The 141958-nt window shown below is 48.4% G+C and overlaps 5 protein-coding genes across 7 annotated transcripts; all 5 read left to right on the forward strand.

The window, feature by feature from the left end:
• Nucleotides 1-5484: 5484 nt before the first annotated feature.
• Nucleotides 5485-15402, forward strand: pck2 (phosphoenolpyruvate carboxykinase 2 (mitochondrial)). The gene is made up of 10 exons (XM_018745138.2): nucleotides 5485-6294; nucleotides 10095-10307; nucleotides 10804-10988; nucleotides 11183-11389; nucleotides 11514-11701; nucleotides 12336-12498; nucleotides 12672-12887; nucleotides 13058-13195; nucleotides 13867-13962; nucleotides 14183-15402. The coding sequence occupies exons 1-10, from the start codon at nucleotides 6263-6265 to the stop codon at nucleotides 14647-14649; spliced, it is 1905 nt and encodes a 634-aa protein (XP_018600654.1). The 5' UTR covers nucleotides 5485-6262; the 3' UTR covers nucleotides 14650-15402.
• A 1206-nt stretch (nucleotides 15403-16608) lies between these two features.
• tm9sf1 (transmembrane 9 superfamily member 1) lies at nucleotides 16609-22615 on the forward strand. Its single transcript, XM_018745100.1, has 9 exons — nucleotides 16609-16983; nucleotides 18791-18996; nucleotides 19078-19209; nucleotides 19571-19693; nucleotides 19856-20208; nucleotides 20300-20454; nucleotides 20817-21002; nucleotides 21105-21378; nucleotides 21914-22615. Exons 2-9 carry the CDS (start codon nucleotides 18799-18801, stop codon nucleotides 22305-22307), a joined length of 1815 nt encoding a protein of 604 aa, XP_018600616.1. The 5' UTR covers nucleotides 16609-16983; nucleotides 18791-18798; the 3' UTR covers nucleotides 22308-22615.
• A 910-nt stretch (nucleotides 22616-23525) lies between these two features.
• Nucleotides 23526-34876, forward strand: LOC108930094 (importin-4). Of its 3 annotated transcripts, none has more exons than XM_018745154.1 (29): nucleotides 23526-23763; nucleotides 25069-25155; nucleotides 25792-25871; nucleotides 26169-26210; nucleotides 26373-26502; nucleotides 27120-27299; nucleotides 27418-27483; nucleotides 27617-27721; nucleotides 28203-28286; nucleotides 28794-28949; nucleotides 29542-29595; nucleotides 29820-29929; nucleotides 30074-30182; nucleotides 30364-30493; nucleotides 30619-30732; nucleotides 30814-30927; nucleotides 31032-31155; nucleotides 31485-31596; nucleotides 31724-31911; nucleotides 32040-32097; nucleotides 32272-32377; nucleotides 32505-32698; nucleotides 32878-32922; nucleotides 33091-33216; nucleotides 33346-33572; nucleotides 33715-33847; nucleotides 34036-34140; nucleotides 34303-34372; nucleotides 34452-34876. In XM_018745154.1, exons 1-29 carry the CDS (start codon nucleotides 23686-23688, stop codon nucleotides 34580-34582), a joined length of 3258 nt encoding a protein of 1085 aa, XP_018600670.1. In that variant the 5' UTR covers nucleotides 23526-23685; the 3' UTR covers nucleotides 34583-34876. The 3 variants fall into 3 exon arrangements, with proteins under 3 accessions (XP_018600670.1, XP_018600671.1, XP_018600672.1); XM_018745155.1 differs by having other exon boundaries at nucleotides 33718-33847; XM_018745156.1 differs by having other exon boundaries at nucleotides 34341-34372; nucleotides 34452-34531.
• A 1816-nt stretch (nucleotides 34877-36692) lies between these two features.
• On the forward strand, nucleotides 36693-40463 carry LOC108930077 (programmed cell death protein 6-like). Its single transcript, XM_018745117.2, has 6 exons — nucleotides 36693-36915; nucleotides 38059-38120; nucleotides 38798-38842; nucleotides 39580-39738; nucleotides 40020-40129; nucleotides 40356-40463. The coding sequence occupies exons 1-6, from the start codon at nucleotides 36839-36841 to the stop codon at nucleotides 40452-40454; spliced, it is 552 nt and encodes a 183-aa protein (XP_018600633.1). The 5' UTR covers nucleotides 36693-36838; the 3' UTR covers nucleotides 40455-40463.
• An 8062-nt stretch (nucleotides 40464-48525) lies between these two features.
• Nucleotides 48526-69116, forward strand: LOC108930095 (bone morphogenetic protein 6-like). The gene is made up of 7 exons (XM_018745157.2): nucleotides 48526-49222; nucleotides 60868-61060; nucleotides 63985-64133; nucleotides 64496-64687; nucleotides 66551-66627; nucleotides 68006-68116; nucleotides 68459-69116. The coding sequence occupies exons 1-7, from the start codon at nucleotides 48748-48750 to the stop codon at nucleotides 68606-68608; spliced, it is 1347 nt and encodes a 448-aa protein (XP_018600673.2). The 5' UTR covers nucleotides 48526-48747; the 3' UTR covers nucleotides 68609-69116.
• The last annotated feature ends 72842 nt before the right edge of the window (nucleotides 69117-141958 follow it).

A 141958-nucleotide genomic window follows, 5' to 3' on the forward strand; every position in this document is an offset into this window, starting at 1 on the left:
TACGAACAGGAGAGAGCAATGCTGCTGCTCTTTCTTCATGAAGAAAACACCTCCAGGTCTTTGTGGGATGGAGGTGGTGGAAAACATCCCATAATGACTGATGCTGTTTAGATGTGGTGACCGGGGATTCCGTGGAAGGCCTTGGTATCATCCTGATGTTCATGAAAACACTCTTTCGTGTTTTTTTTTTTTTTTTTGTTTTTTGCTGTGCAGTGCTAGGATGTGGGAACATCACCAGAGAAAAGTTTCTCCATCATTTTATTTATTTTCTTGCATTTTCTTAAAAAAACCGGTTTCTAAATGACTGTCTCTCGTGGACCGATATGTGTCTGTCTTATGGACTTATAGAATATTTTTAAATTTATTACAGCTATATCCAAGGTTTTTGCTGAATTTAATCCAAAATAAATTGACAGAGGTCTGCATTATATTTATTTTGAAATGTAAAAGTGGCTTTGAAGTTATAAAAAAAACATGCTGTGCGTTTCAAGTCCCACTTGTGTCTATGAATTGAGGAACCAGTTTTCACTGTACACCTTTCATCCATTACTGAAGGTGAGAAGTGTGAGACACATTCCGGTGTGTGTCCACTAGGTGGAATACATTCATTTTTGCTCACATCTTCGCCGCAGGTGACATGCAATGTAACATCACCGATTTTACAATGATTTACCCATTTATGCAGTGTGGTATTCCTGCAGCAGGAGTGGGATTCAAACCCAGTACCTTCACCTTCAGGCAACAGCCCTGAGCAGCACACTAGCTCTGCTATTTGCATATTTCAGTTGTAATTTTTAGAGAGAGGCGAGTGAGCGGAACACGGGAACGGAACCTGTAGCGCCTGCTTACACATGACATCCATACACACACACACACACACACATTTTCAGAACCGCTTGTCCCTTACGGGGTCACGGGGAACCGGAGCCTACCCGGTAACACAGGGCGTAAGGCCAGAGGGGGAAGGGGACACACCCAGGACGGGACGCCAGTCCGCCGCAAGGCACCCCAAGCGGGACTTGAACCCCAGACCCACCGGAGAGCAGGACTGCGGTCCAACCCACTGCGCCACCGCACCCCCTGACATCCATATATAAGTGGTTAAACAACCTCGGTGCTCACGTTGCTATCTCAGATAAGCAGGTATTGACGTTATGATTACATCGCCGTGGCCTGAATGCAAAATATTTGTGAATATGTGTTGTGTCATAGGTGGAGATGACCAGCATGTCCCTCCTGGAGGAAAGAGCCACCAAACAGTCATTTAGTCCCCATACCGTAGTAGGCTGAGTAAAGGATTGTGCAGCTGGTAGTGTGTGGTAGAGCTACTGCCTTTGGACCCACAGGTTCAATCTACCTCTGAGTGCAGTACCCCTGAGTAAGGTACTTACCCTAAATTACTCTGGTAAGATTACCCAGCTGTGTAAGTGTAGGTGGACTAACATTGTAACTTCAAAAGTGTCAGAGAACATAGGACTGTACTAGTGTCAATAAATTCTTTTTGTCCAAGGTGTGAGTAAGCAGCACAATTAATAAAGCACATTTCAAAATGTGAACTTAAGGAATGCACACGTTAACCACTCCTTGAAGTGTATGTCTACATCCGTGTGGGGTGTTACATCAGCATGGGGACGTTTACCCTTAACGCCAGAACACACAATGTAGACCAATAACACCACGTAGACACTTCGCTGGTGTTTTCTCTCAGCTCGACACGGCAGAGTCTGCGCACAAAATGCACTTTATCTCCTTTCCCTTGTGTTGTGTGTGAGGGCAGCGCTGGGGCCGCACAGCTTCAGGGAAACAGCCTCTTTAATACTTTTTACCAGCGTCTGAATGAACGAGAAGTTGTTCGGTGGAGAAACCTGTAAAACCCGCCGGTGTGGAGTTCCCAAAGTATTTCCCCAAGGAGCCGCACGTCCACAAATCGGAGAGGCTCTCAGCAGAAGTGTCATTGTGGCTCCTGCTTGGCGGTTTGCGAATGTTTACAGCCGCATCTCTCTTTCTAGGAAGGAAAACTCCTGTGCGCTACATTGTTACACGTGATCATCACATTCTTTGATAAAACACTGCATTTTATTTCCCACTTTATTATAAAGTACCTAACTCTCTCGTCCACCTTCGTGTGGTCAAACGACACAGGTCAACCTGCATCGAGATACTGAAAGGAGTGTCTAATGGACTTTAGTCTCAGTGTACGAGAGTAACACCGAGCAGAACATCACTTGTTAGCTGATAACTAATCAGTCTTTTAAAAAAACATATTTTCTTTCTTTATCAAAGCAAATACAGTCATTAAAAACAAGCATTCTGTTAAAAGCAAATTCATCAGAAAATGGACTTTCCACGTAAAAGAACCCAAAAAAAAATTACTCGAAACTTCACTGTCTGCTCTTTGAAAGAAGACACACTGTAATACCTCCATTCTCTCCCCGTTCATTTCATCATCACTCAAGCACATGGTAGCAATTTAGGATGAGTACATTTCTTGAGGGTACTACAGGTGGCAGGGGGACTTGAACCGGGGACCTTAGGCTCCAAAGGCAGTAGCATAAAACCATCATGCTACCAGCTGCTTATAGTTGGGGAACTGAGTTTAAAGCAAAGACTGAATTTAAATACAGACGAGTAACCGGAATTTGCCGAGTCATCATTTCTTAATAACACAAATGTTTATTCCGAACAGTGAACATAATAACGGTCATCAAGGTTCACTTACACACGTGAGGTCTTTGGCATACGTGGGTAACTGGTTAATATAACGAGATGGGCACAATTACAGAGTGAGAGGCCTTATTTAGCTTTTACTAGGGTGCTGGAAGCACTGGTCAAAGGTCTTTCTCTGAGCGCAGAGACAGTGGAACAGAGAACCGGGCACTTTCACAATGCTGGAGAACCAGCGGCAAACAGCCAGAGGATGAATGTGCAACTTCGCCTAGGGAACCCAGACACAGGCTGATTATTGAGTAATTGAGGGATTAAACTACACTGCTGTGGTGTTGAACAATAAGTGTTTTGCTCTGTGCAGGAAAATAAACTTTAATGTGCTTGCAGCCTCCCTATATAGTAACCCTGCAAAGGTGATTGTGATTCAACCTCAAAAATTTGCTATGTTTTCATTTACCTGACAACTTTTTCTAATGTTTATAATTATTTATTTATGATGTAATGCACCCCTTGTATTTTTCTCTGACATATGCATCACTTTGGAGAAAATCATCTTCTCAATGAATTCATTTATACAGCAGGGTATTTCTATTATCATTTGACTAGAGCAATTGGAGATGAGCACCTTACTCAAAGATACTACACCAGGAAGAAGGATTTGAACCTGAATCCTTCAAGCAGAAGGTGACAGTTCCAACCACTACACTGCCCGCTCTTTGTTGACAAAATCAACAGAAACATTAAACACAACAAGCTATATGCTGAGTGACGCAGCTGGCAGTTCTGCTGCCTGAGTTGTTCGGTCGTGGGTTCGAATCCAGCTCAGTGTGTGTGGGGTTTGGTTGTTCTCCCTTTGTCTGTATGGGTTTCCTCAGGGTGCTCTGGTTTCCACCCACAGTCCACAGATATGCAGTTCAGATGAACTGGCGATGCCACATCTCTCATAGTGTGTGACTGTGTCAGTGAGTGTGTGTGGCTACCCTGCGATGGACTGGAGCTCCGTCCAGGCTGTACCACTCCTGGCCTAACACACAATGATTCCAGGATAATCTCTGGACCCCTGTGATGCTGCCAAGGACAAGCGTTAGCCACGGTGAGTGAGTGAGTGAGTGAGTGAGTGAGTGAGTGAGTGAGAGATATTCAGTTAAGAGCTCAACACTTGAGTCCAGTTCAGGTCTCTGTTTGGCTTCTGCTGTACTGTTGCAACACTTACAACACCGAGACGTACGATGAAGACAGCTGGTTGGACGCATCTTAGCTTTTCCACTCAGGAGCACCAGGGTCAGGATGAGCCTCTGCACCGATCCACATGTTTTTGTTGTGCTTATCAGTGCAGAACATATAAGTGCTTACATTTTCTTTATGGTGCGGTGTTATTAATGAATGAACAAAGTGCTGATCTTAGCTGAACCACAATCATAGGGCTAAAGTTTAACCAGCAGCCCCAACTGTTCATCTCTCCTCTTCCATTCTCTTCACTTCACTTCTCCTGTCTCTGGATACTCCCCTGCTGCAATACTCTTCACAGGGACAAGTTCTGTTTCGTAATTTAGTGAGCATTTTTAGCAGTTTCCTGAGGAAGCCTCCCCCACCCCCACCCCCACGTCACTTAACATAATGGTTGTTTTGCAGAAAGAAGAGGTAGCTTCATCAGATTCTCATTTGCACTGCGCTATATGGCTGTGTTGATTTCATCAAACCTGCTGTCAACTGCTTTAGGCACGAAAGTGTGTGAAGCAGATGGTTGTGCAAGTCTTGCTTAAAAAGTATAGTTTAATAAAGGCTTGATCAGTATTAGGACCTCATCAGTTTGATTCAATTTATTTTTATAGAGTGCTCTTCTCACCAGGGTCACAGACCTCTGAACAACGTAACGTTGTAACATTAAATAAGATAACTGAAAATAATACAAAAATCACTGACGCTACACATATAACTAACAGCTGACTAACCCAGCTGGCAAAGGCGGAGAGGAAAACAAAAAAAACTCCCAATCAGAGGCAAAGGGAGAAGAACAAAGGTGTGGGGGTCTAAGTACCAGTGGTTGCCCAGCCCTCCTGGGTATCGTACTGTGGTGACAGGGGACCCGTGCCTTTATGAACAGTTCTTTCGGTGAAGAACACGTGTCACTAAGAGGGGTCTCAAAAGGTTCAGAGGTTCTGAAAAATAATCTTGGCTCCAGATGTACTCTCACGTGATCTGAGGTTACTGTGAATACCAACTGAAGTTGTAGAGGGCTAGGTAGCTGCAGTTTTTCCATTAAATACGTCGTATATGCTTATGATATGCTTTGTGTATTTTTTTTCCACCTAAAAAACACAAAATGAAAAGCTTAACAAGAGAGATAAAACACGAAATAATAAATGGACCTTTTAACTTTGACGAAACAAAGAGAGCTGCAGAGCCTGGAAAAACAGGCCACTCATCACACGTGTGCACTCGCACGTCTGAAACTGAAAGCGTCCAGTAGGAATACCGCGCTTTACTCGCTTCGTGGTAACCTGCACGTCCTGCTTTTTCTGGGAATTTCCACGCTGCGGAGACTCGACATTGTTAAGACTGTAAATACAGCCGCTTCCTTATAGCTAACGTTTGTCAGTCTGGGTAAAAACATCAGCACGTATTTTAAAAAAGCTCATTAAAGCTTCCGCTGCTGCAATTTCACGTCCAACTCCGCCCACTCTCCCGCCCATTATTCAAATAGGCAAGAAGTCCCGGCTGCAGGAAGGGAAGCGTACGCCTCCGTCGGTGTGCCACCACCTCGAATCCCCTTTAGGTGTATCCTTCCGCACACGGTTGTCATAGAGCTCGAAATTAAAGTGGAGTCTGGTTCGGTACATTCACTGCGTAAACAGCACAGCGCTCTCGGGCCGCGCCTTTTCTTCCTCGGACACCCCTTCCGACTTGCAGTCGTTTTCTATTTATTTCGCAGCGGCCCCCCTTCCCTTCGTCCAGAAGCATCTCTTCGCAGTGACAGAAGAACTACTTTGCGGAGCCCACCGACACGCACGGTGCCGAAGTTCGGCGGGGGGGGGCTATAAAGGGGGCCACGCGTAGGGTGCGCGCGCACACATAGCGCGTCCAGGCGTCCCGGGTCGCCTCAAGTGACACGTTCCGCATCGGGCTGCTGTGGGTGCGTGCTACACGGGCGCGCGCTCGGCTCGTCCACGTTCCTCCCCCCCCCCACCGCCCGTCATTCAGTTAGCGAGCGCGTTCGGGGATACGACGTGTTCTCTCCAGGAGCGTGGGGACGGGCAGCGCCGCGGCACACCTCCGCTCCGACTAATGCCGTTTACAATTACGGCGGTGTCTGCGTTCGCTCCCTTCTTACTGTAACAGTGACCGTGTGTCGCCGATCGCTCGCACGTGCTCCCGCCGGCGCCGGACCCTCGCCTCGCGCTCCTCGTCCGAGCGGAACATCGCCGGTGTAACTTGCAGTGTTTCACGAGTAAATGTGACGGCTTTGATCTGTCCGTCTACTACAGTATCGCGCTCAGTCTTTTCTTGGATGACGTGCGGCCTGATTGATTGATTGTAAACAGTGAGTCGCTGAAACGGACTTTTTGTTGTTTTTGAATTTATTTTTTAAAGCAAGATGTCGTTCCTTTTTATGGGAGTTCTGCGAAGGTGAGTGTGTAAAACGACTGCAAAAGCGGGGGTGACACTGTGTGTGTGTGTGTGTGTGTGTGTGTGTGTGTGTGTGACGTTTGACACTTAGCAGGTGTGATCCTCTCTTCCGACATCGGACACTTTTTTTTTTTTTTTTCCCCCCCCCCCCCCCCCCCCCCCACCTCGGTCTCCTGGTGTCCAATGAAGGATGAGTTCCGAATTACAGTAAAATGAATCCAAAATGGGAATCAGAATTGAAACGAATTTTCCTGATTAAAAGATTGTTACATATTACAAAGTAAGCCGACTGCTCACGTGCAGGCTCTGAATCCTAATCACCAGAACTTACACTTCAAAGGACATCAGAGGAAACATGTATCTCTTATTATTCTCCTTCTGTTGGGGAAACATTCGAGTGTAATTGATCTACTATAGTGAATCGTTTTGCACTCTTACTGTAGTGTCCTGTCCTCGCCATGATTTTGCTGAAGTTCTGTCCATCCTCCACTCCAGGGCTACATACTGTAGTACTGAGTGGTATCAGATTGTGTGTGTGTGTGGGTATTAATTTTCTAAAAATAAGGTGAAGCTGTACACAGTGCGTTACTGCTGCGTGGCTCGGTGCCATACCGGTTCAGACTGGTCCGGACGCTGCTGGGACACCAGTTGTGTCGTTAGTCTCCGCTGCCGAGCTGCGTTGGTCCCTGATGTGGCTCAACTCATGTGTGATACAAACACCGACACAAAGTATTTCTCAAGCGTTTGCAAAACAACGGAGGCAAAGGACACGGTTTCCTTCTAACGGGTCTCTTTCGTCTCCAGAAAACGTTCCTCTCGATGTGTTACGGTGGAGCTGATGCAATAGGCCAATAGGTTTGTCTTTGGGGCCCTTTGTCATCGTTCCTCTCTGAATACTCGCCACACGCTTCACGGGTTCCTCATTTACGTGAGCTGCAAATTCATTGACACTGTGGTACTGTACTCCTTTATGGCCTAATTAAACGTTTCATCGGTACTGCTGAGTGGAATAAATCTCAGCATGAGATCAGCAGTCACAGGAGAAGGACATGCGTAGCAGTTTATGCATTTCTTTGTTTACTCGTGTTTGTTGCACAACATGTTGACGAATCCAGAGGGCTCCTCTTGTTGGTGTTCCTCCCTTTAAGGCAGAGGCTGGTTTTTCAGAGTGGCTTCCTGATGTGAGTGACTGTCATTTGTCATGACTGTTTTCACTCTCCCAATTCCCCAAGTCATCCTCTTGCTCCCTCCACCCCCCCGGTGCCATTATACAGGTTTTATAGCGTCCGCGTCTCCACTTGAAGCCTGTGATGCTGGTGTCGGCTGTTACGGCGTAATGGTAATACCGGCGCCGCTTACTGACGTCCCGTAGGTCTGTTTAGTTCAGAAGTGCTCTGTCCAGCGATTGCGTGCCGTTGCCGCAGAGTGGGACGTTGGCAAGAGTTTGACCAAGGAAGGTGCTCCCAAGAATGTGAGGAATTGCATTTTGCAACAACACAGCCATCCTAAAGGGTCAAAATGAGTTTTAGGGTTTTGCTGTAAGTTCATTTTTATTCTCTTCACTTAAATGTCCCATTGGTGCAACAGCATGGAAACTTGTAAATGAATCAAAAGTCCATCAATGCGATACTAAACATGAGGAAAGAGAGGGTTGTGCTGTGGGTGTGGCTGCAGATGGCTCTGATTGGTCAGTTTTTGGGGAGTGAGTTTCTGTGGAAACCGTGACGGTGCAAAGTTCTGCGTTATCTCGCTGCGAGAAGGTAGAGGCAGATCCAACTCCATCTGTCTTTTAGTCAGAACCCCCTTGGGGGGGGGGGGGATGTGTGTCATCTTCCACGAGCTGTCAACAGGCAGTCAAAGCTCTGTGTGTGTGTGTGTGTGTGTGTGTGTGTGTGTGTGTGTGTGTGTGTGTGTGTGTGTGTGTGTGTGGACCTTATAGTTGTACAGGCCAACTTGTCGTCGGATTCCCAGAGGAGCAGCACAGCTTCATATGGAAGGACGCCTTTCGAAGAACAGCACGCGGTTTAAGCGTTAGTCACACTTTAATCCAAAATGTTGCTGCTTCATGCCCATGTGCAAATTCCACACCATCCTTTGTACCAGGGAGCAGAGTTCACTCACTCACTATCAGTAGCTGTTTGTTCAGGTGAGGGTCGTGCAGGTCTGGAGCCCATCCCAGAAGCACAGGGCACAAGGCCAATGAAGGTCCCACCTGATGGGACCCCAGTCCATCATAGATGAGCAAATTTAACCAGAATGTCCATCCATCCGTTACAATAACCTCTCCGCCACCGGAGGGCCGTGGTGGTCCGGGCCCTATCCTGCATACACAGCTATCGGTTTCTGTAAACGCTCATATTTCCAGTTGTTCTACTTGTCTGAAGGAGACCAGTCCTGGAGCAGCTCTGCTGGAAGGAAAAAATCCAATTATAGACAAGATTGAGAGCAAATGGGAGGAATGAAGGGAAGCGCTGGGCGAGCGGCAATGAATGAGGGTGTGAGGGCACAGCGAAGGGACCCTTCCCATGGGCCTTGGTAATGCACCACGATCAGAAAAGAAGGATGAACCTGCATGACCCCGTCCTACTTTTCGCAAGCGCACGCACACACGCTCCTGCCTCATGGATCCTAAGCAAAAGGTCAGCGCTGCTGTAATTACCGCACTGCCTGTACACTCCTGTAGGAGCAGCACTCCGGCACCACAGGCTCCTGTCTGACGTTTCACACGTACGCAGACGGTGCGCTGCCCCCACTCGGCGCCAGTGTCCTCCGCAAACCTTGCTGGAATTTTCTGAGAGCGTACAAATTGGATGAAATGGTGACTCAGTGACTGTAGAAGAAGTCCGGTCCCAAAATATCTCCACTTTTTTCCTGGTTTCCTGGATGGAGACTTGGTGTGAGGTTGGCCGTGTGCCGTTTTCGGTGTCTCTACCCTTAAAGGGTGTAAATGGTGTAATGAACCAATGGGCTGTTCATGTGTGGGGTTTTTTTTTTTTTAAATAAAAATGTCATGTTATGGCCAGTTCCTTTTACAACTCATGTCCTCAAATTGTGCTTCCACCTCAGATTTTCATGAACACACAGAGACACAGGATGACGGTGTAACCTGTCCAGTCATAGGACATTGACTTCAGCAAGAGTGTGTTTGGAACACAGATACAGCAAGAATTTGGGGATCCATTTGGGCAAATTACATGAATTGTTTAATCACCATAGCATTGTAATAATAGGGATCATTTAGTGGCAGCATTTAAAAAAAAAAAAAAAAAAAGGGTTCTGCCATTTTTTTTTTTTTTTTTTTTTTTTTTTTTTTAAATAGATCTCATTACTAACTGGTCACTTCACAACTGACCTTTGTGCCCCTATGTCTTACTTGACCTTCAGGCCTTTGTTGTACATTCTGTGCATCACTTGGACTGGTTTATACATTAACTATTTTAACCAGAGCCTCCCCTCTATTTACAGCATTTATATAAAGAACCTGGAAGAAATGTTACGCCAAGGACACACACCTTAGACTCAACTGAGAGAAATGTCCTGTGGCTTAGGCTACACTTTTCATCCCAATTTGAGCGCCGTGTTTACTGCGTCCTTTGAATGGATGTGTAGAATATTAATGTTAACATCTTACTATATTAGTTATTGTTGTGCATGAGAGGGAAGGAATAGAGTGCAGGGCAGCACTTGGCTTATTGCAAGCGACGTTTTTTTTTCTTGCGTCCGCTTTGACGCCCCGGACTGTGTCCGGTTGCACTTGGCGATGGTCCCATCGAGAACTCGGCCCTTTGGTCCTTTCACAGCCGCAGCAGAGGGGGTGTTGCGCTGGGGGTGCGCTCCCTCGCATCGCTACCCTCCCTCCCTCCCGCGGTCGCCGACTTCGTGTCGGCAGCGGTGACAGAGTGCCAGCCAACGGGGGTGCACGTGGTGACAGGGACTCTGGAGGAGACGGCGGACATCCTGGCGGGACTGGAGAGGGACGGCATGGTGAAGCGGCTCCCGAAGTACCGCAACTGGTGAGCGGCGGCGGGATCCTGGGGCCCTGCCTTCCCCTCTCGCTGCAGTGCTGCCTAGATGACCTTCCGTTCTCCTTCCCGCTCTCCTTTCGACTCTTTCCACCTGCTGAATTCGAGTCTTCTTCTTTTTTTTTCTTTTTTTTTTTTTACCACTTTATTTTTCCTTTCTCTCCCTCAAGCTTCCTTCCTCCACCACTTACTTGACTTTTCGCCCTCCAAGATCAGGGCAAGGCCCAACCCTTTGCGTGCCAGTTGTGCCCAAAGGTTTATGCGCAAGTCTGCAGAAAGACCTCCTCGAGTGGTCACAAGGAGGTGCTGCACTCAGTGGATTCATGGAACATCGCAGTCCAGGAGCTCCTAAAGCGCATCAACTTAAAGGTCCAGGTTCCCTGCTTCCGTTAGAGGGGATGTACATGTACGCCCTCAGTGTGCTGTGCATTGACAAAACGCGTCTCCGTGTACCGCGTTCTTACCGCACACGTGTCCTGCTCCGCAGCTGGTTGGCGCGGACGGACCCCAAGGACGTGGCCCGCGTGGAAAGTAGGACCGTGATTGTGACGAAGCATCAGAGGGATACCATCCCCATTCCTCCCAGTGGGGTCAAGAGCCAGCTGGGCAACTGGATGAGCGAGCCTGACTTCCAGAAGGCCAGGGAGGATCGCTTCCCTGGCTGCATGAGAGGTCTGTGTGCGAGGGAGCGCACAGCTATCCCAGTTATCGCTCGTAGCTGCAGCGATGACCTGAAGCTGCTGCTGTTTTAGGATACAACTTTACCGCATGGTTTGTTAACCCTTCGTTTGTAGAGGAAACCCTACTAGACCACATCTGAACTATTGCCTTCCTGTCCCCATGTCCCCTTCCTGTCTCTCCAACAGGCCGGAAGATGTATGTGATCCCCTTCAGCATGGGCCCCGTGGACTCGCCCCTGACCAAATTCGGGGTACAGCTGACGGACTCGCCCTACGTCGTGGCGAGCATGGGCATCATGGCGCGCATGGGCTCTGCTGTGATGAACAAACTGGCCGAGGGTGCCGAGTTTGTGCGCTGCCAGCACTCCGTGGGGCGACCTCTACCTCTCAAAGGTACTTGGACAGCAGGATCGCCGCCCTCGCCCACATTAAAAGTGCAATAATTTGCGTACTTCGATCCGGCTTGCGCTCTGAACCCTGCTTCCTCCTTCGCTACCTTCCCCTTCTGCCACTTCAGCTCCCTTGAACAACTCCTGGCCCTGTAACCCGGAGAAGGTGCTCATCTCCCACCTGCCCGACACCAGGCAGATTCTGTCCTTCGGCAGTGGCTACGGGGGCAACTCCCTGCTGGGCAAGAAGTGCTTTGCCCTGAGGATCGCGTCCCGCATCGCCAAAGACGAGGGCTGGCTGGCCGAACACATGCTGGTGAGGCCCGGTGCAGGATGTGGAAGGTGGTCACCGGGATAACGTGTGTAACGTTTAATGTGAACCCAAGATCTTACCTCTTGCTCGTGTGTCCTTGTCACGTAATGTGCGGCTTTGCAGCTTTTTCCATTTGCTTCTTGCGTTTTGCGGCGTCAGTGCTCTCTAGTGAAGGCACTGGAATTTCCGTTAGCTGCTGTTGGTTCACATCCCGGGGAAATGTCCCACCGCTCAGACATTTCCAAATGGTCTTCCGTGTGGAGTTCGTACGTTCTCCCCGTGTCTGTGTGGGTTTATTCCGGGTGTCCTGGTTTCCTCCTACGGTCCAAAGATATGCTGTTCAGGTCCCCCCGTAGTGCGCGAGTGACCTGGAGAGATTGTGTTCCACTGATGTATGGATGAGTGACCCAGTATATCTAGCAGTGTAAGTCACATGGTGAATAAGGTGTGTGGGCTAGTAACACTACATAGTATCTATTGTAAGTTGCTTTGGAGAAAAGTGTCTGCTAAGTAAATAAATGTAAGATTGGAAGAGTGTGAGAAACATCTGCAGAGAAATGGGTACAATGTCAGCCGCGACTTTTCGGCTCCTGCAGGTGTATTCACTGTGTTTATATCGCGTTCCTTCGCTGCTCAGATTCTGGGAATAACCAGTCCTCAGGGGGTGAAGCGCTACGTGGCTGCAGCCTTTCCCAGTGCTTGCGGGAAGACCAACCTGGCCATGATGAAGCCGGCCCTGCCTGGCTGGAAGGTGGAGTGCGTCGGGGACGACATCGCCTGGATGAAGTTTGACAGCCAGGGTGAGAGGTCTTGGACACTGCATGGTAGGGGGCAGAGCAGATGGAGCTTCCTGTGAACTTGTCGCAAAGCTCTTTCATCGGTGTGATGCTGAAAGCATGGAGAAAATCTATTGTTCGTACTCATTAAAAAAATTATATATTTTTAAATGTCCTCTGTGTCTCCTGTCTTGTAGGGAAGCTGAGAGCCATCAACCCAGAGAATGGATTCTTTGGCGTAGCTCCAGGCACCTCCATGAAGACCAATCCGCACGCCATGGCAACCATATCCAGCAATACCATGTTCACCAACGTAGGAGAGACCAGTGATGGCGGGGTGTGGTGGGAGGGCATGGATCCCCCTCCATCGGGTGTGACGCTCACGGACTGGCACGGCAAATCATGGAAACTAGGTAGAGAGCACAGGGGAAAAGTGCTATTCCCTTCCTTTTAAAGTGCACCATTTTTTAAGGAACCATCCCACTAGAATACAGGAACAATTGTGACAACAGGAACAGTCTCTAATTTACACAGTAAACATTTCCGGTCACTTGTGTTTCCTGTCCAACGGTGACTCCCGCAGGAGACCCGGCTCCTTGCGCTCACCCAAACTCCAGATTTTGTGCGCCGGCCTCCCAGTGTCCCATTATCGACTCCAACTGGGAGAGCGAGGAGGGGGTGCCCATTGATGCCATCATCTTTGGCGGCAGAAGACCAGAGGGTGCGTAGTTCACCCTGCTTGGCACAAGTTTGTGCGGAAATCATCTGTGGTGCGGTTCTGGACGGGCCGTTTCTGCACGTTGCACGTATAGAGAAGATGGCCCAGCAGCCAAAGCGAAATGCGAAAATACGAAATGCTGAGATGCAGTGCTGGAGTATCTTCTTTTACACGGTCTGTCGCCGACTCAGACCTCAAAAAACATGTCTGAGAGGAGAATAAGTTCTTTGTTTATTCAGATATCTTGGTGGTGTTCAATAACGATTGTGGTACCTGACATTTAATGTGTAAGGTATGGTGGCATTTTAATTTGTGTTGTGTGTTTGTACAGGGCTCTCACTAACATGTTCTTCTAACGTGGGCTTAAAATAAGATGCAAAAACAAAGGCCATTACACCATTAAATTGCCCAGGTGGAGGGGAAAAATACAGTGAGTCTAAAGTAAATTCCCTGGGAACTGAAGTGACTTTTTACGTTATATAAACTTCCGTGACCGTAAAACGTACGTCTTATCATTTGGCATGTACCCAAAGCCACTTGGGGCATTTCCAACAATAGGAGCACAGTTCTACTTTAACAGAAGATCCTGTTGGTGGGTGTGTGTGTGTGTTTGTGTGGGCACACCCCCACCCCCCCAAAGAGTCTCCAACCACTAACTTGTCTTTGGTTGTCAGGTGTGCCGCTGGTATACGAGTCCTTCAGCTGGCGTCACGGCGTTTTTGTCGGGGCTTCCATGAGGTCAGAGGCCACGGCGGCTGCCGAGCACAAAGGTACGTGGTGTCAGAGGAGCCGTTCTTGCGCTCAGGTCCCTGGTGGGGGGGTCCTGCTGTTGTGTCCCTGAGAAGTAGCCAGGGAATTACTGCAGTAAAATGTCCTGCTATAGAACAGCCCAAAGTGACCACTCTTTCTGCAGCAAAGTGTTGACTGAGCACTAAAGTTACTAGTTAGTAATAATTCCAGCCAGTCACCTTGTACTGTCCTCTGCCTCAGGCAAAGTCATCATGCATGACCCCTTTGCCATGCGCCCCTTCTTCGGCTACAACTTCGGCAACTACCTCGCCCACTGGCTCAGCATGGAGAAGCGGCCCGGACCCACGCAGCTGCCCAAGATCTTCCACGTCAACTGGTTCCGAAAGGATCCGGCTACAGGGGCCTTCCTTTGGCCTGGCTTTGGGGAGAACGCCCGGGTCCTGGAGTGGATCTTCAAGCGCTGTGGGAGGGAGAGGGAGGATGAGGCGGCCGAGAAGAGCATCGTGGGATGGGTGCCCCGGCAGGGCGCCATCGACCTGAAAGGCCTCGGCAATGTGGATATGGGGGCCCTCTTCAGCCTGCCAAAGCCCTTCTGGGAGAGGGAGGCGCAAGAGCTCCGGGCGTACTTGAGCCAGCAGGTGGGCGCTGACCTTCCCCCCCAGATAGATGAGGAGCTCAGAGCCTTGGAAGATCGTGTGAGAATGTGAAAGGAGGGTGACAGGCAGGAGAGATGGATGCAGAAACCAAAGAGAAGATGACACTAACAAGGTGGTGCTTTAATGAAGGTGGAGGGAAGTGACACTTGGCAGGCATTCAAAGTACCGCTTGAACACTTTACATGGGACTTATCGATTGGGCAACAAAATGTAAAACTGTACTCAACTGTTTTTAGGCTCTATGTCAAGACCTCATTGTGGGGAACACAGGGCAAATTTTTATATTGTACTCAACTGTAAACTGCTTGCCTTTCAGTCTCTACACAAAAAGAAAAATCTGGGGAAAGGAGAATGTTTACAAACAGTAACAGAAAGTCAAGATTTTAAAAAAAGAAAAAAAAAATCTTCAGAAAAAACTATTTCAGTTTGCATCTACGTCCATCCTTTAATCTACGGGGGGGGGGCATACTGGACTTTTAACTGGTTCGGGGCCTGCTAGTCCAGCGACTACTTGAGCTCAAGTAAAAAATAATGTGCAACTTGATCAGGTGATTCTAAAGAACTGTTCTGGAAACTTGAAAATGAATTTAAAGCCAGTGCATATTATTTAAATGAGAGTATCTATGCTGGAGCACTACTGACAGTTCCACTTTTTGCAAATGAATTAAAAACTTTCAAGTTCCGTCTAAGCCTGTCTTTTTGGCCATTACTCACTGCAGTGAATTATATGTCCAGGGAATGGGTATAATCGCCGCCTGTGTACAGCTGCTGACACACACTGCAAGAATCTGCTTACAGAGATTAAAATCTGAAAGTTTTAACACAAAACTGCAACAGTAAGATAGGAGAATAAGTTTGCAAAATATGGTCACTGTGAGAACCATACAGATAATATGGTGAAAAGGCAATGAAAGTATAATAAAGCTCCTGAATGTCACTGGTTAAACAATCCCTCTTATAAATTTTGTGCTACTTTCACGCTTACATTGATCAGTCATTGCTGTTCCCAACTAACACCGTAAGCTGGTACGGTGATGGGGAAAGTGCCTGCAGACACAACTGAGTATTTTGATAGTACACTGGACAAATGGTACAACGGCTGCAGTAAAATGTACCTCCACCGCACTTTGCGCAAACATCACTCTGTGGCAAGAGTGTGAGCAGCCTGGACCAGGATTCCCTTTCTTCAGCAAGGGCCTGTTGCATCATACTGCCTCTCCAGGATGTCCTGGGACATATGTGGGGTGGGGTGTGTAAACCACTTGAGGAACACGTCCTCAGCAGGAGCCTCAGGCATTTCCATGTGTTCATTTGGCAGATGTCACGAGTGGTATTTAGCTGACGCCGTAGTCCACGGTGAATTACAGTGCTATATATACATGACGCTACAAACTCCCTACAATCACTTGCCTATTTATACGGCACAATATCATATGACACGCGCACACGCTAACTGGAATTTAGACACTTGTTCACCTGAAACCCATCTTTAGACTGCGAAAGAAACCTGGAACCATCTGGAGGAAACCCATGCAAACAAGGGGAAAATATGCAAATCGGACACAGAGCGAGCCAGATTCAAACCCGCATCGGGTGCTCCGAGGCAGCAGCGTGACCCGCTCCGCCGCTGCGCCACCCAGCTCAACTGGCTGCCCGCGATCTCAAAAGACATGATTTTAAGACATACATTTTAACACTTGACATTCTAAAGTGACTTACAGTGTTAACGTCCGTACAATTTACTTATCTATAATATAGTTGGGTACTTTTTTTACTAGAAAAATTCAGGGTAAGTACAGCTGGGGGAAAGGTTTGAAGCGATGGCCTTTCGGTCCAAAGGTAACAGCGCTAACCGCTAACTAGCCAACGCAGACCTCGGTGCGACGTCAACCGACGCTCTGCACGCAAATACAGGCTGCGTGACTGACACCTACGCGCACCACGAGCCAACCGGAAGGAGGAAACCGCTTTTATACCAACGGAGCTGCGCCGCCATTGCGTCATACGTCATACGCAACAAGTTCCGCCCATCCCGGAAGAGAGGCGCAGGAGCTCCTCAGTCGATGACGTGTATTCCCAGGCGTCTGGACGGGTTCGGTCCCTGGTGCTAAAACCCAAATCGTATACGGCTTTTCTCGTAAATAAATGTATTTGATGAGGTTCCCGGAAGGGAAAGGACGGCTCTGTTAGGCCCTGCAGGGACGGAGGAGCAGAGAGAGCGGGGAGGACCGACGAGCTTTTCTTCCGCCGCCGGGCCTGGACCGTTCGTTGCTGCTCCACCGGCGGCGCCGCGGCGGGCGGGCGGACGGATAACGACGTCGGTCGTCGTTTTACCAGCTCGTTTACCTGTCCGCGCGGCTCTGGGCACCTGCGGCGGCACGCACGGTAACCGAACATCTGCACGAAACGCTCCTCCTTGAAGCACCATGACATTTGTGTCTGAACTGCCGGTCAGTAGGATTTTAACCCGCTACTACTGTTGGTCACTTTCTTTCTAATAATTTCTACTAATCCACTAGAGTGATTTCCAGTCGGACCTGTCGTACCACATTTTACTCAAATTACTGCCTGTTGTTTGTTTGACTGCACGCACGGACGATGCGATCATCATGATGATGATGTACTACACTTTTAGTTTTACTCAGGTCGTTACGTGCCCGTCCACTTGACTAGTAAGTGAGTTCGTGTGGAATCAAACAATCAATCAAATGTGTGTTGTTATTCTCCGTCCGTCACGTGTGTGTGAGACCTGTATATTGTATATAATAATAATAATAATATATAATTATATCACGCACTGCACGTCCTCTTGTCTTGTATAAATAATTAAATAAGTGGTAAAATCATGTCCATTAGACTAGAATTACGTCATTTTGACCATGTTGACGAAGTCAGTGCGTAGTCCGCCGCGTATTCGGAAGGTTGTTGGTCTGAATCCCACTCGTCCTGCCTGCCTGGTGGTGTAGGTACTTTTGATCAAGTACTTAACACAGAAATTTTCCATCACATTATCATTTGACATTTGTCTCCAAAGCAACTTACAGCGTTAATCTAACTACAGTTATTTACCCATGTATACATCTGGGTGATTTTTTTACTGGAGTAATTTAGGGTGAGTACCTTGCTCAAGGGTACTACAGCTGGGGGTGGGATTCGAACCTGCGACCTTGGGTCTAATGCTGTGCTACCAGCTACCCCGGTAAGAGTACCCTGTTTTTAAAATGGATTAATAAATGTAAAGTTGAATATCGAAGCTGCCCTGGAGAAAAGCATCAGATCAATAAATGTTAATACGTATATTATTATTATTATTATTATCATCATCATGCATTGTCATGTTTCTATGCACACAGCTCTCGTTTATTCACAGTCCAAGGTGAATTATTGTCTGTCCACTGGCAGAGGAAGTACAGTGCGATTTGGCCGAGGCCGCTTTTGTCTCCCCTCCCACTGGAATCGGGACCCCAATTTACTGTTTTCATGCAGCAGCTTGCAAACGAGGGTGGTTGTTGTTTCAGCAAAACGTGTAAAACACTTTTTTTCCTCTGTAGCAAGTCCCAGTTTCACAGGATGTCTTTCGTGTTGTCCACATTACGCTGAATAAATAGACAAGTACTTGTAAGCAATTAATTGTAGTGAGAGCTGTCGCCTTTGGACTCGAAGGACTCGGGTGTGAATCCCACTTCCTGCAGTTGTACCCTTGAGCAAGGTGCTTACCATAAATTGTTCCAGTAAAAACTACCTAGCGGTACAATGCATAAATTGCTGTAAGTGGCTTCATGTTGTAAATTGCTTTGGAGAAAAGCGTCACTTAAATGAAATGAAAGCTTCGTATTTCTTACTGGATTAAATAATCTGTAGGTCACTGGTTATTTTTACTACGTTTTACAGCGTCGGACAGTCAACTTTACAACTTCGTACTCATTCGTACAGTGGACTGTTGTTAATGATTCGACCCAGGGTTCGTGTCTCGATCAAGGGAAGAGCAGAGTGGGAGCAGCATTCTCCACGCTGTCAGGTTACAGGGCTGTAGCCTCAAACGCTGCTTTATTTGTACTGTGTTCTGCACTTTTTCTTTTCACTTTTCATTTTCACATGACGTGTTTAGTGTGACTTGCTTTGAATGGATGGGACTTTGTTTTACGAATACGAGTTTGAATGGATTTGATCGGGTACCTGTTCTTTCCATCAGGGGCCGTGATGAGGGCGAGTCGGGGGATTGCCGTCAAGGGGTCGGCTGTGGTTGTGCTGCTCCTGACTCTGCTGATGCACACGGAAGGAGTGAAGAAGTACAAAACGGGTGATCAGGTCATCCTGTATGTTAACAAAGTGGGCCCCTACCACAACCCCCAGGAAACGTACCACTACTACACTCTGCCTGTCTGCAGGCCCAAAGAGGTCAGTGAGCTCCAGGGTTCTGTTCCATCTGTGGGCGGAGCCACCTCTCCCGGCGCGCTCACTGGTGCCGTGTTTTCGCAGGTACGCCACAAGTCTCTGAGCCTGGGGGAGGTGCTGGATGGAGACAGGATGGCCGAGTCCTTGTACGACATCCGCTTTCGGGAGAACGTCGAGAGGCAGACGCTGTGTCAGCTCGCGCTTAGCGAAGCAGAGGTGCCCCTGTTCTGTGTGCAGAATGTGAAGCAACAAACCATTTGAGTCACTTCTATCAAAAATGCACTTTGACACATGAAAATGAGTTGCATCAAAACTGAATTATTGCACTGGTGCTATTTATCACACGAAAAAAGCTTTTACTTTTTTTTTTTTTTTTTTTTTTTTTTTTTTTTTATTTATTATTAATGTGTTGTTTATTTAAGACACCAGGCTAATATTTGTGTGAAGGCTGACACACGTAGGTGTTGTTTTTGGAAGCGTAGAAGCTGGAGCGAAAGGGGCCGTGGGAGGCGCTACGCAAAGTGCAAAATGCTCCTTGCTGGTCCTGACTCGCCGTCTCTCCCCGGGCCTCTTGCAGGTGGAAGAGCTCCGGGAAGCAATCGAGGAGCTCTACTATTTTGAGTTTGTCCTAGATGATATTCCCATCTGGGGCTTTGTGGGATACATGGAGGAGAGCGGCTTCCTGCCTCACAGCCATAAGGTACGTAAAGGTGTGCGTGCGTGCGTGCGTCTCTGTCTGTGTGTCACTTGTTTATGTCTCTGTCTGCTTTTCCCGTGTGTCTTTCAGTGCATCTCTGATTGCGAAATGCCTGCTCTCTCTCTCTCTCTCTCTCTCTACCCCCTCCCCCACCTCTCCGTACAGGTGGGGCTCTGGACACATCTGGACTTCAACATCGAGTACAACGGAGACGCCGTCATCTTCGCTAACGTCTCGGTGAAGGACGTGAAGCCCGTACCCCTTGATGGGGGTGCTGGGGCGTTTCCTGTGGCTGGGGCTACAGGAGGGCTCACAGTGACCCACACTTACAGCGTGCGTTGGTTCGAGAGCCCCCTTCCCCACGAGAGGCGGGCGGAGCGGCTACGCGACTACTCCTTCTTCCCCAAAACCCTGGAGATCCACTGGCTGTCCATCATCAACTCGCTGGTGCTGGTGGTGCTGCTATTGGGTTTCGTCATCATCATCCTCATGAGGGTGCTGAAAAATGACTTTGCAAGGTGATGCCACTTGGAGGGATGGGGTTGGGGGGGCTGCAGGATACACAGGGAATGAGAAGCATCACAGTGCTGCTGGATCTCATTGTCACAGGTACAATGTGGAGGAGGACGGCACGTGCGATGACCTTGACCAGGCTGACAACGGCTGGAAGATCATCCACACGGACGTGTTCCGCTTCCCGCCCTACAAGAGCCTTCTGTGTGCCGTGCTGGGTGTGGGAGCACAGTTTCTCACTCTGGCCACAGGTTTGCAGCTGACCACCCCTGTCTGAAATACTGCCCTTATTGGGGTCACTACACACCTTACACTCCACCTGTAATCATGTGGCCTCTTTTACTGCACCTTATCCATCCTGGAGCTTTTTAAATTCTTACACGTTGCTCATCTACATCTACGTGCCATTGGTTACCACCTCCGGCTGCGTTTACTCCATGTGGATTTCTGGATGCCACCTAATTTGCACGATGATGGTTTGTTGTTTGATGGTTTGGCCATTGCGTTCACTTTACAGTAAAAGTACTTGAGGTGCTCAGTGACATGACCGTAGTTTTTAAATATGCATCTGTCCAAATCTTTGATGTGTAACCCAGCATCTTGGTTGCCATAGGGATCATCATCATGGCGTTATTGGGGATGTTTAACGTGCATCGCCATGGAGCCATCAACTCTGCAGCAATTGCGCTGTACGCCCTGACAAGCTGTGTGTCGGGCTACTGCTCCTGCCGCTTCTACACCCAGATTCAGGGCAAGCGCTGGGTGTGGAACATCATCCTGACCTCCTCGCTCTTTTCAGGTACCTCCAAGGCACATGGCTGTGCACGCACTTGGCACCGTCTCTTAACCTCCGCTTGCTTTGGATCTGACAGTGTCCCCGTCCCGCCTCTTTTTCCTGCAGCTCCCCTCTTCCTCACGTGGAGCGTGGTAAACTCTGTGCACTGGTGGAGTGGCTCTACGCAGGCGCTACCCGCCACCACTGTGCTACTGCTGCTGGCCGTTTGGGCACTAGTGGGCTTCCCGCTTGCCGTTATTGGGGGCATCGTGGGCAAGAATGGAGCGGAGAGCTTCCAGGCTCCGTGCCGCACCCGCAACATCGCCCGCCAGATCCCTCCGCAGCCATGGTACAAGCACACCGCTGTGCACATGGCTATCGGTGGCTTCTTGCCCTTCAGGTAAGCATCGGGGGGCGTGGTGGGAAGTTTGAGACAGTTCTCTTCTTCTCCTCGTCCTGGCAGACAACACGGTATTTGGGCTTTTCTCCACAGGAATTGTCAAATAATGAGAGTGGTGCAGTGCCACAGTGGGCACTGCTGGTGCTTCACACCTCCTGCACGGTGGATTTAGGTGCGAGACTGAATCACAATCTGTCTGTGTGGAGTTTGCACCACTTGTGTTCAGTGTTTCCAGGATAGACTGCAGTGGACATGCGGGTGTTGATCATTTCATTGATTAAACAATCAGTTACATTGATTGAACAATACAAGGAAGTGCTTATTTCCAATCCACGTCATGAGTACAAGTCAGAAAATGGTGAAAATGTCTGCCGGTGTGTAACGGGCTGGAATTTTGTTCACAGCAGTTTTATGGTGTGTCAGAACCCACACACACTGTCACGCTCTGCCCCCGGGGCTGTCCCGAACGAGGAATGCCCTTCCGTCCATCTGTCTGCCTCTGCACAGAGAATGACTCTGTCCCTCTTGTCCCCAGCGCCATCTCGGTGGAGCTCTACTACATCTTTGCCACCGTGTGGGGTCGTGAGTCCTACACGCTCTACGGCATCCTGCTCTGCGTCTTCGCCATCCTGCTGTCGGTGGGCGCCTGCATTTCGGTGGCGCTCACCTACTTCCTGCTGTCGGGTGAAGACTACCGCTGGTGGTGGCGCAGCGTGCTGAGCACAGCCTCCACAGGCCTCTTCATCTTCATCTACTCCGTCTTCTACTACCGCAACCGCTCCAGCATGAGTGGCATCGTGCAGAGCGTCGAGTTCTTCGGCTACTCGCTGCTCACCGCCCTCGTCTTCTCTTTCATGCTGGGCACCGTCTCCTTCTGGGCATCGCTCACCTTCATCCGCTACATCTACCGCAGCATCAAAATGGACTGAAAGGTTAGGAGGCGGGCAGGGAGCCAGCATTGCGTAGATGAACAGCCGGGCGTCCCCAAGGGACGAAGTGGAGGTCACCATTGGGACGCACATTGGGAGAGAATGGGAAGAGCTGAGTGAGAAAGCAAAACGGAAGAGATTTTGTATGTCAGAGGACAAGTGGTGGTGGAGAAGGATTGTGGGAATGCATGGGTCTGTCTGTGCAACAGGAGCACTGTCACTGTGCGCATGTAGACTGTGCAATAACATACCATTGACTGTGATTTAATGTAAATATAATCTTTTAAATAAACTCTTTTTACTACAGTGCAGTAGTTTTTACAGTATAAGTGAAACCTCATACCCGCCACCGCAGGAAGGAGTGTTCAGCACAGATGACTTGCACATTTTGACCTTTTTGCTGCGTGCAAGTTATGGATGTAATTACAACTAAGTACATTGATGAATTATATGTAGCCCTCGTGGAGAATCCAAATTTAAAATTTGTATGCAAGGTGGAATCAAATTAATCATAGAACTGAAGTTGCATAAGAACAAAATATACAATTATTCTTTGGATGTTATGATCAAGCTGCTGAAATGTGCTAATAGTGAAACAAAATGAAGAAACTAATCAAATACTGAGTTTTAGAAAGGTTCAGGAGGATCCAGATGTTTAACTCATTTTTTGGTTGTGTTGACTTCCAGCGTTAGGTAAAGAGCTTTAGTCTTTTTACCCATTTATACTGCAGGAGTTACTGGCTCAGTATCATGGTTGAGGATTTGAAGCAACAGCCCTACTGATCACAGTAACTGTTATACTTATTTAGCTGATGATTTTCTCCAAAGTGACTGTAGTATTGGTGTACTTAGAACTGTTTACCCCTTTGTACAGCTGTGTAACTTTACTGGAGCAATAGAGAGTCAGTACCTTGCTCAAGGGTACCACAGCTGGAGGTGTGATTTGAACCCACAACCTTTGGGTTTTAACACAGCAGCATTAACCACTACACTACCACTGTGATGCCACGTCTCTTCGGGACCCCCCCACCCCTGGCACCGCTGCGGACGGTTCCTCAATCGACTCCTTCCTTTATAACGGTGAGTTTCCACTCCGGCCCAATGTCTCGCGCTTCACTCCAGCAGGCGGCGCTGTAACGGCTTGGTGGGGTTGGTGAATAGACGCGCTGGCCCTTTAAGTGGGCGGCCCGCTGCACGTGACGAGCCCACGTGGTGTTAGTGCGTGGAGCGCCCAGAGTCTGGGTCCGAGTGCGCGTGCATGGTACGAGGTGCGTGCGTCAAGGCAGCGCGTGCGACGGTGCGGCCAGAAACAGGCGTTTCCATTGGTGAAGAGGGGCACGGCGCGTGAAGTAAAAGCTCGTGGCCGAAGCTGCTGGACATGAAATTCGACATGACGGAGGAACTAGAACGAGTTCTTTCTCAGCTCACCGAGCCCGACGGCGCCCGTATCAAGCAGGTGAGGGGTAGCGGGCGGCAGGCAGCGCCGCGGTGCCTCTCAATTTTACCTCGTTCGTGACTGACGGTGTGGTGTCTTTACGACGCGGTCGTCATGATTTGTGCGGGAAGCCTGGCTGAGAATTTCTCTCCGCCACGTGCTGCTGTGTGTCTCGCGGCGAGAGTTGCGCGCGCGGGCGCGCGCCTTGGCTTGGAAATAATAAGTGACTCACTGGCTACGGCAGTGAGTTCGTTCGGCTCCGCGTACCGTCGCGTCGTGTCTTTTCCTGGGCTTATTACCCGTGTATAACGACGAGTATCATCGACGTTACTGTTTTATTTTTATTTATGTTATTAGAATGAGAATGGCTTAAGTTTTATAATTATATTGGCCAGTCTCACACACAGTCTGAGTCTGCTCGCATGACGGGACGGAGATTTGCTGCGGTTCTGCCTCCGGCTCCACTCACTGACTGCGTTTATCTGTAAAACACACACACACAGCTGAAAAATATTAGTTACAGACAAACACGAGTATAAATAGTACAAAGCCGCGATGGGATATCATATGATATTGTAATAATTATTTGTTGTACTGACAGGACAGGAGGAGGAGAGACTGTGTGTCTCTGTCTGTTCTCTCATGAGTGATAAATGTAAAATATTATAAATAAATGTGATGCGTGAGGAGAAAACCGTTATATAATCTGCTGGTCCTTTTTCTGGCGGATGCTCAGTCAGTGCTCTGTAACACCTGCCAGGGGTCAAGTGTGAAGAGTTTGTACCCGGCCCGGGGTGTCAGTCCGGTGTGTGGGGTGGGTGACATCTTGATCACCTGCTTCCTCGACTCGAGCCAGGGCGAGGAGGGTTGCTGGGCAGGCAGGCAGGCAGGCAGGCAGGCAGGGGGGCACCGGCGATGATCCCTCTCAGCCTGCGTCTCCAGCCTCCGAGTCTGTAGCCTCTTCAGGCTCTTGGTCTTTCTGTCCCGAGCGCAGGACGGGCTCGTCGACACCTGAGAAGAAGCGCAAGTGGGTCAGAAGGTCCTGCGGCAGGTTGAACTCGTTCGGTTGGCGAAGGAAGTGCGTCCGCCGTCGGTCGGGCCTTTTTCGCCATGGAGTCGATGCAGCCTGGTGTCCCGCTTCACGTCCCGGGCCGGGAGGTTGTAGGACCCGGAACCTGACGCGCTCCGCGGCTGAGACTCTGTTGAGAATGGTGGGGGTGGGGATTCCTCCAGAAGACGTCCACAATCGTCTTCGTTGTTGTTGTCGTCGTCGTTGTCATTGTTGTTACCACCACCAAGCAGTAAGTGACTCTCTGTGTCCCTCAGGCTACAGCGCAGCTCAAAGCGGCTTTTAAAGACCCGGCGGTGATTCCTGCTCTGTGCGCCGTCATGAGGGGCTCTCAGAAACCACAGGTTTGCCCTTAATCACATTTATCTGACCCTTTTCTCCAAAGTGACTGATCATGTTAATTTCCAGCAGTTATTTACCTATTTAAACAGTGTGTTTTCACACACACACACACACACACACACACACACAGTTAAAATGTTCCTGGTTTAAGCCTCTGTACATTTTGATTGAGGTACTTACCCTCAGTGATACAGTAAGAATGATGTGCATGGCAACATGGGTCTGTGACTGAAATGTGGGTTTGTACCTTATAAAGTTTGGGTCGGTGTGCAGTAAGTAAAGATGAAGAAAAATGATGACAACAGAAACTGTGAAGGGACGTGGCGCCACGTGTCGATGAGGTCAGGGTTTCTCCCCCGTCTCGATGGCTGGAGGTTCTTTTGTGTAGGATGATCAACATTGTGCAACATTTGTCTTCACTTCACGTTGACATTCGCGTGGGCGACCTGACCTGTATCTCTGTGGCGCAAACTGGACAGAAGACGGAAAGGAAAGCAACCCGCAAGTGTCCTGCGTCCGGAGAACTGACGTTGAGCGACTTCCTGCTCAAAGTTGTTGCTGAATACTTCATGGAGAAAAAGTTTCCAACAAGTTTTGACTCTCACTGTGTTCTTGGTGCATTTTTTGTGTCATTCAAGGTGCGTCAGACTGCTGCAGTGATGCTGAGGATGAGGGTGATGAAACGCTGGAAGAAGATCAGTCTGGAGCACAGAGAGAGGTTCATCATCAGAACTGTCATTGAAACAAAAGTGTATTTGAACCGAGGAGCACGTCGCTCGGGCCTAGTTTACGCTTTACTTGACTGGCTCTCTTTTCCGGGGTCATGGATTGTTTGACCCCTTGAATGTACTGCACGCATTTTCCTCCCACTTCTCATTGTTTGCAGCAGTCGCTCACAGACTGCACTCCCATAAACCAGTTAGATGTTGTGCTCTGTTAAATGGTGTAAAGTACGTCAAGTTTCCGTGTTGATATTTTGCTGAACTAGTCTGCCTTGTTCTCTTCTGTGCTTCAGCCTGAAAGCTGTGGTTCTGGAAGCTTTTCGGCAGGAATCGGAGTGAGTATTTGAGTATTCTCTGTAGCTGTACACTACTGACTGTTTCCGCAGTCCTTTAACATACTGCACTCTTAGCCGGGCTCTGCTAGGGTTTACTGGGCTGTTCTTGTAGGCCTAGTCCTCGTTGACACTGACCCCTTGCCTGCCCCTCATGCATCTCAGGCATTTTGTGCGCCACTCACTGTCTCAGCTCAGTGCTGTGTTGGTAAAGCACGAAAGTCCGGAGCGCTGGCCTGCGCTGCTCACCGTCCTCAACCAGTCGACCAAGAGCCCGAACCCCCAGGACAGACAGGTACCGCTGCAGGATCCACCTGTTTTCTCTGCACTCCAACAGAACTGAGTATCTGCTCAGCTCCACTTGTTGGAAATATTACTGTAATATTTTTAGTGTCTTCAGTGTTCTGAAGTGTTTGTCTAAATGTATCTTTCCCAAAACTATTAATGTTTCCTTTAAACTGGAACTCCTACGTATTGCGTATTCATGGTGTGTGCAAGAGCCATCGCTGCTCACCACAGAAAATGTTTAACTTATTTAAATTACTTCAGCATATGATTTTCTCCAAAGTGACACAGATCCTGAGTCCCCCAGAGTAAACAAGGGTGTATTTCACCCTCACATAGAGATACAGATGCAGACATGAGATTCTCGGAAGTACACTCACTTAGTCTAGTTGCACAGTTCCTGCTGCCACATGACATGGGTATCTGTACTCAGCGTTGATTTGCAGACCCTTGCCTGCTCTGTGTTGCGCTCGCTCACGTTTTGACTAATGAACCAACTCTCGGCCCTAATGAACATGGGCAATAGTGGACCAGTTGCAGTAATAATAACGTGAATTTACGTGGTCGACTTAAGGACAAAGCCTGGCAACGCAGAGTTCTTCAGTGACTTCCTGTCTTTTCCTGCAGGTTGGTTTGCTCCTGCTCAGTAAAGTGGTGGAATCAAACCCAGAGGCCTTCAGGCCTCACTACCGGCAGCTGCTGCAGCTGTTTGATACTGTGCTGCAAGATGTGAATAACCCCACAGCCATGTATTACTGCATCCTCACCCTGACTACCTTGACTGCCTACGCTGGTGTTGCAGAGCAGGTGAGTTCCAGCCTCTCAGAAGGAGTTCTCAGCGCTCTTGGCAAATGGGCTAAAAGCAGCAGCATGTCACAGCTTATGTTTATTGTGTGTTCTATATTTTTATATTATTGTATTTTAGAACCTAATGAGGTCACTTCTCCCAAAGCTGACTATTTCCATCAAGCACCTCATCAAGGTAGACCAGGTGGGTGAGCATTCGGTGTGTGTTCAGTGTTTTTTCAGCTGTTGGGGAGGATTTGGCGAAGGTGTCACTGTGATGCGTTCTCTTCTCAAATGTCGTGGTGTCAGTTTTCCCCCTTTACTTCTGAATATTACAGGATCAGGCTGGTGAGGCAATGGAAATTTTGGATGAGCTGATGGAGAGTGAGGTGTCCCCCATCATTGTCCCCCACATCTCTGAAATTGTTCACTTCTGTCTAGAGGTGTGTCTATTGCAGTTCCTATCTCTGTGTTACGTTTGTTACGATTGTGAGAGCAGCACAGTCTGTTCCCAATGTGTAAACAAAGAATAGCGTACATATTTTTAACGTGCTATTCCCTTCAAAGTAACCTTGTCGAGGTGATGGGGGTTTGTCCCAGTGTTCTTATCACTTTTGGAAACAATGCTGGAATGTGATACGGCTCCCTGCACGTTATTATGTCCTCTTCAAAAAATCTTCTTTTCAGAGGATACAGGGAATTTTGGCTTCATAGAAATTCCCCCCGCTGTGGGATGATGGTCCATGGTATCTGTACCTTTAATGCTCTTGTGTCTATCGAAGGATTTTTGACAGACAAAAAAATGAAAGTGCAAAATTCATATGATCAAAATTTTGATCACTTGTGTATATTAAATATATACATTAAATGTTTAATATTTGGTATTTTGAGATGGTTGTATTTTGTGTCTGTGTGTGTTGTCAGATAGGGGCAGACAATTCCCTCAATGACTCCATAAGAGTGAAGGCTTTATCCTGCATCGCTTCTCTCATCAGACTGAAAAACAAGGTAACTTGAGTTGTGCCAGTTTGTACATTTTCTTTGGTTTTATATTACATTTATTCATTTAGCAGATGCTTTTCTCCAAAGCGACGTACTTCTCAGAGAAAATACAATATGTGCATTACATCAGCAGAAAGAGAGACTTAGATGCAGACGCGTTATTCTTAAGTAAACCTAGTTTGTCACTTTCCACTTTATGCACCAATGTTTATCGCACAAGTAGGTGCATGGAACTCAGGATAGACGAATCCTGATCACCTTCCTACCTCCTATATATATATTTTTTAATAAAAGGTACACAAACATTTATACACAGTACAGGAGTAGCAGCTGTGTAAAGGCTTATCTGGGCATGATCATAATGTTGCAGTGCATGGACATTTACATCATACGTGAGCTTGAGAGATCATGGGTGACGTGAGTCCAGAAAAGGTGTTAGGTCTAGTCTCCACGTTGTTCCTCCCATTTCCTTTTGTCTCCTTCTATGAAGTGAACTATTCTACTCTTTTACAGGCTGTTTTAAAGCAGAAGCTGCTGAGCCCTATCTTGCAGATGGTGTTCCCTGTGCTGAGTGCAGCACCTCCTCCTGGCCAGGAGGACCTTGAGGACCAGGAGCAGGACATGGATAATGAAGGAGATGTCGAGAGCCCCAAGCACTTTGCTGCTCAGGTAAACTCCTCAGCTGACCTGAATTTAGCCTTAACCTTTATTGCTTAAAATGTAGATATTTCCAGTAAACCTTACACTAAATTTTCCTCGTGATTATGGAAAAGACTGCCTGCGAGACTTGTTCAGATTTGGTGTACTTCTTTCTACTGTATCATTGATAATTTGCTCCTTAAAAATACATGACTTTCATAAGTCTGTCCATCTGTGTTACTAAAATTATTTGGGGTGGGACAGTGGTACAGCAGGTAGTGCTGCTGCATCACAGCACCTGAATTGTTTGAGCCTGGCCCAATCTGTGTGGAGTTTGCATGTTCTTTGTGTGTCTGTGGGTTTTCTCTGGGTGCTCTGGTTTCTTCCCTCAGACATGCAGCTCTGGTGAATTGGACACTCTAAATTGCCCTTAGTAGAATATGGGTGGGTACATGTATGTGTGGCTACCCTGCCATGGACTTACATCCTTTTCAAGGTGTGCCATAATTCTGGGATGGGCTCTGGACCACTGCCAACACTGACCATGACAAGCAGTTGGTGAAAGTGAAAAATGAGTGAAATTGGAATTAATTGGAAAACTTTCCTTTCAAAATGCATCTAGGTTATAGACACACTGGCTCTGCACATGCCCCCGGAAAAGCTCTTCCAACACATTGTAAGTCAACTTTTTTTTGGGTGGGTGGGCAAAGTAATTACAGGCAACAGTAGAATTGTCTTGACGTATATACAGTATATGTAATATAAAAAGCTGCCCTTAACATTTCTTTATCTGATGTAGAGATCAGTGCTACAGCAGTCAGTGTCTTAGTTTCTTCTGTACACCTGTGTCATCTAACAAGCTGAGCCTGCGTTAACAATCTGTTGTGCTGCTTTCTTCAGTTGCCCCAGGTGCAGGTGTGCCTTTCCAGTGAGAACCCTTACCAGAAGAAGGCAGGTGTAGTGTGTCTGGCCATGCTGGCCGAGGGCTGCGCTGGCTACATCCGCAGGAAGTGAGCTTTGACTGCAACACTTCTAGTTATCTGGTTAATTGTCTGTCTTCTATTTTCTGCACACAGCATGAACCCTGTACTTCATGTACTGTCAGAATGTTTCTCTCCGTGCTCTGTTGACATACAAGGTGTGCATTCTTTCAGGATGCTGCCGTTCATGTTGCGTACGGTGTGTCACAGCCTGTCAGACACCAGTCAGGTTGTTCGCAGTGCTGGTTTGCTCGCTTTGGGCCAGTTCTCTGAGCACTTGCAGGCAAGTCAATCAATTTATGTCCTTGAATGTGTTTTTCCTTCTATGTATACACTAACGTCACCTTATTCATAAAAGACTGACAAAAGCAGCCCAAGAACATTTTCTCACGTTATCTGTCTGAATCTAATTTGCTGCTGATACTTTCTTCTCCATCTTCGCTGCTGTCGTTTCTCCTCCTTAGCCGGATGTTAGCAACTACTGCGCAGATGTGATGCCACTGTTGCTGAGATACCTGGCGGGACTGAACCAGACCATGACTGTGCATGTGTCCAAGGCCTTCTATGCACTGGAGAACTTCATGGAAAATCTTGGTTTGTCTTTACAGTGCCTCTGTTGACCTTTTTTTTTTTTTTTCCTTTTCACAAACTTCTCCTTTCACCTCTTTGTGCTGTGGCTCTGTGTCTGAATGATTTCTGTTGCTCGCTGCTTCTTACAGGTGCAGAAATTGAGCCCTATTTACCCACTCTCATGGAGACCATGCTGGGTACACTGAGTAACGCTGAGAACCTAAGGATCAAAGAGCTTGTTGTCAGTGCTATTGGAGCCATTGGTAAAATCCTTTTTCGAACAGTCTGCTTGACTTTGTTTCTGTGATCGGTCACAAGGTAATCCTGCCCTTTGTGTTTCTTAGCCAGTGCAGCGAAGAAGCTGCTGGTGCCTTACTTCCCAGCTGTGATTGAGAACTTGAAGGGCTTTCTATTGGACATACGGGATGAAGTGAGGTGTCTGCAGACGCAATCTCTAGGTGCAGAGCCATATGCCTTCTTCACTCATTGTTTTCTTTTTACCCTGATGGTTAGTGTTCTACTCTGCGGTACAAGTAAATAAAGTGGCCCTCTTCATATGCAGACACCCTGTCAGTGCTGGCCCGCAATGTGGGCAAGGAAACATTCAGCCCTTTGGCAGCAGAATGTGTGCATCTGGGCCTCAACCTCACCAATAGTGTGGATGACCCTGACCTGCGCCGCTCCACGTGCGTTTTTTTTTTTTTTTAAATATTAATAATCCTTCCCTATTTTTTGTTTGTGCCATGTTCCGCTCCTTGAGGCACTTCTCCTCCTGTGAGATTTTTGTCCTGGCTGCATGCACTCCATTTGTCTGTCTGTGCTGTCAATGATTTTGAGCCTCTGACCAGGTGGAAAACTTGTAATTCATCTCCTCTATGCATCCTGGTCTTGTGGTGCAGGCGTTCCTCATCTGGTCAAATGATTATTTCTTAAAGCACAGCTCTGGTGCTTCACTTGAGTGTGAATGTAATCCCCACGTACCCATGTAGCAATTTTCCCTTACTTCAACTTTCAGGTACTCCCTGTTCTCTGCTGTATCCACAGTCAGCCCAGAATGTCTAAACCCTCATCTTGGCTCCATCACCACAGCCATAATGCTGACCATGAAGTCTACAGAAGGAGTCACGGTCAGTGTGGCACCTAGTGCAGTGTGTGAGGCCCCTTAGCTGTAAACAACTCGTTTTTACCCCGTGTACTGACAATGATGTTAAATTGCAGATGTAAGATTTACATCTCTGTGGTTTTCTGTTTCAGGCGCACTTGGAGGAAGAAAAACAGTTTGTACTCCTTGATGATGAAGAGGATGATGATTTAAATCTAGAGGAGGAAGAGGACATAGAGGGAAATGACAGAGACGTGTCTGAATTCAGTGTAGAGAACGCCTACGTTGACGAGAAGGAAAGTGCATGTGAAGCTTTAGGAGAAATTGCCTTCAATACTGGGTACTGGCACTTTGACAATCTTAATGAACTTCGTTTGGGTGTGTGGGCATGTACCCTGCTGAGCCACGGCCCCTACTTTTGTTGTCCGCTGTCTTTAGATGTCTCCCTTGTCTCCCTATCTCCTTCAGTGCTGCCTTCCTACCCTTTATGGAGTCAGGTTTCCAGGAGGTGTTTGCATTACATGATGTAAGTCATGCTACTTGTCGCTTCCTGATGCTCTGTTCTCCACTGACTGCTCTGCTGTGTCTGTGATGGATCAGCGGTCCAACTTGATCGTTGCTCTTTAAAGGGCTAAGCGAGTCCAGGAAAACACAGCAAACTTGTTTTGGTGTCTGATTGGGCTTGTTTGTTTCTTCCTAGTTTCCCCATGAGGATGTGCGCAGGGCTTCCTTTACTGTTATGGGTCAGTTCTGTAGAACTTGGCATAAAATCTGGAAGGAAAACCCCACTCAAGAAAACCATCAAGGTATCATTCTTCCAGCTTTTACTTAATGAAGTTATTTTTGTACCATCGAGCTGTGGAACAGCGAGTGTCTCCATCATGTCCTGCCTTCACTGATGTGTGAATTCCCTTCCATTTCTCCATTAACTAGTGCTGCAGAACACTTTGTCTGTAGTGCTTCCTAGCTTGCTGGAAGCTGTGAGGAAGGACCGTGACCATAACGTGGTCATCGCTGCACTTGAGTCCATGAATGGTGTCCTAAAGGCCTGTCAGGAGGAGGCATTACAGTCAGAGGCCATGTTGGCAGAAATCAGCCATGTCATTCGCGATGTTTTCAAGAGTAAGGTGGGTCTGTGTTTCAGGAAAGAAGGGGAGGAGTCTTTAATATGTGTGCAATTACGAAAACGGATGGATCCTTCTTTGCGATGACTCTTCCTACAAAGTGTGGCCCAGCTTGTTTTATTGTCATTTACCAATAGTTTCCCCCCCCCCCCCCCCCCCTCTTTTTTTGTGCTCTCCTTTAGACAGCTTGTCAAGATGTTAGTGAAGATGAAGCAGATGATTGTCAGGTAATGTGGCTCCTCTGTGAAACATTGGCAATATTGGATAATGTGTGTACTGGGCATGCATAGGTGTTTTTAGAAGCACTTCTGATGCTCTATTCTGTGTCTCTGGGTGAGTGTGTATTTGCATTTGTCCCTGGCTCCTGCATTACTGTGCTTCTCTCTCGGATGCAGGCGGAGTACGAAGCCATTCTGCAGGAGTTTGCGGGGGAGGGAATCCCGCTGTTGGCTTCTGCTGTCCCAGCCGACACTTTCTACCCATACCTGAATGAACTGCTGCCCTTCATTATGAATAAGACTGTGAGATTCTGTGTTTCTTTACTTGTAAAGCCCACTTTTTATACAGCTAAATGATATTTGTGCAGATGGTATGAAAGTGTCTGTATTTGCCGTAGTGCCTTACTTGCCCTTTTGCTCCACTTCCTGTAGAAATCCTCTTGCACTGTGGCTCAGCGCTCCTTCTCCCTGGGCATGCTGGCAGAGATCGCACACTCACTGGGTCTTGTGTCTGGGGGGAGGGCGGTTGCTGGACGCCTGTCCAGTCGACTGCTGCCAGTGATGGTGAGTGGGGTGCGGGACAGAGACCCAGAGGTGCGCAATAACAGCGTGTTTGGCTTGGGGGCACTGGCCCAGGCCGCTGGACCTCTTCTAACAGAGTATCCTTACACTGAGCATCTTGTTGGCATGTGTGGCAGTAAAGTGCATTGCACACCTTACATTTTTTTGTGAGCTGACAAATATGTGAATTATGTGTGGTACTTTCTGCCTCCTTGTTATCCTCTTGACTCTGAGTCCCAGAAGTTATCCTATGTTGCTCTCCCTGTTCTCCTCCCTCCTGGTGAAAGAGTCTGACAGGAGAGTCATTGACAACATCTGTGGAGCCCTGTGTAGAATGATCACTAGCAATGCACAGTGTGTCCCATTGGATCAGGTACCATCTGTCCTCGTGTACCCTTCAGATGCACATTTACTTTTTGAGTTTGTTGGTCGTCTCACTTTTTTTCTCCCGTCTTTTGGGAATTTCTCTACTTGGGCTTATAAGTTTTCCTGTTGATTAGACATGTAGCGTGGTGCTGCACCTTTCTACATATATTCTACATATTTTGTTCTCCCTTTCAGGTGTTTCCTGCCCTCCTGTCGCACCTCCCGCTTAAAAAGGACCTCGAGGAAAACAAAACTGTGTTTGGTTGTCTGGCCTTCCTGTACAACCATAACCCATCACTGGTATAGTCCCCTTTGCTCCCGAGTCAAACATTCTTGGTTTCACAGTGGAAATTTAGCTGGATTTATTGGGACCGTTGGTGTCAAACACAACCTTTAAAAGTAAGACCTGTGACCCCTGAGTGTTCCCTGTGTTTACTGGGTATTTGTCGCCCTCCGTCTTAGATTGTGAATCACCTAAAAGCTATTCTCTCTACTGCCAGCCTTGTTATCAGGACAGAAGACCTTGACGCAGGTTAGTCTTTTCCTTTCATATGTTGTAAACTAGTGCTCGGGTGAGCCTTTGTCTGAAAGGGAAATTACTCGTTCTGCAGATACCCGGAATACTTTCCTCCTGTTGCTGAGAGACGTGGCTCAGCATCACCCTCAGGAGTTCCAAGGGGCGGTGTTGTCTCTTCCGCCAAAACAAAAGGCCACACTCACAGCGGCTGTCGCGCACTTGTAGCCCCGACCTGCACGTGTGCGCTGTCAGGAACACCAGTGGGTTTTACACGATGCCAGTGACTGGGGTATACACACCTATACTACATGCCCTGACAGAATACTTTCTTTGCATAATGTATTTGGAGTATTTAATAAAATCAAGCTGCTCATTCAGTTTTTATTCTCATCTGCACTTGTTCATTTCCATTTGTGAGAGAAGTTACTTGTTCTGGAGTTACTGCATGAAGAGGCTGTTTCAGTTGTACCCCCCATAGTGCAGTGCTTCGATTAATCTCCCTTGATCTCTTTATTGACTTCAGAGGGCTGCGTGTGTAACTTTAAACTCCATTTTCAAGAAGGTATGGTCAAGTTTATGAAATAGAACAGTGGCACGATCTATCGTTTCCTTACGGAAAGGGTGCTTAGTTTTTAAGCTCTCACTACACGTTTTGGGTGTTGGTGCCACTTTGGTTTCAGCTGTGTGTACAAGATGAGCAGGATCTTCTCTGGAAGGAAAGACTGAACTACATGAGCTTTCATATTCTAGCAAACTGACATGGTCCAGGAACAACTGTAGAACCACATTTCTGAAATAACTGCAATAACATCTAAAATTGGTGGAAACTGGGAGTTGTCAGGTAGCTATCAGCTGTAGAAATTCCTCCAGCTCAGTCCTTGTGTGTTTTCACACCTTACATTTGTGTGGGATGAATATCGTGCCTCTGGGTTGTTTTCTTTAACACTTGGTAAGTGGTTAAAAACCCTTTTTAGTGCCAAAGATGTTTATTGTGCAGCGAGGAAAAATGAACAGAAATCCCCACTTGCCATATGCCATCACCTACATGAACAGTGTATGTGTACACTACCCTCCATTGAGTCCTTTACACAGTGGCTATGTAAAATAGCAGTAAATAACCTCCCTTCAGTCTTTTTGGAAAGACTGAACTATTTACCCAAAAAAAGGGTATCACTGATAGTGACATGAATGAGGTAAAACAATGAGCTACAGGTGTTAAATGACAAGACCTTTACAAAAATTTGTGAAGGACATTTACATTAATTTAGCAGACACCTTTTCTCCAAGGTGTCATTGCATCAACAGAAGGAGAGAGTTGCATGCTGGAGCAGTCCATTGATCACATACCATGGTATAAAGCAGTGTGTGCATTAGTTGATGTATATAGGTTTTCCACTAGTAAACAAAGGATTAAAAATGAATTTTTTCCTTCATGTTACCATTCACCATTCTCACAAAATAGAGTGACAAATGAAAACCAATTCATTACCAACTTCTCCACTAGTGAGTTTTCCTCCCCACTCCCCAGCATGTGTGCCACTGAACAGGCACTATTTAAGGCCGTCACATCTGTTTTTGCACCATTAAACACAATCCACTAAGTGTTTGTGTGCGATAAATAAAATGCATCCAGTTCAGTGTGTGAGCTTAACAGGAAGGGGGGGTGATGTGCAAACTCCTCTTCTGCTTTGGTGTGATGTGCGACTTGATAAATTCATTAACCTGTCAGCATACACGCCTTTTGGGCTTATCAGATATTCCATTGCAAGTGAAACTATTCCTGTCATGCTGTGTGTGTGTGTGAGCACACATTTCACAACACAGGTTTACTCCATGAACATAAGGAACTGCCCACACCAGTTCTGCATTCAGCGCGATGGATTTGGATATCAGTGCAACTCATTCCAATGAAGTAACTGGTTGTTCCAAAGAAACCAGCTGCTACTTGTTTGCCATTAGATTGCGGCTCTGTGGGGTCAGCCGGCGTGCCGAGCAAGGAGAACAAACACAGAATTGAGAAATTCCTGAAGCAGCTCCCCTAGTTGAAGGAAGAGGTCATTTTTTTTTATTAAAAAAAAAAAAAAGTGTTTAGCTTTAAACCCTCACTGCCGTGGGTCCAAAAACCACTTGTGGCATTTTCTCTAATCCAAATTTCTGTTCTCGTTCTGTTTTCTACAAGCAACACACTAATGGGAGAATAAACTGCTCAGTCCATTTCCAGCCATGGTGTGTTTAACACATTCTGCAAATGAAAGCTTTCAACATGAAAGACCAAGAAATTGTGTGTTTACAAAAAATGAAGAAAAAAAACACCCAAATGCCTGCACGTGTGTGTGTGTGTGTGTGTGTGAGAGAGAAGGTGCAGGGTTGGCTGAGCAGCTTTCCTGCCAACATCGGTAGGGAGGTGCTGGTCTTCATGTGGCGAGCCTTCAAGAGACAATAAGAGAAAGTAAAAGCTGTCGTGTCTCCTAGAGCCTCAGGATGGCGGCGTATTACACTCCGTTTCCACAGAATAGCCAGATTCCTGATCAGGGGTTTCTCTGGAATGTCTTTCAGAGGTGAGCAAAAATCCTGTCCTCGTGTCCACCTGTATACGTAATGATGTAACTCTCCATCGATGTGTTTCTATTTACTTGGAGCAGTGAGTCTCTGCCCTGCAGCTTTAGATTCCCTGTAAAACTAACCTTGTTCACCACCCGCAAGTGGGGCAACAGCAGGTCCTGTGTGGGAGGTTTTGTACATTTTATTCTTCTCACCGCTGCGGTGGTCAAAGTGGACATTCTCTTCTGTGGCCAAGCCTCTGAAACCTAGACGATGAAATTATTGGAATGACTGGTGGTGTCACTGGCTAGCTGATGAACTATTCGAGGTGGTTATTATTATTATACTACCTGCTCTTGCCATGTGCTTTACTTTTTTCATATTTCTGTGTCAGTAGGCCTGGAACATGTATCTTGTTTGCAAGGATTGGTTTTGTGTTCTCAGATACAATGTAGCTGCAGCAACTTTTGGTTCATCTTTCAAACACCCCTCTGTTTTTGGAAAGTCACTTCTTGAATTCAGGCCATGTGGTAAAACACGGTGTGAAATGTAAAAAGTACATTTAAAAACCCACCGTTAAAGACACGAGCAGTGCCAGTAAACAGGTGGGCGGAACCCGGTTCCGGTTGCGGGTACGGGAATTGTGAGCAGTACTGACGTTTACCGCACTTTCCCTTCTAAGCGATTCGAACGCTGCAGTTGCTCTTCAGCAGCAATTCCAGCTGAAGTCGTTTGACTGCTACTGCTGCTGCGCTGCACGATACGTTGTGTCCGTCACAACTACAGCGCTTGCAGGTATTAAGCTCCTTCGTGATTTATCGGAGGCGCTTTATTTGCATTTTATTCTTGGACGTACTTACCCGTAAATCACGTGAAATAATTTTGGGCAGCTGCTACTGTAGTGGTTAGAGCTGCACGCAGCCTTTGGACCCAGAGGTCGCAGGTTTGAATCCCACCTCCAGCTGCGGTGCCCTTGAGCAGGGTACTTACCCTAAATGACTAGCAAAAATGAAAGGGTCATTTTGGTCTTGTTTCGCTTCGGTGGCTTGAAGACTATTCTGAGAACTCCTTTGGTGTCATACGGAGAGTGACGGTAAACCTGTACGTGGGACCTGTTCGTTCACATTTTTCTTCTACTATGATCTTTCTCGTCCGCACAGAGTGGACAAGGACAACAGTGGCTCCATATCCGCATCAGAGCTGCAGCAAGCTTTGTCCAACGGTAACCTGTGTGTGTCTGTCTGTGGTGGTGGTGGTGGGCGGGGGGTTAAATAACCTCTGCAGGTCGAGAAAATGAGCTCGAGTTCCTGGAACTTGCTGAGGGGAAAAGCAGTTTGTGTTCTCCCTCGTTGCCGAAATACTGTACGTTTGCAACGTCACTTAGCCGTCAAAGATGTCGGCTTTTATTCTCTGCCAGAATCGTTCAGAGACAAGTTGCTTTAAATGTGTTTGATAGAAAAGCTGCACAGCAACTTGTCATTTTTGCCGTGGCTCCAGTTTGGTTTTTGTCCTTTATTTTTGTTCTGCAATGTCTTGTACTCAGTTTGCACAACTGACTAATTCCAACAAGTGAATGGAACAACGGGGGGGGTTGTCAACCTTTTTCCATATTTCTAATTTCAAGAAAAGGAAAATGCACCTCAACAAGTACATCTTTCCATGAACAAGCAGCATTACTGAGCCTGTACGACCACTTAGATTCTTCTTAACAGTTGGCTAAAAATCATTGATGCACGGATCAGTGAGCCAGTGTAAGTAGTGTATCTAGCAGCGTAAGTCACCGCGGTGAATAAGGTGTGTGGGCTCATAACACTACATAGAGTGCATTGGAAGTCGCTTTGGACAAAAGTGTCTGCTAAGTGAATAAATGTACATGTAAAAATCCTTTGTTTGTCACAGGCACCTGGACGCCTTTCAATCCTGCAGCAGTGCAGTCAATCATATGTGAGTCCAGTGACTTAGTCTTATTGCGACGCTCATCTTCATTCATTTTAAATCTGTTTTCCATCAGACTCATTTTGTTAGTGAATCGGTGAGTTACTCTCCAGCTAAATGAATATTGTTGAATTTCCACCCTTTGACAAGTTAATAGCCTTGAACGTTCCTGAAAAAGGACTGCAGAACAAACAGTGTGTGAGAATGAGCTTCAACTTGGGTGGGGTGTAGGGTTCTGTCTGAATAATAGAGCACCAAATAGCTCAGAATGTCATCGTGTCAATATTTCATCCGTCTTCAATGGCGACGATAAGTTAAAACAGGACCGAGGCCACAACCTTGGACAGTTAATGACCGATATTGACGCGTAAGACTCGCTTCCTGTGTCTCACTGCATAGATACCGATGTACAGCCATATATCAGCTACACACTGCTGCTGCTAGAAAGTATGTGAACCCCCCCTGTTTGTTTTACCAAAAAATGGTAATCGAATGAGAATCAGTGTTTCTCATGTGACACAACAGGTGTGTACTGACCTGATCCATATGATAATTTAGAGGAAATTGTGTGTTGAACTGAGTAGGTAAGCAGAACCAGGTGTGTAAATCATCATTTAGTCATTGTTGCGTATAAAATATCAAAATGTACGAATATTTGTACGGGGTTCGCATACTTTCTAGCAGCACCGTGTGTGAGCGATGATATGATCTTGACCTGTGTGAATAAGCGCTCCCTTCTCCTACAGCCATGTTTGACAAGGACAAGAAAGGAGGCGTGAACTTCAGTGAGTTTGCAGGTGTGTGGAAGTACATCAACGACTGGCAGAACATCTTCCGCACGTATGACAGAGACAACTCCGGCAGAATCGACAGGAATGAGCTCAAACAGGCCCTTACCGTGTTTGGTGAGTCAGCCGCTCTCTTTACTGCGTTTGGGCTCCGGTTCGTCCGGCTCTAGATGCAGCTTGAAAAACGGAGAGAGAAAAGGGGACACGTGAAAATTGCGAGCTACTTTTGCACATTTATTATTTGGTTCTACGCTAACTTGCTCTTCTTTATGCATTTAGGCTCCTATTAATTTTTGTTGCAGAGATCAACTTATTTTTTCGGTAGAGGAAACGACATTCCTGCCATCGTTTTCCGATGTTTTCACACCTCTCCTCCACGTGTTTTCCTCCATGTGAAGGGTACCGACTCTCCGAGCAGTTCTACAGCACCCTCATCCACAAGTTCGACAGGCAGCAAACGGGACAAATGGCTTTTGATGACTTCATCCAGTGTTGTATTGCTCTACAGGTAAAAAAAAAAAAAAAAAAAAAAAGTGCACAGACACACACACACACGCACGTTATATTGTGTATTTTATCTTCCCCACCACACAATTGACATGAAAAAGCTCCGTTCATCTATTGTATGTACATGTGAGCCTACTGTTTCTTTCATCTAACAGTAATTATACGGCAAAGCCCCCCTGCCCTAGGAAACAGCAGTTTTACTCCTCCACGGTGCGATTTCTCCGCAGAGGCTCACAGAGCTGTTCCGGAGGTACGACACGGACCAGGACGGCTGGCTTCATCTCTCCTACGAACAGTACCTTTCGATGCTCTTGAACGTGGTGTAGCGAGCAGGTCGCGCGACTGCGGTTCTTCTCAAAACCCAAAACGGTCTCATCTCTCTTGGCTCTTGCGGTCGATGAGGGGAGCATCTGTGTGTGGTTGTGCTGAAGAAAACCAGCTGTGCCTTTGTTATACTGTAAATGATGAATAATAATGATGATTATGATGCAGGTGCTTTTCTCCAAAGCGACATACAATGTTAAAATATTTCCATGATCTACCCCTTTATGCAGCTCGCTCATTTTACTGCACCAATGTAGGGAAAGTACCTTGCTGGAGGGTACTGCGCCAGGTGCTGGGATTTGAACCCGGGTCCTTCAAGTGCAGCTCTCAGCACTCTGGCACAAAGGAGCCACGTTAACACCCAGTGAGCAGTGCATTTAGTCACCCGTTTTAGGAGGTTTTCACAAAGTACTTCTCTAATCTGCTGAAACGGTTTTTCGTTTTTCCCCGAAACATAAATAGCAGAGTTATGAGAAGAGGACTCGCTACAGAAAATCTGATTTTATATCTTTTGTTGTCTACCTGTAATGTTCAATCAAAGAAAATGAAAACAAAGGAGTCCTTTAGTGGCTGTGAGCAACCAGCCCCTGTGCCACTTACATTTATTCACTTAGGAGAGGCTTTTGTCCAAAGCGACTTACAACGGATATTATGTAGCATTACTAGCCCACACACCTTACTCACCAAGGTGACTACACTGCTAGATACACTTTCTAGAAGGGGTTACTCATCCATGAAACACACTATGGGGGAACCTGAACAGCATGTTTTTGGACTGTGGGAGGAAACCAGAGCACCCAGAGGAAAGCCACACAGGGAGAACATGCAAACTCCACACAGACTGAACGGGGATCGAACCCATCTTTTCTTGTACCACCCAGGCGCTGTGAGACAGCAGCGCTGCTTGCTGTGCCACCACTTGTCTGCTTTATAGGGAAGAAAGGATCAAGAGCTGGGAAAAGAGCGTCTCAGTCTGTGGCTCACGCTGAGCTCCTTACCTGGAATGAGAGGCGTGTGCATGTGTGCATGTTTCAGTCCTCCACAACCACACCTGTGTATGTGTTGCTGGACGGGCACAGCTCAGATTTGAGTAATTATTGTAGTAGAATACAGGGATCATGAGTGAGATTTTTTTTTTTTTTTGGTCTTGTCAGTTGAGGTTTGATTCTAAGTTTAACACTGTAATTCTGTCCCTTTTTCCCCAAAACATGTATTCTTTTAAACTGTATCTGTAATGATGTAATTTTTTCCAGTGAAGTTCAGATAATTACATGCAAACAATCATAACTTTTTGAATGCAATTTCTCCACTTTTTCCTGATGACACATCAGTTAGTATTTAAGAGAGTCCATTAGCGGACGGGGACACGGGGCCCGGTCTCTGCGTCTCTTGTGTGAAGACAGCCTGTGTGACGCAGGTTTAGACAGCAGGGGGCGCGTTTCTCAAACACTCCTCAGTCACTCGGTTACTACTGTTCATTACTGCTCATGCAAAGGCAGCATCACGGTGGTGAAGAGGCTACTTGGTAGCAGGGTGCAGCCTAACACCCCCACCCCCCCCCCCCCCCCGAGAGCACTCCAGTGCAGGACTGTCTCTCTCTCTCTCTCTCTCTCTCTCACACACACACACACACACACACACACACACACACACAGGGAGCATGCGCAATTATAGAGTCACCAGTTAACCTGAAACACATGTGGTTAAGCCGTGGGAGGAAACCCACACAGATGGAGCTGGATTTGAACCCATGTCCGAACTCGTGGGCTCGGAGCCCTGTGCCACCGGTAAGAGATTGTGTGCCAATAAAATAATCCCAGCAGAAACACATTTACCTGTAGATACAGTCACTGAAGTAACTGGCTCTCAGTGAGTCGACACGAAGGGACAACAGTCCATGTTACCGCAGACGGTGTCGACAGCTGCAGCAGTGTGTCTGTCAGACACGGCGGACGAGTCGGGTTTATCGCAACAGTTCCGGCGCTCCGCACTCACGCTGACGTTTGGCTCGGGAACGACGGCTCTCTGTGTGCGTCAGCATCAGCTCCAGGGGAGGTTCGCACAGGGTGCTGTGCGGACGCTGGAGGTGTCAGTCAGGGATGCCAAGGTCCAGAGGTACCTCTCTTCACGCAGCACGCCAGGTATAGCCTAGGCCACGCCCACATCCGTTCTTGCCCACACCTGCGCGCTTGGCGACAGAAGCAGGTCCTGGCTCCACCTGCACCGCAGCTCCAGCGCAATGAAGCAGCAGCTGGGAGGAGAAGGTGGACAACGAGGGATCCGCCAGGTAGGCGCTGACGGGTGGGATGCAGATCCGTGCAGAAACGCAGAGGGAAATTCCGCCAAGACGGCTCGCGTTACCGTTGGCGAACGGCATCAGACGGGTCCAGAGCCCACTTTTGCAGGACGCACTGATTGCAGGCAGAGAGGGACACGCTGCACGCGCTCCGCCGAGCAAACGTGCCACATGTGGACACAGTGGGCCCGGGGACATCACAGCGAAACAACGACATGTTAAACTTCCACCGCGGCGGGCAGCAGAGCACACTTGTGTACTTAGCGGGGGTCCGGAGAGAAACCACAGCAAAACCGGCGTACATTTGGATATTATTTTGCGAGCGCGCAGTCGAGGGCTGAAATGGGAAGCAGCTGCGCCACTCGTGATTGAAGTGGAAGGAGCGCATCTGTGCGGGCAGCAGCTTCCAAAGGGACGCGGGGCCGGGCTCGCGCTCTTTCGGGGGTCCGTTCATGTTTCAAATGGAAATGATGGAAAGTACAAGTGAGCGAGATGAGCGCCGCGATGACCGCTTCCGATGTACGTATGGCTGTGGCTTCGGTGCAGTTCATCTCCGTACGTTATGGGCAAAAGGCCAGAGCAAATAGAACGGAAGCTGTCAGCTTCTACGAGGAACTCGGGGATTTAAGTGAAGATACGGTCACGCTTTGGTCGAGACCTTCTGTTATCCCGCTCAAATGTGGCCCCGTTGTTCACCTTACACTTTGTACTCTGCACCGTGCAACGGGGCCTGGGCTGCACCGTTGGATGTAGGTTTGACCCCCACTCAGTCAGTGCGGAACTTGTTCTGCCTGTGTTTGCATGCGGTTCCTCCGGGTGCTCTGGTTTCCTCCCACAGTCCAAAGACGTGTCTTTCAGGTGAACGGTGACTCCGAATGGCCTGCGGCACGTTAGTTTCAGTGAATGAGTACGTATAACCCCATCGCACATCCTGTACTCCCGGGATACGCTGTGGGTCATGACAACCCTTCGGTGGAGAGCAGGTAAAGACGGAACAATCTGGAAATGAGGTGTTTGAAAGGGCGACGACTCGCACGGGAGCTGCAAAGCGTCAGATATGACTCCCAAGTGTTTGGATCGCAGACTACGGGCAGCAGCCGGACCTTTGAAGAGCGGCTCCGAGCGTCACCCCTGTTGCACCGTGATTAGGACTCGTGTCATTATGGCCTGCAAGAGCTTCTAGAAGGGTCTCTTTTGTATGAATGCTCATGTGAACATGGCTTCAGCAGACTGCAGCAGAACAGGCCACATCCACGTGTTGCGTTCTAAACTGCCGATTAGTCTCGTCATGATTAATTCACGTACAATCTGCGTCGTAGTTCATAACTGAATAACGACAGGCGGTAGAAGCAGTTTCTCGTTTGCAGTCGGACTAACGGGAGGTAACTGCAAACGATGAACTGCGTCTTTGTGTCTGAAGTTGGAAAAAAATGTGAACAGGTTCTAAATAAATACTCCTATCGGTAAGATTCCTTCTTAATGGAAAGTAAATGTTTGCATTCAGCTGTAATTTAAGATGTTTTACGAAACTGGAAGTGGCTTCTTCCAAAGTTTTACTGATGCTTGTCAAACTAAAAATATGTGTCACAGAGGGATTTAGAACAAACTGTGTTTTTTGTCATCCTATGTGTTTATGCTTTTTTGGACATTCTGATCTACGTTTTGAAACGCAAAAGCAAACGGCATTTTTGACATCTACACGAGCACCAAAAAACAGACATATTCTTGGGAGCAAATACTGATGTGTGTGTGGATGGGTGCGTGCGTGTATAACTATCTTAACTGTAACATTCATTAGAAAATGTTTTTGAAGTCTAGCACTTTGTTCCCTGTTCTGTTTGTTCACTAATGAAAATGTTTTACTGGGAAAAACATTTCTACTCTTTTATGAGAAATCACTAAAGTGCCACATTTCTTCTGACCACCTTCCCTTTTTGTTCCTTTTTACGTTCTTTTCTTCCACAGATTTTCTGGTTGTGAGCCCCACACGTTGTAATTTTGTGGTCTTTCTTGGAGGACAATTTCCGTGACTGAAGGAGTCGGCCCATCACTCCACTCGCCTCAAACTGGAACAAGATGCCACCGGAGCTCCAGCGCCTGGAGAAGGAACCTCAGCAAGTAACGTCGTCCACGGGTTAGTGCCTCCCGGACTGGATCCTTTACCTTCTTAAAGCACCGGCGAGGCTTGCTTCTTCATGTGTTAAAGCGTAACGAAAGATTCCAACTCTTCTTATTCTTACTCAGTTCGTTCAGAGATATCGCATCGTCCCACAGCTGAAGGCGTTTTCATTCAAGAAGCAGCCAAAGGGTGTAATTTGGTGGTCAGTGGTTGCATGGCGGCTGGAGCTCTCCCTGCTGGCAGATGTGGACATCACCTTGTGCTGCTGCAGGACGTTAACCTGACCCTCAGCTACCTTGGGTCACGCAGTTCCGTTCGGGTCTACGGTCTCAAAAGCCTTTGGCCAACAACTGGCCTTGCTGCACTGCTGAACCTCCAGTTCTGCGACAGTATCCACATGGCCCTCGCATACACACGAGACAAGAAACCGATGGCGGGTGACACTTCTCCAGGCTTGAAGCTGAAACCGCGCCGGGCTCTGCTGCCGGACAGCCGGTGGATGGACGGCAGCCTGTGTGGCCGAGTCGAGCGTTTGTTTTTTTTTTTTTTTTTATACAGAAAAAAGACTGATATCCGAGAAAGGAAACCCTCAGATACCCCCCACCCACACACACTGAAAATACTGCCGTTGTGTTTATAAATACCCTCCGCAGACTGTAATTCACAAGCGGTAGCAGCTCCTCAGGCTAAACAAGGCTTATCGTTCCCTCTTTAATTAACCGGGAGATGCTGCCGTTCCACCGCAGCGGCTCTTCCCGGTGCCCGCAGCGTCTGGCCTCATGTTGTCATGGGCTGAGCGTCACCATTCTGACACACCACCGATTTAACAAAAAAAAAGTCACTTCGGCTGTCTGAGCCGCATTTCTCCAGCACGGGGAAGGGCTCCGTGGGTTAACGGCAAACCCTGGGGCAGCTCTTCTGCTACAAGTGCCTGGGATGGTGGGAAATGCAAGCAAAAAAAAAAAAAAACCATTTAAAACATGTACAAGGGGAATGTGAACCTTTTCTTTCTAAATATAAATGCAAACTATTTCATGCTATCTGAGAAGGCTTAAAATAAAAATAAATGGCACTCTTTGGCTGTGCACCCTAATAGTTAGGAACCACTAAATATTTTTTAATGAGGCAGGAAACGTACAGCACAGAAAAAAGAAAAAAGTCTGCATGACGATGGCAGAACGAGTTATTTCAGGAACTGTCTGGTAAGCATCATAAAGTGTCTAATTTTGGCTTATAAAATGTTGAAAAAAATGCAAAAACTTCAATGCGATGAGTCACAGATGAGGGCAGCGCTGGGGAATCTGTCCTGGCCGCGGCACCACGGCACGTCGGCACGTGATGTGGTCGCACAAAAGACACGGCTCGGAAACCGCTTCCTGTCACGGGCGACGAGACGTCTTCTCAGTGCTGCACAACTGACCAAAGGGAAACAGAAGGAGCGGCGACATGTCAAAATCCATGTGAACGAAGTGCTCTGGGGTTCATAAGACGTCTCACTGCAGGTACCCTTTCGAACAACGTGCAAAGGAAACGGAGGCAACCTTTTCGAACCGGGACATCAACTTAACCCTCAGCTGCAATGTTATGATTAGCTGTAAATTGACTTAAAAGTCTGTTTTAATCTAGAATGGTGGGGGTCACTGGGACTTGGACCCCTAGAGGTTCTTTCTTCCTCCTTCGACTTTCAGCTGGGAGATTTTTGTTCCTTTCCTTTGTGCCCAGTAGACATACACATAGCTTTAATCACTGTATGGATAATGTATTACTCTAGTATACTATAGTCAACTGTCATTTGTTTCTTTTATCCCTTTGTTCAGCGCTTTGTGTCACAGTGTGAGAAGACCTCTATAAAAATATAGGTGTAGGTGGCACGGTGGCACAGCAAGTAGCACTGCTGTCTCACAACACCTGGGTGAGGCAAGAGGATGTAGGTTCGATCCCCGCTCAGTCTGTGTGGAGTTTGCACGTTCTTCCCGTGTCTGTGTGGGTTTCCTCCCACACTCCAAAGACATGCTGTTCAGATTCACCTGTAGTGTGTGAGTGACAGAGAGAGAGAGAGTGTGATTGTGTTCCACTGATGTATGGATGAGTGATCCAGTGTAAGTAGTGTATCTAGCAGTGTAAGTCGCCATGGTGAATAAGGCGTGTGGGCTGATAACACTACATAGAATTCATTGGAAGTTGTCTTGGAGAAAAGTTTCTGATAAATAAAGAAATGTAAATACATTCAAATCGAAGTGAGCTGGTGGCTCAAAAAGATGCCAAACTAGCTGAAAAAACTAAAAGACCAAAATCACTTTCCACCTCTTCTTTGTACACTTTTTAAAATAATCTTTGTTTGGCCAGTATTTCCGAAATCGACATTTAAACTCCACCCGTACAGCTGCTTCGAGGCCGAGCCCGTCTTGACACTGCCCTCCCGGCCACTGACCCCCGCAGCCTCCCGCCGCTGCCGCTCTACACACGAGTCCCAGCGCCAGCCCTCCACGTCTCGCGTTGAACCTTTGGTGCCGACGCGCGTCTCTAACCGTCACCCGGGCTTCCTCGACCGCAGCCTGCGTTGCGTGGTTGTGACGCTTCGTCACGCGGACCTCCAGGTCCCCCAAGGTGGGCGAGAGGATTCCGGGCTTCCGCTCGGGTTCCGGCGCCTCCCGAAGGTCCAATTAGTGAGCCGGACACGGTGCCGACGGGGGGCGGACCGCTGCCAGAATCGTGGGCGACGCTGGAATGGGACCGGATTCTCTCCCCGCCCCCTCAACGTCGCAGCCCCGACCCTGGAAAGAGTGGCGTGGGCCCGTGCGGCATCCGCTCGCCGTGTTCCACGTGCCGCAGGGCCGCTACGTTGAAGAGGCGTGGGCGCCGACCCCAAACCGGGCCGCTCCGGAACGGCCCAACGTTGGCCTTCTTTCACCTCAATTCCACCTTGTTTCTGTTTTATTCCACTGCTCGCAACTGCTTTATTATCTTGCAGCTTTTTATCTGGAAGAGGTATAAAGCCATTTCTTCCCTGTCAACTTCAACTTGGCTCTGCCACGTGCAACGTCGTCATATATTATATATTCCTAGACAAGCATCCGGCGATATTACGAAATATTCCCCCTGCGGGCTGATAGCAGAAGAACTGCGTGTTTTTAAGCCGGCCGCTTCTCAAGAGGTCACTTCTGGGCTTCGGACATTCGGACATGATTCGGACAAAAAGTAGTTCCGCGACGAACCCTCTTCCTCAGCCCACAATCACGTCTCTCCCGCGAGCTCCTCCTTCTCCGGCGGCGGCTGGGCGGGTTCACCACCTGCACGAGCCTCTCGCTCTCCGCGCGCATCGCCACTTTTCCCCAAACTTGGCGTCGCGGCGCACGACGCGGCCCGGCGATGGAGGCGGCGGAGCGACACGAGCCGGACGCGTTTCACCTGAGGGAGCGTCTTTCGTGTCATTTCGCGCCCAAAGTGCCCGTCGGCGGACGCCGAAGCGGGTAATTCGGTCCTGCGGAGATTCGATTCCACGTCGTGAGTTTGTTTGTTTGTTTTTTTCTTTTCTTTTTCTTTTTTTCCCCGCCCGCTCGTGACACTGCGCTCCTGTAACTTAATTAGGCACGAGGAAGCGGCGGGAACCCTCGCGTGGCGGTGTTGCGGTGCCGCGGCGCGCGACGGGTGACGGCTGACAGCTGGAGGGGGCGCCGCGCCGAGATCACCGGCCCGAGGGGATGCGGATGGATGGTCGTGGAGGCGCCGGTGTTTCTGCGAAGCCCCCTGCCCGCCTCCCCCCCCGGTGAGATAAACTACCTACTACTAGTGAAGTGAGCAAACTGACTGAGGAACACAAGACTGGACGCCGTTCATAAATAAATAAGCGAATTAGACGCAACTCCAACTGGATGTTACCATGATAAGACACTATTTGGCTTGGTTGGGCTTGTGGTGGACTTCCACTTGCGTTCTCCCGGCGCCGGGGGACTCTTCCTCCTCCTCCTCCTCCTCATTCTCCTTCACCGGCGGTCTCGGCGACCCCGCTCGCTCCGCTTTCGCGACGCGGAGGCTGCGGACTCAGGAGAGGCGGGAGATGCAGAAGGAGATCCTCTCCATCCTGGGGCTGCCGCACCGGCCCAGACCCCGGGTGACCCGCTCCCGGCTCAACTCGGCCCCGCTCTTCATGATGGACCTGTACAGGAGCCTCTCGAGCGGCGGCGGCGGCGGCGGGGAGTCGGCGCGCGACGACGAGTCTTCGGCACCTGCTGCTGCTGCTGCTGTCGCAGCAGGGAGCCCCGCCGCGCGCACGTCCCCCGCGCCCGCGCTCGGCTCCCCTCAGGACAGCGCCTTCCTCAGCGACGCCGACATGGTGATGAGCTTCCTTAACCTGGGTACGTACGTCTCTCGCGTACCTCGCTTTTACCCCGGGAGGACGCCGCTGCCACTGGAGCGGCCACTTGACTTGCAGTTTAGTTCTTCTTCTTACTCTTCTTCCTCACGTCGCGCGCGCGAGTCTCTCATTCGTCCCGCTCGTGAAGCGCGGGGGATCCGATGAATGTAGTAAAATGCGGTCACTTTGAGGGACGCTCGCTCACTGACTGACTGACTGACTGCGGGTGAGTCTTTGAGTCCGAGCCGAACTTTAGCTGCTGTTGGGCTTTTTCACTCGCACGCATTCCTTGTTTAATTATAATTAATACAGTACAGAACAAAAAGCCGGGTAGAAATGAGCATGATTTCCACACAACAAGTCCACTCGACAGAGCTCTCTGGACGCTGTTGGGCTAAGTGACCGTGTTTTATCATATTATTATATTCTCACATTGTTAAAAAACGAATGCGGGGCCCTGGAACATCTGAAGAACACCGTGCTTCTTGTTACAGCTGTGGTAAAATGTTCGCTCGCACGCATTGTCTGAAGCCGCTTGTCCCAAGTGGGGTTGCGGCGAACCGGAGTCTGACCCGGCAGCACAGGGCGCAAGGCCGGAGGGTTAAGGGACGCACCCGAGATGATGGGACACCGGTCCGCCGATGTTCTGACGGCGAAGAGCAGCACGGCGGATGGAGCGGCTCCGTTGCCCACCGAGGACCCGGGTTCTCATTGCTCAGTTCTCTAGGTTGAGCAATGAACCTTCTGCATGCCTGTGTCTTTCTCACGTTGGAAGCTTAACAACTGCACTACTCGGTTAAGTGCCATCGATAGCGGATTCCAATCACGCCGCGGTGACTTGCTGAATTAAACTTAAAGGTCTAAAAAGAAATGGGTTTGTGTTAGTTTGGCGAGCTCTTCCATTGTCGTCCCCGTTGTTGTTCTCGTTGCGGGTCGTCGTCGTCGTCGTCTCCTTGTTCCTTCACTCTTTCCGTTCGTGACGTCCTTCTGTAATAATGATCGTTCCCTTCTAATCGTATGACCAAAGTATGACGGTCCTAACAATAGCAGCAACTGCGCTAAATGCTGCCAAATGTGGCAGGTCATTCAGTTGCCGTGGAAGTGCTTGATGCAACCCGTGGTGGTCTTGGGTCACTTAGCTGCAATGAGCAAACAATGTGCACATTTATTTGACAAGTCTGTTCCTTGGCATGGCAAAAGTGGTCTTGCGTTTGGTCGTACGTTTCAAGTTAATTAATAAACAGCTGCCAAGCTGGGGTTTCTGGCAGCTCCTTTTTGAGGTAGTTTTTTTTTTTTAAAAAAAAAAAAAAAAAAAGCTTGTTTCTTCCCCAGGCCCGTGTGGCTTTTGCTGTTTGGCTACAATTCTGTAATTAGGGATTGTGCTTTAATCGCAAGAGGTCAGACAAGAAAGAATATGGCCATCCATTGCATTTTCTGTGCCAGTGTTTACAGCAGCGATCTAAACAGGCTGTGGGGGGATAAACTGCACTGAAGCCAGGCGTGCTGCTCCAAGCTGCGCCCGGTTTTATGAATGTCGCTCGTTGCATATTTTTATGTTGTCCAAGCACATTTGAATACCTCCTCAAAAATTAACAAAAGTGGAAGTCAGTCTTTCGTAACACGGTGGAGAACCTGATACTGTAAGGTTGTACAGTGAAGTCAAATAAACCACACCCCAGAAAAAGGTCCCTGGAGGTGCGCTATGTTATAAACGTGTGCTGTGTACAGTCAAAATATGCACAGTTATAAATCTGACAGGAGTGTGTGCTTTTGCATGAAGGCAAAGGAAACAACATTACATTTGTCACTTTTGTACCAAGTTGTGCATTTCTTCCACTTTTGTCATATTCAGCACTGCCCAAGAACCACGATGTGTTCTCCATAACAGAATACAGATTTCCTCGAGTGCAACTGACATTAAATGTCACAGACTGAAAGTTTGCACAGTACAGGTCAGATGTGCACAGTCAATAGACCAGGCAATTTTTTTGTGCTGCCACCTTTAGTTTAATGCAAAGTTTGTTTGTTTTTATGATTAACCTTGGAATCCCACTGTGTAGAGAATGCAGACACTGTGATGGCCCCTGTGTTGGCCAAGGACAAACTGGTGCAAAAGTTTCCATTTACTGAGGACTTTTCTAAATCCTCTGGAACTTGGTGATAGAAATAAGGCAGTGCTGTCCAAGGTGTTTCCTGCTAGTTTTCATTCACACAAAGTGAGTGAAGGTAGTGTTGACGTTCTTCATTTCTTTCTGTGCATCTGTATGAGCGACTCCAGAGATGTTCCAGAGCATTCAGACAGAGCACGACTGTGATTGCAATGTGAAGTTGTGATTTGCTCACTCCACATGGATGAAAGTCTTCGGCGTGCCAGATGGAGCACCCTGCTGTGTTTTCTCTTGTCAAAAGGTACCTTCTGGCCCACTGTTAACTAAATAGTTGTTACTGCAATTGCTGGATTCCAAGCCATAGTGAAATGTCCTCTCCTTTTAAAGTCTTCATGAGCCATAAAGTATTTGTGTAATTACTGGAAATATATTTTAGGTAAAAGCTCATATTAATACTGTTCCTTTCAGCATAAAATACAGCACTAATTAATTCCATGAAAATAAAAAATGGTGCTTTAGCTTAAAATAGGCTTGGTGCTGTGTGGCAAGGTGATTATTTTAGTACTGCTGCAGGTGGCTGGGAGGAATGACTCAAGTAGTCCCAACACAGGTACAAACCACACACCAAGCCGCACGAACACGACTGCTCATTTACATTTCAGAAAATAGCTAATCCCTCCCACTTCAAGCCATCTACTTGTGTACCCTCTCTTGTGCTTACTGCTGGCAGTAATGCTGAGATTATCACACAGTGGTTCAGTGCAAGGTGTACAGGAGAACCTGTCTATAGATGTATTCAATTCAGATTTGTGTTTTTTATGTTTTTGAAAGGTCTTAGTTTGCTACCTCCATGTAACTACTAAAGGGTAACTCCTAGTGTGTCAAGCACTTGTGTTCTAAGAATTTCCGAAGTGGCAGAGCTTTTACTTTTAGCACTGCCAGCCTTACGCTCAGTTTTATCCTTCTGACCTGAATTTAAACTAAGAATTCTTACTTTCTCTTTGACCTGGGGACAACTGGTAGTGTAGTGGTTAGAGCTGCTGACTTTGAATCCAGAAGGTCGCAGGTTTCATCCCGTCCTCTGCCTGTAGTACCCTTGAGCAAGCTACGTCCCCTGAATTGCTCCAGTAAAATTACCTAGCTGTCTAAATGGATAAATAATTGTAACCTTAACATTGTAAGTCGCTTTGGAGAAAAGCATCAGCTAAATGAATTAATGTAAATTTAACCTGTTGCTTTGTTAGGTGATGAGGCACTAATCAATTGTTGCAAAAGCTAGAAAGATGATACCTGTTGACAGTATATCATCTAAAAATTGGGTGATCACATGCAATGTGTGTGAAGGAGACTTTTGATTGTGCACAATAAGGTGGACACTATAAGCACTGAGCTTGTTGTTGTGTTTAGTTTAACCTTCTTACATTTTCCCCCATCTTGTGACACACTATGATCATGTGGTTTGCCTCAACTCTGTAGCCAAGGACCAAGGTCAAGAAATGCAGCTGTTGAAATGGTTTCGCACCCTAGTGCTGTCTAACCTGCTCGCTGATCTCACACTCCATTGTACTACAGTTGTCATGTTCTGTGATGTGAAGCAGTGCAACATTCTATGCAGTCTGTGCCGATGTGTAATTTTTAAAAGAAAAAGGCTGTTAACAGTTGGCTGGGGCATTAGTCTTTGCGTAATATCACAGTCAACATTTCTATGGTACACAGACACATTTGGGAAATGTTAAATCTCAGATTAAGGCATTTTGGTTGCAGAGCCTCTGTGATGGCACATCAGCAGTTTTTAAACCAGAGAAAATTGATGTGTTCTTGTACTATGTCGACTTGCAGTGTTGTGACTGAGGAACCCTGTCTCACTATTGAGTGCAGTGACTTATGGGAGAGGTAAGGAGTTGGAGACACAGCCTTGCTTGCACAGTGGACGATGCAAGGAAAGCAGAGTTTAGTGAACTAAACACAAGGAGATGTGATCTGTTGAAATGCCAGCAAAGGACACAGAGCTGGACAAGTATTTCTTAAAGGAAAATCTTGTGGAAAAGCTATACAGGAACATGGAGTATGGGGCACCAAAGACCACACATTTCTTTATATCAGCTTTATTTTTCTGATTAGTTTAGTAACCATTATTAAATGGCTTAAGTGGATTTTTTAAAAGCCAAATACAAAATGTGTAAGAACAAAGCCTGTTCATCAGTTTGCATGCATTAATTTGGCACGTGCCATTCTTTTTCAGGAGGCGAGATTGTAGTACTGTGAGTTACTGATTCCTTTTAAAGACAAACTAAAAAAAAAAAATTGTGTAGAATTATGTGTTCAGTGCGATCCTCCAGGAATAATGCAGAAGTATGAGGTTAGCTTTTTTTCCAGTGATGCATATTTAGACTTGTAGGTGTTTCTGGTGCAATATTACAGTTAAACACATTTTAACAGGATGCCCGATGTTGGCTTGTAAATTTTGAAACTGGTGACTGTCGTGGGGGTCCTCCTTCAAGGACTATAACCCCTGTGTAATAAAAGGATTTCTTCAACTCCTTGTGATGAGACCTGTGCAGTGTGTTTTGTGTGCAGTACAGTGTTACGTGCTGCCTGTACTCCTTCGTGATTTTTACTGTAGAACTATATTGCTTTGTGAAGCTAGAGGGCAGTGTTAAGCACATGTGTACTGTGAAGAGCTGTAGTTGACCAGATGGTGAGCTCTTCCTTTGGCCAAAAAAAAAAAAAAAAAATCCTTTGATGAGCTCGTGTTGCGGAAGCAGAAAATTCCAGAATTGTCACCAAACTGCAGTCTTGGTCAGGGGTAATTTTCATGACAACAGGAGAGTATAAATGCAAACTTCTTGTTGACAGGATGCGCCGGCTGCGCATGTGAAATGCTTAGTTTCCATTATTTACTAGTTCAAATAGTGATTTAAAGACTAGAACAGTAAGCAAGATAGGCACTATGTGTAACCCTTTCATCTCTTGTCACCCCTTCAAAGATAAGCAGAAAGTAATGCAATATCACTAAGACCTTAAGTGCAATTGCAGTAATAATTCGTGTGCTTGTGGCAGGAATAAATTATGCCAAGTAGGTTGGACTTGAAGTTCAAAAGTGTGTCCCCTTGAAGAGCTGAGCTGCTTTTGTTTTGACAGTGTGTTTTGACATGCAGGCTTCTGCCAGCCGAGTACAGCAAGTGAATGTTGTTTCAGAGAGGTGTTCCTGAATGCTTTGGGTGAAGGCCACTGGTGTAGGGAGGAATGCAGGCAGACAGCGCCTCCACTTTATCAGAGCCCCTTCCTGCCGGGGTCTGAGCATGTTGCCCGCCAGGAGGGAAGTGTAGCTCATTAATCCAACCTCCTTTGTCTGCTGAGACGGTCCTTATCTTAGGAAATGTTTTCCAGTCGGGCAGTGTTCGGACGATATGGGTCCTTGCTTGATTCAGGTTTTGCTATCTTGTTGTCTAGAAACAAATCAGACGCATGCGGGTCAATTGTCAGATTTCACGACATTGTCGTTGACTGAATTTCCAGCATGTTTCCAAAATAACATGTCTGCCAGTGAGGCATAGCCGCTGAATAAGATATATAAAACACACACACACTTCTCCCTCTTTAACCGGTCCTAATTCAGTCCTGAAATGGACCATGTGTCAAAAACAATGCATGATGAAATTACTTATTTCGTGAGGGCAGCCCATTCCAAGTTTTCCCCAAAATAAACAGAATGATTAACAATAGCTTTTTTAATTCACTCATGTCTGTGAAGCTTGTTTAACAAGTTGCTTAATTTTACAAAGCTATTTGTGGAAATTTTCAGAAGTTTCATTCATATATAATTTGTGTGTGTGTGTGTGTATAAAGTAAATTTACTGTGATAGTGTGCATTGATTGGCTTGAGGAAGATGGTTATATGTCACATTTTAAATAAATTAGAAAACTGTGCCGAACAAAGGATGCAAACACACATGGGTGAGCATGCAAGTGACATTGTAGAGCACTGAAATTCAATTAAGCATGGCTATCACATTCCCCCAGTGCAGCTCACCTCAGTTTTTCTCACACTTCCACTTGGTATGATTTTAAAATGTGGTCTGTTTTTTGCTCCAGTCCAAATGTTGTAGACCAGGTATATGAAAATCCAGATCATGTGATATTAATTGTGGACCAAATATGTGAATAACTGGATATTAGGAGACCACATAACTGTGGAAGAATGCACTGTTGATCTCCCATTATGGAGGGAGGGTGTCATTAGGCTCAGATGATTAGTTCTGCATTACAGCTACCAGACTACTGGTTCTTTTCACTTTACTCTGTGAATGAGATTCAAGAATATAACATGTTCCTGCAGATCTCCCATTCCCAAGGTATTTTTTGGGAGAAAGAAGGACACAAGAGAAAGGGAGACTTGGTTCAGCTGCCTCATGTCTTTGGAAAGCACACCACTGATATTTTGACTTCTCTTCTGGAAGTGGCTGTGCTTCCCCTCCCATAGATGTTTTTTCCTTATTTATCAGATCCCTTGGGTAGAATCCATCTTTTTGCATGTCTGATGCTGGCTTCCTTTCCTGGATTGGAATGCTCTGAGCACCTGCTGCCACAGATTTCCCCCACCAGCTCTCCTGCTGGCCTTCAGCGCAACATGAAGCAACCTGCCAATCATCTCTGTGGGCTTGGCAGGCTTCCTGTATCAAAGGAAAAAGAAGCAAGACCAGGACTTGGACCTGGACATAGTTCAATCCTTTTGTATTTACTTTGTTTGTGTGAGCCAAACACTGAGGCATCCTGAAAGTCATAGTATCAATGGGTCAGTGATTTGAAGCTTTTGGAACCGAGTGGCTTAGCAGTAGCTTTCATCATACTTGTGGAAACTGAAGCAATAAAGAAAAGAGCATCTGGTCTTCTGAGGAAGATGATTTCCGTTGGGGGAAAAATAGATATCATAAATCATACTTTGCTTTGCAGAAAATGTGTAAACTTTTGTGGATGGCCACAGTGTTCTGTGTATCAGCAGAAAAGCAAAACGGATAAATTATCACATAACAAATGTTATCACAAAGTTTAAAAGCCTTGCCTTATAGATGGTGTATGTGAGAAGTTTAACATGCTGTCTCCATGCTTATGTTTATCCCTTTTATGGCTTTAAATTCTCTACTTGTACCCCCATTAGTCATTGTCAGTCATTGCTTGTCATTGGTACTCGTGGCTTCCCGTTTCCACTCTGGTGAGGTCTTTAGTAGGCCCTAGTCACAAAGCTGCTGGACACTGTGAAGTGACTGTGCTGTAACACACAGAAGCTTCCTTTCATGCTCGTGGCCGGACTGTGTGCTGGAGAGGAACGCAGAGTGGGTCTGTTATTGACACACAGGTATGGAGGTCATGTGTAGGGCCATTGAGCCTTTGGCTGATTGAGAGCATGATAGCAGTTCTGAGAGCTGGCATTGACAGGATTTACCAAGAGCTATAATCATCCCTAATTATCCATGTCTTTTGCTCATTTGGGATGGGATTTCAGTTGATCCTGTGGTCTGGCTTGGTGCTTTGGACAGTTTTCATTCCCCTAAGGATCTGGGAGAGTGCAAACTTGATGCTTGATGTGACCCTAAAAGGAAGATTGAAATGGATGGCTGTTTCACATTTTATTTTGACTCCTTTGTGTTGTATGATTCATTCAGCATCCTCACTATGATGGAACCAAGGGGGATTTCTGTTCAGGTTGTAGCCGTTCTTAATGGATCCAGCTGTCTTGGTATCAAAAACACGCCCCTCTCATTTAACAGGTGACAAGGAATTTGTCGGCCGTTTGATTACCTGTCTCCATATATGCTATTTCTGCTAGTTAGCTCAAGACGTAGCTGGTAGCGTAGTGGTTAGATCTGCTGCCTTCGGATCCAAAGGTCACAGGTTCGATCCCCACCTCTGGCTCTAGTACCCTTGAGCAAGGTACTTACCCTAAATTGTTCCAGTAAAGAGGTAGTTAATTACCAAGTAAGCTGTATAAATGGGTAAATAGTTGTAATGTTAACCATGTAATGTTAACATGGTAAGTTGCTTTGGAGGAAAGCGTCAGCTAAATGAATGAATGTAAATTTAAGACGTCAGAGCTGTGGTAGAGTGGCTCCCCATGTAGGTTAATCCCAAACCTTTCCTTCCAGAGGCCTATGTGTAGTCTACTCTTTTTGTTTTGGCCCATTTTGATTTAGAGGTATGGGTTGTTGTAACATAGCTGCCTTCCATCTCCTCTTAGCTGACAAAATGTAGAGGCAGAATGGTTCATGGGTATACAGGAGCCAGCTGAGAAAAGTTTCTCTCAGATGTATAGAAGACACTGCTAGTGAGGACATCCAGAAACAAGCTCCTGATATGAAGCCCCATGACGCACAGGCAGCCCACATGTAATTTACCATGTCTGGAGATGATGGTTTATCACATTGTTGAGTACAGCTTGGGGAGGTCACCAGGAAACAAAACCCTATGGCTGCCAGTTTTCATTGCTCAAATCAGTGAAAATCAGTCAGAGATTAATGTCCTCTTGCTGAAAAGCGCTGGACCCAAGGTCCCTAATTATATCTTTGGCAGTAAGAGCTGGTGTGAAGCTTTAATTATGAGCAGTTATTATGAGCACAGCAATTAGTTAATTGAGACAAAATGCTGGGACATCCATCCCTATGGGAGCTGTTCACATTATAGCACTGCTTTAGAGCCCTGGAAGTGTAATTGCATAAACTCATCTGCATTGTGACAGTGCTGAAGGACAGAGGTAGCCTTTTCAGATTTTTCTGTGCAGTTGTTAAACAGTAATTTAGGAGCTCATGTAATGGAGATGTTTCTCAAACGGAGAGTGCAGCCTCCACAATGAAAAAGGAATAAGATTTAATTACAAAGCAGTGATTAAGACTTATTACCTGTTTTGTTCTCATTCTAAATGATTTTTTTTAAATTAGAAAAAGCATATTTTTGAGTCCAGTCACAAGTGCAACAGCAGGTCTCTGTATTGAACACTAAATGAGAATCCTGTTCCAGGTAATATGTTATAATACCTGCTGCCCAACACTGAAGTAGATTTCTGCAAGCTGAAAGTTGTCTCTAGATCAGTTCTTTAGGGGAACTTTAAGTCAAAGTGATCCAGAAACTGACACTTAAGCAAAAGGATCACTCTATGCAAGGGCTCATGCTGTTGTGCAACCTGAAATGCCGTCATAGTATAATAAAGCTGCTGTTAGTCAGAATGGCTCTTGTGTTCAGCCAAAAATCTCCAGTCCCGGTTGTGTCCAGCAGCCTACGTTGTTATAAGGAAAAAGTGCTGAATGTGTTCTATTTCTTATTAGTTCCTCTAAGGATAATTGGGGGGTTAGGGAGTACTGTTGTGCAGAAGCAGAAATGTTTCTATTAAATGTGTGTATCCTGAGTTGTTGTGCTGACTGTTGTTGAGTGGGGAATATGTACTTTAATTAACTGCAGTTCTCTGCTTTTCAAGAACACACTTGAGTGTGGGAACTGCTCAGGACTGTCACCTGCAACCACAGCTAGTGCAAGGTCAAAGGTCAAGCAGTTATTTTCAATCTGCTTAGTCAGTACTCCTTAGCCTTACTGAGGGTCTCTCCTCCTCATTTGTTTTCAGGCTTGTAGATATTATCACAGATGTAAGGTGATTACTGATGTGCTGCAGATAGAAAATGAAGCCTTACAATTTGTCAATACACAGAGCAAAGTTGTTCCTTCCTCTGGAAATGATGGGAGTCCTATCCACAGAAGCTATTGGCCAGTTCTTTTTTTATTTTCTCTTCTGCTGCCATCAAACAGAAAGGCTCCACTTCTGCTCTGACATGCCTGGAGAACGCCCACAGCAAAGAGGCCCAGGAGAGAAATAAGGTCTCGGGTCTTCCGCATGCCTGCACACATGGTTCATTCCAGATGCTTCATCTTAAGGCGGAACCCACTTTTGATGCAGCCTGTACAACTGTCAGCTTTGGGTTTCTTGTTGGTAGAGCACTCCTTTGAATGACATTGTACCAAAATTATAGCTTGGAGTAGTGTGATCTTTTGGATTTCAGTTAACTTTCACAAGTCTAGTCTGTGTCATCACCAGACTGTGGGAATGACTGTTGGTGTGTGCTGTGGGCAAGTTGATTTAATAACTTCTAGAATGTGTAAGTTTACCTTGAGTGTATATGGTTTATCTGAAACGCTTATGTATTATGCTGTTTTACAGTTCTCATTTGCTGCAAAATGCAAGTAGACCCACAGGCACAATTCAGATAGGGACACATTGAGAAGGGAAGCATCTCCACTTGTAGGCATACAACTGTAATTTCCGTTATCACTTCTCTTCCTCTCCCACCCCCACCCACACTCCTCACTGGCACTCACTGGAAAAATCTGCTTCAGTATGGATAATGACGAAGACATTGCTGGAATTTGTACAGGCATAATAATACAGTATCTGAGACCGCTTCTGGACACTTGTTGACTGAAAGCTGGCCACAAGTTAATTGTCATGCTAGCCTGAGAACTAGGATGAGCTGAAGGAGGTGTTCCTTTTCCTACCTTCTTGTGAAAAGACCCTCTGAGTCTGAGGAATGTTAGCCCAACAGAAACATGCCAGAAATCCCAGAATTCAACCTGGTACACATGCCAAGGCGTTCCCACCAGTATTTTTTTTTCAAAGAACAGATATCCGGAGAACCCCTTATGGTGGCTCCTTTAATACCCACTTGGGTTGGTGGAGTGTCTCTTTGTGTTCTTTAATTTACTTGCATTGGGAGTAGCAGAGATTGAGGAGAGCAGGGTTCATTCCTTATGTGAGAGATGGAAATAGAATCATGGTGGGATATTTAATCGGTTGATGACTTGAGACCATCCAGCTGGGCTTGTACTTAAGTGGCCTTGAGCACAGCCCATCAAGCCGGTGTGGGAGCCCTCTTGGGGAGGGACACAGGGCTTCTGGTGAGGTGGGGGGGCGGTCACTTCCCCTTCCTACACTGGTCTGATGGTGGTTCATGCTAAGGAGCTTGGTAAGTCCACTCAAAGGAATTAACATTCTGAGCAGCTGGAAAGATGTTTTTATTTTTATTCAATTTAAATTATTTATGCTAATTTACCCTTTCTAGAAGGGTATGATATTTTAATTTTAGAAGTTTTTTTGCAGTATGTCAGTTTTTTATTTTTTTTAATTTAATTTTTTTTGGGGTAGGTTTAGTCACAAGTTAGTTGGGTGTGGTGTGTTCATTGCCTCACACACTTCTCCACAACGTCTTTTGTACAAAAATACTCAATTCTTGTCAGCATGCCTTAAATTGTTTTTGGAAGCAGCTTTTAAACATATATAACAACTAGGTTGCTTCTTGTATTCATTGTTGATCTAACTACAGTAATATAGCTTATATTCACCCACTTTACAATATTTATATTTTGTATTATGCTCAGTGTAAGCGCATATGGTCATTCAGGAAAAATGACTATTTGCTAATTCTATAAGCTGTGTAACTATATGGAGTATTGCAAAACAGATTTCTACAGACCTAATGTGTATCTCTTTGTGTGTGGATAGCGGAAAGTGACCTGGACACCCTACCCCATCGGAGTCATTACAGAGAGCTCAGGTTCAACCTATCCCAGATCCCAGAGGATGAGACCATCATTAACTCAGAACTTCGCCTCTACAAGGAGACAGCAAGCAAAGTCTTCAAGAACAACTCCTTAATCATCAGGGTTTACCAGGTGGTCCAGAAACGCTGGGGGAGGTAGGGCTGCTGAGCATCTACATCTGTGCTGTGGGTTCTGTGTAGCTGTCTTTGCACACCTTTGAGCAGGTGTTTAGGAATGACAAGTTAAAGTGCAATGTTAAAAGGTCTACCGGATGTATAAATGTAATGTAAATGTTAGCAACCCTGACCGCTAACCCAGGCTGGCAAACAGTCTTGTTCACACACCTTTGTGTTCTCCGTCCCCCGGCTGAGTGTATATGACCCGTTGTGAATAAAAAAGCACAATAATTCACTGTCGATAGAGCATGGGAATTTGGGCTAATCTGCAGCTCTAAGACCCCCCCCCCCCCCCCCTTTTTTTTTTTTTTTTTTTTAAAAAAAAAAAAAAAAAAAAAGGAAAACAACACACACATTGCACAAAATCCTTGTCCACATTACTAGAATAAGAAGAAACAAAAGCATAATTATAAGAAACTTAAAACTACAGCCAGAAGTGTTACATGGAGGTGGGCAATGACAGAGAGGCTCAAAAGTAGAAAGCATCAGATCTACAACTTGTTCTCCTTCTGCTTGTTGCCCTGCTCTTTTGAAAACCTTCAGGTATTGCTTACTGTTCATGGTCCCTGTCTTGTCTGTGCACTGGGTGAAGTTCTGGCCTGTGATTTGAACTGGTATGCTAGCTGTTTTTATGACAAAATAAATACTAACTACTATGCAAGTTTGTTACACCGAGGTTCTTAAGTCAGACCTGCTGTAGTTTGTCCCTCCTTGTGTGCACCTACCAACTTCTTTCATTATAGTCTGCCAAATCTGGTGCCTTTTTCATTTCTTTACTGTATAGATTCAGATGTTTTCACTCCCTGGGTTACCATGACCTACTTGTTTAGAAATTAACACAATTTTGGTCCATCAGGTGATCCAATAATCAAGCAGCTGAGTGCTCTAGATTTACACACGTGTGACCTTTTATACTTATCGTCACATAGGTGGAATGTCACAGAGGATCTCAGTGAATTGCTGAATTTGGTTTACTCAGCTGCATTGAGAACTTTTCAAATAAAGCAGGTGGAGTTGGGTGGAACAGCTGGGGCCCTGGGATACTGCTTGTGCAGTAGCAGGGTGGCTGGCTCCTGCTGTAGATTGACGGGTTGTCTAGTACTGCGTCCTGGCCCAGCTCACAGTGGGAGGTGTTTCCAGTCCTAGGTTTGCACAGGGATTTATTTTAGCAGAGGGACAACCGCAGGATCTTCAGAAATAACCCTGTGCCCCTGGCCAAAGGAGAGATGTGCCAACACATGGCAAGCTCTTACCACTACTGCCTGGGCAGCAATAAGTATGCTCCTTCACTAGCCAATGGTATGGCAGCCTTTTATTTATATGGACATAAAACACACAAGTGTGCCTAAACATGTGCCAGTTGTGTTTTGTTTATTTTTGTTTAGGAAGACTGCGAACTGCATATACTTATGAGAGTAGTGCGTTCTTGCACTTTCACAAATTAGTTTTGATTTTTTTTAAACTGACTAGCCCAACTTAACTGTATTCTGTAAAATATTTATTTTTAGCATCAGTATTGTTCTGTACTTTTTGTAACTATATAAACATCCTTAAATGAGGAATCAGTCTAGTTTTCTCATTTGAAACATGGCTGTCCCCTTTCATGGTAGATATACATGTATTTCAGGCTAGGAATGGCCATAAAGGCCTTAATATATATTATTTTGTAGGCTGAGGTTTTATGCTGTCTGTGGATTTCTACCTGGTGTTCTGTATTTGCACACACTGAAAGTTTTGCAGCACGTAAATCCATCTGCTGACAGATTAATCAGTGTGTTTATGAAGGCCTCACATTGCCATGATTACAGCTCTTGGCCTTTAATAAGTATATTGGTCTGGAGTAAGGTGAAGAGCATTCCTTGGGCCAGTGAACAAACAGATGCTGAAGACCCAGGACATCCAGTAGACTACTGCATACCCTGCTGTAGCTGGGCCTGGAAGTGGTATTCAATGTGGTGAAAAACAGCAAAGTTCTTCTTCAACTTACTTTTGTTCTTAGTAGCTTAAACTGTGTTGATATAAAAAAACTGAGTAAAAACTGGGGAAAGTGATTGCAGGACATATATCTTATAAAGTTCTTCATGTTGTTGAATTTGAAATGTTTTTAAAAATGAAGGCTTGTAAAATTATGGAAATTATGGCAAATGTTTTTCAATCAAAGCCTTATAGTCAAATAACAGCACTTTTGTTCATACATATTTGCATAGATTGGGAAAATCTTGCATTTTTAGGTAATGGCTTTTTTGCTAACAAATTCAGAATTCCTTGTCTGTTTGAGCTTTCAATTCTCATAGTCTTTCTGACCTATTGCATGCATGTCTAAGACTACATTATGTGATTTTCTGCTGGTCTGTTTTCCAGCGGGCCACAGCTAAGGCAATACAGCCAATGTACTAAAGTGCCATGAAACTTTATCATTCTGGTTGATTCAAAGGGGAATAAAAATGTTTACTATAAGCAAGTTAGTGCTTCATAGCCCCTTTTTCTGAGGTAGGACTTCTTATTAGTCACCCAGTTTCATATCGGGGAAAACTCATTTCTCCGGTAGTGGCTGAGCTAGTTTGGACTGCATATAAAATAAAAAAAAAAATATATATATATATTTTTTTTTTTTTTTTTATGCTAATGCATGCATAGAATAATAGAGTACAATCTGGTCTTTGATTGTAGAACTCAAGGCAAGCTCACCTTCAACCATGTTTTATTTTTTTGTGAACCAAAAGCTGTTTGCAAAGTATAAAATATTTTGGATGTAAACCTGCTGGACATGAGGAGAGCTACATTAGTGCCAGTTAGCTGCTTAATTGTTTGTCCAGAAATGTCTGACGGGCCGAGATGCTTCAGCTTCATGACTGAGTTTCTCAATCACCTGGTCTGTGGTGGATCCTGTGGTCTTTCTCCAGTGATGCTGACCTCTTCCTTCTGGAGTCCCGGAAGCTGTGGGCTGTAGACCAGGGTTGGCTGGAGTTTGATATCACTGCAGTAAGCAACCTGTGGGTGATGAACCCTAAGCAGAACCTGGGTCTACAAATCAGTGTGGAGACTAGCAATGGTAAGGCTCTTTAACCTGCAGAATGATACTCTACTGATCTATTGTAGTAATTTAATACATAACTGTCTTATACCTTTGTTCAGCACTCCGTGTCAGTGTGAGATGAGTGCTCTATAAAAAATGAATTGAAACTGAAATTTTTTTCCAGTGTTGTCTCCTTAGGGTCCTTAGTTTTAATGAGCAATTATCAATAAAAAGTTTTAAATAAAAAATATTGAAATAAAAATCACTGAGCTGCTGAGATGAAACACCTTCTTCACTGGTGATACAAAGCTCTTGGTAAATTGTCTACTACTTACGGGCAAAAAAAAGTTGTTTAAAAGCTGTGGCATGGTTGTAATGTAGCTTTTTGTGTTGAACAGGAACTGCTGTCAATCCACAGGAAGCTGGGCTTGTAGGCCGTAACAGTAGTTTGGAGAAGCAGCCATTCATGGTGGCTTTTTTCAAAGTGAGAGAGACACATGTGCGTATGGCTCGATCAACCAGCAAACACCGGCAGCAGAGTCGGAATCGCTCCACACAGCCTCAGGATGGCTCCAGAGGCGCTATGGCAGGTGTGAGCTTGCGACCTTCCCAGCAGTCATGTTTCGATCTGTCCGTTGACTGCTGAATGTAGTTACACATTCTTTCTTAACAGAAAATTAGTTTTAACTTTATTTCAATTCTAAGCTTCTACATTTTTTAAAAACTTTGTATCCCTTTGAACTTCATTCAAAATTTGAATTTTGTTTTACATTACAGCACAATTGTGGGGCATGTTTTATTCAATGCTCAGTTCACAGAAAATCACCTAAAGCCTTACTAAGCCTATAATGAGTAAAAAGGGGGATGAAAGGAAATGCTATCAACACCTTTGGGGATATTTTGGGGTTTGAACCATAATTGTGTGTAATCACCCCTTTGCCTATGACTTGAAGGCTCTCATCACAGTTGTACAATGGGAGGTGTTCCCGGAGACCTGTAACTATAATAGCTATTAACAGCGCGGCAAAAGGTTAAATTAACAAGACTGCCTATTGAATGATCTTTCCAGCAGTGATTTTAAAAACTTAAGACATTTGCAGTTTGAGTACTGTATTGTCCCACGGTGTTCTTATTGTAGGAATAGGAGGGCACTTTAACAGATTTTAGCAATCAGCCATTTAAAACTTCAAAATTGTTTGTTTTTTTTTGGTGCTCTAATTCTGAAAAAATGCTTTAAAGTCACATTCTTCCATGGTAACTGTTAATGTGACCCATCCTCAAAGACCTTCCAAACACACTGTTTTGTAATACATGTGAAGTGACATTACTTCATTTCAGGATTTTGGAAAGTTTTAATGTTAGGATTAAATAAACACTGCTTTCATCGATGCATTTTTGCTATAGTTTTCCTCTACAGAACAAACGCTCAGATATAATTTTTATAGCAAGCTATCAACTCGTACTTATGAGAAAGGCCTTGAGAGCAGAAATTACAATTCAAAATACAAGCCTCGGTGATCTCAAGCACCACATGGCACCAGACAGGAACCTGCCTGCCCTTCCTGTGCGTGTGATGTGGCTTCACTAGTGTATCTTCTCTTATAGTAATGTACCCACTCAGACAGCTCAAACTCATGACTATTTGTCAATGGTTTAAACCATTTTCTACCTTCACCTTGAGCCCTAGAGCAAAAAAATGAAAGAACGTGTTAGTGTAGAAAGGTAAACCCCTTATCTAATTCAAAATTGTGTAATAAAACACACTGCGGAGGGTGAGTGTACCAGAGACAATTACTAGGTGCTCTATTTGTGTTGAACAGTTTGTTGTCTACTTTATTACCTTTTCGAACAAATACTGAGTTGGTAAGTGCTTAAAACTTTGCAAGCACACGGTGCAACTAAGAGGAGTGCTTGATGAGTGATGTCAGTTGTACATCTACTCAGAGAGACCAGTGAATGATAATATTCATTGTAAGCCCAAGGAAACCCCATAGTTGATTAGAGAGCGGAGATGCCTTCCACTCACCTGGAAATCCCAGAAACTTTCCTCAGATAAATGCCAAAGGATAATGACAGGTCAATAAAAATTGTTCTGAAAATAAGTATTAATGAGTGGGTATTGTAATGCTTTTCATAGCTTGGAAACACCATCTGGTCTTCTGTGAACATATCTATTACGGATAGACCCTATCTGTAACAAGTTTCTGTTGTACGATGTTTCCCGCACCCCTTGCTTGAGGAGATTGCGTACGCAGAGAAACTGAATCACTGGGATATCTTATCAGTTACTATCAGTGTTTTCTGAGTAGCTGCTGTAAAAGCAGTGCTGGAATTTCTCAGTAAGAGATTATCCTGGGAACATTGTTGAAATGCAGAAGAGATGTCATCTCATCGCTTCACAAGAAGTTAATATGCAGGATCGTTGCTGTGGTTCCTCCTCCTTTCCCTCACAGACTACAATAGCAGTGACCAGAAGACTGCCTGCCGCAAGCATGAGCTGTACGTGAGCTTCCGGGAGCTCGGGTGGCAGGTAACTACTGAATGTGTCTGTGTGTTTCATCAGTTCCCAAGCCAGAGGCAAATGATGAAATGTCCGACATTCCTTCGTAGTGTCAGACCAAGAAACATGGAAAGTAAACCAAACAGAAGTCAGTATTTGTAATATCTCAAATGCTATCTTTACATAAAAACCTACTAATCTGAAGCAGGGAACGAAGATATGGCTTCATACATTCATATTGCGTTGTCTTTAAAAATGTTGTATTTTCCATGTAAATCGTTTGATATTTGTAAAGTACAGAGCACGTCATACTGATGATAGAACATTGGCCAGCATAGTGAACAAGTGATTTTCAGCTGGAAAAGTCTTTTGTAAAATTCACAGAAGTTTGAAGAAATTAAAGGTCTGCATTATTCATTTAGATAAATGACTTTATAATGGTTTCTAAAATTTCAGCACGTTTTGGGGCCTGCCGAAACAAATTATAATCAGCCTTAGTGAAACATCAACCTAAATCTTTTCAAACACACGAAACAACCCACAGTCTCCTAATAGACCTATGTTGGCTAGTTGTGTTTGGCACCAGCCACAGCAGATTTAAAGGTTCTCTCATCAGCATGTGTCATGAAGCAACAGTTTATAGCATAGAGACAATAAAGTTTATTATTTCTCACATTGGGTATCAGTAGTTGGTTTTCATTGGGGATTTTGGGTTTGAGTCACTGCCAGTGTGTTTTCCTTCACTGGCAAATATTTATATTTCCATTAATACAGGTTTGGGCCAAATCCTTTTTTAGTCTCATGGTTGGATGACTAAAGCTGTTTAAACATTTCCTGTACAAGCTGATATGTGTGATGTGCTTTAAGTTCACATGTTAAAAAAAAAAAAAAAAAAAAAAAGGGTGGCACAGATATCTGATTGTGTTGGTTCTTAAGTTAGTGCCTATAGATGCCTTTCTGGTGAAAACTGGGTGTACCTTGTGTTTCCGTGCTGTCCCTCTGAAAGAGATGAGGTGTTTATTTTCAGCAGAACCCATCCACTTTGCTGTGAGCGTGGCTGGCAGAGTCACAGTCAGTTCTATGACTCACAGAGGAGGATTGTGTGCTGTCCGCCAACAGAAAGAATAACATATTACAGTATTTTTAATGGATCCAGGTGGATGTCCTCAAAATGGAAAGTGGTGATATGTCATTTTTTTCCCCTCCTCTTCAGTAGTAGTGAAATATGATTTTTAAGGTTTTCCTAATATGTTATTGGGGAGCAGCGCAAAGGCAAAACCCTGAATTGAGAGATGAGGATGGCTGTCCCAATAAAAGTAGAACTCTTACAAAAGAGTTCAGCATGAAACTGTATTTCGATAAATCTGAGCCATTAATGGACCCGTAAGATTTGTCATTTATTTGTCAGAACTGGATCATTGCACCAGAGCGCTATGCTGCAAACTACTGTGATGGAGAGTGCACATTTCCTCTAAATGCCCATATGAATGCCACCAACCACGCCATTGTCCAGACGCTGGTGAGTACCAGTATTATCTGTATACAGAACAAGCTAACTGGAGAAATGCTACCGTTTCACAAAGTAAATAACTACGTAAATGACCCTGGTAAGGATTTGTTTGCAATACACTCAGCTGTTTGGACTATAGTATTTTAATTTTGATCATCTTCACTATTTTCTTGCAGTCCAAAGCAATGTATTTTAACACAATTAGATGATTCTCCTGGAATCTTAGTGGATAAACTGACCTGTAGTAATAGGTCAGAAGTCCACAGAGAAATCAGTACAAATGTAAATGAACTGATGGCAAAATGTCTCTCCAATTTTTCTACTAATGGCCTTCCTTCTGCAAATTAACAGGTCCACCTCATGAACCCTGAGAATGTCCCCAAGCCCTGCTGTGCCCCCACCAAGCTGCAGGCCATCTCGGTGCTCTACTTTGACGACAACTCCAACGTGATCCTGAAGAAGTATAAAAACATGGTGGTGCGAGCATGTGGCTGCCACTGAGGGCTAAGGTGTTTCTGCACACGCTCAGTGCCTCTGTCACTGAGGCAGTTGCAAAAAGGGCCCACCAGTTGGTCACTGATGCAGGACCTTAGCAGAGCACAGCCACTTTGGCCTCTAGTTTCTTTAGAACCCAGGAACTGCTCACAGTATAAGGTTTTTGAAAAACCAGATAATGAATCAGACCAAACTAGAACTGTAGCACTCTAGAGAGGATCTGAGGTTACCATGGAACTCATTGTTTGGTTGTGGGTCAGATGGTATCGGCTGCGGCAGAAAATGAATCACCTTTAAAAGGGGTATGGCCAGACAGATATATATTATTTTTTTTTTATATATATACAGATGTGTGAACACTGGCATTCAAGGCTTGACCTTTATAATCCAAGATTCTAAAATTCAGTTAGAATTTATCTAACTGATTGGGGGAAGTAACTGTACAGTAGCTTTTCTTCATGGAAATACTGGTAAGTACATATTGAAATTAAGGAATCTAATGTATACATTCACAGTGCATATATATTTAATTATATTTCACATAAGTCAAAAAAATCCAGTCTTTCTTCATGAAGTATTTATTCTTATGTGTCATAAGGGCGTGAATTGTTTTAATTCTCTTTCCCCCAGAATGATCACACATTAAATACAGCTTATGATTAGGTTTGGCACACAGTGAGTAATAGTTTTATATTTTCTATCTAATGTACCACAAATCATAAACTATGACATAAAAATCCTTTTGTTCTAGTTTTATCCAGGCTTGTATTGTAAATACTTCTGCATGTTTTCGTCATATTTATTGCAGCTCGTAAATTCAAGTAAACAGCTTGTGCTAGCCATAAAAATTCATTACATTTTAAGTGGTTTTCCTGTCAATTCATATTTTCCTTTTGACTTGGTGTACATTTTAAAGGGCAAAACACTCATCTGTACGGGATTGCACTGTGAGTTTCTGAAATTGCAACCATTCACAAAGCAATGTCAAATAACTACCCAAACCGTAAGTTTACTATGAGGACAAAACGACCAGTAACACGTCATTGTCTGTTGTGTGTTTCGTCTGGTCAGTACTTTCCAGTGGTATGTCCAGCATGTTGGAGTTGTTTGGGAGGAGATGTAAATGGTCATGTAAAATGAGAACCTGGAGTCGTGGACAGAAAGGGGACGCTGCCAGAGCGATGGCTTGTATGCACTGAATGAATTGGCACTTTGGGATGCAGGCATTCCGCCGTTTATTAAGAAACATCTCATGAGGAGGACGTGGTGAAAACTGGAGGAAAAAAACATGAAGTGTGATACTCCATAGCTTTTGTAACATTTTCCTTGTTAATGTTCCCTGTGTTACAGCATTGGAACAGCAAATGCAAATCTTTTTCTGCTGTCAGTTTTCATATTTTACATTTCATAAGATTTTGCTGCATGTAAGGCCACAGTAATAACATTCAGATGTTATTGTTGACAGTGGTATATTAGTCTAACTGTAAGATTTTTGTCATAAATATTGTATTGAGCTTTATGTTAATGGAAGGGCCAAGCCAGACAGCACTGAAATCAGAAGTAATTTATTCATGTGTTCCTATTTCACAATTTCTTTTTGCTTATTCTCATAAAACGCACATGAATGAATGCTGTGATCTCCAGAGTGGAAGTCGTCCTCAGTTTGGTTTGAATGACGTGTTGAGGGAGCTGTTGATATTCTTTGCTATTTAGTAAGCAATATATTTCGTCTGCAGTCTGACTTGGCTCAGGGTGCCAAACCCCTGTTTACCTGGCCACTATATCCACAGGGCGGAACAGTGCCACACCTGCACAGATGAGAGGTTGAAACGCCTGAAGACACCATGCCAGTGCTTTATTACAGGGCGAACCAGACAAAGGTTTGGTTTCGTTTCTGGTTCTGTGTTTTGTTATGATATTGGTGATGGCTTCACATATAATAAAGTAAAATATAAGGCATTTTAAAACAGACCATCCCAACGAATTGTCAGCCTTAAGAAGCAGGGCAGTTATGCTGTCAGACTAGTGTACTGTGAGATAAGGAACTATAGAAATGTGTACTTTGGGTATCTGTGTGTTTGAGGTTCCAACAGATGTAGAGCTGCTCATTTCTTGAACCAGCTCATCATCCAAAGTGAGAACACCCATAATTCTTGAAGTCTCAAATCCCACTTCATTACCACACAACTGTTGGGGGGCTTTTTAGAAGACCGAATCGCATGGCTTAACGGGAAAAGTGTACATGTTCAGAATGACCCCTAATAGAGCTGCATGGATTTGTAATCTCAATGTGACAAAGTAAAAATGTTGTTCAACTACAAGGGACTTTTGAACTGATGCAAAAAAAAGTCACTTCAGGATAGTTCCACACAGGTATTTTTACTTGTCAGTCCAGGACACATTTACATACATGCATTTGCATTACATGACACCCACCATGTGTGAAATTCAGATTTTCCAGTAGTAGCAATTTGGGAGACAAACACACTTCACAAGCATTCATGTGTACACCACCATCACAAAGGCTGTGATGTAAATTACTAATCCATAGAAGGACATCTGGAAAAAGTTTAACCTTTCGGATTGCAACCTATTATATCTCGAAATATTGAGTCATTCAAAAGAAGGCTTATATAATGAAAATAGTTTTACAAATCTACTGTTGGCGTAGTGGACTTCTGGTGCATTTTTTTTTTTTTTTTTTTTAAAGGGTTGGTCCAACGAGATGCAGTCAATCACCTTTACAGGATCTTCATCCCTTATCCAGAAAATACACTTTCTCAACATGGATTCTGGATTTGCTTTCTGATGATACTAGCAAACTCTAAGTGTGGGCTGGAGTCGAGTCAGAGTTTCACTGGTAATACATCTGTTAAAGCTGTTACTAGCCCTTTAATCTTAAGTAGGCAGTAATGAGGTCTTCCTGCACGCACGCACGCACTGTCTTTCTGAAACATAATGTCAAAGGTAAAGTGCTGCCACGTATTTTCCCTGAAATTGCGTCCAGTATTTAAACACCTAACCTGTGAAAAGCAAGCGCTCACTTTCACAGTTGTACTGCGATGCCTCTGGTTGGTTACACGACGAGTGTTGTGTGAGTGACATGAAGGCAGCTGCTTGGACCTTGGTAAAGACCAGTATCAAATTCTTAACATTTGTTTTTCTTGTATGAGTATCAAGTGTCTTAGAATTCACCAGTGTTCAGCGATGGGAAAGAATGAGATTTTTGAGTACTTTGAATCTTCCGATTGTTTGCTGACCTTTTTTTTGTTAAAAATAGTAATAATGAGGGTAAATTAATTACCCTCAATTCCTCTTAATTAAATCAGCACTCAGTCACACGTTTTGCACAACAAAATTTATTTACAGTAGTGACTAGTAGTCACTGGTCCACTGTGAGCAGGGCCTCTGTTTCTAGTGTCTTGCTCCACAAGCTCCATCACTTGTTATGTCCTCTATAGCAGACCCAGCAGAACTGGCGAAAGATACTCATCCCTGTTGTTCGCTCTCCTGATATCGAGGTTTTTTTGCGGTCCGGCACTCAACTGTCGCATCAATTTTTGTCTTTTGACATTTTTTGGAAAGTCAAAAAATAATAAAAGTAATTGTATGTTAGTGACCTTTATTATCCATAAATGTGTTACATTTGGTACCTAATATTGTAAAGTTTCTTCATGCACAATATTCTTGTTTCCTCCCAAGGTATAAATGTGGAGATGTTTTGTGTTCCAACATGTGAGCATCCAATATAGTTTTCAACGTGAAAAGCATTACAAATCCAGTTCAAACCAACTGTTTTCAAAGATTGACAGTGAGCTTTATTCCTGAGAGGGAACTGTAATCACTTACAACTGAGCAGAACATCTGATGGAGTTTTTGGAAGAAATGTGCAATCCTCGAATGTTCCACAGAGTACTAATGCGCAGTTTTGGAACATGTAAATTCTGAAGCAGCATGACTGGACAGAGTAATTAGAGTACAACATATTTTTGTTCTTTCTCTTGCTTTGTCTTTTCTCCACCACTGGAATACTTTACATTTTTGCTTGTTAGCTGTTGTAAAAAGCTACTGTAAAAGACACTCATCTTTACGCACTAATGGTGTGGGAGTTGCTTTACTAGTTGATGGTGAGAAATGGTGATATTTACCAAATCTATGGTATGTGACAATCATTATTTTTATAGCTAGTTGGGCAGTCCTTCATTCTTCAGCAAGGTAACAAGCCGAAAAAACCCTCAAAGTTGCGAAAGAGCAATCTGGCTATGAGGGAAAGTGAAGGACATCAAGTAATGACCTGTGTATGGAAAAACTGTCAGTTTACCAGCAAGTGTGCTCAAATTTTTTGGGCTGGTACAATACATGCATGTCCCTTTATGGGAAAACTCCTGGAAACACAAAACATGAGTTGGTGGGAAAATCCTCGTCTGAGTGCACAAAAGGCAGCGTATGGGGAAGTGCACTTTGTGGCATGAGAAATACGGAGCATTAAAAGAGCCTCAATATTTTACTCCAAGACTCTGTCCAAGGAGACACTTGAGTGGCACAAACAAGTATGATTAAACATGTTTTAATGATCAAACTTGGGGCTGGAGTTGAGTGAAGCGAGTTTTCTCTCACAGCTTCCAAATACGTACAATACGCTACAGTTTCGTGTTGTCGTTTTTATTTATCTAGATTAACCCATGCATGTGTGTTTCGTCTTTTGTGCTGAGGGTGTGCTGTTTTTCAGTCGTTGCCTGACATCTCGGAACAGTCAGCTGCAGCAACTACATTGCGTCAAAGGCGTGGAAGATTGCTTTTTCTTGATAGTTTTTATGTACTTTTTTCACATTTATTGATGTAGCTGATGCTTTTCTCCAAAGTGAGTTGCAAGGTTATGGTTACAATTATTTCTCTATAAACATAATTGTATTAAAGTTGTTATATAAGTTCTAATAACTCTGGAAATGGTGGTTGGTTGCAACCCCTGGACCCATTTATGGTTTCACTCCAAAGTACCTGTCAGTCACAACCCCCCTCATCCCAGAGCTGTGACCATTTCATCTCATTGGTCTCACTGGAAGAATCAGGAATGCGTGTGTGTGTGAGAGAGAGATAGAGATGCTCACCTAACAAAAACTGCAAATTTGGCCTAATTCACAAGTTTGAGTGTTTAGCCAAAGCCTCTCTAACAAACGCATGTTGGTTCCAGTGTCTTTCCAGTGGGAGGTGGGTTGGTGGGCCTAGCAGTCCGCTCTCCATGTCAATCGTGCGAGTGCCCGTTAGGGTTAGGTGCTCTCTGCGCGGTGACCGAGTCCTAGCAAATTGGTTCATCAGACCATAGAAGAAAACACTGACAGCTCCGTCTTGGGCTTGGCAGGCTACTTGTGCACCGAGTAATAGTGTACGGCCTTCACTTCACATTTTGGCAAAAGCACAGTTTCTCAGATTTATATTACGGATCTGTATGGTTGTGTATAATTTTTTTAAACATCCCTTAAACAAGTTATAGGAATTGTACAAGTCACATGTTTGAGGCTTTATCACCATGAGTCAAGCGTGAATCTATGATTTTAAATATTATTTGATGCCCAAAGTGATGTGATTAACAACCCCCCCCTCTCACTCAGAACTGCTGAATGTCTGTCCACATTTTAAAAGGGTCTTCAAACTCACCTCTTCCAGACTCACTTTGCCCATCATCTCTTAAGTTCATGTAAGGTGTAAATGCTCGTCTGCTATAACTTTAAGATCATGCGCGGATAAACCTTTACACAGCTACTCCTGTAATGTAATGTAAATGTTTATATGTATCTCAAAAAAATATTACTGGGAAGGTGATCAGGAATGGTGGAAATCTGGATAAAGTTTCATGCAGCTACTCGTGTGGTGAAAATCAGTTCGTATGGTGGAAGGAAACAAACTGCACTTAAGAATCACACGTCTGTATCTAAGTGTCTCTTCCTGCTCATGTAACGAACACATTGTATTTTCTATGAGATCCTTGTCATTTTAGAGAAAAGTGTCCGATACATTTACATGGACTCATTTGAAGGAGAATCTTATGTTGACCTGCAGCCATCTTGAGCATCGCTCTTCACTCCTCGTCCTAGAAGGCCACACTGCGGCGTTTCCTGTTCTCTTTGTGCAACTTACAAGTTCAGGCCTAACAGCAAGGCTGATGCTGAACAAATGTCAATAAATTCAGAAAAAAAAACCTGCAGGTGCCACAGCTCTGCAACATCACAGGTGGAGAAGACCTGACCGTGTTGTCAGATGTGCTCCACCTCCTACCTGTCCTTGTGTCAAATGGCAGTATTTCAGCTCTTTACACTGGACTGGTGGACCACGGTGGAACTGCCGCATCTCCCAGGTACAAAACCGGTCAAAAGTATGAGTACAGTAGGCGGAAACCAACTTTTTCATTCGGTGGTTAAGAAGTTTCAGTGGAAAATCCCATGGTATGTGTTCTTAGCTCTTCTGCAGCAGTTGCTTTACCTCCTGTCCAGTTCGTCCCACACAAAATGTTTCCTAGTTACCCAGGTGTACTCAAACTTTTGACTAGTACTCTGTGGTAAACTGAGAATTGTGGGCTTTTTAAAAGATGTTGTATTTTTCTGAAACGGCACCAATTTGTCATCAGATCTCTTCAAACTAGAGCAGCTAAAGTCCAGGGTTTCGAGTGCTTAGAAAAGGAACGATAAAATGTCACCGCTCACCGCGTTTGGCCGGAAACGTCACCGTCCAGCACGTACAGACGGACGTCTCCATGGAAAGCGTGCTTGTTTCCCCTTTGTGCCATTTGTCCAAAGAGCTTTATTAGTACATGTTGTGCGGGTGCTAAACGGGGCTAAACTGCCTGTCACATGTGGGGGTGGGACCTTCTCTCAACAGCAGCCAAACACCGCCGCCACCCCGCCCCCCCGGAACAGGCTCTCGCTCGTTGACGCTGGGCAGGTTGCCATGGGAGCCGAGCGGGAAAGGAGGATTGGGGGTCCACGGAGACCAGAAGACAAGATGTTCGTTTTCCTTATTCCTTGGATTTAGTGTTCAAGAAGGATGGAGTCCACGGGGTGGGGGCACAGAGAGCAAAGGGCATCATCAGCAATCTGGGTAAAAGCAAAAACAGTGTCGAACTGTAGGTCTTCAGTTCTTATGGACTGTCGTGTGTGTGAAATACTATCCTTCTCAGATTCTCACGTCCACATGATGATCCATGTAGAGAGTGACGTTACCAAATGTTCACATGAATAACTTTCATTATGTGCGGTACATCTGTAAAAGCAATATTGGTTTTGCTTCATTCAGGTTCTTGGCTGACTACGTTATTGCAGACATCCGTTATGGTCAAGGTGAAAGTTCAGGGACGTGAGAACATCTCGCGCAACTTCTTATGCGTTAAATTTCTTACGGATACATCGGGGTGGTTACGCGCAATAGGATCCATCCTGTGTGGGAAAGGCCGTGGAGAACTTTCATGTGTGAGTTTGGAAATTCTCAGATTTGACGTTTTGTCCGGAAAGGATTTTCCCTCTGATGTTACCGTGGTGCTGCTGGATCGCGGCCTTTCCAGAGTCCAGCTTCTGTCAATCGGCCACCGAAATGACTTCCATGTTCCACTTCACAGCACCTGTAGAGTTGGAGCCTCCTGCTGCTTCTGTGATACAAGCAGACATGAATGAGGAGAGACGCGCACGCACACACACACACAGGAGCAACTGGACTCTTGGCTTGGCAACTGGGGTCCGGTAACTATCCAGGGAAAGATGTTTATACACACGCTTTCTGAACCACTTGTCCCATCCGGGGTCGCGGGGAGCCGGAGCCTGAGCCGGAGCCGGAGCCGGAGCCTAACCCGGCAACACAGGGCGTAAGGCTGGAGAGGGAGGGGACGCACCCAGGACGGGACGCTAGTCCGCCGCAAGGCACCCCAAGCGGGACTCGAACCCCAGACCACCAGAGAGCAGCACGAGGTCCAACCCACCGCACCCCCTAGGATGTTTATACACACACACACACACACACACATTTTCAGAACCGCTTGTCCCATACGGGGTCACGGGGAACTCAAAAAAAGATTACTAGGAGGGTGATAAGGACCTGTTGATATTTACATTTATTCACTTAGCAGACACTTTTCTCCAGAGCAACTTCCAATGAACTCTATGTGGTGTAATCAGCCCGCACACCTTATTCACCGCAGTGACTTATGCTGCTAGATACGGTACTTAAACTGGGTCACTCATCCATGCATCAGTGGAAGACACACACCCTCTCTGTGACACTCACACACTACGGGAGAACCTGAACAGCATGTCTTTGGAGTGTGGGAGGAAACCAGAGCACCTGGAGGAAGCTCACGCAGACATGGGGAGAACATGCAAACTCCACACAGGCTGAGTGGGGTTCAAACCCATGCCCTCTCGCACCACCCAGGAGCTGTGAAACAGCAGCACTACTCACTATGTCACCGTGCAACCTGTAGATGTAAATGGCACGAGTGTCCTGGTCAAACGTCCCCATCTCACACTTATTGTGCAGACTGCATTGAATCATCACATTTTTACTTAATTCCGAAAAAGAATCCTAGCTGTTGAGGAAGACACGGTAAAGTTCATCTCTTCCTTCAGAGGCCACAGGGTCTGATGCTGGAAGCGAGCGGGACAACTTGGACAAACCCTGTTCTGGTACCTTTCTCTAAAACGATCCCCCACTGCTGAGTTCCAGCTGGAGGGACTCCGTCAAAGACCACGCGACTCCTTCCGCTTGCACGGCGTTGACCGCATTCAAGCCCGACCGCCGCCCTCCCGCCTGCGCCGCGATCCATTTGGGACAGGAGGTCGGCGAGGCTCGAGGGTTGGCCCTTCATCGCAGCCTGTGTTCCGCACAGAAGTGATTGCGCTGCCTGCCTTATGGAATAAATGTGTTTTACTTGGCTGGGCTGGGAGCAGGTGCCCCGGAGCTGTGCTCTGGATGGTTGCGAACGCACAGCTCCGATCAGGGCTCCGGCTGGGACGCGGCCATCGCCGTTTGGGAGCGGTCCCGACTCCGTGGAACATCTGGTGGCAAGCAGCACCGGGTTATGCGCGGACGCCCAGCTGGATCTCCATCGAAACGCCGCGTAACTAAGTTACGTGTCGCGTTCGCGTATATTCGTTCTGCTCACGCTTCTCCCAGAAACAACTTTTTTTTTATTTTTACTTTAATTATCTACCCGTTTATACGGCTAATTGTACTAGAGCAATGCAGGGCAAGTCCGTCGCTCAGGGGTACTACAACTGGGATTTGGACCCGCAACCTTCGGCTCCAAAGGCAACAGTTCTAAGCCGCCGCGTTACCAGCTGTCCCTCTTTAACCGTTTTAAAAAATTAAAAACTGAGTGTGAATCGATACGGATGATATTCGCTATAGAAGTCCTGCTTCTGCACACGCGTCTCCGTCCCCAGGAGCACGTGTTCCGTGGGCCGACGGGCTCGCGAGGGAGGGAAGGGCCAGTTCCTGCGGAGGCCTGTCGGACCGCGGCCCAGGATGCGGTAAAACCGCAGGAGTGTCCTCTCCGCGCTCAGGTAAAGCCATCAGGGCTGCGGTTCGGGGGCGAGACGGCGGGGGGGCGAAGCTGCGGCCCGAGACGGGGTGGATTTGGGCGGGAAAGGACCTCCTTCGCCGGACGTCCCAGTTACCTAGTGGTGCACCCTGCCAAGAGCGGGGCCTCCAGGGGGGATGGGGGGGGCTCCGGCTGATGCAGAACGGCGAGCCCTGGTCACACACACACAGTGACCTGAGCTTAGAAATACACATAAACAGCGATCAACACACAAACTACACACGTAATATTTAAAAGCAGAGGAGAGAAGCGGAAGAACAAAAATATCCAAAGGGCACATTTGAAGAAACGGACAGAAGGAGCGAATGGAAGAAGCTGAACTTAATAAGACGGAAATAAATAAACGTGTCGCAGAAATGCTGACTTACTAGTATCTGCGAAGGTGCCGAGATGGAGGTGTACGAGCCTTGGTCCTCCTCGCCGGTGAGGGAAACGGCCCTCCGATCCTGCGCTCACAGGTTGCCCGACACTCGAGAGAGAGAGAGAGAGAGAGAGAGAGAGAGAGAGAGAGAGAGAGAGAGAGAGAGAGAGAGAGAGAGAGAGAGAGAGAGAGAGAGAGAGAGAGTGTGTCTGTCAGTGAGTGACACACGGCGGCGAATGTGCGTTAATCTGCTTTTCCCACCTATTTCCTATTAGCGCGATCGCCCTGTTTGCTTTATGCTCTCACATAAAAGTTCACAGTTTGTTGAAAGACTGAGTTTCGTGTGATGTAAATCAAGAAAATGGATCTGGCAACATTTCATAAGATCGCGGTGAGTTAAAGCAATTTATAGATGAACGTAGCTGGATATCATGACGCCGGTTAAGATGGGATATCGATTGATGGAGAAGCCAGAAGGTTGGAAATATTTCCTGTCATCGGCGTGTCGGAGATCAGGTGCCTTTCGATGCGCTACGTGGAAAAGCAGAGTCGGTGCTCTTTCATTTGTTTCCGACAGGACCGCACGCACACACGCACACTGTATGTATATATATATATCTTGCAGTCTTAGCAAATATTAACAATGATTAATGAAAAACTGATTTAAATACTTAAGGTAATCAAAGGCGGTTTACTGAGAACAATTAACAAGACAAATATTTCATTGCATACACAGTGTGGGGAGGTATGTGGAGCCCTAATGATCTTCACTAACAGCAATAATAGTAATAATAATAACAACAATATACACTTGGCTAATTTACTGATGTTTCTCCAAAGCTCCAAACTGCCTGTGATTAATTCCCCTTATGTATAGATGGATGATTTTTACTGGTGGAAATAAAGGTTAATATCTTGTTCAAAGGGACTACAGCTGGAGGTGGGATTCAAACTGGCAACCTTCAGGTCTGAAGGCAGGAGCTCGAACCTCCGTGCTTCCAGCTGTCCACATACGGGATGGAATACAAAGTGCAGTGTGAAAAATTTAATTTAAAACAGAAACCAGAGGAGTAAATAAAAGGCAATGAAAAACACCAATATGAATATTCATGAATATGTTAATTGAAGCACATGTACACAAACACATTGAGCCTCGTTCCCAGTGCGTCGCTTTTTCCGATCCCCGCGGATGTTGCGCTTGTGTTGGCAGTTGGACGCGTTCAAGTTTTGTGATTTTTGCGTCTCCTGCCACGATAATAAATAATAAGACGCGCAAAGCTGCAGGGTCTCCTCTCCCCAGAGCAGGAAACAACGAAAGCCATGATGTTGCTCATTCATTGCCTTCTTCCGCTTCGTTCGTTAAAGAGTCGGTGTCTTACAAACATGCGGGTTTTTCAAGCACGTCTGTTTCCTAAAGTACGTTTGTTTCCACCTGCTGCCGAGAGAAAACGCTCACGGGACCGTGCAGGGACACCTTCCTTCCTTCCTTCCTTCGTTCGTTCGCTGTCTTTTGTCCATCTGCCACTTTTAGAGACGGCGCAGCCGAGCAAAAGTGCTTTTTTTTTTTTCCATTCATTGTGACCCGAAAGTGACCAGATGCCGACGAACGTCTTCGGTCACGGAGGGGACGCCGGACTCGCGACTTAAGCCGTCAAACACTTTCTGCCCCGCGTTACACCTCCGCTCACCGTCCGTTCTCTCCTCCTCCTCCTCTTCCTCGCTCTTCTTCACCACCTCGTGTGCAGGAGGAACTCGGCCTTGTCTGGATGTGCGGGGTTCGAGAGCGCATCGCAAACAGAGCAGAGTTTCTGAACGTGTTTGGTATTTTCCCTCATTTTAAAGCAGGCGTACTCGTCATATTGCGTCGTATGAATAATTAATAAAAGTCAGTAAACTGGCTGAATTTTTGAAAATTCATTCTAACTCTACGTGTCGTATTTAGCCTCGCTGTACAGTACCTAGTCCCTTCAGGTGTGGGTTCGAATCCAGCCTAGTCAGTGTGGGGTTTGCACCTTCTGCCCGTGTCTGTGTGGGTTTCCTCGGGGTGCTCTGGTTTCCTTCCACACTGCAAAGATGTGTCTTTCGGGTTCTCTTGTCTCTCTCACTCGCCCATAGTGTGTGAGTGTGTGTGTGTGTGTGTGTGTGTGTGTGTGTGTGTGTGGCTACCCTATGGTGGACTAACCCCCCCGCAGTGAGTGGAGAACAGACTCTGGAAAACTGCACCCCCAACAAGGACAAGCGAGTGAATATAGAGTCGTTGAGGTGACGAGAAGGGATCAGCAGCAGAGCTGAGATGAGCTCGGTGAAGCTGTTCTTCTGCTGCTCACTCACGTCTGCTCAATGCAGCTCTGTTCGGGGACCTTGCGTCGAGCAGGAGACGCAGCCCTTTTCCTGCTCACGTAAGAAAAGGCACTCGGCACTTACTGGACCAGACACGCGGCAGGACTGTCTTCCCGTCCAAAACACACACTGCTGATGTCATCGGCGTGCTTCGCGAAACCCGAGGAAAGAAGAACGAGTGAATTGCTCCTAATGAAAGGTGAAGGAACCTGGCTGAAGCCCGATCCAGCGTGAGCGTGTGACCGCTTGGGTCTGGCCCGGCCCGCGGTTCGAGCCGCCGTTCCGTGCCGCCGGACTCCAGACTAAAAGCACGGCGGCTGATGACCTGCGGCGCAGCTCCATGTGAAAAGGCTCGTGGGCGCGGCCAGCTCTGAGCCACTTTACCAGGATGGTTGTGGCAGCTGGGCTGTGGTTTCTTTCTCTCTCTCTCCCCCTCCCTCCCACACACACACACACACACACACACTTAAGGGCCGCTGCCTTTCACTGGACAGTGCAGTACTGTCCTAGTGTTGTAAATACTGTATGTTCTCTGTATCTGCCACCAATGTGTTCCATGTTGACGGGAACTGATGACCGCATGCCGTGGTGGATGAGACGTCTCCACGGCAACCGGGACATCACTTTATTTTGCACTGGACAGTGCAACAATGGCAAAAGTGTGTGATGAATTACAGCGTCAGTCACGTGTTTGCTTTAAACCTTCATCTGACCCTCATCGGCCTTTTCCTACAGAATTTCTGCACTGTCTCCAGGAGGACCGGTGGTTCCAGGGTTTCCCCTCATGATTTATGTTGGCCAGGGGCTTCCCTCCGCGATCGAACCCGGGGCTCAAGGGGCGCCGCTCGCTGCATAACAGGAAGAGCACAATGGTTCTGATAGCAAGCGGAGACAATAACAGCACTGGGAGCCCGTTGACCCGGTCGCAGCAGGGTGACACGGGCCCCGTCAGGCCTGTCTGCGCCGGACGGCCAATCAGCACTCGTCTGCAGGTTCTGCCCAATTGGCCGCAGGGTGGAGCCGACGCTGCGTGCTGATTGGCTGTAATCATCATAAAGGCTGTACTGGACAGCGCATCAGTGTTTCCTATAAAATGATTCAGTTGTGAAGATTTTTTAAATTAGATTAATTAATTGTGTCGACTTAACAACTGGCTGACGATTTGAATGAGTTTTATTGCAGGTTTGATAAACCCTGTCTCACACCCCACACCCATTCAGACCCTCTCTCCATGCATCGATTAACACCTCCAGCAACCCCTACCTTCCCCCCTCCTGCACTTTTGATCTGCGAAGAGGAGGTGCGTCGGGTCTTCGTCAAACAGAAGACAAGGAAAGCACCAGGCCCAGACGGCGTCTCACCGGCCTGCCTAAAAACCTGTGCTGACCAGCTGGCCCCTATCTTCACAAAGATCTTCAACAGATCACTGGAGATGTGCGAAGTTCCTTCCTGCTTCAAACGCTCCACCATCATCCCCATCCCAAAGAAACCCAAAATCACAGGACTTAATGACTACAGACCTGTCGCCTTAACGTCTGTGGTCATGAAGTCACTTGAAAAACTGGTGTTGGACTACCTGAAGGACATCACTGGACCCTTGCTGGACCCCCTGCGGTTTGCTTACCGAGCAAACAGGTCTGTGGATGATGCGGTCAACATGGGACTGCACTACATTCTACAACATCTGGACAAACCAGGGACTTATGCGAGAATCCTGTTCGTGGACTTCAGCTCAGCCTTCAACACCATCATCCCACACCTCCTCCTGTCCAAATTAACCCAACTCTCTGTGCCCACCTCCATCTGTCAGTGGATCACCAACTTTCTGACAGACAGGCAGCAGATAGTGAGACTGGGAAAATTCTCATCCAATACTCGCACAATCAGTACTGGAGCCCCCCAGGGATGTGTGCTCTCCCCACTGCTCTTCCCCCTGTACACCAACGACTGCACCGCAAAAGACCCCTCTGTCAAACTCCTGAAGTTTACAGACGACACCACGCTCATCGGCCTCATCCGGAATGGCGACGAGCCTGCTTACAGGCAGGAGGTCCGAGAGCTGGCTGTCTGGTGCAGTCATAACAACCTGGAGCTGAACACGCTCAAAACAGGGGAGATGATCGTAGACTTCAGGAGAAACACCTCAGCATTATCCCCACTCACCATCATGAACAACACTGTGGCAACAGTGGAGTCATTCAGGTTCCTGGGCACCACCATCTCACAGGACCTGAAGTGGGAGCCCCACGTAGACTCCATTGTGAAGAAGGCCCAGCAGAGGTTGTACTTCCTTTGCCAGCTGAGGAAGTTCAACCTGCCACAGGAGCTACTGATGCAATTCTACTCCGCAGTCATCGAGTCCGTCCTCTGCACCTCTATAACTGTCTGGTTCGGCTCAGCTACGAAATCAGACATCAGAAGGTTACAGCGGATAGTTCGGACTGCTGGAAGAATCATCGGCACATCCCCCCCAGCTCTCCAAGAACTGCACTCGTCCAGAGTCAGTAAAAGGGCTAGCAAAATCATTCTAGACCCCTCGCATCCAGGCCACTTCCTCTTCGAACCTTTGCCATCTGGCCGGCGCTACAGAGCACCGAGCACCAGGACAGCCAGGCATAAGAAAAGTTTCTTTCCTCAGGCCATCTACCTCATGAACAGCTAAATCCCCCCTAGAGAGTAAACCAGTGCAGTACACAACACTCTTTATATTTATAACTATTTATCACATCATATCTCTTACTCACACTCCCTTGCATTTGTAACTAGTGACTATTTTTGTATATAATATTGGGTACTGTATATTTTTATATATTTTTCATCCCTTATTCACATACTCTATCTTCTCATCTATCTCGCCACTGTCATTCTGTCTGTGCTGTGGAAGTTCCTGTCACCAAGACAAATTCCTTGTATGTGTGAACATACTTGGCAATAAAGCTCGTTCTGATTCTGATTAATTGTGGAGGCTGTTTAATGTCTGGAAGAAGGACAACGGACTCGTTTCGCTTTTGAATTGTTTTTGCTGTTTTCCTGGCCGACAGAATTCCGTTGAAGCGGTTAAGGGGCCGAAAATGTACAAGTTCCTCTTGACCTCATATGTGTCGCAGTTTTCCTTCCCTCCTAAAGGCGGAAAAGTTCAATGGGAGGAATGAGCAGCAGCAGTGAAAAAAGCAGGTGAGGATGAGACGAGGCCTCACCCATTGGGGGGGGGGGGGTTCCCTGTCCAGTAACCGCTGTGTTCAGGTCTGCTCTGCGCCCCTCGCAGCCCCCAGCAGTACCACAAGGCGCTGCTCACTGTACCGCGCAGCCGCAGCCCTACACCCAGGGGGTTACAGCGAACAAGGAGTTCACAAAGTTAGGTTTACACACTATGGTATTTGCAGTCTTTTTACCCAATGATGCTGCGGTCTGATTGTTCACGGAATCCCTTCTGGGTCAGCGCTTCACTCAAGGGCATTACAGCAGGGGCCACGGTTCAAACCCGAGACCTTTGACGCTGCCGGCCGACGTCCCTAACCACCGTGCCATCTAGCGGCCGGGCACAAGTGTCAGTGTGGCGCAAGAGGGCACTGCTGGGTCGGGTCCCTTGTCGTTCCACTTATTTGGAAAGCACTAAATGAATAAAGGAATATGTGTAAATGTAAAGCGTAAACGTGGGCACGCGACAGAGTGTGCGACGGAGAGCCGTGCGCTCTAAGCACAACAGCTGTGCGGTGGCGCCCCTTGCTGGCGCGTCTCCCGAACCACAACCGCGATTATGGGCCGTGGACACGTGTTGCTTTACGGAGAGAATGAATAAGAGCAAAGTGTGGTGCTTTACCGTGCTGAGTGTCTTTTGAAAAGTGTCACAATCAGCAAGGGCAGCAGGGTGATGTCGGAGCACCACGGATGGTGTGTATAAGGTGTCTGAATGAAAGCGACAGGATTTATTTGGAAAAATGAGCCCCTGACACTATGGACAAACTATTAGAGAGAAATTCAGGCTTAGGTTGGATGAAAAATTTTGTGTCCGACGATCCTCTGCACTGAGCAACAGATTCACTGAGGAACCTTCACCATGACAATTTAGTCTAAGGTCACTCATTTATCGTATTCTTCAACTAGAAGAAAATAAAATGCGTTACTTGCAAACCGCTTTTACATTTATATTTATGTATCAGACACTTTTCTCCAAAGCGACTTCCACTGAACTCTATGTAGTGTCACCAGCCCACACACCTTATTCACCGCGGTGACTTACACTGCTAGATACACTACTTACACTGGGTCACTCATCCATACATCAGTGGAACACACATACACTCTCTTTGTCACTCACACACTATGGGTGAACCTGCACAGCATGTCTTTGGAGTGTGGGAGGAAACCAGAGCACCCAAAGACTTACACTGCTAGATACACTACTGACACTGGTCACTCATCCATACATCAGTGGAACACACACAATGGAGGAACCTGAAAAGAAATGTCTTTGGAGTGTGGGAGGAAACCAGAGCACCCAAAGACTCACTCTACCGTTTAGGATTTGTTATAATCAGTAACAGGAAAAGAAATAAAAGTAACATTAATTCCCTTGTGTTTGAGTGTTTGAAGTGGTGTGTAGTGTGTAGTGAGTCATGTGAAGCGTGTACTGGGCTGTTTCTTCAGACAGCTGCTAGTGAAGTGGTTAGAGCCACTGCTTTTGGCTCCATAGGTTCAAATCCCACCTCCAGCTATAGTACCCTTGAACAAGGTATTTGGTGTAAATTGCTTCAGTAAAATTACCCAGTTCTATACAGAGGTAAATAATTGTAGGTACATTAAGGGTGTAAGTCGCTTTGGAGGAAAGTGTCAAGTAAATAGAGTGAGTTACATTTGAATAAACAAATGCAAATTGAGTGAGTGGTGGAGCAGCACTGTGGTCTGGTGGCAGGTGGTGCTGTTGCTCTGCGATCAGAGTGTGGTGGTGGGGGGGGTCACTCGCTGCTCCTTCAACACGACTGTCCGACCTTTCATATCCCTGACATTGCGTATCATTTCATGTCATTTGTCTATTGCTTGCTGTCCCTGCAGCACTGACACGGGGAGCTGCACGTTTGGTCTGATGGAGTATTTGGGGTCTTTGATGACGTACTGGAGGCGGTACTCCATTTTCCATACTGCCGGGTTCCGGAACTTTCCACAGCTCTTCCCTATGGAACTGGACAGCACCGTCAGCGAGTGTGCCGCAGCGCGTCGTCTCGTAACGCCACGCAATGACACGGCGCGCTATCCGGACTCGTAGCCTTTCGCCAGTTCTGATACCATTTACTGTGTATTTACACACCTCTTTACCCGTCACTGCGGTTAAAGCACTCGTCGAGTCGCTGTCAATCAATGTGCTGCTCAGGCGACTCTCCTCCCCGCACTCGCGCTGCGGGCCCCAGGTGTGCGGCTCACCGACTCCCACGGCAGCGCGAACTGCGGGAGCCAGAGGTTCGAACACACGTTGGTCTTTGCTCCATGGTAATGGGTACGAGAACGGCTCGTGTGGACGGGACGCGGCGTGGGGCCATGCGGCCGGAATTTGGGCCGAGAGCCGACTCATCACGTGCAGCGAAAATGTCGCGCGACTCCGCTGTTGGGTCACACTTACGTCGCCGATTTTCGGCCGTGCTGCGGTTACGAGCGTCGGGGGTGACGGAAGGAACAAAATCCCTGCTGGAACACAGCAGATTCGTACGTTTCTTACATGTATCCCTGTTTCAGCCTCGATTACATTTCCGGTGATGGGAAGTACGGTATAGCTGTCGCACCGTAACAGAATTCGCAGATATTCAAACACTAGATAGTGTCAAGGAATAATAATAATAATAATAATACATCTGGGTTCCATCTCCTCCTCCGTTTTCCAGGTTTGCAGCCTGTGATGTGAAGGAGACTCATTTGCAGTCCTCCTCTTCTTCAGCTCACACACACACACATACAAAACTGAATGACTCACTTTTGTCAATTTAACACACTTTTCAATGCAGACTTTCTATTCAAACTATTTACACTTATTTATATATTCATGATGTGACGTTTGTATTTCAGCTACTTACAATTATTTTACCAGTTTACATAACGGTAGATTTTGCTAAATTGATTTAGTGTAACTTCCCTGCTTAAGGGCCCCATAGTGCGAGCAGGGACTTGAACCCATGTCCTTCGGGTGCAAGGCAACGGCTCCAGCCGCTGTGGCACCTGCTGCCCCGTCCTGAGTGTCACCGCAACGTCAAATGGACGTACGGAAGGAGATGAATTAGCAGAACCGAGCGGCCCGACAGGTGGATTAGTGTGCGGCGGGAGAGCGCTCGGCGGGCTGTGGACAACACCTCCTCCGCCTCGGGGGTCTCTCGACAGCTCGTCCCGTCGCCACCGCGGTCACCGCCTCCCTCGGGCCGCACGCCCAACACGGTCTCCCTCTGATCCGCGGCGTCCGGCTCCACGGCGGGCAGCTCGGCAGGGAAGCCCAGACCCACGGGGGGGATCGGGGGGGTCTCCCGTGCGACCGCTGCCTTCGGACCGACGGCTACGTGAGCGGGGGAGGGGCGGCGCCCTCGTGCGGGATTCGGGTGCTGGTCGGGAGGAGCCCCAACCCCACCCCCATCCCCGGCCCCACAACCCCGGGCGGCGAAGCCGGTCGGAGAGACGTCTCGTCACGTTAGGCCCGGGCTCAGCGGCTTTGATGGCGGACCTGGACAGACAAGGCCCAGCAGGCACAAACTGCTCAGGCACATGATGTCAGGAGGACAGGAATTATCCAGCGCGGCTCAGGAGAGACAAATGACACCCAGCAGGAAGGAAGAGCCAAATGTGGAGGCACCGCGATGCAGCTGGAGCGCCTTGGGGTACCGGTCTCTGCAAAGTGGAATCTGCATCATCCAGGAGCTGTCAGATTAGCTCACGGGGCTGGAAGGGCTGAGCGCGTCTTGGGGGGTCCCAGTCTTCCCGCAGCGGCACGCCTTCGTTCGGAGCCCCCCGGGGAGCAAGGATCCGGGGTCTGGGGGGGCGCTTTGGAACAGGAAAGGACGCGTTCCGCAAACGCGCAGCGCTGTTGATGATAATAATAATAATAATAGTTCATTATAATATATATTTATATATAATATTATTATTATTATTATTATAATGTCCTGCAGGAACATGGACACACAGACACGCTGAAAAATGCTGGCAATATGCGATACGTGGTCATAAGGGCAAACAGCTTTTTTTGGACCACAATTTTGTATATTTATTTGCATATACATACAGTATCTAAAATCACTGCATACTGTATATACATAACCCTAACATATATGTATGAATACATATTTAAAAATCTACTTGTGAAACTAAGCAGGTATTAAAAATATACATTTATCAATATATTTATGAAATACAATTCTATAATATATTGTATTATAATTCATATTTTATATTTCACTACACTTTAACATAATTTAATTTAAAATATATATTTATGAAACAGATATCATTCTGTTAAAAATGTGTTTTGTAAAATAAAACTTATTTACTAATAAACCAATAAAATTTTTCTTTCTATTATTTCATTGCAATAGACTGATTCGCAGGAGAGGACTGCAGTACCAGCGGGGCTGCGCGGTTCTGTTCCAGACCTGAAACCTGAGCCATTTAATGCGAACCCTGTTTTTACCTGTTTGTACTGCTGCTTTACCGCAGGACAAACATGGAGCAGTTAGTGGGAAAAATAGGTGAAATAGCTTTAAATGGCAGAAAGGACCATTTTATACACCGTGAATGTGGTAAAGAAGGCAGGCGCAGCAAGTGGAGCCTCTTTGGGGAAAGAAGCAGGTGTGATTTAACCAGCACTCCCCCTGCTGGCACTGGGGACAAAGTGCCACTTGCTGCGGAGCTCAGAATGTCAAACAGGATGCGATGACTGAGAGAGGAGCGGCGTCCCGATCCTGATCGATGACGTGGAGACATTGGAGCCTCTGGAGGGATGGGACATGACAGGAGTTTAGCACCCGTGCCCACCGTGACCCACAGGAAATACGCCCTGCCCACACACACACACACACACACACACACACACACACACACACACACACACACACACGCCCCCGATGCCTTCGCATCATGTGTCTTTGGCAGAAAGTGAGCCTTCAGAGACGCTTTCCAAAGAACACGAGAGATCTGCTGCGAAAGCCCCTCAGCAGCTGTATGGAGACGATGACTCTCCCGGACCCCCGTGTGTGTGTGTGTGTGTGTGTGTGTGTGTGTGTGTTTGTGTGTGTGTGTACAAGAGGACCAAGGCAGGTCTGGAGCAGAGTCTCCGAAGGCCACAACTCCAGGCCCCGTCTTCTCGCACATCCTGGACAAGACGATTGTCCAACCGTGTCCCCCGTCTCGCTCCTGCAGCCCCCCCCCCAACCCCAATTAGAAGGCATAAATATCGACTCCCTTTGCACTTTTCTGCGCACCGTGTTGACCTTCGCTCTCCACACGCAGCGCCGTCACACCAAGCCCAAGTGCGTGAGCGCCAGCGACGTGGACCCGCGCGTCACGCGCATCACGTGCTCATCCGGCCAGGACGTCGCAGGGAGCGGCGCGACACGCGAGGACGAGGGGTCTCGCGCGACGGCCCTCCTTCTCCGTGACCCACGGCACGGGGACGAGGGATCCGAGAGCGCATCCCGGCGCGGTCGCGCCCAGAACCACATCAGAAGCCGGGGCCCGGGGTCAGATTCCAGCGCGGCCGCGGGGACGACGGAGCGGCCCTGTGCGAGTCACACAGAAGCGCACAAGTAGCGGGGAAGCCGGGGCAGCACAAAGGGACGCTTGTCCCCCCCGCCGCTCCTTCATGGGTAACGAATGTCGATTTCATGCCAGCCGCCCATATATATTTGCCAGCAATCAGCAGTGCGTCATGTGCTATTAAATTTCCCCCGAGAGGGAGGACGTCTTCCCGACTTCTTGCGTTAACAAGGCATGAGCGTGAGGGCCGCGGGTCGGGTGGGGCCGGGTCAGGTGGGGTGGGGTCGGGTGGGGTCGGGTGGGGTGCGCGCTCCATCCCCTGCGTCCTCCCGCTCAGGTCAACACTTGCACGGTGAACACGCACACGGAACGCCGAATGCAGCGAGGAGACGAGGAGGTTCGGCGGTTGGCGTCCCACAGAGCACCTGCACGGTGTCCCCATTCTAGCGCTTTTGCAGTGCGCAGGGTATTTCCCGCACGCGCACACGCACTCACGCACACGCAAAGGCCAGCCAAATGCCCAACATTCTGGCACTCCCTCATCCACACTTGCTCCAGGACACGGAAACGCCAGTCTCCGATGACCCCAGAGGGCGCGTGCCCGGCTTCGCCCTCCGCGGTTGCTGGTCCACGGAAATCTCCGGCGACTCACTTGAGTTTCGGCCTCTTTCTCCCACAAGTGCGAAAATGGCTCCCCGGCGCCTCCAGTGACACATAATAGGCTATCACCGCGTACGACGTGATGCTGTCTTCTGGGGCACATGGTATGACTGTTACAGTGTGTAACTGAAGAGCATCCCAGGGGCCCCTTCAGCACCAATATACCCCACGCGGTGCCGATTGTTTAATTGAATTAATCCGATGATGTTGTTCGGCCACGTACTTGTCTCGCTTTGTATGTCCGTCTCTTTCGTGCGGCACGAAAATAATAACGTGCCGCGCGTGTGTCACGATCCCTTAAACGTAATGTTACAGCATTCGCTGATTAATAGGCATGATCCTTGTGGCCACGCTAAGTTACACAAGGACGACCGAGGGTTCGACACCACTGACGTTATGGAGCAGCACCAGGCCCCGGTGGCCCCTGCGGGCCCTTACTGAGCAACACAATGAAATCATCCAGACGGAGCTCAAGTGGGACTCCGCACCCCCAGTCCTGGACGGTTTCGTGACCGTTGACCTCGGAGATCACAGGATGAGCCAAGTCTAGGGCAAGCGGTGTGTGAGCACAGGTCCAAGTGTTTCACGGGTTCTTCGTGATGCGGATAGTGGGGCGTGAACCCGTGGGTTCGATACCCGCTCAGTCTGTGTGGAGTTTGCATGTTCTCCCCGTGTCTGCGTGGGTTTCCTCTGGGTGCTCTGGTTTCCTCCCACACTCCAAAGACATGCTGTTCAGGTTCCCCCATAGTGTGTGAGTGACAGAGAAGAGTGTGTGTGTTCCACTGATGTATGGACGAGTGACCCAGTGTAAGTAGTGTATCTAGCAGTGTAAGTCACCACGGTGAATGAGCTGCGGGGGCTGATAACACTACATGGAGCTCATTGGAAATCACTTTGGAGAAAAGCGTCCGGTAAATAAAAAAACGTAAATGTGTAAGAGAGAGACAAAGAGACAGAAGTGATGCTGAACCCAGAGAAATAATTCCAAAAAATACTCACAAAAAAGGAGCTGGTACGAATTTATAAAACCCACAGTTCCAGTAGTAGCTGCTCATCATTTAAAGCCCCAGTTTGCAGGTTCAGTTCCCAGTTGTCACCCCCCCCGGAACAAGGTATTTACCAGTAAGTGCTCCAGTAAAACTACCCTCCTCTATAAATGGCTCAGTAATGGTAAGTTACTCTGGAGAAAAGTATCAGCTAACCGTAGCAAAAAAAAAAAGAAAAAAACAGGTGGGAGCTGCAGGAGTGGGACGTGATCCATCGTTTCTCTATCGGCTCCATCTTACAGAGACCTTTAACGTGCAGAGCGACGCAGTGTTTGGGAATCTTCCAAGGATCCGCTCCGTTTGTCCGTCTCCTATCGGGAATGAAGAACGATGCCGAAGACGAGAGGAGAACAGAAGCTCCATTATGGAGGAGCACGAGCCGCAGCGTCTCTTATCGAGTCACAAGGGCCGCCGTGGTGAGCGGCAGACTGGCCCTTTTCATCTCCACGTCTGCGCTCGCCGGGCCGCGCGGCACAACACGTCCTCCTTCTTTGGCGCACTTTGTTCTCAAAGCGCAGTCATCCGGGGCAAGGAGAGAAGTGCGTGACATTTCCAGTGCCGGTCGATCGCTCTTCCGCGGGGCGTCCGAGGGCCCCCGAGATCGGGCGGGAAAGGAGCTCCGCGTTCGACCGGGGCAAACGGGGGGACGGCCCGAGCGCCACGAGACGTTTGGCGAACGAGGGCCGCGGACGAGCAGGAGAGAGGGACGTTCGGGCGAAGCTCTCGCCCTCGGGTCTGCGATCGGGAAGGTGAACGGAGCGACGCGTCCGGGCCCCCGCGGAAAGGCCGCCTCTGCCAATTACCGATCCGATCGCGCAGCTGGCGAGCTGCCCTCTCCCCTTCGGCATAAACACGCCGATTGATCCAAGCGGCATTGATTTCGACCGGCGGCCTGCGCGCGGACCGCTGCCGGCGCTCTATCAAAAATAGAGCGAATTAACATGGGCCAAGCGCGAGTCTCCTCAGACTGATTATAGCTGCCGACCAACGGCGCCGCGTTCGCTTTGCATCGCGGATGTGTAGAATCCCGAGGCCGAGGGGCATCCGGAAAAGGAAAGGTTGCAAGATAAGGAGGCGAAAGAGGGATACGGCGCAGGGCCGTGCATTTGCGTTCGTCCGCACGTTCTTCCGGACCCTTCCCGAGCGGAGCACCTTTCGGTTCGACGAGAGGCGGCGCAGAGCAGATCAGGATCACGTTGCTGAGCGACACGTGCGTGAGAAGACCTCCTTTTAGCAGATACTCAAAATATAGAAAACGTCCCAGTACTGACATTTCAGAGGTGGTTCAGACCAAATCTCTCAAGGTGTGGGAATCCTCTAATGCCAGAAAGAAAGGAGATAATAAAGAAATGTAAAAAGTTAAGAAGCCAGCTGAGACCAGACCAGCAGCGCTTGAAGTTTTCCCAGATTCGCTTGCGCCTGCTGTCATGAGCACCTGAGTTCGGAGTTTCTCAAGGTTCAAGCGAGGAGCACTTTGCTCGCTTGTTTCAATCGCACCGGAATGCCTGCATTTCCACTTGCTGCCATCGGGGGGCGTTAGGCGGCACTCGAGGCACAGAAATTCCAGTGGCCCCCTGGGGGGTGAGCGGGAGTCAATAAAGAGAGGCGGCTTTCTACGACGACCTTTTTCGGGCCGCAGACCTTCCCGAAATCGCGTACGTTTAATGCAAGACGGGTCACTTTTGTTACATGACTGCGCAACACGTGGTCGGCGTTTAAGGTGAAACGCTTTTTAATTTCTTCTTCACACCGCAGCTTCCGGTCCCGGGCACCGCCTTACGTGCGCGAAGGTGCGTTACCGCGGTACGGTAAATAGGGACCTGCATTCAATGAGCCGTTTACGAAGGCGGAACACGTGAAGGTTTTTCAGTATTTCAAACTCGTTACAGCTTCTCTGCGGACTCGTGGCCCCGAAGAAATGCGCCATTAAGCTTTTATTCATTTTGAGGTGACGGAGTGACTTACGAACAAATCCAAGTTACGGAGAGACTTCCGGCCCCAACTGTGCCTCTAAGTTGAGGTTAGGGTTTACAGGTAAGTTGAGGTACCGGTTTACTAGAAACACGGTGAGAGCCATGCGGCCCCTCAGCAGGCCAACGGTCCATCTAATGGTCACGGGAGCCTGCAGAGACGTGCGATATGAGCGGTTTCAGTGTGTCCGCAGATGTCACGCAATTTGAGGCTTTTGTCAAAATGCTTTCGGGTTGGACTCCTGTCATAGTTCTCTTATAATTCTTACAGCCGTAGAGCCTCCGGCAGAGCACTTTACTGGTGCTCAAGTGCACAGGTCATGCGGACGCGCACACGCACACACGCTGTCTGAAACCACTTGTCCCAAGTTGGGTCGCGGTGAACCAGAGCCTAACCCGGCAACGCGCAAGATCGGAGGGGGAGGGGACGCGCCCAGGACGCAATGCCAGTCCGTCTCAAGGCACCAAAAATGGGACTTGAACCCCAGACCCACCGGAGAGCAGGAGCCGGCCAAACCTGCTCCGCCGCCGCGTCCCCCCGGTCCCACTTCAATAAACACAATAAAACGGTGGGTTTCTTACCGCCGCTGGTATGAACGAAAGCAAAGAAATACAATGTCCTACACTGACACCAGGCGTACGAAAAATCTGGGGGAAACAAAATTAACACCAAAGTGTAAATTAGCTGTAAATTGAAGCTCTTTAAATATCCACATAAACAAGTCAATCCTGACTTGAAGGAGGGATGTTCCTGTCTTTGACGGCACCGTCCGGTTACTGCAGGTTATTATTATTATTATTATTATTATTACTATTATTATTATTATTCCTGCCTTTGCCTCTCGCTCTTCTGCCTGTTTCTGACTTCTGACAATATTTCCTGCTGTATCTGTCACACAAGGTGAGGTTGCCAGATACATAAAGAAAAAACAACATTACTTTCATCCAGCGAGATAAACACTTAAAATTTATTTAAAGTGATTAACTGATCAAACATGATGCTGGGAAACGTATAAACAGGAGGGCTGAGAGTTCAAAAAGTAAGTGGCAATTGGCACCTGGTACTATAATGGTTAGAGCTGCCTCATTTGGCCCGAAACGTCGCAGCTTCAAATCCCACCTCCTGCTGTAGTACCTTATGAGTAAGGTATTTACCCTAACTTACTCCAGTGAAATTACCCACATGTACAAATAGGTAAATGCTTGTAGCTACATTATAATAATATGGTAAATTGCTCTGGAGCAAAGTGCCAGATAAGCGGACAGTTTCAGCAGAGCTTCTCGAACGTCTGCGGCCCCAGAAGACGGGGACCCCCTGCGACACGAGCCGATGTCCCACGTTGAGTCCTACAAAGAGACGGAAGCTTTCTGGAGTCCGAGCTGCACTCTTCCCGCGCTCGTGGAGCTCCTGCGACGACGTGTCAGTGGTCAGTCAGGGCGCCGCGGTGCCACAGGAAGTGACCGAGGTGTCCATGTGTTTCGCACCCGTCCCTGCAGCGAGTCTCACCCACCTCCGCCGGACTCGAGCTCAGTCGGTTTGTGAGGGACGCAGCGACGCGTCTCCGCGCCGCTTGGTTCCCGCAGTGGCACTGCTAGAACGTATAGCGCGTAAAGAGTGTTGTTCACGTAACCGTGGAGACGGGCGAACAGACCGAACGTGTTCAGAATGTTCCGCTAAGACCGAACAAGCTCCGTCTTGTTAGTAACTCGTGTAAATCACTGCATTTCACACTTGTTTCTGTTTGACATCAGGTAGCGTGGAATTCTTTTGTGGTGCATCCATAACGTTGTGGGGTCACACAGGTTGCGGGATTCGCTTCTCCGCTCTTTCTCTCGTCTCCCGTCTGTGCTTTTTGTTCTTGTTTCGCTTGGGGGTGTAACCCCCGGGGCAGCGCCTTCCATCCAGCGTGCAGTAGGACAGAGACCTTCGACATTTCCACGTCCCAGTGCCCCCCCACCGGTACCCCCCCCACCCCCCACCTCTCATTACCTGTGGTAATGGTGCCCAGGTGGGTCCAGAGACCCCTGTGGACTCATCACACAGTCTGTCAGGCTGGATTTTGGAAATTGCACGTCGTCGCTGCGCTCAGTCGCAGGCCTGGACCGTACAGCGACTCGGACGCGTCGGGGGAGGGGATGGACGGGAGACGCCGCGTGGGCAGAGGATTTGGGGCGGGACGTCCTTCTGTCCCACCTCGCCGAAGCCCTGTGTGAGCTGAAAGTGCTTCACCTTTTCCCTTTTTTCATCGCCTCCACCCAGTTCGGCACACGCTGGGAGGGAACTCCTCTTCTTCCTCCTCCTCTTCCTCCTCCTCCTGTTCCTCTTCTTCCTCTGCCTCCTCTCCCTCATCTTCCTCTTCATCCTTCTCTCTCTTCCTCCTCCTCCTCTGAACCGGGCGTCCCCAACACACCTGTTCAACCTACGTCAGGAGCGGACTTGGTCTAGAAGAGTCGGTTCAATCGGGGGCTTCGGTGACACTCAGCCTGTGCCGGGGGCCGCGGTTCTGCCCCAGACCCTTCAGACGAATGCGGAGCGTTCAAGTGCGCCCTCACCTGGAACACACGTGGGCCCTGTGACCCGACGGGCCTTCGGACAAACTTCGGCCACAGCGGCGTCTCCCGTGGCCCCCCCCGGTCACAGCGGCTCCCGCTCTGGAGCTCCTGCGCGGCTCGTCTCCGCACCCACAGCCCGTCTGAAAACAAATATGAAATCAGATTTTGACAACTTCTGGAAGCTTGGCATGTCCTTCGCGGTCTCTGCTCGTAGCGATGCGGCTCCTCCGTGAATCATTGCTTCTTTCCACAGGAAACGTGAATGTGCTGCACGCCGAGAACAGCCAGGGACACCTGGGAATCGCAGGCACAGCGTGAAGGTGCAATGTTTTCTTGCTACGGGAAGGAGGCGCACTGCAGTTAATTCTTACGCTTTCATGCAATTAAGGAAATTATTTGTTTAGAAGTGAGGAGCTCAGCTGTGCAAAAAACAGAATAATTTTTGTGAGAATGTTGTAAAGGGCTGTTGCGCACGGTGTCCAGCAGGAGGCGCTGTGGCTCTTTTCTCTTTCACTGCTGGGACATTTTCCGCAGAAGTTTTTTCAGCCGGGGATGGAAAAGTAGCCTTGGAAAAATGGAGAGACTAAAGTGCAGTGTGTGAATAAGGAAGAAAAATACATAGAGGCCATTGAAATTAAATAGTTGTGCATCAATAATGGATAGTCCTTTGATTCTGAGTAATATTTACGGTTACCATAAATTATTGAGGTATTTAGCTCATTAAAACGTACATCAACAATTAAGAAAAAATACAAAGTAAGCATACTCTACACAACCTTTGGCATAATACCTGTTTTAATAATAAAAGCAGACTTTAATATTCAATGAATTCACTATCTGAAAGAAAACGAATATCCACGTGGTTGATAAACGGTATTATGCACATTTCCAGAAAACACAGCGCTGCCCATTCTTACTGCAACGGTGTAGACGCTACTGGAGCATTCTGTTTAAAAATGTAGTATCATTTACTTTAATTTTACCATCTTATTTTACTCTTATTTTATTCTGACAGCGCATCCGAATTCTGCCACTTTCAGCCACGTCGAGCCGTCAGAGGAAACGTTCACTTCGTCTCTTCGGCTCAGGCCGAGTCTCACTTTATTAGCGCGGTGACCCTCCCGTGGCTCCTCAGCCAGACCGAGCGTCACCTGCGACTCCTTGCCTCCGACAGCCGCTCCGTTGAGTCGCTCGCCCTTTATTGGCAATTTCAGCCGGATGGACGGAAGAGGCCGGAGCTCTAATAACAGCCGTGGCGCCGCAGCCGCAGCAGTGTAAATATAAGGTGGAGCTCAGCTGGGCTTCGTTCTCGGCCCTGCTGGCCATCAGGGTGACCGGGTCAGCGCTAAAGTACGGTACCGGTCACCTCGCTGATACCTCTTGTTTAATGCGGTACTCTGGTCGACCGTTCCCCTGACTCTCCCTCCCCATTGCTGCGACGTGAGAAAAAAAAAGATTGACCTGGACAGTTGAAGGACTCTTAAAATGTCCCATGTGTGACGTGTCCAGGTGGGTGAGACCAGGAGGAAATAAAGAAGGTACAGCAGCTGTAAAGGTTTTGATTTGCTGCGGTATTACAGGCACAGCGAAGTGCTGATCCACCTTCACGGTATCGACAACGCAGAGGTGTTCAGATCAGTTGTGAAGCTGCACAAAAACAGCAGCGATGAAAATGCGAGAACAACATGTTTCTGTTGCGTTTGAATGGAGGCTCCCAGAATGCAAGAGGACTTGGGGTGGGGGGGGGGGCTGCGGGTGACCAGGAGCGGTCGCCCCTCCATGCTGCGAGCTCTGAGGGCTGGTCGGAGGATGGCGTCTCGACTATTGGTCAGCTATTGGTTAGAGCAAGCGGTGGTGGGGGTGGGGGTGAGGGTGGGGGGGGCGAAAGGGCACTGGATCTTGACGTGAACTTTTCTCGAACCCGTCCTGTCCTTCCTGCTTCACTTGAGCACTGGAAACGTGCGACACACAGTAACCCGGGGAAGGAGCAACTGCGCGCCCTGCGATGGGAATGCAGACACGCACGCACACACACACACACACACACACACACACACACACACACACACACACACACACACACACACACACACAGGCTGAGCCCTGAAGCCTCGGCCACAAATCCTGGAACTATTTGACACTGGTGTGGGAACGGCGGCAACGTGGCTGAATGACTGTTTGCCACAGGTAGCAAGTAATAACAAGCCACATACTTTATATTTTTAGAAATATAATGTAAATATATTTTATAATATATATCATTTTCTCTGGTATTTTTGCAGGAGTAACTTGGAGTAAAAAGTACTACGGTACAGGGGTCACAGGCCACGCATCGACCCGATTAGGAATGTCGACCCAGGAACTGCGGTGCGACCAGTTTGAGGCCTGTGGACAGAAGTGAAGCTTTTCAACACGTTTATTTCTTTTAATTGTGGGACGTTTGCGTCTCGGGGTGACGCGAGTGACGGGACACATGGGCTCCTGTCCAGGGGGATTGTGGGATATCGGTGCACCGGGAGGGGCTCCGGCGCAGTCCCTCGCCTCCTCATAAAGGTCCTAATTCGCTTGAGATGATGCAGGACAGAAAGAGCTCTCGATATTTCGGTAAGTGACAGTGGGAGTGGGGTGGGGGTGTGTGGGGGGGGGGGGGTTCCATTGCTGATAAGAGGAACAACAAAGAGGAAGAAAAGCGGTTCCAGTAACTGGTCTGCTGACCCGCGGTGGACGTGCGCTCCGACGCCAGGTGCGTTCCCGTCGTCTCGAACCCCCGTCGGCTCGGCGCGATGCCTCCCCCGCCCCCCGCAACAGGCACATCCACCCAGGGAAGCTGCACGTCGCTCCGTCAACTTTGCGTTTCCATAACCCACTTATCCGCCGGTAACTTTGTCAGACTGTCAGGCAAACTCTCCGATGGGAGCGGGTCGCAAACCCATTAAAAGGGAATAAAAGCTGGTTACGGCGCTTGTGCGGGCAGCCAATACTCCCGGCGAGGATCTCCCAGACTGCATTAGGGGCGCGACCGGGAGCCGGTGCTGCGAAATCACGTTTTGCGGCCCCTCTCCTCGTACCCTCGTCCCTCTGATTACATAAACAGGACAGATTCCAGTGACCAGATGTAGTTCTTGTAAGAGCAGCGGTAATTAGATCTGGCCTCATAGTGCCCCCCCCGCGGTCCTCTGCATATTCAAAGTGCGCCGCGCTGCCTCGCTGCCGCGCTGCCGTCTCCGGGATGCTGCGCCTTCGTGGGCCCCCCCCGCTCTCCATGCGGCACAACCTGGCCTCATGAATAATTCAGGGAGTTAATCTTAAGTGGCCGAGCTCTATTCTGGATGTCTTTGAAGTGAAAGCGCGGGGGGCTTCGTTGGGGGGTGGGGGGGCACTGCCCAACAGCCATCAAAGCCACGGAGGGACGAGAAGGGAACTAATTCTCTTGCAGGGGACAAAACTTTTGGTCTCCCATGAAAGACCTTTGGATGTATGAACTAAACTTTCTTCGCCTCGCGGAAGAGAAGTTGTGCGTAACATGAGCGCAACTGTTCCGGTCTCTCCGCGGAAGTGTAAAACCCCTTAAACACGGTAAATGCCACAACAAATGGGCCGTCGAGTCGAGGCAGCTGGTGGTGTAGTGGTTAGAGGTGCTGCCTTTGTACCCAAAAGGTTGCAGGTTTGAGTCCCAACTCCAGATCCAGTACCTCCCTTAAGGGACTTGCCAACTTCTCGCAAAGTTCCCTCAACTAATGTGGTAAACGTATGGTGACGTGAACGCTCTCCTTCACGACCCAGTTTGTCACCTTTAAAACACACACGTGAACTGAGTTCCCGACAACAGAAGGTGGGCTGTAGGGGCAGGACCCCATCAAAACCGGTGCCTTTCACGAGGGGCCGGCAGAGCGACGTTCGGTCCAAACGCGGCTCTTCGTAATCGTTCAGCGCGGCCGACGGACCGGGGAGGGGACAGTGCGGCGCGTCCGCTTGGCTCCGCTCCCGCGAGGCGGGTTGCACCCGGGCGCTCGGTACCTGTGCGCTCGGTACCCGGCCGTTTCATGGGTTCGCGGCGCCACTCTGACTCCTGTTCCTCATTTCCCTCCGCTGGAGCCGGAAGAGACACACGGCGAGAGGTCACCGGTCTTACCTTCCTTACCCCTTCTGTCCCGGGGAGGCGTCACGAGGGGAACCGGCGCGGGGCTCCGTGAAGCGGGCCAGACTGAGCGCGGTCCTCAGATGACCAGAAACTGATAGAACTCCGGTGTGTATCTGAGAGGAAAAGAGAGAAGGGCTTTCTCTTCACTCTGGATTTGTGCCCACAGTCCCCTTTGCCCAGAGGGCCTCGTAAAAGTGAATCTAAAAGCAAACCATGTGTATTGAGCTACTCTCCGCCTGTTCATTTCCTATCTGCCTTATCCGGCGAAGCCAGAAAGCAAAGTGATGCCTATCGTACGAACGTTCACTTCCCAGCTCCCCGTTCTAATGATAAATTCAATTATTTCTGTCATCAGATATATGAAATGTATTCTGTTGCGTTCGGCGGAGGAATGCGCCATCGAGCCGTTCGCTCGCGTTGGGAAACGGACGCTCTGGTGCGGTGAAATGCGCCAAGTGGGGTAAAAAGGGCCCTAAGAAACGCCGAGGTGAGTAAACGGAGTCTCCGTGGGCAGGAAATAGAGAAAAAGCAACGTTTCGTTTATGATGGAACAGTAACTGGGTTTTGGCGACTCAAGATGAGCGAACGTCTCTCCTCGGCCACGCCGACGCCTTCGGCGTTTGGGGCCGCGGTCGCTCTGCGGCGGGGTGCCGGGCCCCCGTTGCCATGGTGACTGGCTCAGGGTGTCCGGGGTGTCGTCGGTTCGAAGGAGTTGCGCCGTCGCCGTCCTGCAGCGGGAGCCCCGGCGCTCACCTACCGAGACACGAGCCTCCGCAGCCGGCCTGTCAGGTCCGTCTCGTCCCCTCGCCGCAATTTTTCTAACTATTTTCCTGGCTTTCTGGCCCCCCCATCCCCGCTGCCCTGCACCAGCGCTGACAACCCGCATGCAATTAGGCGCCGTGAATGCGGCGGTACCTATGAGCGGAGCTGACAGGAGTCCGTACCTTTCCCGCTCGTCCCTCATCGGCGCCTCGTCAGAGCGATGGCCGTGAAGGGCCCCGCTTCCTAATTGAGGGCTATTTCGGGAGCGCCGAACCCGTCCCGGAGTGGAACCCGCACACGGTTGCTCAGGTTCCTGCTTTTTTTCCAGCCAGTGGACCAGCGCTCCTCGCGCGCCGTTCAAACGCGGCACTTTGCGGAAGCTTATCGAGAGGGGGCTCTTATCGAAGAGGGTGACGTGCGCCGCCGCTCGTCCCGCGCTCGTCCGGCCCGTGGAGCGTCCGGCGGCGGCGGCGGCGGCGGAGACGTGTCAATTCGAGGACGGAGCGGCCCTCTCGAGGCTCCTGCGCGGCGTGCCGACCGGGCCCCGGCTGCCCAATCCCCGTGTGATTAGACCAATTACTCGTCAAAGAGCTGTCGGGGCCAATCGGATCTGCCGAGGCGCACGGTCGCAGGGGGCGTGGGGGGGACGGTGACCCAGACCTGCCTCGGCCGGGAACGCCGCGGAGACGCCGAGTCCCTTCCCTGCTGTCCGGGGCTCCTTTCTAACAAGCGGACGGCCGACCGGGGGCCTGAGCTACAGCTCACTGATCACGTCCCAGTAATTGGCAGGATCCACCCTTCGCGGTCGCAGGCTTTGCTGGACATCAGTCACGGCGACTGAGCTCCAAATCGACCCCCCGCCAGCTCACCTTGTTATTTTCCACAGAGCAAGGCGTGTTATGGGGGGTGGGGGTGTCTGGAGTGTATCCTGGATCACTCCGCTACTGGGCGCGCACTGCTAGACGCACCCCGATAGACGAGACCCCCACCGGCCCCTCTGGAGATCACTGCTGTGAGCTCACAGGGTCTGCGAAGCCAGTGGGAAGCAGTACCCACATTACCGTGGTACCTACAGTACCTTTTACAGCACCTTTCACCTTATTAGCGTTTCTGTAGCTTGTGCTTCCAGAGGTGATGCTTGTGTACTACTATTATTGTCATTGTCATTATTATTAAACTCAATATCATTATCAGGAAGGGCGTGCGGTGGTGCAGCGGGTTTGGCCAGATCCTGCCGCGTGGCGCGTCTGGGGTTCGACTCCTGCTTGGGGTGGCTTGAGATGGACTGGCGTCCCGTCCTGGGTGTGTCCCCTCCAGCCGCTCTCCTTTCCGGGGCTCAGTGGGGTGACTTTGCCCTCTTTTCGAGACGCGTTGCCCATCGAGGACAGACCCGGAAAAGTGCTTTTCTCCCATAATTCCTGCTGTTCTCATGTGCTGGAGGAGAGAGAAAAGCCACAAACACATGCTGACACTTTCTATGCCTTTGACGTCTTGCCTTCGCATCATCTAAATCCCTCCTTTATTTATAACATCCGCTCAATTTTTATGTGCGGAAGAGCGACCCTCCTTTCCTTCCTTCCTTCCTTCCTTCCTTCCTTCCTTCCTTCCAAGCGTCGACTCCCTGCAGTGGTCTGGCTCTGCTGCCCGTCTCTTTCGCTGCATTAGGCTTTTCAAATCCAATCCAACGCTGTCGTTTATTATGTTCCCTGATATTGATTTTATTGTACCGTATCACAAATTTAAAATGACAGATGCGCGGAGGTGGAGGGTCGGCAATGAAAAGGGGCCTCCGATGTGAGAAATAATAACGTCGTCACCCACATAACTCGGTATTGCTCGTGAAGCTGAGCTCCAGATGTATTTTTCGCGACGCTCCCAATCTAGCTGTCAGCGGCCCGAGAGGCCGGCGCTCCGGGTATTATTATGGGCCGGCCGGCCTGGCGCGGTCCATCTCGGAGGCGCCGCGGAAGGTCCTTCATTTCGTGTGTCATAATGCAGGAGCACAGTATCCCCTGCGGGCCGCACCGCTATTGCAAAAGCGAATAACATATGTAGTGTCTCATGCCCATCCCAGAGGCTGTATTTATCACGAGCCGCGCACCCCCCAGCCCGCCCCCCATGCCCGGGGGCTCAGGTGGACGTGGGGACAGGCTACCCAGCTTGGCACGTGCGCCCGTCTTTTATTCCTGCCGGAAGAGAGGCGGAAGGGCGGGCGCAGGGGGAGCCGGGAGGGAACGGTGGACACCGCGTCCGGCGTGTCCCGTCACAGAGCGGCGCCCGGACCGAAGGGTTGCACGTGTAGCCGTGCGTAGAGAGCGCAGAGCGCAGAGCGCAGAGGGGCGTGAAACAACGACGGTCTTAGCATGTTCACCTGGAGAGGCCTACGAAAGGAACGCACACGGCGTGTGTCCCAGCAGCAGGGGAAGCGTGCGTTTCTTTCCCCGGGCGGCTCACCTGCGCTCCGCACGAACGCGAACCCGTCCGGAATTCGGGCGCCTCGGTCGACCTTGGGACGCGACACCGGGAGCCGTGGGGAAGAAAGTCATGTCCGTCTCTATGGAGACGAGTCCCCCCCCTCACGCTGCCAAATGAGTCCAATTAGTCAGTGCGGGACACACTTGGGTGGCTGCGAAACGCGTGAATCATTTCAGCTCCGGGGGTCATTTCCTCCTCTGTCGGTGATGATTTCCGCACTCCGGCGAACAACCCGCACGGACCTGGCTGGGGATCCTCCACGGTGCCGTGGTCCAGCAGCACCGGGTTCCCGGCCTCCTTAGCGGCTCTGCCTTACCTGTCGGGGGGCAACGGAAGCGCCGCAGCTCCAGCTCACACGTCCGGCGCGCCCCCCCCCCCCCCCCCGTGAAAATCCGACAGCTGCGCGTCGCTTTTTTATCCCTCGATTAAGACGGAAGGAAAGAGCAAAGCGGCCAAGCGGAGAACGTTTAGAAATCCGACAACCGCTGCTTCCCAGGTTTCATTATGCGCCATAATTCATAAATGACAGCAGTAATTGAGGGTTATTTCATCTGTCTTCACTACATCCCTTTTATTATGGCCTCAAGTGTTACAGGTGACGACATTCCATCTGGGTTCAACTTGTCAGAGATGCACTGAGAGGGGAGGATGGGGTGAAACAAGGTATGCGCACACTAGCGCTTTGTTTTCCCTCGGGTCAAAGTAATCACCCGTAACACAATAACTAGGAGAAACTTCTGGAAATTTCACAAATCCCATGTTTTTCACAGCAGCTAATCTCAGGCACCTACAGCACCACCTGAGCTCCAGCGCTACTCTAAATATTATTGTTATTAGGTGCTTGGATGTCTTCCGCAGTTTAACACGTACATCTAACTATGGGGCTTTAATTTTCCGTCATTTGAGCGAGACAGTCTTTCCTCCAAGTCACACATCAGACGTTGGCTTTCAAAGTGAGATGCAGGAGTTCAGCGTCTCTTTGCTTTGAAATGTTTCTGCTATTAAGAAGGAAGAAAAAAAAATCCTGCAGTCGTGCGCCTGTTTTTCCAGCCCTGACTATGATAACAGGACAATAGGAGCTCCGTCGAGGGGCTTGTAAAACGGAGGGAAAACGGAGCCTTTATTTTACCTCGTATGTCGCTGTAATATATATGTACGTCCCTAAACTGTGCTGGAATTGATAAAAAAAAACATTCCTTAATTCTGTACTTTGTTCTCCCTTCCTCTCCATGACCACGCAGCACCAGTGGGACAAAAGCCACGCACTTATTATCATTCTCGTAAATTGGAGCCACTTCCTTCAGGCACAGACAATCGCTTAACAATCGATAAAACGATCGATTTAAATCGACTGAAATCGAATAAAATCGTTCGTTCTTCTGGACGCTCCCACTAAATGCCGTAGTGCATCGGAGAAAAGTATCGGACGTGTAAATGATGATCAGATCGGTCCCATAAAAAGCAAACGAACCATCGGAATAAATGAAGAATGCGGAACATTTCAGGAACGTGTGATTTTGAGGAGCGAAGGCCGGCGGAGACGCGGCCGAAGAGGCGCTCGTGCCCTCGCTGCGGCGCTCGCCGTGTCCTGTCACCCCCGGCGACCGGACAGCGAGGGCGAGCAGAGACGTACGATGTCATTGGTGACCCCAGCTAATGGATCATTTCCCTCGTTCCCGGCATCACCGCAGCGTCGCTCATAGAAACATCGCAACAATTAATCCCCTGCTGTCGGATGAACCGTCTATCCGAACCGCCCTCCTCCCCCCCGCCCGTCCTCGGACGCAGGGCTGAGACGCCGGGGCTCTGGACTGACCTAATTGTGTGGGGTTTCCTTTCATTCGAGGCCCCCGGTCTGTCATCGCTGCCCCAACCTGTCTTCAACCCTTTGCTGCGTTGGGGGTGGGAAGCTGGGGGGGGGGGGATCCCAGCGTTGGAAGGCCCGTGTCGAGTTACGGGAGGTGAGGAAGCTGGGCCCGGCCGATGTCTGGGGGGACGCTCGTCATCCTTGGTCACGCTCACCTTTGTTTGCCGTTTCTCCCCCCGGGGTCATCGCCCTGGTCCGGCCTGCCGCGGTGGAACTGGATCATCGGGGAAATGGATCGCTGCGGAACTGGATCACCACGGAAGCGGATCGCCAGGGAAGCGGATCGCTGTCGAACCGGATTGCTGGGGACTCCCATCCTCTTGAGGGAAAAGAATTCCAGGATAAATACATGCAGGCGCTGCTTTTCTCCCGCTCTAAGAAAGTTTGGCCCCATAAGTCGGACGAAGAACATTCCTGAATGTTTATTGTGCGCGGCTCTAAAAAAAGGGGCAAATTCCTGCCTACGAGCCGTGTCTCGCCTATGCGGGATTTTCAAAAAGAAGCCTTTTCAAGAGGAGCGCTATCGTCAGCAGCATCTCCGCTCCTAGCTGTTAGGTACAAGTGCATCAAGTAGAGTTTGAAGCTCAGTGAAACGTACAGGACACTTCGCTCTTTCACTTCCTCGGGTCTGAATTATAATGAAATGGTGTCACTTCTCAGAAGCAGAGCAAAAATGAGGGGAAATGTAAAATACCTTTGATGCAGGGCATCCGACCTTATTGGCCATCGGGGAAGATGGCGTCTAGGTACGGCAAAGGATGCGAAGACGGTCCAAGCAAAATTGGAAGTGATACGTCTGCTGAGCCCACATGACTGTAAATGTCCGGACCGAACGCGGGAGCAACGGGATGCTCTCGTCCTACTTAGCAACAAAATCAGAACCCATCTGAAGTCTGCGAACGACTGACAATATTACCGCTGTCAGAAAAATTGCTTTCGTGCCGCGGCGCAAATTCTCCTGAGCGCAGCGAGCTTTCCGGATGAATGAGAATCAGCTCACGGGTCAAATTGGAGGGAAAGAGCTCCGGCGTCCTGCTGGACGCCGAACCCTACGGTGGACCCTACAGCGCTTTACGGTGCAGGGCGCCTCGCTCGTAGCAGGTGATGGTTCGCTCTCGGTCGATTCTAGAAGCGTCTCCCGCAGCGCGGTGACACAAGGATGTACAATACAGCGTTTTGCTCTCCGGTGCCCGCAGCCCAATGCACCTTAGCAGGGCCCTTCGTGGAGAGGGAGGAGATGGACGGACAAGTGGTGATGCCAGAAGAACGTCCGGACTCACAAGTGGGAGGGGCCTGTAATTTAACAGCACTTGGACTTGGTTCTGGTGTTAAACTCAGTCCGGAGAGGATCGCGTGGTGCCACACGAACCAGTAACGGAGATTCTGCCCAAGGGCTCCCTACATCTCCTAGTTTTACGTAACATGGAACGCATGGCTTCCGGAACGTTATGCTGGGCGAGAAGGAGGGTGAAGGGCGAGAGGATACGTCACTCGATGCAGTCAATACCGGATAGGCGAGTGTTACACGGGAGGGCACAGCTTCCCGAGCGCTTTCACGCACTCCTGTGTGTAAGAGAGCAGAGGAGGTTTTCTCACGCCTCCCGCCGCTTCTCGCTCCTCGTGCGTCCAGGGTGAGGTTTCGCGTGCCGAGAGGGGCGTGCGTTTGCGGGAGCTGAAGGGCTGCGGTCGTCTCCTCTTACCTGCATGGAAAGCCGTTGAGCGGAAAAGTGTGGCGGCGGCTCTGGAGGAGCCGTCAGAGCCCCTAGTGCATCTCCGATGTCCCGGCGTGTCACAGCGCGGTGCTCTGGAGGACAACGTGACGGCAGTAAACGCTACGTAGTTACCGCGTTTGGGAAAGTGCGTACCCCAGTGAACCCGAGCGCTCTCCTAAAGCTGGTCGCTGACTGCAGGCTGTCCTCCTAGGTCAGGTGTCCAATAATGAGGCTCCCAGAGCGGTTCTGACACCTTTCACTGGTACACGGGTCGTGTCGGACCTGCTGTCAGCACACCTGGGTACTGAGGCCCTTAAATGAGACGTGATGTTGAGTCTCTTCTTACCCCATGGAGGATAATACAGAACATTTACCCTACTGCAGTTGACACAAGGTAAATCAGATCAAACTTAATACAAATCAAAAATCTAATTAACAAATGAGGCTATTAAGAGGAGCCCAGATTAATAAACGAATGCGGCAAAGAGCAGTGGATGGCAGGACAGAAAATTAAAAAAAAAAATTAAATATTAAAAAAATGTTGCTCTGCATTTGGGACATTTAAAGTAGAAACTGTAGCAAAGATGTATTGCAAAGGTACAAGGAGGACTGAAAGCGTTGTGGCTCCTCTCCTCCCTCCTTACAGAGGCCCGGATGGACACCGATAACGGGCAGTACCTGCAAACGGGCCGGTATCTCGACATCGCCGTTCATCGGCGGTTGTCGACTACCCTCTTGGTCCTCGTCACGCTCTTCGTCTCGATCATCGCAGCTATCAGCTACGGTGAACCTGGGCTACGAATGACGCGGAAGAGTCCGTGGGGGGCACCCGGTGGCGTACGGCCGAGAGCTTCTGCCTTTGGACCTAAAAGTCTCAGGCTCATATTCCAGCTGGAGGAGCCTTGAACAAGGTACTTACCCTAAATGACTCCGGTAAAATTACCCACTTCTATATATGAGTGCAAGATTGCAGGTTTCTTAACACCACAGTCCCAAGTCGCTTTGGAGGGAAGTGTGAGATAAATGTAAAATTGTTCACTAAATTTCACTATTAAATGATGCAAATATTTAAATGTGCAAAGTGGTGAACATCAAATGAAAGATTGAAGCCAAAATCTTGTGCATGACAGGAATACTGAGGAATGCGTGTGTGACGGTGCGGTTTACGGGAGAAAAGAGCGCAGCGAGGGGTCCCTGCACACACCCCCTCACCTTAAGTGCGCGCGCGACGGGGAGGGGGTGCGGAAGGGATGGACGCGGAGGCCTTTGTGCCCTTCAATGAAAGGTGCCGAAAGGTTGCCGGTGCGAGGAGGCCGTTCGCCCGCTCTCTTCCGGGATTATCGGATCGGGTTCCACCTTCCTGAATGGCCCGTTTCAGGGAGCCGCGCCGTGGCCCGGCGCTGGACGCGTCCTCGGCCCGCGCGTCCCCTGGCGCTCGCCTCCGCCGTGCTGCGGTCATTTTTCAGGGAAAAGCGAAGGAACGCGAGAGCCGCCGCGCACTTCCCGCAGGCAACCGCCGGGAGCTGCGCTGTACGGGAAAGGAGAAGGAGGATTTGGGCAGTTTTGCGTTTTCAGCGTAACACTGGTAACCCGATCCGGAAAGGAGAGCTTTAATTTGGCCTTAGTCGCGGAAACGTTGAGGTGCGACTGATGACACCAGTGGGTGGAACAGCAGGTAGTGCTGGTGCTCCATAGCTGCTGGCCTGTGGGTGCAGACTTGGGTTCGGATCTGGTTCTCTCTGTGTGTGTGTTCACAAGGGGTTTCGTCTGACTGCTCTGGAATTCAGTGGATCAAACATCGTGAGTCGCTTTGGACGAACACAAGTAGTCAATAATCATTGTCTCTTTGGAGAAAAGTGTCCGCTGAAGGAGTTAATGTCAACATGGTACTCATCCTCACTGTACACACACACACGTTACGAAGATTTAAGTAGAGAAAATAAAAGACACAATCATTCCATAATAAGAACTCCATAATAACGATTCCATAATTTAGAATGTATTTTTCTGCGAATCTTATTACCTCCCCTGGTTCGTTCGGCAGGCTCATCCGCACCGTCCGCCGCTGTAACGACGCGTCTAAAACACGTTTCGAGGCTTAATGCAGAAATAAGTGAAAAGCGAAACGTATAAAGAGCTCGTCTGGGTGGAACCTTCTCCTTGCACAGCCACACTTCGCTGTACGCAGCGCACGTACTGTATGACAGCGCAGTGTGTCCGCAGTTCGGATGTGCGTCCGCAGCTGAGACGTGCGTCCTCGGGGCGACTCCGGAGGCTCGTTTCGGACACACCGGCACGATGCGTTTGGTTCTACCCTCGCGGACCATCGTTAGTTCGAGTCTCGTGGAAAACCTTGTCGCCGACGTGCGCTCGGCCACTTCTTCACGAGTCGCGCGCTCGTGTCCCACACCGGGGCGATTTGGCTTCGTCGAGCCGGAGCCGTGGCCCTTTTCCTCCTTATGCTAATCGTCGAGCTCTTAGCCACCGCTCGCAGGGGCAGCAGCATCATTAGCCGTCCCGGCTTTGAAGGAGGACGGGAGGAGGATGGGAGGAGGAGAAGAAAGCGGGAGCTGAACTCGGGGGCAGCTCGCCGGGGGGCAGAGGGTGGCGGCTCGGCGCGGGGAGGGGTGGGGTGGGGTGAGGGGTGGAGGAGAGGAGAGGGGAGTGGAGGGGATGGAAGAGCAGCGGTAATGAGGCCTGCTGAGAGGCTTTGCAGTTCACTGCCTTCGTGGCTTCATGGCTTCTGTGCAGCTCTCGTGCGGCTCCTCGAAGCCGGAGCGTCGACGGGCCCCGGCGCTCCTGGTGGTCGGCTCGGGAACGGTAGCGGAGACGAGCGGAGATGAGCGGATGATGAGCGGAAATGAACGGATGAAGAGCGGAGATGAGCAGATGATGAGCGGAAATGAGCGGATGATGAGCGGAGATGAGTGGAGATGAGCAGATGATGAGCGGAAATGAACGGATGAAGAGCGGAGATGAACGGATGATGAGCAGAGATGAGCGGATGATGAGCGGAGATGAGCAGATGATGAGCGGAGATGAACGGATGAAGAGCGGAGATGAGCAGATGATGAGCGGAGATGAACAGATGAAGAGCGGAGATGAGCAGATGATGAGCGGAAATGAACGGATGAAGAGCGGAGATGAGCGGATGATGAGCGGAGATGAGCAGATGATGAGCGGAGATGAACGGATGAAGAGCGGAGATGAGCGGATGATGAGCAGAGATGAGCGGATGATGAGCGGAGATTAGCGGATGATGAGTGGAAATGAATGGATGAAGAGTGGAGATGAGCAGATGAAGAGCAGAGATGAGCAGATGATGAGCGGAAATGAACGGATGAAGAGCGGAAATGAACGGATGAAGAGCGGAGATGAACGGATGATGAGCGGAGATGAGCGGATGATGAGCGGATGATGAGCAGATGATGAGCGGAAATGAACAGATGAAGAGCGGAGATGAACGGATGAAGAGCGGAGATGAGCGGATGATGAGCAGAGATGAGCGGATGATGAGCGGAGATGAACGGATGAAGAGCGGAGATGAGCAGATGATGAGCGGAGATGAACGGATGAAGAGCGGAGATGAGCAGATGATGAGCGGAAATGAACGGATGAAGAGCGGAGATGAGCAGATGATGAGCGGAGATGAGCAGATGATGAGCGGAGATGAGCGGATGATGAGCAGAGATGAGCGGATGATGAGCGGAGATGAGCGGAGATTAGCGGATGATGAGTGGAAATGAATGGATGAAGAGTGGAGATGAGCAGATGAAGAGCAGAGATGAGCAGATGATGAGCGGAGATGAGCGGAGATTAGCGGATGATGAGTGGAAATGAATGGATGAAGAGTGGAGATGAGCAGATGAAGAGCAGATGTGAGCAGATGATGAGCGGAAATGAACGGATGAAGAGCGGAGATGAACGGATGATGAGCAGAGATGAGCGGATGATGAGCGGAGATGAGCGGAGATTAGCGGATGATGAGTGGAAATGAATGGATGAAGAGTGGAGATGAGCAGATGAAGAGCAGAGATGAGCAGATGATGAGCGGAGATGAGCGGAGATTAGCGGATGATGAGTGGAAATGAATGGATGAAGAGTGGAGATGAGCAGATGAAGAGCAGATGTGAGCAGATGATGAGCGGAAATGAACGGATGAAGAGCGGAGATGAACGGATGATGAGCAGAGATGAGCGGATGATGAGCGGAGATGAGCGGATGATGAGCGGAGATGAGCAGATGATGAGCGGAGATGAACGGATGAAGAGCGGAGATGAGCAGATGATGAGCGGAGATGAACGGATGAAGAGCGGAGATGAGCAGATGATGAGCGGAAATGAACGGATGAAGAGTGGAGATGAGCAGATGATGAGCGGAGATGAGCAGATGATGAGCGGAGATGAGCGGAGATAAGCGGATGATGAGCAGAGATGAGCGGATGATGAGCGGAGATGAGCGGAGATTAGCGGATGATGAGTGGAAATGAATGGATGAAGAGTGGAGATGAGCAGATGAAGAGCAGAGATGAGCAGATGATGAGCGGAAATGAACGGATGAAGAGCGGAGATGAACGGATGATGAGCAGAGATGAGCGGATGATGAGCGGAGATGAGCAGATGATGAGCGGAAATGAACGGATGAAGAGCGGAGACGAACGGATGAAGAGCGGAGATGAGCGGAGATGAGTAGATGATGAGCGGAGATGAACGGATGAAGAGCGGAGATGAGCAGATGATGAGCGGAGATGAACGGATGAAGAGCGGAGATGAACGGATGAAGAGCGGAAATGAACAGATGAAGAGCGGAGATGAGCAGATGATGAGCGGAGATGAACGGATGAAGAGCGGAGATGAACAGATGAAGAGCGGAGATGAGCAGATGATGAGCGGAAATGAACGGATGAAGAGCGGAGATGAACGGATGAAGAGCGGAGATGAACGGATGAAGAGCGGGGATGAGCGGATGATGAGCGGAAATGAACGGATGAAGAGCGGAGATGAACGGATGAAGAGCGGAGATGAACGGATGAAGAGCGGAGATGAGCAGATGAAGAGCGGAGATGAACGGATGAAGAGCGGGGATGAGCGGATGATGAGTGGAGACGAACACATGAACCCCAAGCAAAGTGTAAGATGACGCTCAGTTCTCCACGGTCACGGTGCTTCCCGGGGAACAACTGTGGAGTGAAACCCACTTTCCACCTACAATGAACAGTCCGGTGACAGTTTTTAATATCGTATTAAATGAAAATTCAACCTGTTCATAACTTCATTGAAATCGTGTCCCAGTGTTACTTTTTTTCATTTATTTATCCATCCATTCGCTTACTGTTATCTGTCCCAGAAGTTACTTTCCAGTTTCCTGCTTCTGAAATTTCATCTAACCAACTTTGTACTTCTTCATACTTTCATATTTTTCCACACGACGGACCTGGATTAATGGCAACTGATCACTTCTGAGAATTGCTGTGATTTTCTGCTCATTGATTCATGCCTGCAGTCACTGCTCCGTTTTTACTCTGTTTTTACCGTACTCTATTCATCGCTGTGACCCAGTGTTGCAAATCGAAAAGGTTATTTAACTGTGTACGACCCATCGTTTTTAAACCCCTGCATCTCTTTGCTGGGAATTCTAAGCAGTGTGTAAAGGAGGCACACACACACACACACACACACACACACACACACACACACACTAGGGGCCCTCGGTCTGCTGTCTCTCGCTCGCCGTCCACTGCAGGGAAGAGCAGCTTCTCTCCAGCGTCCACGCGCTGCTGAAATGTGCGCAGACGGCATCTCCTGGACGCCGCGCTTCCTTTCGCTCGCAGGCAAACGGGCCGCGCCTTTCAGAAAGGAGCACGGGCTGCACTCCGCGCTCGCCACTCGAAACGATGGCTCGCATCTTCGACTTGAGATATCTGCTCTAATGTCCTGCCCATGAGGATGACAGTGGGTTGTTTTTCGACTCGCAGCATCTTGACATGTGCCCAAAATCATTTGCTCTCACGCTTTAAACGTAGGATCACTCCGCAGCACCATTATTTACCGCAGTAATTTTCCATCCGTTGCCTTGTAATAAACAGGATCTCGTTATACACATTTACTTACATACATTTCCTTCATATTCTACCAGATCTTCAACGACATTGTAACTGTGTTGCCGACATTTTCGACCGAAAGTTACATTTGTTTTTTATGAGCTCAAGAAGGTGACGTTCGGGCATAACAAGGTAAAAGAGACGTTACCGTGATTGAGAAAGCAGGCCTTTGGTCACTTTGGGTGCTCTAGTGGGACGTCGCTCTGGCCACGTCTTCGTTGGTTCACTTCGAATGTCCTCATTTTGGAAGGGGAGGGATGACCAGGCTGCGGGTGTCTTTGTGTCCCAACCTGTCCTCGCTTAGGACCGAGCGGAGCGAACGGCCAAGCGACGACGCCTTCGAATTTCGAGAGCTCGCGCACTCGCACGCACGCACCAGAAGAGCCCTTGACCGCTAACCCTCCTGCTCCGACTGCTTCGCCCGGAAGACACATTAAGGTGCATTTTAATTGATTTAATTTCCATAAATCACTGCGGACAGAATCGTTATGATGAGCGTAGACACTGTGTGCCAGCACTGTGTACATCAGCACAACACTAATATTGCAGTGTTTCAGAAGTGTAAAAACGAATAAATAAAATTCTCAGAAAGGGTTAAATCAGCTCTCAGCGGCGTCCCTGCGCAAAATGACCAACCAGCCAAAATGAGGAAAGTAAGTGTTGATTTTACCGCGAGTCCGCTGGACGGCAGAGGCGGGGAGGAGCGGCTCGGAGGAAGACGTCTCGGCAAACGGTCCCAACAGTCCGAAAAAAATGGACCAGGGCTGTGCTGCAAGAAAAAAACTTTTGAATTTTGAGTTTAAATATCTTTGCGTTATTCTAGCATGGCCTTCCTAATAACTTTATGTGAATAAATGCCACGTAAAATACCCGAAAGGCTCTTACTTACCACACTAAAGGTATTTTATGAATTTTTCTTTGTGACTTGTCAGCGACAACCTGATTTTGCACTTTGATTTTAGCTTTGTTTAAAAAATGCACAAAAATTAAATTGTTCCATGAATAATGTGAAAAACAGATTCATGGAAAACACACACACACACAATGTCCACAACTGCTTGTCCCTACTCATGACCTCTTAACTCGGCTCATGGAAAAATCATCTCACTCACACTATCATCATCCAAACCACTTGTCCCGTATGGGGTCACTGGGAGCCGGAGCCTAACCGGGCAACACAGGGCGTAGGGCCGGAGGGGGAGGGGACGCACCCCGGAAGGGATGCCAGTCCGTCACAAGGCACCCCAAGCGGGACTTGAACCCCAGACCCACCGGAGAGCAGGACCCGGTCCAACCCACTGCACCACTGCGCCCCCCTCATGGAACAAATTTCAGAGATTATTATTAACCCCGAAATAACAGTATATGCATGACTAGGGTATGAAATATCATGTTGGAAGTAGAGATCTTTGCTCACCTCTACTCGTAACGTGAGGTGGACTTTCCCTCTCTTTTCACCACCAGTAGGTCATGGGGTCAGATCAGAGAAAGTCCCCAGAAAAATTGCGAAAACATTGCTGGAACTCATAGAGAATCTTGCTTTAGTGCAGTGAATGAGTTTCATTTCCCAAAGAAGTTCTTCAATTTGTACCATGTGAAAAGGAAATTATACTCGACTTACATCAGACTTACAATAACATCAAGAACAATAACAACAACAACAACAACAATAATAATAATAATAATAATAATAATAATAATAATGACACATGCGCAAAGTGAATGTGATGGCTGGCGGAAGAACGCCGCGTGTCGACAGTCGCACAAGGAACATGTGGACGAGAGGCTGTTGAAGTCGAGCGCCTGTGGAACGCGGCACAACGCTCGCAGCGTTCGCGGCTCTGACGGGGGACCGCACCTGAGCACCGCGCGGGGAATCGCAGGCCTTCGGCGGCGGCAGCAGCAGCAGCAGCAGCAGCGATGCCCTAAAGCGAGCGCTAATGAAGGTCGTCCCCCGTCCCTCCTTAATTGGACATATCGAGCAGCACCTTTTTACAAGAGCTCATAAAGACCATCGATTTGAGAAATTATCCAGTGCGCTGCAAGTTGTGATTGGGCGGCTCTTTAATGACATTATTAGGGCGGCCGTGGTGATATGCGCCTCGCTAATTGTACCTAATTTACTGTGAAGTTTCGCAGTTTAAAGCCGTGTTGTTGGGGGACTTTGGCGGCGATGCCCGTGTGCCGAAAGCGATGTGCTCCCAATACCCCATTAATACTGGAGCAAGGAGGCTAAAGAGGCTCAGTACTAATGTGAAGGCACAAAGTAAAATGTGCACCTGGAATCACTTTCAATTTGCTTTTAATTGGCTGTGTAATTGGTTCAACGTTTTGCTTTGAGACTACAGGCATTATCATTCAACGCTTTATGAAGTGACACTAAAAGCGAAGCGATGCAGTTTCCATAATGAAGCTCCGCTGTCCGACGCAAATGTCCACAGACCTCTTTCGGCGTGCTTTTTCACATTTCTGCTCCGGAGCAGATCTCAGCCATACTAAATATAATGCTCGATACAAAGGCGGGTGAGCTGTTATGCGTCCAAGGGAACATCATCCACATACTGTGAAGACCTCTTATGGCGTTCGTCAAAGTCGGGTGAGACGTGTCATTGAGCTGTAGAGACGTCCATTGCGACATCGGTCATGACACGTCACTGAGACTCACTGAAGGCTGCTTTTACTCCAAATGACCACGTTTTAACACATCGCAGAACACACAAAACACGATTTAATACCTTGAAGTAATCGTGAGCGATCCGTACGTCGCGAGCGGGAAAAGTTCCACGTTCTTCTTTGCTCTACCTGGCAGACAAGTCCGTCCTTTCCTGCGTCTCGAGTGCTTTACGGTGGTTTGCCATGTATGATGTCAAAGCGAGAAATATAGGAAGTGCTCATTCGCAGTTCCTCATCTCACAGCCGTGCTCTGTCCAGGAGGGTAAAGAGTGATCGCGACGTCCCCCAGACTCCCACACGCCGAAGCACCTGGATAATTAACAAAGTGTAACCCGCGCTTGGCAAGAGACACGAAGGGCCGACTTCCCCTTCCCTTTCTTCTAGCGAGGTTCCGTCTCGTCTCCCCCCATAGCGAATTGTGTCGGGCAGGTCGGAGAGCCGTAAAGCGCAACGGTAGAACCGCTCAGGTGCCCTCGGGGCGAGAACAGAGAGGAGCTTTAAATCAGATCAAAGATGGAATAAAATATGTTTTTTATGAAGGAGTGAAATGGAGAAATTCTTAACTGAAAGGTAAGCGAGAGGTTAGAAGTCTGTGGCGATCAGTCTCATAAGTGTGAGGGAGCTGCAGCCAGTCTGGCGTTGACTACTTCATTGGTCATATTAGAATTTATACATAGAATTACACAGAATTTCACACGTTTCCATCCATCGTGCCACAACGTACCGCTTTGTTTTCCTACTGAAGCGTCGACGAGTTTGCGTTTCGAAAGAACGCCTTCGTGCAGCTCTCGCCGTGTTCCCGGTACAGCGTAACGTAGCCAGGAGGGGAACGGCGACGGAGGCTGAGGGGACTCTCCGATTCCTCAGATACAAAGTGACGCATCGAAGATTCGACTGGAGGTCGGACTTTTGCCGAGCGGAGGAGAGCAAACGAAAGAACTCGAGGTCGGACGCTCTAAAGGCGCCGATTTCTTGGCGAGGCATCACGCGCTGAGCGCCGTCGGGGAGCCAAGCGGGAACTCGTAACGCAAACGCAGCCCTCGCCTTCCGCTCGCCGACAAAGACCGAAGGAGGGGAAGTACGAGAGGCATCCCGGCCGTTCGCGACGTCCGATCGCTGCCATCAAACAGGAGGCCTATCCTCCTCGCACCTCATTAAACGGACACCCGTCTTCCTGCTTTCATTACTGCTGAGCCCAGCTCCTTACCGGGAGCTCCTTACCGTCTTTGCTCGCTAGAGCAGCTCATCCGCAACGGATTCCCCGATGGCCCCGAAGCCCCCGATGTCCAAGAAGGACCGAGAACACAAACTATATCCGCCCGCCAAGTGGCTGCAGTCTTCTCAGTTTTGTACTGGAAAGGAAGACCTGCAAGCGGTGACCCCAGTTCCTATGCTACTCCCCTCCCCTCACTCTCCCCCCCAGCCCACCGTTTCGTCACCCCAGCGTGGCACAGAGACGTGAGACAAGACGAGGAGACCAGTACGAAAGGATGTCAGTTGAGCAGTGTCATGGTGACACCGTGTACTGTGGACGCTTTTCCTGCGATGGTCCTGAATCGTGGCCTTTTGTGCTCCGGCTACCCGGACTACAAGTTTAGGACTAAACCGCATGTGGCGAAGCGAGGTGTTCGGTCCCGGGGCTCCGTCCTCTTTCGCAGACCCAGCTGTTGCGTATTTCCACCGAAAGGTTTTACAGTCGTGTCGACCGTTCCTGAAATAGCGTCTAGTTGTCCGAGCTCTTCGAGCAGCGAACCGACCCAGCGCTCTTTCAGAGATGCTGGCAAATGGAGAAGTAGATGATACTGAACACTCGCCTTTAAAAACACAGAGAAAATGTACTTTTTTAATCTCTGCTTAGCGCTGAAAACTTCGTCTTAGTTCAGTGTAAAAAGTGTCCGGAATCTTGACTCTGGTTTCCATGACAACGTAGTGCCACCAGTCGCAATATAACCAGTAGTTTCCGTAAGCCTGAGCTCGACTTTAATTTCTGAGTTATTCATATTGCCATTGGGCTCGAACCTAAATTCTCCCCCTTAATGCAGCATTTTTTTCAGGTTTTTCCCCTCAAAATATAGTTTGGATTCTCATTCTCCACACAGAACCCGTGACCCGGAGCGCTGACCCACATTCCGGAGATTTGACCCATATTCACGATCTATGTATTCGACTCTCTTTCCGACTTCTGCACATTTTCTTGGATATTACAGCGTTCAACCTCAGGACTCAAGAGGCAGGAGATGGGTTTCACTGAACCGGGGCTTCGACTGGGTGGGTTTTGTACTGGGGGGACTGTTCCTGCACGTGAACTGGGTACGGTACTGATTTTACTCCCATATGAAGCATTATGCTGTAAGATGCTGCGATAAAAGAGCCGCGCTTATATTAAGTGGAGAAAAGGAAGCGCAGCTGAGATCTGACTGCGGTACGACAGGCCTAACACTGACCGTGAGGCAGCGCGCAAGCTGAGGTCAGCAGAACTCCTAGTGTGTGTGTCCTAAGTGCAGGGCATTGGGCAAAGGAGTGTGACACAGCAGGGGTTGGGTGGGGGTGGGGATGGGCGGGTCTAATGAAGGCTGCAGGTCTCTTCGGTCAGGTGTGTTAGACCATCTCTTACATTTACATGTATTCATTTCTCTGGTGCTTTTCTCCAGAGCGACGTAAAGTGTACATGTGACACCTTTGTCCAAGGCAGCGCAGCGCTGGAGGCACTAAACCAATATAAGACACCCTCGCACAGTCACACACCGCCAACTATTTAGACTCCCCAGTTCATCCGATGCCCGCGCGTGTGGGCGGTAACCAGAGCACACAGAGGAAGGCCGTGCGAACGCGGCCAGAACATGCAAACGCCACGCGCGCCGGGCTGGATTCACGCTCGTGTGAGCGACGCCCCAGAGCTATGTGTCGTAGCGCCCTGAGCCTCTGCTCGTTCCGTTGAAAACCAGCTCAGAATTCAGCCCAATTGCTGTGTGGCTTCTATAGCTGTAGAGAAAATATTAACAATGAAAATGTTACGATGAACAAGTTTTCCAATTATAAACTCATTGAAAACCGAAGTTACTGACGGCGTCATACTGTCAAAAGCAGGTTTCCTGATGGCCACAGCTGAAGAAACTAAAGGCCTCTTTATGGTGCCTTTTACTCACATTTTAGGGCAACTTTGCCCTACAGTTTTCCCTCAAGCATTATAGATGGGCTGCTAGTGTAGTGGTTAAGGCTGCTGCTATGGGATCCAAAGGTTGCAGGTTCAATCCTCCATCTCTGGCAGTAGTACTCTTGATTAAATTCTGGGTCTATTGTGGTGGAATGACCTTCTCCTGTCACTCAGAACTGTTGAAACTCTGTCTACTCTCAATGAAGAGTCTGAAAACCCACTTTTTCCAGAGTCACTTCGCCCAAGATCTCTCCAGCTCATTTACTGTGTAACTGTTCACGCATCGTAACTCCAGAAGCATCCCCGGATACAACCTTTGTTCAGCCATTACTCCGGCATTGTACTTGCTCATTTGTGTATCTTATAATATTAAAAAAAAAAAAAAAAATTTGCGGGAGGGTATCGGGATTTGTCTATCCTGTGTCTTATGCACCTCTGCTCGAACGATGAACCTCGGTGCAGCAAGCGGTAGGGAACGAACTAGGTTTGCTTGAGACTTTCACGTCTGCAGCTATGGCTCCTTCTCTCAATGTAATGCATAAATTGTACTTTTGCTGAGATGTACGTCACTTTGGACAAAACCGTCTGCTAAATGAATGAATGTATATCATTGTAAGTTCCTTTGGAGAAAAGCAGCAGCTAAATGTGATGTCACAGTTTACGTGAAGTTATTGCAGCAACAGTGAGACTCACAGGTGGAACAAAATCTCAAACACAGGGTTTCTGATGATTTATTGCGCACAGATACATTTTGACACACGGCTTTATAGCATGCAGCAGCATAAAAAGAAGAGGGAAAAATGCAAAGACACAGAAAAGCAAAGTGCAGCCATCACTTAGTGATAATAATACTGCTAATAAAAATCTTTTATTGGCTTTTCTGCTCCGGTAGGTTCCACCGAGGCCAGAAATATGGACTTGACAGTTCTGCACAAGAGCGTGGTAACATGTCCGTGGACCAGAGTAATGGAGGCTTATAGGGACGCGTCCCGATGCACCTACCCCCCGCCCCCCGGGGGCCCAGTGAAACTCAACACGGAGCCGCTTCACCCACCGGCATTAAGTGGAGCACCTGTCACATGCAATTTATCAGACCTGCAGATGGCAGAATATCACGGGCTCTCTGGAGAGTTGTGTTCATTAAAAATAAAAATCATAAGTAATTACCACAATTAATTGACTTGAAACAACGAAGAGCTGAAAGTTTACATAATTAATTTCCGAGCGAGAGGAAGAGAGAGAGCGGAAAAGAGCCGATCGCCTTGTTATACATCCTATGCTGTCAATACGCAAAACTTGATGTGATTTTTGGTTACAGTTTTTCTCCCTTGCTGAAATGACGCCGAATACTGATACGACGAGACGCAACGTGGAACAAACGTCCGGACGGCCGTGGCTCTCCGAGTAGTCCGTGTTTCACCCTGGAAACATTTCATACTTCCCGAAGGGGAAGAAAAACAGGGTGCGATGTCTCGCGGTCCAAGGATGTACTCATGTCTTCGTGGCCTTTCAGGATTTGTGGCTTTATCCTGCAATAGTAAAGTAGTAAAGTAGCTCAACATCATCGTGTTCATTACGCACAAGTGTCTGAAGAATTTGCTCAGTTCCTTTGTTTTTGTTTTTCCTAAATTGCTCCAGTGAAATTAGCCAGCTGTATAAATGAGTAAAAGTTGCACCCTCAACATTGTCAGCTGCTGCAGAGAAAAGCGTCAGCTAAATGAATAAAATGGAAATATTCACAAAAGTAGGAGTATTATTATTAGTAGTATATAAATATCATCGTGAACTAATTATCAGCGCTACAATGAATTCCCTTCTGATGAAAGCAAAGAAATGGGATTTTGTTTAAATGCTACCATTTCCCAGGCGATGCACCTGGATAACGGAGCGGATGGGATTCCCAGAGAGACACGTGAACGGAGCGGATGTGCAAAGCACCGTTTCCACGAGCAGGAGCTCCGAACGTGACCGAGGCCGCAGGGTCTCCACCTCGCCGATCGAGACGCCACCCTCGCCGCGTTCCACCCGGAACGAGTGTCTTTAATTGGGCACAGTGGGACAAGAAGAAGAAGGAAGAGGGCAGAGCTGGTAGCGCAGGGGTTAGAGCCGATCCAGAGGTCGCAGGCTCGAATCCCCCCTTCAGCTGTTGGACTCTCGAACGAGGTACTTACCCTACGTTGCTCCAGTAAAGTCACCCAGCGGTATAAATGGGTAAGTAGCTTCAGACTGTAAGTTTCTCTGGAGGAAAGTGTGAGACAAATGAATAACTTCCGTCGCCTTGATCGAGGTACTCGGCCGATACGGTGAAAATGACCCTGCTGTACAAAGCGGTAAATAATTGCGAGTCAGTTTGGAGAAAAGCGTCACATAAATGAAACTTGTTTTCAGGGTTTATTTCTCCATCATCCCCTTTCATTCCTCACCCCCCTCTCTCTCTCTCTCTCTCTCTTTGAGGGCATCTGATAGCGTTAAGTAAAGCGAACGTGCATGGGCCGACGGTCAAGTGTGGCAAAGTGAAGGTTATTATGGCGTTCAATCATTGTGCCTTGCACCTGTGCGACTCGGCTCCGCAGCCCGGCCTGGGCGCTCTGCCTCGCCTCGAGGCGAATCCCGCAGCCGTGATGGGATGTGACCCGGCCTGCGAAGACGATGACATTACTCAGGTCACTGGCTGAGATACGGGGCTCCTCCTCACCGCTCGCCCTGTAGCTCCGCCGCCCTCTCTCTCTCTCTCTCTCTCTCCTGCGCGTCGACAGCTCACACAAAGCCCCATTAACCCAATAAACGAGGCTGCTGGGATCACGGGAATATGGGCACATTTTTCTAAGGGAAAGTACAGGCAGTCGTCGGCCACGATGTCGGGATCGACCCGCCTCGCCTTACTTTATTTCTCACCCCCCTCTTCGCCATCTCATACCTCTTTGCTGCTTCCTTGTTAACCCAGGGAAGCATTTTGAGGGAAGGTGAAATACCTGCTCTGAGACTGAGCCGTGCGAATGCAAAGGTTTGCACGCTGTTGGCACCACGCGGCACGTGTTCGAACCCCGTGTGAGAGCGGCGAGTCGGGAAGAGGCGCTCGGAGACGCTGGAGGAGACAGGGCGCCTATGCAGGAGCGGCGCGCTGCTCGGAGCTCTCCACACCTCTTTGACTCGGTGCCTTTGCGCTTCACCTCAGCAGGTGACCTTGTGACCGAGCTCAGACCTTTTTACCTCCATCGAGCGTCTCTTCCGCAGCTCGCGAAGCAGCAAGATCTTTGCCTCGTTTCCAGGGCGACGATGACGGCGTGGCGACATTTCAAACAAACATACACCGAGCTGGAAGAGAAACCTCATTACGCACGATGTGTCCTCCATGGTCGTTCTCATTAGAACATCCATCTCATTAGGTCCCCACGTGTATATTCTTCGCGGCCTCCTCCAGGCGCGGCGCAGCCCCGAAGAGCAGAAAGCATGTCTGTGATTCCACCGTTTTTTCAGTCATCACTGGAGTCATGAGCCACAAGATCCTCCATAGAGTCAAAAGCAACTAAACCAGTGGCGCCAAAAGCAGATGACCACGTGAAGGGTGGACATTCAAGACAAAGACATTATGACCGAGTCTATGCGGTAACTTTGGTCGCCTGGTACCCTGAAAGCACCCGAAGCGCAACCTGGTGGAGCTGTTACACCCAAAGGATCCTCAGTTTGGCGGCTCCTCTGAAGCTCCGCCTCACTGTTCAGCGCAGGTCTCCTTACCTGGGAGATGTTCACGTAGATGATCTCGGTGACGAACTTTGCTGCGTCCTAGTGCACTGCGATAACTAAATGTACGTATCTTTGCACGTGAATATTTGTTTGACGCAGGGCCAATACGAGGGAACTGATCCCAAAAACTATTTTTTGCAAACATGTGCAGAGAGGCGCGAGAGAGCACATGATGCCAAACACTTATCATTGGAACAAAAGTGCGATTATCATCACTGGACCCTGCACATTAAGATCTTCAGAGTTCAGGCAGCTCTGAAAGATAAAGTTCCTTTATTTTGCGATGACCTCCGGGGACTCGTTACCGCGGTCGCATTCATGTGCTCGTGACCGTAGCGTCGTTTGCACCGAGTCAAAAGATTTGCTGTGATCGGTGTTTTGGCTGTAGACAAACGCAGAGACTCATCTTCCTGCTGGGTACATCCATCCGAAATTCCCAAATTAAACTGTATGAAAAGGCAAGCGTACTCGATCGGGACGGCAGGTAGCATAGCGGTTAGCGCTGCTCCCGTCGGATCCAAAAGTCGCAGGTTTGAGCCCCGCCTCCGGCTGCACTTCCCTTGAGTGAAGTGCTTACCCTAAATTTGCTCCAGTAAAATTACCCAGCTCTGTGAATGGGTAAATAACTGTAACCTTAACATTGTGAGGTGTGTTGGAGAAAAGTGTCAGAGAAATGTAAATTGTCAGATAACACCAGCTCATTCCAGAATCCTGGCAATAAATGGCAGGAACCGTCAGCTTGACCCTTAAATCTTTCCCAACCCGCTCCCCAGCTGTGGGGACGACGATGGAAACCCTGCGAGCGCTTTCTCGATAGACACTCTGGAAAAGGGGGCAATAAGGCGGCCGATTCTCTTCGCTGCAGGGCCTTGTCCTGCCCGCGCGGAGCGATCGTGAAGCGCATCGGAGGCTCATGTGATCGGCGGGGCGTCGACAGCACGCCCATCGCGAGGGCCAAACGCTCAGAGATCACAAGGAGCAGAGCAATCAAAGCTCGTCTCGACAAGTCCTCGTCTTTCCCAGCGTCGGCAAGCACGGATGTCACAACGGGCCTGTGCGGTGAAGGTCACCCGGGGGAGGCCGCGGTCGCCCGCCCCCTCTGAGGCCGACGACGAGCACCGCACGCACCTCACTCCTTACACCTCATCGAAGGGCATAATTTCTTCCCGATGAAAGTGCGCAATGAGATGTGATTGCGGCGAAGTGTTTCGTGTGCTCCGCGCTCCAAGAGTACACTCCGCACCGGCACCGAAATGCTGGGAAATGTGTGTATTTTTAGCGAGCGGCGTGGACCTCACTTATGTGATACAATGACATCATCGCATTCTGCATGTAAACCCCCAGGAGGGCTACATTCCGATACAAGAGAGCAGAATCCATCTTGTCGTCCGTCTTTCCTGAGAATACAGTGACCACAGCGCGGAAACAATAATTAAAATATAACGAGGAAAGCATTACTAAACCAGGTTATTAAGTTTTAAAGTCTTGAGAAAATCAGCATAAAAGGCTTAATTAGAACTTGCTAATTAGAAGAACATCATCCTCTTTTTAGCTCCTGCTTTTCTTCTTCTGATAGATGTACAGGGGGACCTCCGGTTAATTTACACCCAGGAGACGTCTCTTGCATTAAAACGGGAGGATTTTTCTCGCCATAAAAGAACGTATTTAAAATAGCTGGAGCCGAGCGGCTCGGAACCGAAAGCCTGCAGCGACAGAGGGGAAGCGGAGAGGAGCGCGGCGGAGCGGAGTGGAGCCGCCGCGTCCCTGGGAGCGCCGTGGAACAGGATCTACCGTAACGCTAACTAGACGGGCGCCTGCTAATTAAGAGCGACGCGCCGGCAGCATCGCGGCGGCTTTCGGCTAAAGGAACAAAAACAGGGAGCGGGGCAATCGGGGAGCGCCGAGGCGGCCCTTCCCGCACCGGACCATTGCCGAGGCTTCGCGCTCAGCAGCAACCGGGACATTTGGATCGATCCTGACCTTCTCGCACGCGCTACGGCCTTGTTTGGAAACAAACGGCGCGTTTCCCGTCCACTTCCCCGATTCCGGTCAAACTCCTCCGCGGCTCTGCGCGGCGAACCTCAACTACTCGTAAACCGCAGCGCGGCGAAAACACACGACTCGGTCCACGGAAACCCGGAAACAGACTAAAGATGATGTGCGATTGCGAATACCCGCCTTTTGTTGTCTCCTAATACCACGTGTCACGAAATGTCAGCGCTGTCAGGAGCACGCGAATCAAATCTGCGACACAGCATCGAAATTATTTATGTCATTTTATTTCATTTATCTCTTGCTTTACTTGGCCTGCGTTGGCTGTACTTCTGTTGGCCGGGGCCGAGGGCCGCGGAATTCATCCAAAAACACTGCTCTTCTACAAACTGTAGCCATTTCCCAGTAGGAGGGAATTCCACTGAAATACCTTGATGGGGGGGTGTGGTGGCGCAGTGGGTTGGACCACGGTCCTGCTCTCCAGTGGGTCTGGGGTTTGAGTCCCACTTGGGGTGCCTTGCGGCGGACTGGCGTCCCGTCCTGGGTGTGTCCCCTCCCTCTCCGGCCTTGTGCCCTGTGTTGCCGGGTTAGGCTCCGGTTCCCCGTGACCCCGTATGGGACAAGTGGTTCTGAAAGTGTGTGTGTACCTTGACGGGTGACGAGTACAAATATTGGTGGGCATCAGCATTAGAAAAAAAAGACGCGCTCGCTTCGTGAGGATATACAGAACGAAAGGTGTTCGAAACCCCTGGCGTGTGTGTCTGTGTGTGTCTATGAGATTTAGAGCGACGCTCATGAAGGCTTCCTGGGGAAACGTGTCCGTCCCAAAAAATAAAGAGGTTTTTCAGTAAACTCCAGGTTCTTTTCCTATCTCTACTCTAAATTTGCCGTCAGTATTCAAACTGTGCGGATAATTTGCGGCGACTTTTTAGCTTCTTGGTCTCCTCTGCCTGTTATTCATCCTCTCCCTCCCAGCAGGTGAACAATTCCAGCACTTTCCGCTGCCTTTTCTCTCGCTTTCTATTCTCTCCCCTTTCGTCGCACTTGAGCTCCTGTGCCGGTTGGCGACGCTGCGGCGCGGTGCGGGACAAGAGGCGCGCGCTGACTTTATTGTCTCCGGCCGCACGTGGACCCCAGCCCGTGATGAGCGCTACGGCACCAAGCGCAAATGTGCGCTTTAGGACGGATCCGAGCCGTCGTTTTACTCTCGCCGCTCCTTCTGTGTTTGCTGGACCGCTGACGGGATCCGGCGTGACAGCGCTGCGTTGGCGACCCTTCGAACGCAAGCGGCAAATCTCTCTCCCCTGCTGAAAAAAAAGTGTAATTTTTTTTTGAAAAAAAGGAACATTTCACAGTTTGTACCGGAATATACCGCGTGCAATACATTTCAGGGCCTTTTCGAATTCTGACATACATTTCTCCCATACATGGAATCCCTCGACACTCTAAATGGGTTAATAAACTTCTTCATGAGCGCAGACTGAATGATAGCAGTGGTAACAGCACTAATCCATCTAATAGTATAGAATCATATCGGACCAATATGAGCCGTGCGGGGGGGGGGGGGGGGGGGGGCGGGGGGGGGTCGGCGACATCCGCAAAATCCAGTGCTCCGGCACCGCAGTCTCCCATCTTCACATTTTTCCGCTGCCCATATTTCACTGGAGCTCATCTATAACAAGGTCTGACACTGACTTACACACTGCTTCCCATAATAAATAAAAGTGATAGAAACCCAGAATTCAGATTTAGTGCCCGACTACCGCAGCGTTAACACATAACAGTATGAAACATTTCAAGGAAATTACATATTATGCCCCGAAGACAACTGCAGCCACCAGCCCATTAATTATTAGATATTTATTATTAAAAAATGTCCTTTTGTGAGTGACTGCAGAGTATTTGCCCCCATCTGGCCGCTCAGCCTTTGACTTGTATGAAGTGTATGAGTCCCATTATTTTCCACGTGGTTGCTAGGCACTGACAGGGTAAATCTGTACATTCATCATATTTCTTATTTAAACACCAGACATCACACACTCATCTCACTCTCTCTCACACACACACACACACACACACACACACACACACACACACACACACTTATACTTACGCATACAATATCAGCTGTGGAAGATTATGAATGCAGACACGAGTGAGTCTTTCTGGAACTCCATGTTGCCAAGTCTCATCCAATTTTAACAGCGTAATAAATTTCTACAATATATCCAGCAAGGCATGGATTTGCATGTAGGTTGTTTTTTTTTTTTTTGTTGCCAGGATGCAAAACGCAGCAATGAATCATCATCATCATCATCATCATCATCATCATCACCCAGTGATTACAACCTCTGTTGATAAGTAACAGTCTTATTGGCGTTACTGAGAGGAGCGGGAGCTCCGTGTTAATAAATGGCACTTATGTTCACATTGGTTTAGGCTCAATGAAAAAGTGTGGCAATAAGTGTAAAAGGATTTGTGGAGGGAGGGAGGGAGGGAGGGATGGAGCGCTGTGTGTGCTGCGAAGAGGCCCTTTCCTCAGCGACACACACACACAGCACAGCTCATTGGGACGAATACACACAGTATATAATGCACAGCTGCACCGTCGGCACTCTCACAACAAAGTGTGCAAAATCTGAGCTGAATATAGAGTCGGTATGTGAAAACATACAATTTCAAAAATTAGGTTGCATGTAAAGAAAAAATACAGTCGACAGGAGAATCTGCTGAGGGAACTGCAAATATGCTTTTAATAATATATGAAAAATAATAACATACCATTATTTTTTACTGTTGTTATTACGATTAGTATTAAAGACATTTCCCTGGTGCAGCTGTATTACATTTACATCTTTTTATTTATCGGACGCTTTTCTCCAAAGCAACTTCCAATGAACTCTCTCATGTAGCGTTACCAGCCCACACACCTTATTCACCGCGGTGATTTACACTGCTAGATACACTACTTACGCTGGGTCACTCATCCATACACCAGTGGGACGAAAACACTACGGGTGAACCTGAACACCGTGTGCTTGGACTGTGGGAGGAAACCAGAGCACCCAGAGGAAACCCACGCAGACACAACATGCAAACTCCACACAGACTGAGCGGGGATGGAACCCATGTCCTTTCGCACCACCCAGGCACTGTAAGACAGCAGCGCTACTCGCTGTGCCACCATGCTGCCTGCATAGATCATAATTTAATGAGTCTTTGCTAATTGCTGCTGAGTAAAATCAAAGCAGCTGTTTGTAGCTCAAATGGTCACAACAAAGAAGTGTAATAAAGGCGATTTAGTAACGTTTTTGGACCATTTGTTTTTTCTTTCATGTGTGAAAACCGTTTTCTTACCATCTGCTTCACAATTTTCAATTAGGAGAGCATTCACAGTTATTGCAGTAATTGTTATTATTTCTACTGAATATGAAATGGTCTCCTGCTGAATTGACACAGTAAATATTAACCTGCTGTATAAATGGATAAATAACTGCAAGCAGCTCGACGTTGCCAGTCGCTTGGGAGAAAAGCGTGAGCTGAATGAAAGAAAGCAAATGTAAAAGTAAATTATTGCTCTCTGTTAACATACATACTTACGCTGTAGCCTGGAGGATAATGTGCTAAACCTGGAACAATAGAACTGGGAATCAGGCCGAGATTTCAGCAGGATTTCACATCTCGAAAACGGAGCTTCCGACACGGGACTCCAACCGTCCGGAGCCTCTGCGGCCACATACGCTGGACAAGGGTGATCCCTTTTGGGGATGGGGAGGGGGGGGGGGGCACTGGCGTGCGCAAGGCCACTCCTCTGGCAACAAGAGCCGTTCGCTTGTCCGCACTGTTGACCAGCGTAAGTCACTCTTGGGTGACGGCAACGGCCAAAGCGCCAGACAAGTGCCGTAGGGCCACTCGGTGCCGTAGCGCCGCTCGGTACCGCGGTGCTACTCGGCGCTACCTATGAGTAGAGGCAGGCAGCCAAGGCCCCAGCTGCAGCAGCATAAAATCATAATTAGTCACTTTGGGAGTTTTTCCGCCCAAAAAACAGAACCTTTTTGCTGTCCGTCTTGTGTTCTTTCAGCACGCTGACCCCCGATCCCTTGCAGGAAGCGGAGCTGCGGAGGCTCTTCAATGAACCGGGATGGTTCCCAGGAGGGGCGCGCGACCCCCCGCGCGCCGGGGCGGGACACCTCGGCCCCGGCATCCCACACATGCACGATTCCTCAATTTCTACGAGAAGCAAAGCCAAGCCCTTTGAGCGCTGCGGGCCTTCGCAGTGGCGTCCCGTTCCACGGGCGCTAATGAGGGAGACCGCGGGCGCCCGACGTCTTCACATCTCAGGAGCCTCTTGGCGGCAATCCAGCGATGCGCTCTGCAGCCCGTGGATAAGAAATGCCCGTAAACTTTGTACGCTTCCCGATGCAACAAATGTTGTCCTTGAATTAACTTTCTTCTTTCCACCACTTTTTTCTGTGTATTTTGACCTTTCATCAAAACAACAAGTTTCAACTCCTTTCGCTGCGCATTTTGTGTGGATTTTTTTTTGTCTGGTTAAATACGGAATTCATGAGGCACTCGTCTGTAATTATGAAGATAAAATGCTATAAGTCACAAATTCTGCACAGATTACATTTACTCATTTCAGGTGATGTTTTTCTCCAAAGCACCTTACAATTATTCACCCATTTACACAGCTCACTAGTTTTACCACAAGTACCTTGCTCAGGGGTACTACAGCTGGAGGCGAGAGTCAAACCTCCAAGCTTTGTGTAAATGCACTATATTTACTTTTTACTTATTGATACTATTTACCAAAATAGACAGCTGGGCAATTTTTACTGGTGCAATGAAGGGTAAGTACTTTGCTCAAGGGTACAACAGCAGTAGGTGAGATTCGAACCAACCTTCGGATCCAAAGGCATTTTCCACATTTCCTAACCCTTTGTGCAGCTTCCGCTGCTCTTCGCCTCAACTTACCGTGTTAACTTTACCAGGAGCGCGATTCTGGTAAAAGTCTGCCGACTTTTGCAAGGCTTTCTGGGCTTGTAGAGCCCGTCGCCTCCTGGGAAACATGATGCATCGCACTTCGCCGCACATTACCGACGTCCCAGAAATCGCAAAAAATTGCTCCTGGAGCGAACGTGACGGTTCAGATGTTCTCTGGTCCCACGAACAGAAACACATGGAATCCCACTGGCTGTGAAAACACCAGACTCACAGAGAGGTAAAAGGAACGAAAACGATATGGATGAAAGGAGTCATTGTTTTTCTTCTTGTCGTCACTAAAATAGAAGAGAAAAATATGTATATATCTGGTATTTATGCTGGCCTGTAGGAATAGGCTGTGTGCTCTTTCTTATTGCTCACTGAAAAAAGGACTTGAGGTGAATGATAAATTATCATGGTAAAAGTGCACAACCTGTAGGGGGGTGCGATGGCACAGTGGGTTTGGCCAGATCCTGCTCTCTGGTGGGTCTGGGGTTCGTCCTCGGTGCCTACCCTCCCCCTCCAGCCTTGTGCCCCGTGTTGCTGGGTCAGGCTCCGATTTGCCGTGACCCCACTTGGGACAAGCGGTTTTAGCGTGGGTGGGCGCGTATGCACAACCCTCGGCTAAAAATCTGCAGCCGGTTTTCCGCTGCTTTCGCAGTATCCTAAGGAAGGTCAACTGCACCTGTAGCGCAACCAGAGTTGAACAGAAGACTAAAGAGACACCAGAGCAACCTGTAAGTGGGATGTCTGTACTTGAGGCTGCGAAGCAGTAAAAGTCCAGATTCAGGACATCAGTGAAACAGCTGCTTGTTCTTTCACCCTTGGAGGTTTTTCCTCCCTTTAGTGAGTTGAAGGCAATTTTTTTGTTTTCCTCTCCACAACTGTCAGTTACTCTCTCTACATTTACTCTATGTGGTGTTATGAGCCCACACACCTTATTCACCGCAGTGACTTACACTGCTAGATACACTACTTACAATGGGTCACTTAACCCTACATCAGTGGAACACAAACTCTCTCTGTCAGTCACACGCTACGGAGGAACCGGAGCAGAATGTATTTGGGCTGTGGGAAGAAACCAGAGCACCCGAAGGAAACCCACACAGACACAGAGAGAACATGCAAACTCCACACAGACTGACAGGGGATCGAACGCTACTCGCTGTGCCACTGCACCACCCTCAACCATGAGCTCTGCTTTCATTTCTGTTTCTGTTTGCTCGTCCAACGCCGCGTCAGAAGAACACTTTATGAAAATGAACTGAACTGAAGCGAACTCCATAATAAGCACCTTTTGCTCCATGTCGTCCAGTGGACACGCAGTGGACACGTCACGGAGACACAACGCAGCAAACGGATGAGATCTCAGAGCTGGGACCAACACGCCACCGCTGCTCTCAGTCCAGTGACTGAAGGAGCAGCCAAGGACACACAAAGAAATGCAACGAAGCGGGAAAACAAAACCCAAAGCAGAAAAAGGAAACAAAACGAAAGGTTACGTGCGGAAAGAGCGCTGGCGCAGCGGCACGGAGGGAAGCTCACGTGGGTGGTTGGGCTGCTCGCCTGAGTCTGGCACTGGAAGGGGAGAAGAACGAGTGCCAAGCTCCCCAGGCGAGGGTCACCGTTCGAGGTTCGGAGGAGCCTCGCGGCCTTCGCCTGCGCACTTCCGATGGCGCCGACGGTGCACCGTGCCAGCGAGATGAGGACTACCCCTGCAGCCCGCAGCAGAGCAACGCCAAACTACAGAGCCGCTCCGCCTCCACCCACGGTGCCATTCGCAGCGCTACCTAGCAGACGCTCGCAGCGCTCCATCGACCCGGGAAGCCGCGACCGAGCCGTCCCCGAATCAACTGAGTGATTTTATTAACATAAGACGCAATTTCTCCGTTACATTTACAACCCGAGAGTGCAGCGGCTCAACCCGGTGCCTTTGGACTCAGGAGCTGGAGGTCCGAGTGCCCTGGTCATGGTACTCGCCCCGAGTTGGTTCAGTAAAAATGAGCGCGCTGTCGATACCTGCGAGCAGCTCGACGCTGGATGCTGCTCTGGAGAAAAGCGTCTTCTCACTGAAACTGTACAGTAAATCTGTGACCCTTCACTCGCAGCACTTTTAAAGACCCTCAGATCTGCGCCTTCGGTGGGTCTGTACAGGTGTGCAGGTGGGAGAAATGTGCACCTATCAGCTGTTTCATCCACTGGGACACGTTGCACTCACACACTTTCACACTCAAGAATATTAGTGTGCTCTCCTGCACGTGGAACTCGGGTACATTTTCTCAGCGATGCTGGAGATGAAAGTAATAATAAATATTCCTGCCTTTAGAGGGAAATTCTGAAATTCTGAAATTCCATTAATGCACATTGGACAGGACACACACTGAACAAACACACTGAACTCACAATAAACACACTGAACACACACTCCACCTTCTCCACACCAAACTAAATTCAGGATCGCGCAGAGAGCGGCCTACAGTCTTACCATGTTATAGTACAATGTTAAAACTGTCATGCATACAGAGATGTGGGAACGATCTGGGCAGCATGAGAGCGTGAACGATGAGAAGTGTCAGCAAAGCCAAAGTACCAAGTTTCCGTCACACAGGTGACACACGCTGACGTTCGGTGAACTGCGGTAAACCAAAGTGTTTCCCGCACACACCTATTTAAACGAGAAAAACTTTGACACAACACGCAACTGCACGCACTTGTGCTGCGGCACCGTTCGGCATACGGTACCCACCTGCGGACGCTCCCTCGCTCCCTCGCTGGCGCGGACACATTTTTGCGGTAAAACGATCACGCGGCTGTCAACGCGGCCGAGAAGACGCCAAAGGGCTCCAGAAGTAAGTTTCTGCAGAAAACAGAGCTCTCGGGCTTTTACGAGTTTTTGGGCAAAGCCAGCGTGCGTGTTGAGCATGCGGGCCACTGTCGTACCGTGGCAGGAGGAAGAGGCTTTGATAGCAGCGGCTGCAGGTCGACTCGGGGGGGCCCTTTGAACGCGGCTATCGGTGGGCCCGGGCGCCTCCATCAAACCCGTGCTCGAGTCAAAAAGCTTCTCCTGGACTTTCAACTCAGTAGAACCGCACACAGCAGAAAAGGCAGTAGCTCGGAGGAGCGCGCGGCAGCGCTTGGCCACGCGCCAACAGGAAAAGCGAAGCGAGCGGGCCGAGCAGCCCGATGCCTCCAGGAGGACGCTGCGACGAGGCAGGTTCGCCGGGCCGCTTTGAAACCGTTCCCTGCTGATGGGCTCAGATCTGGCTTGCACCCAGGGCGAAACCTGCAAGTTCCCGCAGACTCTCCAGCGCGCCCGCACCCCCCGGGGGGGACAGCGGTCTGATCGATGAGATGGAGAGCCCTATGGGACGATGTGAGATGAAAGGCGAGAACACCGAGAGGCTGAACTGCACCTCGTGCGGGAAAAAAAAGGAGAACGTTGATGGAAGAAGTCCCAATTATGTGTTATGTGGAAAAGTACAAAGGCAAATGATTGTTTTGAAAGGAGAAAAGAGAAAAAAAACAGACGTGATGGATGGCTGTGCATAACAAAAGAAGCGATGCTGTAAAATTACGGGTCACTTTTGTGCCAAGTGGAAGGAGAGGAGAAGAAGACTCTTATAGGAAACAAATCTGTTCTTTGGGGTAACTCGGTGGCGAAGGGACATGTTGGACGAGCCCGTCGGGGACATTTAAATATGTGTCCCCTGGTTTTGTGTGCCGGGATCCCTGAGGACCAGTGACAAAGGGACGCGCTCACTTTGCTTTGCTTCCGACAACTTTCAAAGGAACAGAACCGACAACTCGCTGGCGATGGAACGGTGACGCAAAGGGGCCGGCACCAGCAAATTAGGACCTTCGATCCGTTATTTACAGCCGATACTCATGTTTTTACTCACGTAAAAACTAAAGCAAAATGTTAGTCATTTTAGTTCCACAAGTCCATCGACAGGGTGGAAAACAAACTAATATGAAATAACATGCAAAAGGTTTAAAATCTTTCTACGTGAATTTGAGTTCCTACCAGGAACGCACACATTTTCGGAACTGCTTGTCCCATATGGGGTCGCGGGGAACCAGAGCCTACCTGGCAACAAAGGGCGTAAGGCCGGAGGGGACACACCCAGGACGGGACGCCAGGACGCCACAAGGCACCCCAAGCGGGACTCGAACCCCAGACCTACCAGAGAGCAGGACCCGGTCCAACCCACTGCGCCACCGCACCCCCTTTACCCCAAACACACAGAAAGAATAGTTGGCAGATTATAGAGTCCCCACCTGCTCATTAGTAGTCACAATACAATAGGCAATGTTAAGCTTTAGCACTTAAACGGCTTATTTTTAATTAATTAAATCAAACTTTAACTTACTGTGCTTCATTATGGCTCTTTTTCTTTACAGATAGATAGATAGATGGGCACTGAACACACTGATCCTATTTATAGTGGAGGGGAAGGAGGTGGAAATGCAATTTGGGGACTTACAGTTAGAGTCTCCATGCGCAGCACTCAGAATCTCTGTACGTGGATGAAAAACAGGCACGCGCTCAGAGCCCGTGTGTCTTATTGTTATTTACAGGAAAAGAGAAACGAACAGGGCCACTTTGCTGGGCCGTAACGAAGTTTACGCTGCGGTCTGTTTTGCGAAAGACACCTCCCCCAGTGCCCACGGGACAGGTATCGGCGCAGTACGTTGGAGGGGGGACGCGCCCTGGACAAGACGCCGGTCCATCACGGTGCACCCCAAGCAGGACTTGAGCCCCAGACCCGCCAGAGAGCGGGACTCGGCCAAACCCGCCGTGCCACCGCACCCCCGCACCCGCACACATATAGGTATAGGGACAGGGACAGCCGGTAGCGTGATGGTTAGAGCGACTGCCTTCAGACCCAAAGGTCGCAGATTGGAGCGTCACCTCCAGCTGTAGTACCCTTGAGCAAGGTCCTTACCCTGAATTGCTCCAGTAAAAAATTACCCAGCTGCATAAATGGGTAAATAGTTGTAACCTTAACACTGTAAGTTCCTTTGGAGAAAAGTGTCAGCTAAGTGAATAAATGTAAATATAGTATATCTACAGCATATAGATTTCTGTTCTTAAACAAAGTGCACTTTTGTGGTGAACCGGTAGCCCCGGTACACAATGACCTGGCGACAAAACCATTGACAGGACGGTTCGGCCCCCGCTGCGTTCAGACCACACGTTTAATAAGTAAACCGCAGAGTTCTGGGACGGATCACCGCACAAGTGTTTAATGGCTCCTGAAATCACTCAGGTCTGCAGAGAACATGTCGGTCAACGGTCTCAGATCTTGCGTGCAGCTGGAGGTCGAAAGTTCACAGAGTCCTTCTCTTGCAGCGAAGCTCCTGCTGGGAACGTGTGACTGATGGACTGCATGGCGTGAGGAAAAGACGCCTTTTTCCGAAGGTCGCCTTCGAGCGGAACCGTTTGGCGAAGAGGAGCGCGACGTGGAGCGTCGGGCAAGACGTGGCTGCCGACGTCAAGCGCCGTGCCAACGGAATTGACGTGGCACCGCGGCGCGTTGGTACGAAACTGGGCTCCCGAGAGACGGGGCACCTGGGCGCTTTCGGGCGACGCAAATGAAACGGTTCCTTGCCCAAAAAAGGGCACGACCGCAACCCCCACACGACGCTCCCGCTGCGTCGACCTTCTCTCCGACTTCTCGTTGCGTCACTCGAGCGGAGAGGCCTCGGCGCAATTTCTCCCGGCAGCCCTGTTATTCCTGTGCTTCGAGAGGTCGGCGACGGGCGCGAGCGAGAGCGCCGTCCAGGACAAGCGCTGCGTCCACCTGGAGAACAGCAGCACAACAGCACAAGGTTTCCTTCATAGAATAATCCCCAACTTATTTGTCATAAAGAGCGAATCTTTTCCCAGCGATGGCGAACGGACTCTTTGGAAAGGAAAGCTTCGCTCTGCTCCCATCTCATATTAAAGTGCAGGTTTCTCAATAATCCCTCCGTGTTCCCTTTCATCCGCGGCTCAAGCGTTCGGTCCGCAGCGGCGCTGCTCCGAGGCCCCGTGCGGGACACCGAAAACAGATGGACTCTCGGTGATATTACTTCTCAAAGCGCTCATATCCTCTGCCATGTTATTCGCTTTGATCGGCCGGCTCAGGGGCCTTAGAGTTTGTTTATGCGGGCGCAAAAGCTTCTTTCTTTGGGAACGAATATTCCCAGCATTTCCCAAGCTTTTTCGACGTTTCTTCCTTTTTCCCCCGAGACGAGGGACCGGGAGACGGAGGTAGAATGAGAACCGAGACCGAATCTCCCCACAATGGAGCTTTTTTCGCTCGATCGCATTTCTCGTCCCACAAAGTTAACAAGAAACACAAAGAAAATGTGTCGCAGATATTCCTCCGCAGAACCCAGGCCAAGGAAGAAAGTGCTGCTGTGGAGCTCTCGAAACACACACACACACACACACACACACACACACACTTACTTTGAGAAATGTGTTTTTTCGCACGGAGACAAATGCAGGTTGGGGCACTGTATGGCTGCAGCCAGGAGGGGGAAGCACATCACTTCAAAAGACAGAACATTCCGGAAAAGAGGCGCAAAGCACAACCTTTCAAGTGAAATATTCGGAAAATATAGTCAAATATCAAGGAATCGAAGAGTCCCAATGGCTGAAAAGCCTTACGTAAGTTTAGTATGTCGCAATGTGGTCCAATATTAGGAGCTTTAGTGTGCGTGTGTGTTGAGCCATCTGTGTAAAGTTGGTCTGAGGACTTTATGGAGGGAAACGAATGAGCGACTGAGCGGGAAAGATGTGGGTCTGTGGAAATTGGGGTCTGGAAGGTTATTGACTATTGATTGTTACATGAACGTTTTTTGCCCGCTAAAAACAGACGTATTTTTACGCAGCTAACAGCTTTCAGTTGTGCCGTTTCCCCGTCGTCACTCCTCTTTCGCCCCCCACGCACCCCCCCGATGACTCCGCTCATAACCCTTAGAGCGACGAATGACGCGCCAGGCCGAGGACTATCAGTCACAGCGGCGCGTCTCAGGACCTGACAAGTGGCAGAGGGAGAATATTTCGTTGCGCCCGGAGCGTGTCGGCACATTCCGGGTTCGAGGAAAGTTCCGGCGTTCTGCGTCAGGCCCTAATGTTCCTTTATGGCTCCTTTTGAAAACGGAGCTACAGGTGCACCTTCGGTAGCTGACAAAGTGAATCACAACGTCGGGGTGGAGGGGGTGGAGGAGGTCGAGGGAGCGGAGGGGGGTAGGAGGCCGCAGCACTAATAAACACCTTTGACTTTCCTGGTGTCTCCTTCCCTGTTTCACCACGGTAAAAGAGGTAATGTGTCGGACACCGAACTTCACTCACACGTTGCGTTTAATAGCTGCCGGAAGAATTCCACACCCGTGGCCAAACATTAATTTAATAACACGTGACGTATTGGACGTAACGCCCTCGTTTTCCTCGGCGCTGGCGGCTCAGAGAACAGGTACGCGGCACAAATTATCGGGGTCCTTTATTGGATGACAAAACACCACGATTCCCGTGCACCTTGTGGGCTTTACATCTATTCTTACCTTGTTTTCATTTTGCAATTTTAATTGTCCTGTTGGTTTTCTTTATTGGCTTTTGGCAGTCAAGCATGGATGATTAAGCAAAATAATATCTTGTAAATCAAGATAAACCTTTTCAATTGCTTTCCGTGGAAGTTTGGGCTCAATGAAACCTTTAATTAAAAGGCAAAAAGGACGAAAACATAAATTACAGCCAGGGGTGGGAAGCAGTATCTTAGGGAACGTTAATAATCGTTTTTAAGATCATTGTCAGAATTACGGCAATTATTTCATGTGGTTACAATGGAGCCGATGTTATGTTCTGTCTTTTTCTTGTTGAACTGTATAGAATACAAAGTTATTGTACGATCACTAACGAGCATGAAATCACACACACACACACACACACACACACACACACACACACACACACCGTCTGAAACTGCTCATTCCAAGCAGGGTCCCAGAGCCTAACCTGGCAACACAGGGCGCAGGGCTGTAGGGAGAGGGGACGCACCCAGGACGGGACGCCAGTCCATTGCAAGGTACCTCAAGCAGGACTCGAACCCCAGACCCTCCGCAGAGCGGGACCCGGCCAAGCCTACTGCACCACCCCACCCCCCTGCCACAAGCCTGAAATGTGAGCACAAAAAGCTGACATGTTATATATTCTAGTCCCTTTTTACTGAAGGCATGTAGAAAAAGTAGGTTGTTTGGCAGCAGAGCAGAGGGGAACATGAAGGCAGATAAAGGCAGGTGGTCGACGGGCAGCTTCCCAACCCGCATCGGTGGAAGGCTGAGGCTCTCGAAAGTGTCCCGGTCCCCACGGCGAAGGGAAACATCTCGGAATCCCGATACGGCACCGACAGCGGCGGCCGGGCCCTCGAAACAGCGGAAGAAAGAAGCGAAATGGCCCCGAAAGTATTAACTTGCTCAAAACTTGGGGAACCGTTCGAAAACTAGCAAGCGCACTTGGCTGAAGATCTCCGCCCCCAAGAAAGAGCTCATGTAACGTGATCTGGAACGAAAGGGAAAGACTCTCCCAGAAGCAGGATCACTTGCAGTAGCTGCAGAGGATCCCGGCGGAACACAATACTGCGATTTGGACACATTACTAGCCGATGACCGACTGCCTCATATGCACCTATTCGGGAGGTTTAAGATTCTTGGCACCGTACGCGGCCGTCGCGATTTATGCCGAGCGTCACGTGCTCTGGGATCGATGCGCACGGCGGAGCAAAGAGAGAAATGAGGAAAGTGTAGGAAACGCACGGCTCCTTTCGGAAGTTTGCTTTCCTCCGGAAGGCGGCACTTCGGTGTCTCTGTCAGCTTCTCTCCGTCGCCGTTTACGTGGGAGAGGAGTTCGAGAGGATGCTCCGAAGGGCCGCGAAGCAATAAGGCACCGTCTCTCGTGCTCCTCCGTCTGCATCGACGTTGCGTCGTTCGCTCGGCGCCCCAGAGGCCCACAGCTAGGAGGTGGCGCACAATTACGTGCGGTTTGATATATCTGCCAAGCACCTTTAAACAAGCGCTGCATGTCCAGGAGGCGATCCGTCTTGCCATGCCATTACTCCATTGTACATCTTGATAGCCGCACGTTGCTCGCAGCCATGTTTAAGCATTAAATAGTGTATTATTATTTCACATAAATCACAGCGAGATGTGGCGATTCATACATTTTGCATTTCTTACAGACAGTATTTTAAACACTTTTCCCAGCATGGCTGCATGCATAGGCACATTAAAGATGAAACTGCCATGAATTAATACTCAACATAATGTGTTTTATGGCGAATAAAAACTTTCTAACATCTTCACAGGCTCCTACCGCCAAGTTTACTTTCTCTCTCAGCACCAACAGGAGGCGACTGCCGGCGCTGCTCACCAGCCGCCTCTAATAAGGTCAGCGAAGAAACAAACCATCAGCTCTCGCGGCGAACTCACTCTTCCCTCCTTGCGCACGTCGAGGATACGCTCTCAACTCCAGGGCCCTGTCTGCTCTCACTGCGGTAATCGCTGAAGGTCACCCGCTGTCACCTGCACACCACAAATGAGGAGTGAATATGACTTTGTTCTGCATGTGTCAGCTCTGCACACGCAGTACTTGCGGCTTTCAGAGGTCAGCTGGCTCCATACCTACCCTCAGCACATGAACTTACATTTACACTTATTTATTTAGCACATACTTTTTCTCCAAAGCGACTTACAATGGATGCTATGTAGTGTTATGAGCCTACACACCTTATTCACCGTGGTGACTTACACTGCTAGATACACTACTTACACTGGGTCACTCATCCATACATCAGTGGAACACACTCTCTCTGTGTGTCACACACACACTATGGGGAACCTGAACAGCATGTCTTTGGAGTGTGGGAGGAAACCAGAGCACCTGGAGGAAACCTACACAGACACAGGGTGAACATGGAAACACCACACAAGCTGAATGGGGATTGAACCCATGTCCTTTCGCACCACCCATGTGCTGTGAGACAGCAGCACTACTTGCTGTACCACCATGCCGTCCCCAACTTGATCTGTGTCCCGTAAGTCCTGTTACTGCAGGGAACTTGTTTTGTATTTTATAGCTCAGTTTCCAACAATTACCAACAAAAAATATAGAACAAAAAAAACAGAAAAACCACCTTTCAGTTATTGTGGGAAAGAGAAAATGTCGCAGCGCGGACGCCTGTTGTTTACTAAGACATGGTACAATAACCATAAGAACTCTTGTTGAAAACCATACGCTCATGTAGAGAATTCTTTCTTCACTCATTTCAGTGACAGGTGGGGATTAAATTAATAAATGGAGGACATATATATATATATATATATATATATATATATATATATATATATATATATATATATATATACACACACACACACACACACACACTCGGTATAATACGGCCCCTAATTACAACGTTTTATGAACAGACAGTGACGCTTACATTGCTTTCGCTCCTCTTTCTCCGTTTTTCATTTAACTGCAGTCGATTTGCGGGGAAGACGTTGCGGAAACATCCCGGGCCGAAGGCAACCTGAAGCAATCGCCGGTGTGAATCTATCGCATTTGTTTTTCGAAGTACGGGTACTGTACGCGTGACCTTTGACCCTCACGGCCGGGCCTCGGCCAACCGGTTGAACAAGGCCGAAAATTGCTTTTAATGCAATTAAAAAAAGAAAAAGTCAACATCCGAAAGTGCGTGCGGCCGCCTTCCTCCTGTCAGTTTTCCCCTCGATGGAACGAAGTATTCGGTAGAAAAAAGAAACGCTCTCGTCGCACATTAAAGCTTCACACGTGACGCGATGACAGGATGAGCGTCATTTACGAAGCACCGCAAACGTGACATTGAACTTATTAAAGGTATGACTCTTAAGAGGTTCCAGAAGCGGAACGCCAAGCGATTTCGTTTCGCTCTTTGCTCAGAGCATTTTCTCCTTGGCGTTCGCGCTCCCGCCGAACTCCCCGAATTCCCTTTCTGCCGGACTGCGCTTTATTTAAATGCTCTTCTTCCCCGATTCCTCGCCGCGGCGCTGAGACACACCCGACACCGGCAGCTGCAATGCCAATGAATCATGGCCCAGTGGCTCTCGGGCTAAGTGTCTAAGAGGGGAGCTCTGCTGGCGAAACACTCGCTCGAAATGCGGACGCCTTAACAACAGATACATGTCACGCGAGTGGCCGGAGTCGTTCGGGAACAAATTTCTTGCGGACGTTCTAATCTTGCTTTTTTTACCACGGTGACACGGCAGCAACCGACAGCTGTTTCTGGAACATTCTAACTACATGTCATGTGGGAAAAGTGCAACAGCAAGCAAGGAATTCAATAATGGACAAATATTGTATAATTCATGTTTTGGAACATTTAACACATTTCACTTACACCTAGTCAGTGTTAATGTTTACGAATTGAACGTAAAAAAAATAGTTGTTACTACTGTTTATTCATAAAAAATAATTTTCATTCAGAGTACGGCTTTTATTTTATAAACGTCAAGATAGCTGACAAACAACAGTTCCTGTAGCTCTCACAAATAAATGAGTTGAAACTGCATTAGTACGCAAACTATTTTGCATTTCATCTTTTTTTTTTTTTAAATTATTGCGCTTATGTGTCAGATATTTCCTTTTTTTTATTAAAATTCTTGACACGCGAAGGTGCATCACTGCCACATTTTGCATCAAAGATAAAGTATGTAAAGAGCAGAACTGAACCCATACAGGAAAACTGTGATTTTGAGTGCTGAAGAAGTGATGGTGATGTTGAGAATTGCGAGAAAAGCACTGTGTTTACATATTAAAGAAGTTAAAATGTTTGGACTGAGTAGTGCAGCATTCAGTACGTTTTCAGGGACAGCTAGCAATTCAGTTTTTATGTCTGAATAAATAGCCACATTATACGTGGAGATATTATATATTATATCCATAGTGTATAAAGTGAGGGGGGCGCGGGGGCGCGGTGGGTTGGGCCGCAGTCCTGCTCTCCGGTGGGTCTGGGGTTCGAGTCCCGCTTGGGGTGCCTTGCGACGGACTGGCGTCCCATCCCCCTCTGGCCTTACGCCCTCTGTTGCCGGGTAGGCTCCGGTTCCCCGCGACCCCGTATGGGACGAGCGGTTCTGGAAATGTGTGAGTATAAAGTGACATTTTGATCTAGAAGTTTGCTACACTTATTCATTAATTATAAGCCTATTGTCACTTTACTTTCTTGGCAAAAATTCTATAAATAAAAATGGAAATTAGTAAAATAATTTAGTGAGTATCAAGCCGATACATTTGTTCCCAAAAGATTAGTTAGTGAGATCCACTCCAGCGTGCAATATATTGCAAATCCCTTTTTTTACAAGGGGGGCCTTACGTCACATAACTCTTCGCATTATTGCCCCGCAGCTCCTCTCACAAACCACCGAGAGGCTCGAACGGCCTGATCGACTCAACAGGGAAGTGAGTCACTGGGCGAGAAGCGGGCGTACCGT

The sequence above is a fragment of the Scleropages formosus genome, chromosome 7 (assembly GCF_900964775.1).
Source record: "Scleropages formosus chromosome 7, fSclFor1.1, whole genome shotgun sequence".
NCBI classification, from domain to species: domain Eukaryota; kingdom Metazoa; phylum Chordata; class Actinopteri; order Osteoglossiformes; family Osteoglossidae; genus Scleropages; species Scleropages formosus.

Excerpts from the sequence above, each read along its gene's own strand:
- tm9sf1 (XM_018745100.1), top strand. The coding sequence starts at position 18,799 with ATGAGGGCGAGTCGGGGGATTGCCGTCAAGGGGTCGGCTGTGGTTGTG. Across the intron at positions 20,209-20,299 it reads CTGAAAAATGACTTTGCAAG|GTACAATGTGGAGGAGGACG; the intron begins GTGATGCCACTT and ends TCATTGTCACAG. Across the intron at positions 21,003-21,104 it reads GACCTCCTCGCTCTTTTCAG|CTCCCCTCTTCCTCACGTGG; the intron begins GTACCTCCAAGG and ends TTTTTCCTGCAG.
- LOC108930094 (XM_018745154.1), top strand. The coding sequence starts at position 23,686 with ATGAAATTCGACATGACGGAGGAACTAGAACGAGTTCTTTCTCAGCTC. Across the intron at positions 25,156-25,791 it reads GGGGCTCTCAGAAACCACAG|GTGCGTCAGACTGCTGCAGT; the intron begins GTTTGCCCTTAA and ends GTGTCATTCAAG. Across the intron at positions 27,300-27,417 it reads ACGCTGGTGTTGCAGAGCAG|AACCTAATGAGGTCACTTCT; the intron begins GTGAGTTCCAGC and ends ATTGTATTTTAG.
- LOC108930077 (XM_018745117.2), top strand. The coding sequence starts at position 36,839 with ATGGCGGCGTATTACACTCCGTTTCCACAGAATAGCCAGATTCCTGAT. Across the intron at positions 36,916-38,058 it reads CTCTGGAATGTCTTTCAGAG|AGTGGACAAGGACAACAGTG; the intron begins GTGAGCAAAAAT and ends TCGTCCGCACAG. Across the intron at positions 38,121-38,797 it reads GCAGCAAGCTTTGTCCAACG|GCACCTGGACGCCTTTCAAT; the intron begins GTAACCTGTGTG and ends TGTTTGTCACAG.
- pck2 (XM_018745138.2), top strand. The coding sequence starts at position 6,263 with ATGTCGTTCCTTTTTATGGGAGTTCTGCGAAG. Across the intron at positions 11,390-11,513 it reads GCGACCTCTACCTCTCAAAG|CTCCCTTGAACAACTCCTGG; the intron begins GTACTTGGACAG and ends CTGCCACTTCAG. Across the intron at positions 11,702-12,335 it reads GGCTGGCCGAACACATGCTG|ATTCTGGGAATAACCAGTCC; the intron begins GTGAGGCCCGGT and ends TTCGCTGCTCAG.
- LOC108930095 (XM_018745157.2), top strand. The coding sequence starts at position 48,748 with ATGATAAGACACTATTTGGCTTGGTTGGGCTTGTGGTGGACTTCCACT. Across the intron at positions 64,134-64,495 it reads CAGTGTGGAGACTAGCAATG|GAACTGCTGTCAATCCACAG; the intron begins GTAAGGCTCTTT and ends TGTGTTGAACAG. Across the intron at positions 68,117-68,458 it reads ACGCCATTGTCCAGACGCTG|GTCCACCTCATGAACCCTGA; the intron begins GTGAGTACCAGT and ends GCAAATTAACAG.